The sequence below is a fragment of the Rhineura floridana genome, chromosome 20 (assembly GCF_030035675.1).
Source record: "Rhineura floridana isolate rRhiFlo1 chromosome 20, rRhiFlo1.hap2, whole genome shotgun sequence".
In the NCBI taxonomy this organism is placed as follows: Eukaryota; Metazoa; Chordata; class Lepidosauria; order Squamata; family Rhineuridae; genus Rhineura; species Rhineura floridana.
In genome coordinates, this window is record NC_084499.1 from 4887492 (window position 1) to 5009387 (window position 121896).

Here is a 121896-nt window from a genome sequence, read left to right on the forward strand (position 1 = left end):
AAACAATCTCCATTGGGTTCAATGGGACGTATACCCAGGTAAGTGTGTATTGGATTACAGATTTAGTCTCTTGCAGCAAAAACAAAAAAAGAGTCTCGTGGCACCTTAAAGACTAACACATTTCTTACATATACACTTTTGTGGACTACAGTACACTTCATCACATGCATTGAGTGTTATGCTGAGTTGCAAGTCTATGCTCCGACGCCAAACGCAGAAGAAGAGGAATTGGAGAGAAGTAAAGGAAGAAATTGATCACACACCAAAACAAGATGTGCTGATAATCATGGGGGATTGGAATGCAAAAGTAGGGAACAGAGAAGAATTAGGAATTGTGGGGAAATGGGGCCTAGGAGACAGAAACGAAGCATTCTTGAATTCTGTGAAGCCAAAAATTTGTTTCTTGCGAACACATTTTTTGAGCAACCGAAAAGATGACTATACGCGTGGACATCACCAAATGGTCAATATAGGAATCAAATTGATTATATAATTGGTAGCAGAAGATGGAGAAGTTCCATACTTTCTGCAAAAACAAGACCAGGAGCAGACTGCGGTACAGATCATGAACTGGTCGTATCGAAAATCAGAGTAAAGCTAAAGGAGACCAACAAAGCAATCATAATGCCAAAATACAATTTAAATAACATCCCAGAAGCATATCAAGATCAAATATGGAACAGGTTTGAGGCTTTAAACTTAGTTGACAGAGAACCAGAAGAACTATGGAATGAAGTCAGAGGCGTTATCAGAGAAGAATGCAAAAAGACAATACCTCTAGTTAAAAAGAGAGAAAGACCCCAATGGATGACTGAAGAAACTCTTCAAATGGTTAAAGAGAGAAGGAAAGCAAAACCGAAAGGAGATAGAAACACAGTCAGAACCCTAAATGCAACAATACAGCGACTAGTATGTAGGGACAAAGAGAACTATTACAATAGTTACTGTACAGAAATAGAAGAGGACAACAAAAAGGGTAGAACAAGAGCCCTGTTCCAAAAAATTTAAACCAAGAGTAGGGATGTTGAATAATCAACAGGGGAACACACTGAATGACCAAGATGAAATAAAAGGAAGATGGAAGCAATACACTGAAGAACTCTATAAAAGAGATGCAAGGATGACAGATTCAATCACGGAGGAACCATATGATGAAGAACCAGCAATTTTAGAATGTGAGGTGAAAGCTGCTCTTAAAATATTTGGAAGAAACAAATCACCAGGAATAGATGGCATACCAATAGAGTTGCTACAAGCTACTGAGACTGAATCTGTCCAAATTTTGACTGAAATCTGTCAAGAAATATGGAAAACTAAACAATGGCCCACAGACTGGAAGCGTTCCATATACATCCCAATTCCAAAGAAAGGGGATCCCAGAGAATGCAGTAGTTATCGAACTATTGCCTTAATATCCCATGCAAGTAAAGTAATGCTCAAGATTCTACAACAAAGGCTCTTGCCATATATGGAGCGAGAAATGCCAGACGTCCAAGCTGGATTTAGAAACGGAAGAGGTACCAGAGATCATATAGCAAACATACGTTGGATAATGGAACGGACCAAGGAATTTCAGAAGAAAATCACCCTGTGCTTTATAGACTACAGCAAAGCCTTTGACTGTGTAGATCATGAAAAACTATGGAATGCTTTAAAAGAAATGGGGGTGCCACAGCATCTGATTGTCCCGATGCGCAACCTATACTCTGCACAAGAGGCTACTGTAAGGACAGAATATGGAGAAACCGATTGGTTCTCCATCGGAAAGGGTGTGAGACAGGGGTGTATTTTATCACCCTATTTATTTAATCTATACGTAGAACATATCATACGGAAAGCAAGATTGGACCAAGAAGGAGGTGTGAAAATTGGAGGGAGAAATATCAATAATTTTAAGATATGCAGACGATACCATATTACTAGCAGAAACCAGTAATGATTTGAAACGAATGCTGAAGAAAGTTAAAGAGGAAAGCACAAAAGCAGGACTACAGCTGAACGTCAAAAAGACTAAAGTAATGACAACAGAAGATTTATGCAACTTTACAGTGGACAATGAGGACATTGAACTTGTCAAGGATTATCAATACCTTGGCACAATCATTAACCAAAATGGAGACAATAGTCAAGAAATCAGAAGAAGGCTAGGACTGGGGAGGGCAGCTGTGAGAGAACTAGAAAAGGTCCTCAAATGCAAAGATGTATCATTGAACACTAAAGTCAGGATCATTCAGACCATGGTATTTCCGATCTCTATGTATGGGTGTGAAAGTTGGACAGTGAAAAAGCTGATACCATGGACTGCAAAAAAGACAAATAATTGGGTGTTAGAACAAATTAAACCAGAACTGTCACTAGAAGCTAAAATGATGAAACTGAGGTGATAATACTTTGGACACGTAATGAGAAGACATGATTCACTAGAAAAGATAATAATGCTTGGAAAAACAGAAGGAAGTAGAAAAAGAGGAAGGCCAAACAAGGGATGGATTGATTCCATAAAGGAAGCCACAGACTTGAACTCACAAGATCTGAACAGGGTGGTTCATGACAGATGCTCTTGGAGGTCACTGATTCATAGGGTCACCATCAGTCGTAGTCGACTTGGAGGCACATAACAACAACAACAACAACAACATATACATGATGGGGTGGGGAGAATTGTAAACAGTGAAGCCAGAAGGAAATGAAATGCAGATTTTTTTTTGTGAATAGCTACTATTAAGAACATAAGAAGAGCCTGCTGAATCAGGCCAGTGGCCCATTTAGTCCAGCATCCTGTTCTCACAGTGGCCAACCAGGTGCCTGGGGGAAGCGTGCAAGCAGGACCCGAGTGCAAGAACACTCTCCCCTCCTGAGGCTTCCGGCAACTGGTTTTCAGAAGCATGCTGCCTCTGACAAGGGTGGCTGAGCACAGCCATCATGGCTAGTAGCCATTGATAGCCCTGTCCTCCATGAATTTGTCTAATCTTCTTTTAAAGCCATCCAAGCTGGTGGCCATTACTGCATCTTGTGGGAGCAAATTCCATAGTTTAACTATGCGCTGAGTAAATACTGTTAATAAGGTAATTATCTCCATCTGTGCTTTTTTGCATTTCATTTCCTTCACCACCCTTTTGTGAAATCCTGAGTAAGTGAAGCCATTGAATTGCTACACTCACAAGTTAAAAAACAAGTAAAACTAATCTATAAAGGACCCTATTTCTAAAATAATGACTTTGTTTATCTCCAGTTTGTGTGCAAAGAGGGATGTGGCAGTGATGCCCCTTGTCTCTGTTACTTGGGGGCCTTGTCCTGTAACCTTTTGCAAGTCCCAGGCTAGCCCCTCTATGGTTAGGGTTAGGGTTTACCCACAAAAGCATATGTTAGCTCCTGTGGGGAAACAAACTTCTCTAGAATTCAGAAACTTAATTTATTTGGGAAGCTTGGGCAAATAAAAGTAAACTGACATTAAGTCCCTGACAGCTAGTGTGATCACTTGAAAACATGTAAGCCACTGCTAATGGTTTACTGTGAATGTTCAGATCACTCCTGCTTTGCTTCTTCCCACTAGCAAATGGGAGTAAATCATAATCCTTGGTGTAGCCTTATATCATGGATGGTTTTAAAAGAGGATTAGACAAATTAATGAAGTATAAGGCTATAAATGGCTACTAGCCATGATCGCTATGCTTTGTCTCACGGTTGGAGACAGTATACTTCTGAGTATCAGTTGCTGGAAACTGCAGGAAGGGAGAGTGCTCTTGTGGTCAGGTCCTGCCCGCCAGCTTCCCATAGGCATCTGGCTGGCCGCTGGACTAAATAGGCCACTGGCCTGATCCAGCAAACTTTTCTTATGTTTGTGTTCTTATCAGAATCAGGGATCATCTTATTATTGGCTTACAGTTGTGATTCATTTGTGTGAAACCTACCACAATTCCCAGTTCAAATGAAATGCTAAGCCAAGGATCATGTTTTTTGCTCCCACTCACTAGCAACAGGGAGGAGTGACACGAGTGTTCTGCCCCTTCAGAAGCCATTAACCATGTTGTGTGAACGCAGCCAATATCTTATGCTTCAAATAAGGTATAATTCCCCAAAATGTAATTAAAGTTATTTAGTAATTGTCATTATTATTATTACTTTTAATTTAAAATAAAGAAATCCTAAGATACTATTCCTGACATAGAATACTGCAGGGATACTGTGGATATCCAAATGTTGAAAGAGCTGAAGATGTTAAGGAATGTTAGGGAACCAAGATAAAAGGGTTCAAATACATTTTGTGTATTTCTTAACCATCTTTTTAAACACGTCTACTGTCCGTTCAGTATCACAGATATATGGTTCATACAACTGATAATTGAATATTGAATCAAAAATACTAATGAAAAGGAATGAGCATGATCCAGCTTAGATCAAGCATGTCTGTTTGCCAATTTCAGTGTAAGAGTTAAGTGCACTTCAGTCTCTCACTTTGAAATCAAGAAAATTTCAGAGTGGATGGATCATTGTGCTGATTGTGATTGTTTAGGAGGACGTTAAAAAACAGGCCACTTGCATGTTAAATTATGTAGGATACAGAATGCTGTGCATTGTCTGCAAAACAGCTTTGACCTTCTTCCTTTTTTTCTTGCCTTGAAAGCAGACTTTGTGTTGTTCTTCCAGAATCCTCTGTTCCCCCCCACCCTTCTCCTCATATATTTGTTCGGGCAACTGAAGGCCAGAATGACTGAACCCTGTTGAGACATCGCATTATTGTTGTGCCGAAATCTATCCTCTTCCCCTGCAACAGGTACTTCATTTTTTTCTGCCTCGTACTCAGGGCATTTGGGTGGGTGTGGTGTTTTGAGGGGTCGAAGGTAGTATGTGTTTCTTTCCATTCAACATTTTTCTAGCACTCTGCAGCCTCCCTGGCTGCCCAGGCTTCCTGACCTGAAAAAGCCCCCATGAAAGGTGTTACCACATGACACCTTCCTCTAGGCTTTAATTAAAGCACAGGAACCCTGCAGAGGGCAGACTACTAGTGAGGTGCTTTGTGCAAGAAAGTTTATTTATTTAAGGCATTTATATACCGCTATTAATAAAGGAAAGATACAAACAGCCCTCGACCTCCTTGAAAGTGAGATAAGACAAAAATCATGCATCCTACCCTACCCATGAGAATTTACCTGAATTTTCCCCTCTCCTTTGATAATTTTAGAATACAACTCTTTTCTCATTAATTGGGGGAAGAATGGTTAATTAAAAATGTGGGAGAAATTTTCAGCGTGGCAGTACACCCCACCCCAAACACAGACACTTGTGGCTGTCATATTATCTCCCAAAAGTGGCCCTGGAAACATTTAAATCCCTTAAACATAAGCATTCTCCCTCTGAGTTGTCTTTTCTCCTCGTTACAGAGCTCCCAACAGTGAAATATTAAACCATGTAGTCCTAGAAACATTTTTACTCCGAAGCAAGTCCTACTAAGCTGGTGGGGCTTGCGGCTTAACACTGCAACACGAAACGAAAAACATTTTTATTTTTCATGCAAATAAGGAGCATTCACCGTGAACCTCTTCCTCAGAAGGGCCCTTCATTTGCGCACCCTATAATTTTAGTAAAGACCACCTGCCGAAATGTGCAGCGCCTGACACATCCGCGGGACTAAATAAAATAAATGTTTTTGCGTAGTATTGATCCCCGTGTGCTTTTTTAAAAAAACTTTATTAGATGCAGCAGCGTTTAGTTTTTAATGACGTAAACCGCCTTGAGGGATTTTTTTTAAAGGCGGGATAAAAAAATTACTGCAATTTAATTTTCACGAGGATGATTAGGTGGGATCATGTGGCAATTTTTTTAGCTTAATAGCGACCGCCGTCCCAGCGGGCAGAAGGGCGGGGGACGACGAAGGGGCGGCGGTGTCTCATTTTCACGCCGGTGCGAGGGCAAAACTGAGGCGAAGGGGGGGGAGGGAAATGAGCCCCTCCCCCACTCGTCCCGCGCCAACGGCCGCCGCGCGCGCCTCGGCCTCCTCCCCGACTCCCCCTCCCCTTGCCCTGTCTCCCGAGCGCGAGCCTGGCCAAGACCACGCCCCCTTTCTCATTCGGCGTCGCTCAATCCTGGCTATCGGAGGGAGAAGGCAGGCGGGTGGCGCGCACGCGCTCGCAGCGGGAGGGAGGCCTGCGTGGCAGCCTAGGACGGACTGACGGGCTGGGGCAGACTTAGCGAGCGGGAACGCGCGCGCGCACGCGACAGGAAGAGTCTGAGAATACTGGGCAGGCGGGGGCGGGATTGCGAGAAGTAGCGAGCGGGTGCGCGCGTCGAAGTTGTGTCCGGGCGTCGCTGCGAGCAGAGCGCGAGGTTGCCTCCTCACAGAGAGAAGGGCCTGTGGAGCCGCCGGAAGGAAAGGCGCCTTCCTCGCCGCCGCCGCAGTAATAGGTAAGGGACGATGAAGGAGGCCTCTTTGCCTTGGCGCCATCCCCTCCCCCTTGGGGTCGTGAGAGGTGGGGGCGGCAGGCGGCAGCCCCCCACTCGGCGTGTGGCCACGCCCCTCTCCCTTACGCTGGCTCCTCCCCCTGCCTGCGCCCCTCCTCTCTTCCGTGCCACTCCCTGTGGCACCTCTGGAGTGACGACTCCTCCCATCCCCTTATTTGTTTTTATATTAAATTTATATCCCGCCCTTCCTCCTAGAAGGAGCCCTAGGAGGCAAATAAACGTGTTTTTTTAAAAAGCCCACCCCCTCCAAAACGCCCCTCTTCAATTTTTGTGGTGTTGGACACCTCCCAACACTCTACCCCCTTCTCCCAGTGTTTATTATTGCTACTATTACTACGATTTACTACTTTTTGCTGTTATTGCTGTTGTGAGTAGTTGCTTTTTAATGCACCAGACGTGGCGGTGTTGGTTAAATTTATTGCCTGCCCTTCACCCAGAGGTCCCCGGGGCAGTTCACAACAGTTTTAAGACACATCATTAAAAGCAGCCGTGAAATCGCATCACAAGAAACTGGGTGAGTCCTAAAAATGTACACATCAGGGCATCAGTGGCTGTTGTTGCAGGGAATGCATTATGGGTCACTGGGTCAGTTATAAAATTATTGGGGAGGTGCCTTTGGGTCCAGGGGATTGTCACTAATGTCTTTTCCTTTTCTGCAAAGTAGGGGATCTTGTTGCCATATAGCTAAGTCATGCGTATGGGGTAAAGCAAGGTGCAGTTCTGGTAGGAGATGGACACCTATTGTGATTACTTTTAAATGTGTTAATTAAAAAAAAACTACCATAGGCTTGTTGCATGTTTTCTGATGCAGAACTTGTGTGGGCCTCTCCAGCTACAGTTCCACTGTCATCTCTTATTCTGACAGGTTTCTCTTCATTCCTTTCATCAGAGGATAAATTAAAGGCAGGCTTTGGGGATTCTGCCCAGGAATCCCATCTTTGTGTCTTTAAGACAGAGATTTGTGGGTAGGTGTACACACACCCATACCATCACCCATATTCATTTTTGGGAGCTGCTTTTGGTATGGATGGAATTTCAGTGTGTATTGCTGTAAATTAGACTTTTTAATATATTCTTCCTACTGAGAGTCTTAAATCAAGAACTCCTACACAACCAGGCTCTTACTTAAATTATGTGTAACCCGCTTTTCATTGTTTGCACAGTTCCATAAGTCCACACATTTGAACATATACAGTCTTAGTACTGTATTCCAGAAGCCAGCAGCACTCCAAGGTTTTGGTGTATTGCTACCTAAGATCTTTTAAATGTGAGTTGTCAGGGAGCAAACTGGGGGTCTTTCTGTATGCACAACATGCACTCTGTCACTGAATTGGGGCCTATCCATAATCGCTGCCTCTCCAGATGTTGTTGGAGTGCAGCTCCCATCAGCCTAGTCAATGGTCATGGGTGATGGGAGCTGGAGTCCATCTGCATCTGGAGAGCCACAGGTTCCTCAAAACTGTTCTAAGGTATAGGACTCAGCTGGGCAAAAAGGACCCACCTGGAATGTGAGCATGTGCCCTCATACACTTCAAGGGAGAATCGCATCCATAGACCAACAAGCCCAGTTTTCATATAAGAGGGTGTAAGTCTAAGAGAAATGGTTAAAGTTTCTGTAGACCGGTTTTCATTCTCATGTAGGGTTTATTGCACGACCTTAGTAATTTTCAGCGAATTAGAAAATGACAGTTGAAAAGAGACCAATTTTGAATTTGTTTACTTTTGTAACTAAAGATTTATGGGCAGTTAACAATGAGTGTAAAGTTAAAATAACTAAATCTGCTGCTAAAATAAACTTCTGCTCATCACTAGCTGTTATTTTCATGTTGAAGGAGAATGGGCAAATAAGCCACTTCAGATCTCCATAGTATTTGTCCCTGTTATTCCCTTGCTTAGAAAATGTTAATGGGTAATAACCAATATATCTGCCTGGGTTATATCTGGGTTATATCTTGTTGAACTGCATGTCATTTTGCTCAGAAATGTGTAGGTATTCTCTTTAATCCAGGGCCTAAAGTGGGTGTATATAAAATATAATTTGTGAGACACTTTGCACACTTGATAAATGGCCTGCTGCACGGTGTGCCATCTTAGTGAGCAAGTCCCATTTGGGCTCAGTCTTCTTCAGTGATGGATTTGGTTGCAAGATGTCTGTATTCAAATTCCTCCTCGTTCTTGCAGTTCTCTATGTGGTTTTAAGCAAATCACCATTTCCCAGCCTAATCTCTACACTGGGGTGTTGTGAGATGGGATGACAATAGGAAAGCTTTTTGTAGAGCTGTGGAAAGATTTAATAATACTATGGGCTTCTGGCGCTGGTACTTTGTGCATCAACCCAATGAATGCAACCCCCTCCCTCAAACCTTGCTAAACTCCCTTACACCTGGCCGAGTCTTCCTTTGCCACAGGTCGCCAAGCCTCCCCCCACAAGACCTTCTCCTGCGAGGAGGAGGGAAGCAGGGGAGGGAGACAGCCGGCTAAGGGGAGCGCACAGCACAAGAACAGCTGCCCCTACCTGACTGTTGCTCTGTGGTTCTGACTTGCCATGCCTGCTGCCCACCATGGCCTAGCAGCATCGCCCCCACTACCTTGTTTGCCGCTGCCCTGCTTGCCCCATCCACATGTAGTCCACCCGTCCCCATTAATGACTGTCATCATACTGTAATGATGGCAGCCTGAGAAAAATATAGATATAGGAAGAAATGGAAGAGTTGTGATAAGTAGGCAGCCTGCCTTGTTCTTCTAGGGAGAGTGGCTAGGAGCAGAAGTTATCCAGGAGGAGTAGCTTAGTGCCACCATGGACAGATATCTGGTTTATGGGCTCTACTTTTTTGTTTTGTTACTAGAACCTTGAAGTACAACAACTGGGGCCGGGTCTATAACTCAAGAGGCACAGGCAGTTCACCACTGGGTCCCATAAACTGTACACTGTGACAGCTTGCATATACACATATAGATCTACTTTTGAGTTACTGCGTATCCTGGATTCTAGTGGCCTATTTTGTGGGCAGGGGTTATTGCTATAGTTTTTTTTAAAAAAATGGAAGTCAGAAACACTTGCCAATGTACTGCAAATCCTCCAGTGTTCTCTGGCTTAGTGGACCCACAGCAGGCCACTCTGGATTGAGGGTGTAGATCTGAAAGAATGTAAACACAGGATAAGGAGGTAATGATTTTTGAAAGAACTCAAAGAGCCAAACGTCCCATTGTTGTCTTTCATTCTTTGGTTAACGTGGCTAGGCTCCTAAAACAGACGTTTTCCCTTTCTTCACAGATCTGTACGGTTATGGGATAAATTGAGTTTATTCTTGTATTTAGTAAGAGTTCTTTCTGGAACCGTGAATGGTTGAAATTTTGCTAAAAATAGGGTTATTTATGTGGTTTGGTATCAGATTGCATTTTTTAATGTTAGACTTGGTGCTGCTGCTGCCTTAGCTGCCAAAAGACATGCCTTAGAACAGTTGTTCTCATATAGTTTCTTTTCACAGACAGTGCTGAGAGGGGTGGAAATCGCTCACGAAGTCAGCCTATACTTTTCCTTGCATGCTGTTTACCGGTCGACCTTAATTTCTTACTAGCAGGGCTATACAATGGACTATGCAGGTACTTGGGAATAGCCCTAGATTTTTTGGTGCGTGTGTTTATTGCCGCTTGGCCTGTGTTGCATGGTGTTTGCTCTGTTCCTCTGCCCATCCACACTGGAGACTAGGGGAAGCTTGTGTGTGGGTGCTGCAGTCAACAGACGGGAAGATGATGTTGCTGCAAGGATGTCTGTGCCTGATCAGACTACCTCCTCCCTCGGATTGGTTCTCTGTGTGCTGGTGGTGGTGTGATGAGGGTCCAGGTAGGCAGACTCCTCTTCAAGAATGTTCAGTGAACAGCTTTAGAAGGCATTGAATATAAATTTTGTTAAATAAGAAATAAAAAAAATGGTGATTGGAATAAAGGTTTATGAATGTGTCCGCCCCAGATCAGCTATTGGTCTTGGTGGAGGATGGAAGGCCAGGCCCTTGCTCATCCTCCAGCGTGGCCTGCCGGGAACTGTTATTGCTGTAGCGACTGGTGCCTTCAGCACTGGCCTCCCCTCTGGGCTGGCAATGGGTGGTGGTGGTGGTGGGGTTAGGTGGGACATGTTTGTGTCTGTGTGCATGGGGGTGGATCACATCACATTCAGGGACTTTCAGTTTCTGATTCCTAGGATACATCACCACCTCTAGGATGCACTCCTTAATGTGGTGAGGGGGTTTGAGAATGTCAAAGAAGCTGAGAGCAAAGCCGTCAGGAGTGTAGACTAAGAGGCTAGACTCCTAGCGGGGTTACCCAAGGCAGAATGGTCAAAACTGAGACACCAGACTAAGATGCATCCAGACTCAGAGGAAGGCAACGGTAAACCACCTCTGAATAACTCTTGCCATGATAACCCTATGAACAGAGTATCTAAAGGAGGTCGCTGATTCATAGGGTCGCCATAAGTCGTAATCGACTTGAAGGCACACAACAACAACAACAAACTATTCGTTATTTAAAATCAGTCTTGTAAGTCTTCACATTCTAAGGAATTAATTAGGCTGGTTGGCACAGATCTGCCCTGAACTTTGTGTTGTCTCTTGCAGCATTTTTGTCCTTGCATTATCATTACCCAGCAAACAAACTGTTAATGGTTCCGTGCACTGAAATCCTTTGCATATGTGACACATAGGATGTTTCATTTTCTCAGAATAACCTCCTTAACATACTTTGTGAATCTGTAGCTGCAGTCATTAAACTTTTACCCCAGGAGCAAGAGGGTTGTGGATTGCAGACCCGGTACCTTACAACAGGAAATGATGGTGTGCTCTGTTGTAATCTGTATGATTTCATATCATATAGAGCATAGCATTTCTGGAAAATTAAAAAGCAATGATTAGAGAGAAAATGAGATTTTGAAGTGAACTTCCTGTGATTGCTAATTGCCCAAATAGGAATCGGGACAATAACTGTAATTTATCTTGCTTCTAAATAATGGCTTTTGTGGACATTTGAGGAGGCAGCTTCTGTCTTTGGTCCCTGAGTATAAGCAAAGCAGAAGAAAGAAGCTACTGTGAGAACAAAACATCCTTTCTTTCCGCCCTCAGAAAAATGTAGCCTACGGTTGAAATGACAGTATAATTTGTTTTTTTCCTAATATTTATCATTTATTTTGTGCAAACAGCATGACTGGTGATAAAAAAGCAGTATTATGGACTGTAATGTGCAACTAACACTGAGCAAACAAGCTGTTAGCATTTTAAAGAAGCATTGTCTAAGGCACCAGCTCAGACTTTGTTATCTTTCCGGCACCAGAATAAACATTTTTATTTTCCTGGGCGGATGGACTTTTGGTCAGACTTTAGGTGGCTACTGTGTTCATCCTGTGTGGAAGGGGTAACATTTTGTGCTGTTTTAGATGACTTACGCTTTCAGTATTTCATATTTTGTTTTGTTTATTTTATTATAAATAGCTTTGGAATACCTTCAGATGTGTGATAGTATAATTAACTAGCTAGTTTACTACTGTTACTTCAGTTAGTATTTAATCTTTATTGTGAGATATATTCTACATGAAATGCCTGTCATTAATACTGGAGGTTCTGAATAAAAGGGAATTGCAATTACTGATACATGAATTATTTTGTGTACTTTGGTTTGGAATCACTAGCAGGTAGTTATAGCAAAAACAAACAAGTTATATGAGTCCTTCATGTGAACATATTTTGCATGTATTTGCATCTTATCACCAAATTTGCTATTTAGGATATGGGAAGGAAAGAATCCCTTAAAGGTAAATAATGATTTAAAAACCTCTCTAGATAGCCATGCCCCTGTATCCATACAGTTGAAATGGTGTAAATAAGATCCTAGTACTTAAAGTTGTCTGAAGTAGCATTATTGTGAGGGTGTGCCAGATTTGCAGACTTCATAAGGTCAAGCAGACTGTTTTAACTTCTTGACATGATGCTTTGTGAAAAACAGTCTGAGAATATTTCAGGGATCAAACTTCTGTCTTTCAGGGATAAGCGTAATAGCTGAACAGATAGGTTCCTTTCCCCTTTGTCTGCAGGGTAAACTGATCTTGTGGTTCTTTACACAAAGACTAATTTTTTATGTACATTGTTTTTAAATTGAAGAGAACCAAAGTGGAGACAGTGTGTCCAGTATTTTCTCCTTATAAGGTGTATGGTTCCTTGTTTTAGTATCCATGCAGATCATAACACATGTTTCTTAAGGGCTCCTGTCAACTGACATGGGTCTAGAAAGACTGCAACCTCCAAACCAATCACTGTCCCTTTGAGCAGTCTTGTAAATGTTGGTGTATTCTCTCAACATAACCTTCTGTTAACAGAATTTGTAGTGTGAGCACGCAGTGATACTTAGCACTTACCTAGAGCATATCAAAGTTTAAAATGGGGTGCAAGTTTCAATATTCCCATTTAGTGGCGTACAGAGGGTGTATAGCCCATTCAGTCAAGGGCTCTGATCGAAAAGGGAGATGTTTCTCTTCTGATTAATGTATCACTTAGAGTTTCCTGTGAATGTCCCTGCTCCAGTTCTTTGCCGTGGGAGTTACGTTTTGTATTCTTTGTTTAAAAAAAACTGTCCTCAGTCTCCTGATAAAAGGGACAATGTTTTATAGTTGTTAACCTTCTAAATAGTAAGATTTGTGATGTCATTATTAAATTTTGCACTGTCTTACAGAGGATATATGTTGACAAAAATGTTTCCAAGGGTTTGTGTACTACAAAGTCTGATTGGGCAGATTCCAGCCACCAAGAATAGCTGACTTGCAAATGGAGCCAGAAGGCGTCCTCATTGCTGCCTTGCCTCAGAGGAGTTCCAAGTGGAGAACAAGGCATCTTTTCAAAGAAGTTGGCAAAACTGCAGACCTTTCCCCCTTTTCTGGTGAAGAATTACACTGATATGAGCCTCTCAGATTGTGCCAGCAAATACTGTCTGCAGTCCTTAAATTACTTCCTTCAACATAGTCCAAAACTACTCAGTTTGAGGTTTTTGAGCCTCCTCTTACAAGGGATCATATGGCTGTGTTGCCTCATAAAAGTTTTAGTCAAACCTTAAGAGGTGGATAGTACAATACAAGACATAGAACTTAATATTTTTTAGTAAAACGATTCTGACTCAAGAGGCTGAGCATGTTGCTTTATAGATCCTTCCTTAAAGAGCAGATCTAGAAGTGCAGATAACTTTGCTTAATATTGATTTTGACACATTGCCCAGAGCTGCTTTGAAATAGTAATTCTCCCCTGGGACTTGACTCGTGTCCTGCAGCGCCTCTCATGTAAGAGCATGTATTTAATGTCTTTCCTTCTGTGCTTTTTAAAAAATGACTTCTTAGAATTTTTATACTTTATCAAAATAAACATGATGATATTCTATTCTTGATTTTGCACAACAAGGTCACGGAGCCTAGATAATTCTTTAATAATAGAAAGGATTTTCTCCACTCACCTCTACTGTAGAGACTCAGAGGAAACATATGTAATATTCTTGTCAAAAAAATAGTGCCTTTTGCACTGTTCAGCATTTTGACACTGAATGAAATCCCATTGTTGGCAAAATGTATGATTTTTGTAGTTGAAGGCAATGCAGACTTGCAGTGCCTAAATTTTAGATCAGTTGTTAGAACCGTATTAATTCATGTTGTTTAAATAAAGCGTGAATGTTTTCTTTAAGGGAAGAACTGTTAAAAATGGACTACCTTCAAGTTGATTCCGACTTATGGTGACTATATGAATAGGGTTTTCATGGTAAGCAGTATTCAGAGATGGTTTACCATTGCCTTCCTCTGAAGCTGAGAGGCAGTGACTGGCCCAAGGTCAACCAGTGAGCTTCATGGCTGTGTGGGGATTCAAACCCTGGTCTCCCAGGTCGTAGTCAAACACCTTAACCACTACACCACACTGGCTCTCGTGAACTGTTAAAGAGTTCATAAACTGGGCACTTCACCAGAACAGTGAAATTCAAAAATAATGATGGGAAGGTCAGGCTGATGGCATATTTCTTTCTTGGAGGGAGGAGGGGCACATACATTTCTCTTTCTCTTGTTGAACTCTGTTTGAAATAAATAAAATACTATTGTTTAGTGCCCTCGTATTGCAGAGGTGAAGGATAAATTGATAGGCCCCATGAACTTTTGCCCTAGTCTAGAATGCTCTTGGAACAGGTGGTGGCCCACGCCCTCTCAAAGGGTTCACAGGCTTTCCATTTGGAAGAGTGGAGTGATGTTTACTGTTCTCTAATTACTTTTGCTGCTTTGTCTGTGAGCTCTGAAAATTCTATTTTTTATTAAATGAGAAATGTTCTTTGGCCTTTTGAGTGGACATGAAACTGAACCTCTGTTCTGTGTTGCTGAGGGGGAAAATGGGTGCAGGATAGCTGGAATTATTTTTTTCAGACTCGTGCGTGTGCATGTGCGTGCGCAGATTTGTAAAGTGACATGCAGGGGACTGGAACCTGGGCATCTGCTTGTCACTGCCTGCTTCTTGAGTCAGCAGTCTGCTCCTGGCTCAAGTGGGTGTAGGACAGCTCAAGTTCCAAATTTCACCCTTTCCTATGAGCCAGCTGCTGTCCTTGTTACTACCAGAGAGTGACTCTGAGCATGCTGTGAGTTTGAATGTGTGCCAGGAAGGGAGGGAAAACCTTTAAAGAAGGGGAAAAAAATTGGAACAGAAAATGTGTGCAAGAGCCAAATTGTTGAACTTCTTTGGCTGTGTAAAATGGCAACATAATACAAATTGTCAGAGGCAGCCAGGGCAAGTTGGCTTGCAGAAGATTTTGAAAAACGTGGGGTTGTATCAGGTGTGAGTCCTACTTGGAATAAACCCACTAGAAATAATGGACATGGCCTATTCTGAGTAGAACTTAGTTGAATACAACCCATGGATTTTGCTGTTCTGCAGAATATATTTTCTCTTGATTCCTTGTTCAGAAATCATCAGTATTCATTGTGCTTGCCCTTCCCTAGAGGACTAGGGAGGCAGTTCCCAGGAGAGAGCTGTGAGCTGGTTGGATGAGCTACTAAATGGATAGGCCTGTGATATCCTTAAACAATTTTCACCCAAAGTACATACTTCCAAGTAGCTAGGTAGAAAAAACAGCTGTGGGGAGAGAAGTTAATAGATCTGCAAAGTGACACAGCTGTGTTTTCATTGTCTTGCCTTGTTTCTTCATTGCTGCCCTGATGCTCTATCCTCTTCCTCCTTAATCTAGGGTAGGACAGTCAAATTTTCAGTCCAAAAATAGTCATAGGGTTGGAAGGCACATGAAGTTCCCACTGTTTCAAGACAAGATCAATATAATCCTGCATCCTCTTTCCCACAATGGAAGCCCACCAGCAGTTCTTGAAGGCAGTGACCTTAATGCTCAGTAGCACGCTGTTTCTGTACATGAAGATTCCATTTGGCCATCATGTCTAATAATCACCGATAAACCTGCACTCCATGGATTTGTCTAATTCTCCTTCAAAGGGCATCATCACATTTGGTGGAGGAAAATATATTAATTATGCAGTGTGTGAGGAAATACTTCCTTCTGTCTGTCCTAAACATAACGCCCAATCTATTTATTGGGTCACTTCTGTATTCCAGTACTAGGATTAGAGGGAGAGAAAAATTTCTGCCTCAGTTTCCTCCATACCATGCACAATTTTGCAATCATTGCCCCCCCCCCCAGTGAGTTGTCTTTTTTTGAAACTAGAAAGCCCCAAACATTTAGTCTTTCATCATGGGGAAGGTGCTAAAATCCCTTGATTATTTGGGTTGCTCTTTTCCAGAGATATAGAATCTTTTTTGAGATGGGGCAACCGAAACAGTATTTCCAATGTGACCGCACTGTACATAAAAGCATTATGATACTAGCATTTTCTTTTCACTTTCCTAATAAACCCCACCACACAATTTTTCCTCTTCAGTGCTGCTGTACACAGACTGTTTCCTACAGAGTCACTACCAGTTCAGACCTCCATCACCTGTATGAGTGAAACAGGATATTTTTGCCCTAATGTGCGTTACTTTATATTTTCTTACGCTTAACCTGATTTGCTATTTTGTTGCCTATTTGCCCAGTTTGGAAAGAGTTTCTTTGTGCAGTTCTTCACAGCCTGCTTGAGGTTTCACTATTCCTGAGTAATTTGGTGTCATTTGCAAAGCTGGCTACCAATCACCACTGACTCTAAAAATGTGTGAAGAAATTACATAGCTCTTGTCCTAATACTGATTCCTGAGGACCCCACTGTTTACTTTTTGAACAGTAACTTTGGTGTGTATCTTCTGCATCTTCTATAGTGCAGTCTAGTAAAGAATTCCTTCAGCTTATCCTTCAGTCTTCCTGTTTAACTCCTTTGCCATCCAACAGTTTGACTGCCCCCTGCTGATTTTCTGCTTCTGATTCCCCCCCATACATTTTTGTTTGTATTTATATTTTTAGCCGTGTGTGCCTCAAAGCCCCACTTCCACTATAAATCCATGCTACAATCCATCCTTGTTCACTTTGCATTCTTCTTCCCTCTCTCTGCTGCCTTCCCGATATTGAAACTGCTAGAAGCTCCCGGGGCAGGGGCCCACTGCTTTGCCTATGGAACTCTGTATTGCTAGTTGTGTATAAATATTATTTACCCTGCTGGTAAGTATCAAGTATTTTTATTGCTTAAAAAAAAGACCAAGCAAGGTATCTGAGGTTAGACGTTCCAGTAATAGGATACAAGTAATAAAACTCTGTTGCTGCTTTATTGTATGAGTTGCGGGGGACTTGTTCAGTGACCCCAAACAGAGTAATTAGTTAGTCCTAGAGAATCCATGAAAACTCATGGCCGCCTAGTCTTGGATTTTCCCTGCTGGTGCTTAACTTTTACCAGAGAAGACATCCCTGTGCTCAAGATGTCTGGGGGTGGTGGGGGTGAAGTGTCTTTTCAGAATCTGAGTTGGGCCAGATACAGTAAAACATTTATGTAGAATTCTTCATACATCACAAAGGAATAATAAAAAAGGATTTCCCCCCACTTTATATGAGAGAGGGTTTTTTTAAAAATTGTTTATATTGTTAAGGCCTTTGCCCATACACAACAAAGTTATTTGCAGTATTCGCAATCCCCCCCTTTGTAGACCATACTTAATCAGTTTGGAAAATCTAAATGATGACTTTCAGCTCTTGGAGGATTAAGAAGCAGTGCTGCTTTTTGTGGCAAGTTGTATATATTAAAGTCAAGCCTACATAGTAAATAATCTCTGTTACCATAATCATTGTACTTAGCGTAAGTGCTTCTTGGGTGAATATTAAAGATCTGTTAATCTTTATGGTATTTATAGGATAATTTTTTAACTCTCTTAAGCTTCATACTGCTTTCACAGGTCAATTACTCCAATTTGTAACATCTTGTCAGCTGTAAGAACATTACCATCTGATAATACACAGTCTGGAGTATAATTTTCTCCCTACTTGATTTGATTCTTCAGACTCTCTTCTTAGCAAAGTGACTGAGTGTCCTGGCCAAACCCATTGGATTCAGACTCGGACTCACTGGTGTGTTTTTCTCCAATGTGTATAATGTGGAATTTCAGCTTAAGAGTGTTTCATAAATCGGTTTACAGATTACACAGGATTCTGCATCTCTGTGCAGCATTAGACATGGCTACTCAATCTAAGATGTTGGCGCAGCAATTGGACACACCCCTTGAGATCCTTTAAGTAGGCTCCAGGCGGCTTGCATGTGGATGGTTCCTTTGAATTGGACTGCGTGCACAAGTGAGCAGTCCTCCTAAGTTGAAAAGTTGGTGCTATCTGTGCATGCCTGCGCATCTGCCTGCGTGCCCTTGGCAACGGCAGGGGCACTTCATTGAGATCTTCCTGGGACACAGACTTAGGCTGAGTCTCCAAATCCTCCTCCTTCTCTAGAGGAAGTGTGCATGGCAGTGGCTCAGGCAAAGAGGGAGCGTGGAGGGGAGGAGAAGAGGCGGACTTATTGTCAGACATTGTTTTTTCAGTTGTAACTGGAGCTGTCACTGTCAAAAGTGCTGAAGTCTCCTGTTTCAGTTCCCCCCTGCTGCATTTCACTGGACCCCTCCCCCCAGATCCCATTCTGTTTCTTCCTCTTCCTGATCACTTCAGGAAAGCTCCATGGGGTTCATGACACGAGTCTTAGGCTTTGTCATGAGCCCCGCAGAGTGGTCATGGAGTGATGAAGATGACAGAGGTCCAGAATGGGACCTGGGGGAGGGTCCTAATGGGTTGCAACCAGGAAGTGCTGAGACAATAGGCTTCAATACTTTTGACAGTGACAGCTCCTCCCCCTTAGCTCCAGTTGCAATAGACGGGATGGCGGCTGATCAGGAGCCCATCTGTTCTCTTTCCCTCCACCCCTTCTTCTTCCAAGGTGCTGCTGCCATACAGACCTCCTCTAGAGGAGGAAGATCTCAATGAGGTGCCATCACCCCCATAACCCCAGACATGTAGACAACTGTGACAGCAAACTCAACTGGCCCCCACTTTCCCACCTAGTAGGAACACTGGCATGCATGTGCATTCCTGTTCTGTGACACCGTGTGTCTTGTGACACGCAAGTAGAAAGAGCAGGGGGTTGGACTTGATGGCCTTGAAGGCCCCTTCCAACTCTACTATTCTATGAACCACCCAAACCTACTTAAAGGTTGTAAGGGGGTGTATCTAATTGCTGCAACAACATCTTAGCTTTGAGTAATAATCCTTTATGATGGCTGTGTAGAGATGCAGAATCCTGTGCAACCTGTAAGCTGATCCATGAAGCATTCTAGACTGAAGGTTCACCTTAAACATGCTGGAGAAGAATACACCGGCGAGTCTGAGTCTGATTCCAACAGGTTTGGCCAGGAAAGGTTTAATTTTTATTATTTTTTTGATGTTCTCCTTCATAGTCACTGTGCAGTCTCACATATGGGATCTGCACTGATGCAAAGCTGAGTTTGGAATATTCTAAAGCTTTAGCCAGTGAACTAGTGCTTTTTCCTCCCTCCCTGAGGCTGTGGCTGCTAGCATGTACAGCTGACCTTTCTCACACAGTTCTCTGCTTGGCACCACATTAACAGCAGCTAGTAGAACATCCTCTATGATCACATATCTTCTTACTTGCCTTTTGTTCTGCTTTGTAAACCTTCCACCTGTTCTCATACTGATTTGGATTTGCAGCCTTCATTTTATTTCTATGGGTTTCTTGTTCACTGGGTCACACGCTGCCAATCTAGTTTGAAAAGCACTAGTCTTGTGTTGGAACACTTCACTGACTGGTGTAATGGCTGTCACCTTTGGCTTGGTGAACAGCACAAGGCTGATTGTGTTGTCTCACGTTCATGGATCAGGCTTGTTGTATCAGGTTGGCCTGCCTTGGGACTTCACTGTGGAAAAAGATGCTTACAACTTCATCCTTGCTCCCACTGTATAGATCTTGGAGTCATGGTGGATTGCTCACTGTATGACAGCAGTGAAAAGGTGTATTCCATAATAGAGATGATTAGGAAAGGGACTGAAAATAAAACTGCAAATATAGTAGTGCTGTTATACAATTATCTCTTATCACACTTGGAATATTTCGTATATTTCTGGTCACTGCATCTCAAAAACAATATTGTAGAGCTGGAAAGGGTTAAGAAAAGGGCAGCCAAAATGATCCTAGGGTTGGAACATCTCTCTTAGGTTACAACATGTGGGAAAGTTTAGTTTAGAAAAAAGATGAGTAAGGAGGGGACTTGATAGAGATGTCCACAGTTATGCAGGGTGTAGTGAAAGTGGATAGAGAGAGAGGATTTTCTCTATCTCTTTATGCTAGAACTTGGGGTCATTCCATGAAGTTGAATGTTGGAAGACTCAGGGCAGACAAAAGGAGGATGATACTTCACACAGCTCATAAAACGATGGAATTTGCTCCATAGCAATGGTTACCAACTTGTATACTTTTTAAAGAGTTTTAGATAAATTCATGGAGGATAAGGCTACCAGTGGCTACTAATCATGATGTTTTTGTACTACTACCAATATCAGAGGTGGTATGCCTCTGGTTACTAGTTGCTGTGGAGCACAAGTGGGGAGAATGCTGCTGTGCTTGTGAACCTGGGATCATTCAATGTAATTGAATATTGGAAGATTCAGGACAGATGACAGGAGGTGCTTCACACAGTGCTTACTGTGGTATTTGCTGCTACAAGAGGTAACCATGGCCACCAACTTGGGTGGCTTGAAAAGGGGTTTAGCCTTATCCTCAGTGAATTTGTCTATCAATGGATACCAGCCATGATGACATAGTGCTGTCTCCAGTATTGGGGTCAGTATGCCAGTTACTGGGGAGCACAAGTGAAGAGAGTGCTATTCTGCTTTGACCTGTGTGTAGGCTTCCCTTAGGCATCTGGCTGGCTGCTAGGAGAACAATGCTGGACTAGGTGAGCCTTTGTCCTGCTCTAGCAGGGCTCTTCTCATGTTCTGATTCAATGTTGGCACAGTAGTATCGTTTGTTTCAGTTTCCATCTCTGCTTGGGCTTCCTGGTAGGGCTACCGCCTCTGACCCCAGTACTTGATCATCTTCCAAGGGTATGGTAATGAAGCAAGGTATGTGGCCAGGCTCAAAGTTGGCCTCCAAGGGAGCTAAGGACCAAGAAATGCTATCAGGGAGCACCTGCCTTCCCCTGAGGTTCAGATGCTCAGATCCACGTCCAGAGGTAATGGGACCTGATGCTCATGGCTGGATGTGGATCAGCAATGCAGATACCCCATACATGGTTGATGTTGTCATTTACTTGGGAAGAGCTGTATATTATTCGGTAACTGTGATAAAATATATGGATTCAGTTTTAACTTAGGGAACACTGCTGCAAGAACATTCACTGCTGCTGTGGCCACTTTAAGTAATAAATGTATGCAGGAGTCTGAGTAAAACAATTTATCATGTGGGAGTGTGGTTTTCTGTGGGAAGATTCTGTGGAATCTCACTGCCCTACTGTGAAGGAGGCTGTTTATCTCTTCCACGCACATCCTGTTTGATTGAAGATAGCCTAAAAACCTAAACAGAATATGTCTTGTAATTTTATAGTCGATCCTTGTATTTTTCTTTGTTTTCAATTGTGAGATTACACTTTTAGTCTTGGATGGCTATTAACAGTGTATTTTTAAGAGTTGTCTCCTTTCTCCCTCCCACCTTTAAAAAGATTTTGATTTCCTCTAACATATCTTACTGTAGGTTCAGAGAAAGCTAAGAAGAAAGCTTGATTCAGTGGCCAAATCATGAGTGTCTGTGCAGCATCTCCAAGATGCTGATTCTGACATTCATGCAATGCTAGGAAACTTTTAAGAAAAAGCCTTGTATAGCAGGCAGGCTAAGCACCCTGCTACTGAAATGCATTTCTTCAATTATCTAGCAGCATTGAAGTATAGTCTTCAGGGTTTTCCTCTCTTCTGGTTTTCCCTTGTATACATGTAAGATGAAGCTTCTGCTGGCAAAAGCAGGTTTAAGCAATCACAGCAGCTCTTTGAGGATCTAATAAGTCCCCCAAGGAATTACTGTTCTAGTTACTTTCCTTTTTTTTCCAGTAGAAAACTGATTCTTTCTCATGGAGGACAGCAACTTCTGTAATATTCTTGGGTATGACACACCACAGAGAGCTTTGTGTTGGTTAATGGAACTGTATTTATAACTCTTTCAAATATATAGCTGTCCCCTTGAATCATTGGTGGTGTAAGCAAGTTTCAGGGGCTGCCTTTTGTATATATATTACTTTTCCACAAACCTTTCATGGATAAGAAAAATTGAGCAATGACGGTCCTTTGTCTTCAGACATTCTGCAATGACCATATGCATTGCTTCAGTGTATTTGCTGTACTGGTACCAGCAGCTGGTAATGATGGGAATCTCTTCCTCTGTGTTGAGGTGCACTTTAATCAGTACACAAACCTAAATTCTATGTTTGGTAACAGATATTTCTGGTTTCAGGCACGTTGAAAAATTAGTCTAAAGAGTACATAGGTAGCCAGGTAGAGTGTGGGTGATTTGATTTCGGTGGTGGCCCCTAGGCTTTGGAATTTCCTCCCTAGGGAGATAAGAATGACCCCTTCCCTGCAGTCCTTTCACTGACAGTTAAAAACTTTCTTATTTCAGCAAGCCTTTGATTCCGAAGGCGGCCAAGGATAGTCCCAAAAGGATGCTATATTGTTCTTGCCAGTTTATTTTTTAATTATTCTGATTTTATGATTATGTTTTTTAATTATTAGAAACAGTTTAATGCTATTTTAAACTAGAGTTCATTTTTTAATTATATCTGTTTATACTTATTCATTTATGCATTATATGCTTTTATTTTTGATAGGTTTTTAATTGTATGTGTCTTTTATCTGGAAGCCGCCGTGAGTTCCAATTTGGAAAAACGGCGGGGTATAAATAAAGTTAATAATAATAATAATTTTTAATTATTGCTGTGGGGCTTGAGTGATGTATTTAGTCGTTTTCTTTGCACTGTAGTGGGTGCATACAGTCTCATCTCTTTTTGTTATCACCTCCAAAACTTAATTTTGCAAGCCTGAAGAAGCTGGAATCCAGAGTAACAGAGCCAACTAGCCAAGGGCCCAACTAACAGAGGTCCAACACTGAGAGGGACTAAAACTAGTGTAGGGGTTAAAGCAGAAGCTGTGCATTGGAAGACTGATGTGTGCTTTACTGCAAAGGTCCCCAAGCTACTTTTCAGATTTTTTAGCTCCCTTTGAGCTGCTTCTTTATACCAGTCCTGGGAATGAAAGCTGTTCAAAATTTGCAGTGTTTGCTATCCTCCCTGCCAAGATTTACTTAGGATCTTTTGCATTCCTCCTATTTTATATTGATATGACCTGTCCTGTCTAATGCCAGGTTTATGATGCTTCCCTCCTAATGTCAATTTGTTTAAGTACATAGTTAAACCCCACTGCCAGCAGACTTCCTCTGGTTCATCATATAGGTTCAAGTCCATAAAAATCATTGTTAGAGGCAGGAAGTATTGCATCTGTATGAACAAGACATTGTTTTATTTACAGTGATTATTTAATTGATATACAAGTTTAATTTACAAAGAATGTAGCTAAAATGTGGTGCTGTTCTTTAGAAAATCTAGCATTTTGTTTTTCAGACAAATATTGTTTGTTAGAATTATTTCTATCCCACCCTTCTATTGCATTCACAAGGTTCAGGGTATCTTACAAGAGTTTGAAAATCCAACAAATTAAAACAGCAGTGAATCAATAACAAAAATAATAAAACAGTGAAACAGATAGATGCATCAGATAAAACCAATATAAAAATATGGGAGCTAGTGACACCCACAAGGTCAAATACCTTCTGGGTAAAAAAAGCTCTTTAAGGTGATCACAACACTTTGAATTATACCTGGAAATCAATCAATTGGAAATCAATTTGTAAAATGGGTATAATATGTTCCCATGGACAAATGTCCACTTACACCATCGATGGTGCACTCTGAACCACTGTATGTTTCTGGAGATTCTTTAAAATTTCACCCTGTATTGAGTACATTGCAGTAGTCTGATCTTGAATTAAGTAAGGTATATGTCATCACAGCCAGGTCAAATCTTCCTAAGAAAAGGTGCTGTGCTGGCCAACCAATTTTAAAGCAATCCAGGTTAAAAGTGCTGAACACATCTGTTGAAATCAGTGGCAACCCCCCTCTCTAATTACATTTCCAACTTGTTTTAAGAAGCAATACTACAACTATGTACAGCTATGTACTTGGTTACTGCATTGGTTTGAATACGAGAAATGTAAATATGTTAAGGTTTTTTTCTTCAATTTTGTTTGAATTTGCACATATAGCTTCTCCTCATCATCTAGGAATTTATTTATTTATTTATTTAGTTTAATTTTTATACCGCCCATAGCGTGGCTCTCTGGGCGGTGTACATCAAATATAAATATATAAACAGTCAATTTTAAAACCACCTAATCATCAACACAACAGTCCTTGTGGAAAGATACGTTGGCTACTGATTTGTTCTCTTGTAGGATCCTTCAAGCATACAATCTTAAGTGTGAATCTAAAAGTAACATGGGTCAACATGACAAAATCTGTGTCTTCAGAAGTGTTAATCAACCAGTGCAGCTGTCGGAGAGCAGAGGTTGGCTTGGGTTCCCTGTCAGAGTATACTCAATAGCAAATCCAGGTGTGCTGTTGTGGGCTCTCTATTTCTGACTTATATTATGTACAGCATGGTGGCTATTGCTCTTCCTGTGACTGTTGTATCTGTGGACTATGTTCTGTTGCCAAAAAGTGTTAGCCCATGTATAATTAGTGAAAATTATAAATTGCCTTTTTTTACCATGTTTATCTCATTAACCTTGACTAATATACAACACTGCTCTGTTACTTGAAGCTTACATTAGAATTAGGCTGCCGTCAACCGTTTTTGTTAAAGATTAAACTCAAAATAATACTCCTTTTGGCATTCATGTCAGAGAAGGAATTGGACCTTAAACCGTTTCCCACCAACTAATCTATTGCCTTTTGTTCTCTGTGTCAATGAAAGGCATAATAGAAATCTAGATGCCACCATCTTCCAATTTTGGGGCCAACAATAAATATATTAACTTTGACCGTTGTAGTTTGGGTGAGAGAGAAAGGTTTGATGTGTGTTAGTATATTAAACACTTCTGAGAATTTCTGGAAAGAAGCCTGCTGTCCTGTAACTTTGATTTAACTGAGGCTGACAACCAAAAAAACAAAAGTACTTTCTTTGAATTGGAGGTGGCCGATTTCTGTGTTCGAAGGGCCCTACTCTAGTTCCCAGAAGGTAGTCTGTGTGCCCTAACAGTATGGTGCTTGATAATATCAGTAACAGCTTCAGAGAGATGAAATTTGTAAGCTCAAAACCCAAATCAGAATGAGCAGTAAAGTGCAAATTTCTTGTAAATGATATGGGAGACTTTTTTTTGTTAACACCACAACTTGAGTAAAATTTGATAGGGCCATTTGTGGCCAGATTAAATTTGTCCATGAACTGGATTTAACTCACAGTCTGCCATTTGAACATTGTAGGAAAGTGGTAAAATTTGAATACTTTACATCTTTTAATTACCAAAGCACGCCTTTGTAGATTAAAATGATAATAGGGGGGTTTCAACAAACCCAAGCCACTCTAGAAAGAAGTTGCGTTCGTTGGAGCTTTTTTTGTGAATGAATAGTGTAGAAACATCTTACTGTATTTCTGTTGAAAGATTAATCTTGCTGACTAAAGACAGGAACGCAAACATGAGCTGGGCGGAGAATTTATTTTAAACAGGATGGGAAGCTTGCCACAAATATTTAAATATAGGCTAGTAGTGTTTGTTTTATTGACATCTAGAGTGAGTCAACTCTAACTTTACATTTGTTGACTTAACATAATTTGGTTTCCAGAATATGGAACAGTGAATTACAATGGCTGTCACACTATTAGTTTAATGAATACCAGTTGTTGACATAAACAATGAGAAAGTGGCTCTGGGTTGTTAGTCCTTTTTGCTAAATATTCTAAATAAATGTTGGTGCTTGAACAGAAAGTGATTGTAGCTTTTGGCTTCTGTTGCTACTCTGATTAAGCTTACTTATATCCTTAACTGTATCTCTCCCTCTCTCCACTGCATATAAATGATTCTGATGTTCATAAAATTGTGTGTGTGGTTAAACTAATAGAGAGGCATTTGTTTTAAGCGACTGGTTTGTTGGTGTTTGGGGGAAAGTGCTTTGTGGCACCTTAAAGACAGATTTTTGTGACAGAATTGGCTGTTGTGTGTTCATGTGTGCATGCACTCACAGAAAAAATGTGATTTGTGTATATGTGGGGCCAAATGGCTATGAAACGCGCAGGTTAACAGTGGTTGTCTAATACTTTTACATGGAGCCCAAATATATACAAGCTAAGGATAGAGAGACACTCAAGAACAATTTTGTCAGGTTTCCCCTTATAACTCTGCCCTGCCCTAGCGTTTAATAATGAATCCCTATTGAAGGGGGGGTTGCTAAGTCCTTCTTGCATTACAGCGTGGCAGCCTTTTGTTACAAATCAGGAGATTTTGTGGTCTCTGTCCAGTCCAATATATGGGTTCAGTGCCTGTGGCAAACAACTTCAGAGCCCTCTAGAATGGTAGCCAGGGAATTGGTTCTTGCTGGTGCTCCCCTCAAGAGCATCGTTGTAACAATTTGCACAATATTTCAGGGTAGGGTGTTCAGCTTCTTGCTCAGATCTTAGAGCTTTGTCTATGAATGCTGATGCCAGTCAGTCATTCATGTGCCACAGGATGGTTTGTTGTTTTTTAGTCTATCTCAAATGCTATATAGACGCTGGCATCTCCTGTTAAAAGTACTTAGGCACTCCTCTTGGAACCCCTAGTTTTGTGGGTAGCTCCAATCTGGGACCCTCGTTAAAGCTATACTGGAATACCCCGCATTAACATACGCAATGGGTCCGGGCTGAGTATGTAAACTGAAAATGTACTTAAACTGAAGCACTAAGATGACGCTACTGCCGCAAGGCACGAAACACATGGAACGCAAGTTCAGGCGGTACTTAAGTGTCCGTCAGTGTCCGTAAGTGCGAAGCGAGTGTACGTAAACAGGGGAATGGTGGAGAATGGAGTATGTCTGTACTCGCGAGTGTCCGTAAAGTGAAGGTATGTATAGCGGGGTATTCCTGTAGTAAGAACACGTATTCAGTGGAAAGTCAGCTGAAGGTCAGTTATAGGTCTGGAAAGAGGTCTTTAGGTAACTTCCCTGAAGACTTACTAATTTCTTGTGCAATTCCCTTATACACCATATGTCAGTTTTCTCTCCTGCCCTCACTCTTATCAGTACTTTAGCCTGGGAAGGTGTATGCTACCACATATTGTCATATTTTTGTGTGTCTTTTCATCTTAAACCGCTCTGCTTATGGTAATTTTGAATCATCTTGAACTGACTCCTGAGAAAGGCAAACAAAGGAGTTAAAAGTTGTCAGGGCTTTACAGTAAATACTCCTTGCTTTTGGAAGTGCCGACAGAAGCGTAATTGTTAGGTTCAAGTATATTTGTCATGTGTCAGACAGTGTGAGTCTGCTTGCAATGAGCCGGTTATATACTTCACCAAGAAGAAGTGAGAGAGTGAGAACCCAGAGACTGCTTGTGTATTTTCTGTTTTCTTGTGTTGCGGGAAGGAGGGAGGTGCTGCTGTTTAACGTAGCTGGTAATTAGGTTCTACAAGGAAGCATATATTACTGTTGCTTGCTTTGCCAAAGCTCTTCAGCATGATGGATGAGATTTAAAGGTTGATCTGACTAAATTGCAGTGAGAATACTAACGACAAAGGTATTTCTGTTGTGAAATATTCCTACAAGACATCATGACTGTGGCATAAATGCTGTAAGATAATGGACAATAAAAGTCACTCGGAAATAAGACTCTCCCAGGATAGGGTTGTTGCCTTGTCATACACATACGGAGCCAGGAGATAATATAATCACAAACCAAGACCATCATTTAAATATATCGGTAATCTTGTATAGCATCTTGACAGATTTATTTTATGAGCCAGCAAGAGACAGAACATTATCAGGCAGGAGAGAGAGGGGGAAGGCAGTATCGTTTTGGTGCTTAGTTTTCAAAATAGTTTGAATCACTTTGTTTTTTCATGGAGGCCTCAGTAAAAGGTGTTTTACTTCCCTTTCATGCACATTTCACCTCAATCCTAAACACATTTTTGTGAAAATAGAGTCTGTAGCTCTCAGTTGACCTTATATAGGTGTCTCGTGCTCTTGGGATTTCTGCAAAACTTTTAATATTAAAATGAAATCTAGATACTGCCTTGTCAAGGCTACAGTAGAAACACTTCAATTTCCACAAGCTGCTCTTTGCTTATGGCTCACATAGCCTAATGATGATACTCCAGTATTAATTGGTTGATGGTGGTTTTCATTATCCCCAACCTGTGGCTGAAAAAGAGTGTGCTGTGGCACCTCAGAAATGGAAGAGCCTTGGGCATAAGCCAGTCTTGCCAATAAAAGCTGAGGGAGTGCCACTCTCTGCGCTAGCCAGCCTTCCTTCTTTCCTTATTTTCTGCCACAGCTTTCCTTAGAACAGCAGCCCTGGGTCCCAGGCAGATGGTTCTGGCAAGGGAACCTTGAAGGAATGCTCTCTCTGCATGTCACTGATGTGGCTCTACATTGTATTCTACCAGTCATCTGGGCTGGGGGTGACCAGGTGACTGACAAATTACTCTGCTGGCTTAAGCTTAAAGCCAGCTCAATTAACAAGTGGAGTCAAGGAAGCTGTTAGAGCAGCCTTTCCCAACCAGTGTGCCTCCAGGTGCAAAAAGAATTGAGAGAGCACATCCCTAAAAGCATTAAGACCCAAAATAAAAAACTATATTTAAATGCATTAAGAAATAGGAAACAAGCTAGAGAGGTGGTTGGATCTTCAGATGACAAGTGAGTCAAAGGTGTGCTGAAGGAGAAAAAGAAGATTGTATCTGTTTCACTGTGGAAGATGTAGGGCAGATCCTTATGCCTGAAGTAACTTTTTCTGGAAGAGAGTCTGGGGAATGGAGACAAATAGTGGTGATGAGATGCACTTGAAGGCCTCATTGACAAATTAAAAACAAATGAATAAGTGGTCTGGATGGTGTCCACCTGAGGGGGTCTTAAAGATTTCATAAGTGAAATTGCTAATCTTATAACAAAAAATATGTAAGGTGTCCCTGAGATCAGCCTCCATACTCATGGCTGGCCAGTGTAAGACCAATATGTGGAAAGGAACGTGGGAAATTACAGGCCAATTAGCTTAATATTTGTTCTGGGAAAATTGATGGAAAGCGTTATTAAAGATAGATAGAGAGCGAGAGCGAGAGCGCACCCCCGCCAAGGATCACTATTGGGACCTGTGCTTTTTAACTTTCTAAACAGCCTTGAGTCAGGGATGAGCAATGAGGTGGCTGAGTTTGCTGATGACACCGAATTAGCCGGGGTAGTAAGAACAAAAAGGGTTTGTGAGGAGCTCCGAAAGGATCTCTCCAAAATGGGTGAATGGACATTACAGTGACAAATTTGATTCAGTGTAGGCTACTGTAAACTGATGTACATTGAGACAGACAACTCCTAACTTCACATATATGCTTATGGGGTCTGAACTGTCAGTGACTGACCAAGAAAGAGAACTTGGAGTCATGGTAGTTAGCTCAATAACAATGTTGATCCAGTGTGCAGTTGCTGTGAAAAAGGCAACTTTCAGAGAGCCAGTGTGCCCTAGTGGTTAAGGTGTTGGACTACGACCTGGGAGACCAGGGTTCGAATTCCCACACAGCCATGAAGCTCACTGGGTGACCTTGGGCCAGTCACTGCCTCTCAGCCTCAGAGGAAGGCAATGGTAAACCTCCTCTGAATACCTCTCACCATGAAACCCCTATTCATAGGGTTGCCATTAGTCGGAATTGAATTGAAGGCGGTCCATTTCCATTTCATTATTAGGAAAAGGATCTGTTGGCTCCCCCATCTTCTGTAATTTTTCCTCACATTATGTGTAATGGGCTTAGTCCACTGATTTGGATTTTGATATGCTACACAAAGATCTCTGAAAGTCACATTAGCAAGCTGCTTGGTAAAAATGAAGCTACTCTCCTCCCTCCTCCCCCCATGCAAATAGGCAGAGTGTTTTTGTGTGTGGGAGCAGTGCATTTGTACACAAATTTCTGTTGTTGATTAAACCTTGCTTCCTCTCCATCCTCTTGTTTGAGTATTCCAGAAGTCCTGCTCAGTATCTTTTCCTCGGCATTCTGAACTATGCACCTTATTTGGTTGGGAAACCTCAGTTATCTTTGGAGGGGCTTCATTCCTAGTAGAGCTAGGAAATATATTGCAAATTTTCAGATACAAATTCATGAGTAGTGTCCAGGCAATGAGGCACAGGAGCAGCAGAAGCTAAAGAGAGAGTTTATGATAGTGTTATGTAGATATGTTGTAATCTTTGTGTCCTGACAATCCTCCTGGGTGTTTAAAATAAGACTTGCAACAGGGAACTAGTTAAGGACAGTTCTCGTTAGAAATCCAGACAGTTAATGAAATGCAGATGTAAAGAAGGAGATTGTTCTTTGTCCTTTTGCCTTGTAGATTGCCTAAAACGTTTTAAGTCTGGGCACTTGACATTCCCACTGCTCAGCAGCATTGTGGAGAACAGAGAAGGCTGAATTCCAGCCATATGGAAAACAGCTGGATAGGCACAGCAAGAGGGATAGGTGTGTTGGCACAGAGAAACAGACATGTGGTAGGCACAATTCTTGATACTGTGCTTCCTGCTTGGGATGTATTCCTTGCTACTCATGCTGTTTGTTCATCAGGGAGAATAATTTGGCCTTTGGATGTGATCTAGGCATCTAGAGCTCCATGCTTATACCTGATTAAGCTGATCACAGCTGTTATCGAGCCTGATTTGGAAAGGGAGTACACCTTGGGCATCCATCAGGATGTATCAAATATGAGCAGAGGCTGCTGCTGAAGTAACTTTCCTTAATGGGTATCCTGTAACTAATGATATTGGGCTTTGCTTCCAAGTGCCTTGGGCATTTCTGCCTTCCAAAGTGCACCTGTCAGATTCCTGCAGGAGGTGGCGAAAGCTTTTGTTTTCCTCACTTGCCAAAATACTCAGTTTGAGGGGAAGTGTGTGCATGTGTCTGTCAGAATTCAGAGATTCCAAAACTGTACTTGCATGTTGTGAATTGGAGGACCATTCAGACTGAGGGATGCCTTTTAAGTGGCTCTTTGTCCCCCACAGGCTGCAAATTAAATAAGCCTTAACAATACGTTTTATGGGCAATTCTTTGTTGTTGTTACAAATGTGTTTTCCCTTCCGGTTCAGGAGCAAGTAAATTCCAGGCCAGAAATTTGCCTGCAGCTTCTTTGGGAAGCAGAACAAGAACATCCAGTTCTGGGAAGGAGAATTATCCAGTGCATTTTTCTTTTATATAGAGCTAAGTGTTCAACTGAAGGAAACTGTCTTTGCTTTTCTTTATTATAGAAAAATAAATGGACTGCCTTCAAGTCGATTCTGACTTGTGGCGACCCTATGAATAGGGTTTTCATGGTAAGCAGTATTTAGAGGGGGTTTACCATTGCCTTCCTCTGAGGCTGAGAGGCAGTGACTGGCCCAAGGTCACCCAGTGAGCTTTGTGGCTGTGTGGGGATTTGAACCCTGGTCTCCCAGGTCGTAGTCCAACACACCTTAACCACTAGACCACACTGGCTCTCTAATAGAACATAAATTCTATTATATATTTATAGAACATAAATATATTAGAAACCGGTAGCTGCCTTGATTTATACTCAAAATTATTCCGATTGAATATTTTTAACAAATTTTTATTGAGTTTTCTTTTTAAAAATAGTACAAAAAGGAAATAGAAAAAAGGAAAAAGAGTAATAACCAATAAAAATGTAAAAAAAAGTGCAGAAGAAGCAGAGTATATTCATAAAGGGGAACATAGTAGGCACATACATAAAGGGTATACAATTGTATAGAAAAAGAACAGCATGGAAGGTGATTGGACCAGAATGGTAAGTGGGTATTTGGAAGACGTGTGGTATAGCCTGGATTCATAAGAAAGGTCAAAAGAAGGCCACAATGTGGATTCAGATTTATCAGATTTTTATCACACACACCCCTGCCCAGTCTACTACATTGTGTCATTTTGGTAGATTGTGGGAATGCTGTGGACATAATATATCTTAACCAGCAAAGCTTTTGACAAAGTGCCCCATGATATTCTGATTAGCAATCTAGCTAAATGTGGGCTGGATAGAACAACTATCAGGTGGATCTACAGTTGGCTACGGAATCGTACTCAGAGTGCTTAGCAATGGTTCGTTCTAATACTGGGGGAAGTTGGGCGGAATAATTTGATACACAATAGAAAAGATTTCCTGAAATATCTTAACCCAGAAAGATTGTATCATTGGGCCAAGCCCACCACATGTGGAAAAATGTGCCACCCCATTACAGCGTTTCCCACAGGAATGAGATGGTTCAGTGTTACCTCTTGTTAATTTTACCAGAGTGAAATACCACCATAGTACCACTTTATACATAGATTATTTAACCATGGCAAATATTACTCATATAGGAGGTGTATGCCATACAGCATTCCAGAATTGAGTTTCTATAGTAATCGCTAAATATGCTTCCACTGGTTCTTCAGACTTCTAGTAGATCCCATTAAACAAGATAAGAGACCTTTATAAATAATACACACTCCCTTGTTTAGAGTGCTTGGGGAACCTTTACAAAACCTTTAAAAAAATTAAGGGACGTGGTGTGACCCCAGTTCTCAACAGAAAGCTAGTGAATGTTTGAACCTATAGCAGCTGAAACCAATTAGTATGAACATTTCCCAGCTTCTCTATAACTTGTCTATTTAACAGAATCTCACCCTCAAACAAGTCACGTAATCTACAGAGCCCTTTAGCCTTCCAGTCTACATACCGAACATATTTACCTGGGTCCCTAAAGTGCGAATGCTCCAGGAAAGGCAACAGTGGGGATATAGAAGAGGCTAAATGCTTTTCTCACCTCTTCCAAATCCACAAGGTAGCTTTCAGGAACAGGTTCGCTAAAGTGTGCAAAACACCAAGAGATAATTTGCCAAAGGGAATGATTGTGTCTAATCATAGAATCATAGAGTTGGAAGGGGCTTTGTAGGCCATCGAGTCCAACCCCCTGCTCACAGCAGGAAATCCACAGCTAGAGCATCTCCCGCAGATAGCTGTCCAGCCTCTGCTTGAAGACATCCAGCGAAGGGGATCCCACCACCTCCCCAGGCAGTCGGTTCCATTGCCGAACTGCCCTTACTGTCAAGAAGTTCCTTCTAATGTCCAATCTGAATCTACGCTCCTGCAACTTAAAACCATTAGACCTAGTCCTACCCTCTGGGGCAGCAGAGAACAAATCTGTACCCTCCTCTATGTGACAGCCCTTCAGGTACTTAAAGAGTGCAATCATGTCACCCCTCAGCCTTCTCTTCACCAGACTGAACATGCCAAGTTCCTTCAACCTTTCCTCATAAGACTTGTTCTCCATACCGGCTATCATCCTCGTCGCCCTCTTCTGAACCCGCTCTAACTTGTCTATATCTTTCTTAAAATGAGGTGCCCAGAACTGAACGCAGTATTCCAGATGAGGCCTGACCAATGCAGAATATAGTGGGACTATTACTTCCCTCGACCTGGAAACTATAGCTCTGTTTGTGCAGCCCAAAACCGCGTTTGCCTTTTTTGCCGCAGCATCACACTGCTGGGTCATGTTCAACTTACGATCCACTACAATTCCAAGGTCCTTCTCACTACTGCTAAGCCGGGTATTTCCCATCCTGTACCCGTGCATTTTGTTTTTGTGGCCTAAATGCAGAATCCTGCATTTGTCTTTATTGAATGTCATTTTATTAATTTCAGCCCAATTTTCTAGTCTATCCAGGTCCCTTTGGATTTTATTCCTGTCTTCCATTGTGTTAGCTATCCCTCCCAGTTTCGTATCATCCGCAAACTTCATAAGGCTTCCCTCCACCCCATCATCTAAGTCATTGATAAAAATGTTGAAGAGTATCGGCCCCAGGACAGAACCCTGTGGCACTCCACTCGAAACCTCCTTTCAGTCCGAAGCAGAGCCACCGACGACCACTCTTTGAGTACGGTTTTCACCAGTTGTGAATCCACCTGACAGTATTTCCATGTAGTCCGCATTTGACTAGTTTGCTAATCAAAAGGTCGTGGGGGACTTTGTCAAACGCCTTGCTGAAATCTAGATAGATGACATCTACAGCATTGTAGATGTATTCTGTTCCACTTCCATTTGCACCCATTCTATTTTGGGGGCTCTCCAGACAATTTGGGCAGAGTATTCATTTTTACAGCTGAGAATACATCCAGATCAAGCTAAATTGAGTCCTCCTCACTGTTTCAAGTCCCTTCTCATTTGCTTGAGTAAGAGGCCAGGATTATCATGGATATCTGGGTGTTGCCTAATGACATTAACTAGCGCCTCTACTGCCAGTACAAAAAATAAAGGCAACAGAGGGCAGCTTTGTCTAGTGTTCCTGGGAAGAGAGAAGGGGAGAGAATGCATACTATAAACTCCAACTGTTGCTTTTGCATATGTGATATCACAACAGATATTGCATCATCCCCAACATCTTCTATAGCCTGATGGCATTGCTGCTAATGAATGGCAGTTGAGGGAGAGGGAGTTACATCCTAATCCCATATACATTAGGAAGCAATTTTATTTTAATTTTTTTTAATATTAAATTTAGAATTTGCACTGGCTGCCAGTTAGTTGCTCAGCTAAGTTCAAGGTGCTGTTACTAGCATAAAAAGTTTTGTACAGTTTGGTACCATAATATGTAAGAGATCATCTCATCATGAGGTCCATTCCGTGCAATGTTGGAATCAGACCTTTAGTGTGGCGGTACCTACCCTTTGGATCTCCTTACCATCATATATCAGACAGGCATCATGTCTGTTATTTTTGACACCTGTTGAAGTTCTTCCTCTACCGACAAATCTTTTAAGTGGATATTTTTATCCTAGTCTTTATCTGCTTTGGACTAAAAATTGTGTTTATATGTGCTTTATTGTTAATCACTTTGGGTTGTTTCATGGGAAGCAATTCATAAATGAATTTTTAAAAAAAGAAAAGAAAAAGGCTCTACCTTAACTTTTTTAACCAGATTTAGATTATTATTATTATTATTATTATTATTATTATTATTGCAGGCACTACTGCCCCTTACCAGGGGATGAAGCCTACCAAATTTCAGAAGGATAAATGCAGCTGTTCTCCTGCAGAGGTGCCCTGTTCCTTTTTGGGTGACAAAATAGAAATCACATTCCCTTCCCTTCCCTACTTTTTTTTTAGGCAATTAGTTTGAGAGCTAGGGACGTGAGGGAGGTGCAAATTGTTGCTGAGGAGGGAGGCTGGTTGCTTTGCCTCACAGTTGCTTGTGTGGGTGGTTCTAGCCACCTCTTTCCATTCCTCCTGCTTCTGTTGAGTTCCCATTGGCTCCCTTACACTCTCCCTTCTGATCTGAGCCAATCAGCAACACAGCCTTTTTACCCTGCACCTCTTTACCCTGGCCTTTGACACCTGAGATGTATACTTTTAGGAACCACCCTATTTTGTGATTTTAGGTTGTTTTAAATTTTGTAACCTGCCCTGGGACCTTTGGGTGAAGGGCAAATAATAAATATTGATAACAGGAAAATGAGAAGGAGGGGAGGAATTAAACAAAAAAGGGCACACTTACAGGTTTGGATGAGGAAAAAGTTTGAGTACAAAGTGGAAAGCAATCAGGTTTGGATTACCAGCAGACAATTCCCATTGGAAAACAGGGATTTTTAGTATGGTCTGGATGAGCCCTGTGTGATCCAACTTGGTAATATGAAAAAACTACCAGGAATCACCCCAGTTTGCTTTGTTATTTAGGGTTCACACACACCTGATGTGCATCCCTAGTATGATATCCCTTTAGGTCAAGTAATTTTTTGTGACACAATTGTTTAAGATATCAGCCAGAACTGATGGAAATGGTCCATTGAAGAATGGTGATGAAAGCTTTCCTCTTTCTATCATTTCATTTATTAGCATTGGAAATTAGAGCACATTATCTAGTTACCCATCCTTCTTTTTCAGAAACTAAACTCCACCTAATTCTACACTTTATAATATAATTCCCCAGGGCCTGTCTCTTATGTTTCTTAGAAACAACAGTCGTGGATATCCCAGCTCTGCAATCATGTTTGCAGATGTTACTAACCTATGAACTGTCTTAGTAACCCACCTTGCAGTACTTTGTTTGTTTGTATGTATGTTTATTTATTTCAATTATATCCCACTTTTCTTCCCAGACCGAGCCCAGGGCAGCAAAAAACACAAAAGCACTGTGAAACATCTTAAAAACAGAAGACTTCAAAACATATTAAAACAAAACATCTCTAAAAACCTATTAAAAACAAAACATCTTAAAACATCTTTTTTAAAAAAAACGTTTAAAACATCTTATAAAGCAATTCAAACACAGGCGCAGACTGGGATGAGGTCTCTACTTAAAAGGCTTGTTGAAAGAGGAAGGTCTTCAGCAGGTGTCAAAAAGATAACAGAGATGGTGCTTGTCTAAATAAGGGGAAGGAATTCCAAAGTGTCAGCACCACAACATTAAAGTTCCGCTTCCTACATGGTGCGGAACGGACCTCCTGATAAGATGGTATCTGCAGTAGGCCCTCAGCTGCAGCAGGCAATGATCACCTGGATATATAATGAGTATGACTATCTTTCAGGTACCCTGATCCCAAGCTGTATGAGGCTTTGTTCACCAAAACCAGCTCCTTGCCCATTAGCCTGGTAGCTAATGGGCAGCCAGTGCAGTTCTTTCAGCCGCAGGGTAACATGTTGGTGATATCCTGCTCCAGTGAGCAGTTGAACCGTTGCATTTTGCACCAGCTGCAGCTCCCAGACCAACCTCAAGGGCAGCCCCCCATAGAGGTCATTACAGTAATCCAGCCTGAAGGTTATCAATGCATGGGTTAGATATTAGTGTTATTGTTGGAATTTTAAGGTTCTAATGTGAATTGTATGTTTTTATGTTGTGCGTCGCCCAGAGTGGCTGGACAACCAGCCAGATGGGCAACTAATAAATTTAATAAATAAATAAATAAATAAATAAATAAATAGTTAGGCTTTCCCAGTTCAGAAATGGCTGCAGTTGTCTTCTCAATGGAAGCTGATAAAAGGCTCTCCTAGCCACTGAGGTCATCTGAGCCTCTCGTGACAAAGATGGATCCAGGAGCACCCTCAGACTACGGACCTGCTTTTTCAGAGGGAGTATGACTCCATCCAAGCAGGTAATTGACCACTTATGCAGACTTGGGAACCACCAACCCACAGCACCTCCGTCTTGCTAGGATTCAGACTCTCATCCAGCCCACCACCGACTCCAGGGCTGCACGGCCTCTCCTGATTCAGATGTTACAGATAAATAGAGCTGGGGTATCATCAGCATACTGCTGACACCTTGCCTCTGTTACGACACGTGTTCTTGGGAACCTGAGTGTGTGAACCTGCCACCCTGATGTCCCATGAAACACACCTCCTTGAGAGGAGGGGGATCTTTTGCTAGGGATAAAACAAGCGCGTTGCCCTGAAATGTGTCTCAATGGTGCGTGTATAACCCAAGAAATGCAGGTCTAAACCAGACTAAAGCAAAGCTTTCTTTTATTGAGAGAAAAGAGCAGACTAGTATTACAAAATTACTGGGTGCATGGCAGCATTAATCAATATCGTAACCCATTCATAACTTTAAACTAAAGAGATTAAAGGACTCTATTACTATAAAGAGTGACAGGTAGGAGAGGTTACCTTTCCTAGGCCCAGGAGTGGGCAGTGGAGTGCAGCTGAAGTGATGTGGAAGAGCTCTTGCCCCAAAACAGGAAAGAATATGTTTGTTTCAAGGCTGGTGCTGAGACACAGAATCCCTTCCTGGTTCTGTCCCTGCCGTCCCTCATTGCATTCTTTAAGAGCGCAGTTACACGCGTTGGAGCTCTGATCGCCATTACCCCCCTTCTCCCACTCAAGCATCTCTTTTAAAAGACATTTTTCCTCTCTCTACTCACCTGAAAAGGAGGGGTCTGGGTATGAGGTGATTTTGTGTTTATGTGTTTCTAGCTGACACTGAGAAACTCAGGCTACTTTCTATTGCTTGAACAATGTGATAATTCTGCTACGCATGAGGGAAATCTGCCAAAGAGAAGATAACATTTATTCCAATTGCTCTTTGATATTTTTGTTGCTCACAGGATGACCTTGTTGTACACAGTACCTCAAGAACACATAACCAGCAAAACAAGGGTGTGTGGGGTGGGAGTTATGGTCTGGCAGGCTTCAGGGCCTTGCACCTCACAACATCCCAAATCTCCTGATGACCACTCCCAAGGGCTTCATATAGATGTTAAACAGCATGGGGGACAAGATGGTACCCTGCAGCACCCCACAGCACAACTGCCAGGGGGCTGAAAGACAGTCACCCAATGCTATTCTCTGAGAATGACCTTGGAGATAGGATCGAAACCACTGTAAAACAGTGCTTCCGGTATCCATCTCATCAAGTCGGCTCAGAAGGATACCATAGTCAATGGTATCAAAAGCTGCTGAGAGATCAAGTAAGAATAACAGGTATTGATTATGGGCAGTGGCCTGAAAGAAAAAGATATCTTCCAGTTTATGAAGGTTTCCCATCTGGTTTATTTTTATTTATTAAAATATTTTCATACTAATGATCCATCCACAAAAGGAACATTTCCTAGTGTCAATTTTTACTTGCCAGTCGTGAGCAAATCTAGACAAGAAGACGTTTAGAAGAATTTAGTAGTAAATTATTTATGTTTCTTCTCCCTTCCCCCTGCCAACGCTTCATTCCATTTGCAAAGGATTGAACTGGCTGAGCACAGTGTCTAACTTTAGAAGAAAATGGGTGGAATTCATTTTTTTAAAAAATGCTTATGATTGCACAATGAGAATGTGATACAAAAGTACCATAAGGAAGTATCTGCTCTCTCAAAAATTAACCTAGCAGTTCCTCTTGGCTGATTTTGAGAAATGTTGCAGGTAAATGTGCATAGTCTTTGAAGTGGGGAAGAGTGATTTAAATAAAGGAAATTGAAGTCATTGATTTAAATTCTGATAAGTTACCAAGAAAAAAAATCCCAGTTTTAAACCACTTATTAAAATCAAGTTTCCCATTTTGAAATTCATCTCTCTTCTGTACAACCATGCATATTACCTGCTTGTTAAACCGATTGAAACATATTGGATTGCAACTAAATAGAGCTTTTACATGAGGCTTTTTGCACTGCAGAATTACGTTCTAGTTAGAGACAAGAGATGGATTTCTGTTTAGCTATCTCTGTATAAATGCAAAAATGCTAGATTTAGATAACTTAATTGAGGTCTAGGTCTACAATTGTATGCATACTTATTGGAACACAAGTCCCAAGCTGCCCTGAGCTTCTTCTGGGAGGAAGGGTGGGGTATAAATTTAATAATAAATAAAATAGAACTTGCTTCCTAACGTACACGGGATTAGGCTGTACCAAATGTCCAGAATTCCCTCTCCCTCAGTTGCCATTGATTAGTAGCAGTCCCATCAGGCTTTAGAAGGGGAAGATGGGACTTCAGGGTCTCTCCATCAGCTCTGGTGAAAGACCAGCAACTGTTAGCTTCTCTTTTGCAATTTTCCTTGTTTCTTCTGTTCACTACAGCTAAAAGGTGATAATTTACTAGCATCTGAAAATAAGGTGTTAAACTGTTGGGTGCCTTGTTCAGCTCAGAGGTGTAAGGGCAATGCATTCTAGTTAATTCTTTGGTTGATACGAATATAAACAAATATGTGGATTATAGTCAGATCTCCACAGTGTTAGAGCATCTTTTTTGAATGCTGAAGGTCCCAGGTTCAGTCTCCTGCATCTCCAGGTAAGGCTGAAAAAGATTCATGCTTGAAACCCTGAAGAGCCATTGCTGATCAGTGTGAACAATACTAAGCTAATGGATCAATGGTCTGACCCGGTATAAGGCAACTTTCTATATTGTTTGATGTGTCTACTTTAACAGTGAAGTTAGTGCGATCTATTGAGCCTCTTACTGAGAGTAGTTTGTCACCTACAGAGGTAAGTACTTGCCAACTACAAAGTGTGTACCTGCCACTTGTTGTCCTGCCTCTCTTGTGAGTAGCGCTGCTAATGTACCTGTAGCATGTTTGCCCCAACAACCCAGAATAGCTGCTCGTTTTGAGCAGGACAGCGTGTCCCTTAGTTGTTAGCGAAGGATCACTGTTCCTTGATGCATATTGCTTTTCAAAACTGATATTTTGTCATTACTCCTTCCTAAACTTTGCAGGCAAAAAAGCTTTGAAACAAGCCAAGCTATTTGTGGCAGCTCTGCTGTCCTGAGCGGTTAATGACTGTCTCTGTTACCTGTTCTCTAATGGTAAGCGGGCATACCTTGTCTTCCCTGCAGCACTCAAAGAATCATGAGCCCACTAGGAACATGTCTGTTGTGTGTGTGTGTGTGTTTGTGCATGTTGCTGACAGACTAGGCTTCTCAGTTTCAGAAATGAGTTGGTTTTGCTTGAACATCGAGATAAACAGTGGCTCAGTGGCTGTGAGGGAGTGGGGCAGCTGGAATGTGCCATTTGGCATCTAATAGTTTCTTATTTCTTTATTGCATTTATATCCCACTTTTCCTCCAATGAGCACAAGATGGTATACATGGTTCTCCCCTCCCCATTTTATCCTCACAACAACCTTCTGAGGTAGGTTAGGCTGAGAGACAGTGACTGGCCCATGGTCACCCATTGTGTTTCATGGCTGAATTAGGATTCAAACCCTAGTCTCCCAGATCATAGCCCAACACCCTAACCATTGTGCCACTCTTGCATTCTACCATGAATTGCATACAATTCATAAGTGATAAAATCAAGGTTGAATATTGGCAAACACTAAATGATCATTGTGTAATCTCTATAGCTTTTCTGAAGTTTTCCATTTCTTTTATAAAAGTTTGTTTTTCAAAACAGAACTGTCAAGTTGTGCACACACACACAACCCATAAACTCCTTCAATAACTGAAGCAGTATGTGGATGGTAAAATGTTGACACATTCAAAGGACTGAGAAATATCACAAATATACTTGCAAATTAGATGTGGCTGTTCATTTCTCAGTCTTGCTAGTCAGCTAGTCACCTGCTTCCTTTCCATCTCTTGTGTTCTTTCAGAACTGTGTGTTTCAGTCACATGGAGATAGCCTGGCAGTCTCCCACTCTTCGATGTAGACTTAACCAAGCATTTGAGGGTTTTGTAACAGGGCTGGATTTTATCTCTACCCATTCCCAGCAATTGCAGTTTAAAACAAATTTTCTTTTACATATTGACTCAGAACATTGGTACTCTATGTGCCATCAATACAGCTTTTAAGCTTCTAAAACTGGTGCAGAATTAGTCTTTAGGGAAATTTTATGCTGTGAGCCTGAGGTCATTTCTGGTAATGAGTGAGAGGAAAAGTGTGTAGTGGAATTGGTAGCTGTTCATGTTGCTTGAATGCAACTTGATTGCTTTGTTGGCTGGAGCTTTGTTCTTCTGGCTGACCCATTATGTGTCCCTTTGCATTTCATGTATTTCCAGAAGAACTTGAATGTGGGGCTAGTTGCAGGGTGAGTGTGTATCTGCCATGTTCAGCAACTCTGCAGTTTAGTCACCCAAATGTGGATCCTGGACTGCCTTTGATTTTATCAACACTTATCTTCAGATCTGTATTGATATTTTTTTGAAGCAACATCAGAAATGGTCTTGGTGCTCTAGTTTCTACTCCCTGAAAACCTCTTACGGCTGTTGAACCTTAAGTTGATAGTTATGAGTTTCTCCTTACCGTGCCGCAAAGCTCTTGCTGCAACAAACCACCATGGCTGCCCCTCTGGAATTTCTCCCTATTGTTGTTGCTAGCCTGCTTTTGAGGAGAGAAGAACTCCAAAAGCAGCATCTAGGATACAAAATGAACGAGTCTCCAAAAATAATACTTTAAAACTTTTAAAATGTCCAGATTCATAATCCTAAAGAAGTCTCTGCATAAAGTTAAAAACACGGTGAGTCAGGGGCTCCCAAACTGTGGTCCGCAAACTTCATTCAGGTGGTTCAACTGTAAAAATACAATTGAAAATGGTAGAATCTAGAGCATATTGTAATTGTTATAACAGGTAGAAGAGCCATTAAGTGGTCCATCAAGACCCTCAGCAATTTCCGTGAGGTCCGTGGGGAAAGAAGTTTGGGAACCACTGCTAAAAGCAAACTCAAATAGCAGCACCATTTTATAGCCCACACTAAGGCTGGAGACATCCTTGCAGTTGTACTGGCTTCAGTGTGTGTCTCCACCTTTCTACCAGTAATTGTGCTATCATTTTCGCATGTTCTAAGCTCATTATTCTGGAATTTGCGTTTATCTTTGTTGACAGTAGTAACCATTATATATAAGCAGTTGCATTTAAACTAGGGCTTTGTGGAATAATGTTGAAATGGCAAACATTTGTTCCTAAGACAAATATTCAGAAGAATATTGAAATAATGGATGCTTGCAATGCCTTGATTTTCTTTTTGCTGTGCTTGGAATATGGTGAATTGCCTGAGCCTCTTGTGTGCTGATGTGAATAAGCACGAAGGTCCTGGCCCAGTGTTGTTCAGTGAAAGTGAACAACACTTTTCTTACCTTCCTGGGGACTCTCATGCCTCCCGTGCTGTTGAAAGGGCCCAGTTGCTGTACTTTCTGTATAATGCTGCACACCTGAATGGATGTGCACTTGCACAGGGTCCCAAGGAAATGTGGGGCTTGGGTGCTAGTAGCTGCTACAAAAATAAAATAAATAAATAAAATTTTATTTATTAGTCGCCCATCTGTCCAAGTAAACGGACACTCTGGGCAACGTACAACAATACAATACAACAATTCAGTACAGTATAAAATAATACATAATCAACAAAACACAACGTCAGCATCAATTCAACTAAAACCATCTTCAATAAATACTATAAAAACTAATCCCCCTCAGAAAAGCAGTGAAGGAGAAAGTGGAGGGATTAGCAGTGAGAGGGGAAGGGGCTAATGTTCCTGTTAGCTTCCTTATCAAGAATACCGTCCTTGTAGAATGTTGAGCTTGGGGTGGTAGTCAGATCCTTGCCTGTGGGGTGAAGAAAGAAAAGGACTCCAGTTCAAATACAGAGTTCTATGTAAGTCAGCAGAAGAGAGAGGCACTGTATGGATCTTCCCATTAGTCTGCATGTATTCAGTCACGTGGGTGCCTTTGAGTTGACACAACTGTGCTCTTGTTCCTGCAGAGTTTCAAGACAAAGTCTGGCATGTTACCATGGAAGGACAACACAATCATCCGCACCATCTAGGGGACCAGAACAACCCACTTTGTAAAGTGGCAAGCCAAGAATACCAGCATGATGCACAGGTAAGCAGCCATTTTTCCCCTTTTGGCCCTCTGCTTCAAAGGTTTAACAACTTTTGAAAGAGAGAATTTTCAAAATTTAGGATCCATTCAGCATTACAATTTATTTCTGAAGAAAAATTGGCAACTTCCTGAAATATACATTAAACAAGAGTTCCTCCCATGTCATACCAGCTATGACCTCGTTTTTTATGCGACTGCAATTCTCTTATGTGTTGTAGTGGTTAAGAGCTTTGGACAAGTTAGGGAAAACCCAAGTTAAATAAATGTAATAAATAATGGGGGGATCAAAGGAATTATTTATATTCAGTGAAATCTATCGTTAATTAAAAAATAGTTTGGATAATTATTGCAACTGCTAATAAACAGTCTGTTCAATACCTGTACGGTTATGCTTCATTGTGAACTAACTACTAAGGCCTGCAGAATAAGCAGCGGATGTAACACACCAATTCAAAACCATGGCCCGTTTCATCCAGATGACATGGTCTTCACCCTTATCCTTTTTTTCTGGCCATGATTATTAATGTATATAGAATCTAGGCAAATATATGTGCATGCATAACTATATATCTGAATAATTCCAATTCTGAGGTGAAGCCTGTTTTTTAAATCTTTACAGCCCCATTCTTCACTAAAAGAAGCTGCCTGTAAGCTATATGCCCACTAGTGGTGTTTCCCATACATTTCCTTTGCTGGGTACAGGGTTTTTTCGGCTTCATTCAGAGCTATTTTGACACTAGTCATAATAAAATGTATTTCTTTGGCAAAGGGCCATGCCCTGTTTCTTAAGTGTAGTATTAGTCATGCATGCTGAAGAAGCAATACCAACTTCCCTTAAATAGTGGGTTGCTGCTGACTATCAGTGCTACAAAATTATGAATTGGCCGGGTCTGGAAAAACAGCAATGTTTGGATTGAGAGCCCTGCCGTGCGTTGCCGAGTTAATTCATTATGAGAGCAAAAGCAAAGCACAGTTATGAGGTTTACAAAAACAGTGAGTTGCCTGTGAACACATGGTGCGCAGTGCTGCGTTGAAATACCCTGTGTGGAACGCAACCCCCCTCCACTGCAGTAATTTGTCATATTAAGTCATTTAATAGTAATTGATCTCCTCGAATTAGCCAAGTTACATTTTGAGCAATTAGGGTTAATTACAGTCTCATTTGGCAGGATGGAGCCCATGTAATTATTCCATGAACAAGATTAGGAAGTGTTCTTACACAGCAGATACGTTCATGGCTTCTTAGAGTACATGTTGGAATTTGCCATGGCATAGTTAAGTGTAATTAGTGGCTAATAATACAGTGTTTTCCTGTGGGCCTGACAGTAGGATGCCTCATTGTCACTAGTGGTCATTTTAAGTACGTTTTTGGCCACTCCTATCTATTAAAGTTGTGGCTGTGGCTGTACAGTTGGACTCAATAATGGAAATGGAACAGGAGAGCAGTGAAGCTGACTAAGAGTTTGGAAAGCATGCCCTGAAGAGAAGACTAGAACTACTAAAGAAAAGATTGGAAGCGCAAATAATAAGATAGCAGTTCTTGAATATCTTGGAAGCTCATATTAAAGAGGATAAAATATTGTTTAGGGTCCTGAAAGTGTTTTAAGATACTGAGACACTGTTTTAAATTGGACTTGTTCTTCACTGTGTTAAGAATTGGGCGATGCAGCAGATAACTTCAGGAAGCTGTGGAATTCCTTTATATAGATGTTTGAGGGACACTGTTAGTTGAACTCATTTTTTTCCAGTTCTTTCAGTGAGTGTTCTGGATTTATTGAGGTTTCTGAATACATTATTGTATGTATTGAATACAGTATTTTTTGCTGCATTATTGGTTGTGGATTGATTGATGATTTGACAAAGCTTGACCGATTTTAACAGACTGGTCTTCTGACATTTTTTATATCATTGGCTGTAGCTTTAATATTTTTTATGGTAAAGATTAAGACCATAATAACAGCTATTATTGTTAAGTGATTCATTATGTATTATGGGATTGAGGTTACCATAGGCAGATTACTTTGGAGAGATGTTGGCTGTTCGTTTAAAAATGGAGTTGATTTGATTGATATGTTAGGTATTTTCTGTCATTCATCTCAGTGAGGAGTAAAGAGAAGATACCAGAAATAATTCTGTCCTGTTCTTTTCCTCCTTAAATAAGAGTCATTTTATCAAACTAGCTGAAGATGTATAAGAAGATTATACAATGAGAGTTGCCAGGGTGGATTCTCTAGAACAGTGGTTCCCAACCTGGGGGCCGGGACCCCCAGGGGGGCCGCAAAGTAATCCAGAGGGGGCCGTGAACAGTAAAGAAATGAATTATTTATTAATTTTTTAAAAAAGTCTTCACTCCTGCGACACTGTCTGCTTTCCACTGCCGCTGCAGATGACACCTCCCCCTTGCTCCAAACAAGAGGGGAGGCCTTTTGCTGAAGTGCCAGAGCATCTTTCAGGCGCACTAAGGGCAGGCATCTGCCTATAAAGTACATGGCAGATGCCAAAGGAGGCTGAGGGTGGAGCTACCAGGAAGAAGAGGGGATTACTATCACTGATTCCTGTCTCCTTGCACTGCCGCTACTGGCAACGCCCTTGCTTAGAATGAGAGGAGAGGGCTTTCTGTGAAGCAAAAAGAAGCAAGCGTGCAAAGAAAGGCTGCTTTCCCCCTTCCTTCCTGGCAGCCAGCCTGCCTCTCTGGGGGGAGGGGGTCACAAAAATTTTTCAGCTTATAAAGGGGGTCCTGTGCTCATAAAGGTTGGGAACCACTGCTCTAGAGCCTCAAAATGAGATTGGCTTGGTAGAAACGAAAAGGTTTGAGTAACACATAGATAACAAAATGGAATTAAGTTATTTTTAGAGGATCAGAGGGCGCATCATACATCTGGGGATGCTGGGGAAGGAAGAGCTTTTTGAAAAATTGGAAGTGGACTGCCTTCAAGTCGATCCTGACTTATGGCAACCCTATGAATAGGGGTTTCATGGTGAACGATATTCAAGGGTGGTTTTACCATTGCCTTCCTCTGAGGCTGAGAGGCAGTGACTGGCCCAAGGTCACCCAGTGAGCTTCATGGCTATGTGGGGATTCAAACCCTGGTCTCCCAGGTCATAGTTCAGCAATGACCCAGAGGAGGAGCAGGGAGGGTAGGAGGAGGGGGAGCGTTGAAAAATTAATGAATGCAATTATTTTAAATTAGCAGAGAGAAGAATCAGGAAAAAGTCTTCTAAACAATTCCTGAAAAGGCAGCAAGTCCTTTTAAATGACACCAGTGTTCCTTCCATTGCTGTTTACCAGTCACTTAAATAGCCACAGCATGGCATGTCATCCTTATCACAGGATGTGTTGGTGTCTTCAGTGGATTGATTAGGTCATTGCTAGAATAGATGGGCAAAGTTTGACTTTGCTTTTCATCTTCAGTCCATGTTTTGATTAGGCTTTATGAATGGCAGTTTAAAAAATTTTACAGTAAAAATTTAGCGAAATTGTTAATAACTGTCAGATAACAGTATTATCTGATATTTCTCTGGAAATACAGATTTTTGATAACTGTGTTAAAACACATGCACAATAAATTAGTGATGGGGAAGGCCAGAAACTTTGGGGAACTGTTGTATCTAACTGCTAACAGTTCTCAGATAAATATGGTGCATGTGTGTTCTCTATAGTATGCTATGACTTTGGTCCTGATGGGGATTTATAAGTTCATGGAACAGCAGTGCATGAGGGTGACTTTTCTGTGGTTGCTCCTAGATTGTAGAATGCCCTCCTGTCCAAGATGCATCTAGGCTCATCACTGTACACATTTTGACATCCGGTCAAGCACACTTTTTTGCACAGGCCTTTGGAGGGTGGAAGAGCTTACATGGTTTAATTGTGTTACATGGTTTATGTAAACCACACTGTGACCACATTTTGAAGTATGCGTTATACATTCCTATAAATAAGTAAATATGGGCAAGCAGGGCTATTTGGAATTATTGGTGCTTACTTTCTTTTGTATTTATATCTCAGTTGTTGACATTTCTATTGGGTTTCATCTATAGAATTCTAATAAGGTGTCAAATGTTGATAAAGTCAAAATTCATAATTAAAAAAGACCTGAATGAGGTTTGAGTATGTCTAATGCTCCACAGCTTGGTACCCTCCAGATGTTGTTGGATTACAGCTCCCATCAATCCCAGCCAGGATGGGCAGTGGTCTGGGATGATGAGAGTTGTCACTCAACAATATTTGGAGGGTACCAGGTTGTGGAAGGCTCTTATAGAGAATCCTTCTGTTAAAGAGAATTCAAGTACATGGGTTTTGAATCCATTGCAACCCTGATTTTGGTTCTCAAAGGTGAAATATGCAGGGTTTAAGCATCATGTTGTCCACAAAACACATGGCACAGCACAGGCACAAACATTCTGTTGCATTCTAAAGGACTGTACAAAAGTAGGAGGATACAGTAATGGTTCTTTTGTGGCCTGTCTTACATGCGGGTGGGGAAAGGCCATTTTTGGGAAAGAGTATAAAGTTACAAAATCGACAGATAAATTGGTTACATGTTAGTTTGTTGAAAACATGTCCCGGAAGACTTGAAGAGGTGGCTTAGAATTATCCCTTGCTGCTCGTCTGCTGTATTTATTTTTAGTGTTTTAGTTAACCTTTTCCTTATGACTCACAATAGAACTTTCTGTTTGGAAATTTTCTAATTAGAGTAAGTGAATATATAACTAGAATTAGTGCCAGTGTGTTGTCAGACCACACTGCATTGGTGTAGGTTGGAAAGGTGAGAATACCTTAGTTTTAAAGTGGGCAATAACTCAGAATTCAAATTTGTTTCCATTTCTAATGAAAAGTTTCAGGTCTGCACATTGTTATTGCTACTGCTTACTGATTTAGCTTTGATATTTTTATCAAGTCATTTCTTAGTATTTGGAGTTAACGCAAAAAATTAATTTTAGTTAGTGTTGACTTAAGTAAGATTTAAAACAGTGACCTAATAAAAATGGATTCTGAGGGAACCCCGCAGTTTTCTGTTGGTTTCTTATTTCACAGTGCTCATGTCAACTGAAGATGCTGTGGGTCCCTCCATGCAGGGTTGATGCATAGAATCTGCCTTATACCAGGACAGACTATTTGTCTGTCTGTCTACTCTGACTGGCAGCAGCTCTCCAGAATCTTTGTAATCTTTTTCAATCTTCCCCACAGATCCTATTTTAACTAGAGATGCCAGGGATTAAACCTAGGAATTTCACCATAAAAGACATATGTTCTACCAGAATTTGCAATGTTCATGCACGTTTATATCTACTTGTGTGTTCTCTGTTGGTGAAGCAACTGGAATGTCCCTGAGGAGGCATGAGGGTCTGCTGCTTGCTGTATTCATGCTTATGAATTAGCTGAGAAATGTTGTTGCATTCATGGATAGCAGCTGGAGCTTAATTTTGTGCAACTGCACTTTTTTTCAAAATGCAGAACTCATATTGTGAAAGGTGATGGATAAACAACACTCATGATGCTCAGTAAGTGGTTTCTGTCCATCCCCTTCTCGAAGTCCAATTTTAAACATTTTAAATTGGAAATACTTTTCAGAGCAAATGCATTGCAATATTCAGTGTTGCGACACCATGCTACGCCATGGCTCCACCAATTCCCATGTGGTGTCAGTGCAGATGATGCAGGTTGGAAACCTGTTATGGGGCTGACAAGGCAGGTCAGGTGCATCTTGCAGATGCCTTTAACTGGCTCTGTACTGCAGTATAAACTCCTGAGGTAGACATGCTGCCTCTTGTATTCATTTTTCAGATAGGTATTTTTCCCCCTTTCCAGTATTGGCATGTTAACATACACCCCAACGACACAGCAATTTTTTTTTTGCCAACTTTAGATTATGTATTAACATAAAAAAATTCAGTATTGCAGTAAAATTTATGTTGTGGAATTGTCACTGGGCACATATACGGGTGGTGAAACAGCTGCATTGGCTTCTGCTTTCATGGCCTAGGACCAGAATATCAGATTGCTTTTGCCCATATTTATTTATTTTATTATTTTATTTATTATTTAAATTTATATCCTGCCGTTCCTCCCAGAGGACGGCAAACAAAAACACTAAGAGCACTCTAAAATATCTTAAAAACAAAATACTTTAAAACATATTAAAACAGATCATCTTTAAAAACATATTAAAACAGATCATCTTAAAAACATCTTTAAAAAACAACTTTAAAAACATCTTAAGAAAAGGGGGCCTTTTCTGTAGTGGCCCCCGAATTGTGGAATAGCCTCCCTGAAGAAATACGCCTGGTGCCGACGCTTCTATCTTTTCAGCGCCAGGTTAAGACCTGGCTATGCTCCCAGGCATTTTAAAGCTTTTAATGTTACAATTTTAAATCTCTTTGTTTCAGTTTATTTATTGTGATATTTTGTATTTCTGTACTTTTAATCTTTTGTACACCGCCCAGAGAGCTATTCGCTATGGGCGGTTTAAAAATGAAATTAAATAAATAAATAAATAAAAATTCCAGCACAGATGCAGACTGGGATAAGGCCTCTATTTAAAAGGCTTGTTGAAAGGGGAAGCCTCCTTGTTGCATGAGGTCATATTCAGAGGTTCTTCTTGTGGTGTGATGTTCCCATAGCTAGAGATAGGGAAAGTGGCAGTTGTGGTGCTCCACTTATGAAACACTTGCTCATTATTTTATTTATTTATTAAATTTATATCCCGCCCCTCCTCCCAGTAGGAGCCCAGGATGGCAAACACAAACATTAAAATATCATAAAAACAGACTTTAAAATACATTAAAGCAAAACATCTTTAAAAACATCTTAAAAAGCAATTCCAACAAATATTGGGATAAGTTCTCTACTTTAAAAGGATTGTTGAAAGAGGAAGGTCTTTCAGTAGGCACTGAAAATATAACAGAGATGGCACCTGGCTAATATTTAAGGGGAGGGAATTCCAGAGGGTAGGCGTCGCTATACTAAAAGTCCACTTCCTATGTTGTGTGGAATGGGCCTCCTGATAAAATGGTATCCGCAGGAGGCCCTCACCTGCAGTGTGTAGTGATCGACTGGGTATATATAAGGGTATATACTTACCCCAGGGAGACATGCTCGGCGCTTACTGTTATCCAGTTTGTATAGTACTCTCTTCTGAGCTCTTGTTTTTATCCTTATTAAGTTGGTACTATTTTTGTAAATGGTTCTGGGAATTTTTTTTGAGGGGGTGGGATATAAATTTTAAACAGAGCTGTTCATAATTATCAAGTCCAGTGAGTACTTGACATAACTGTGGTCTCTGAATATCTATGTTTTTTGAAGTGAGCATGTTCCTGACTCCAGATTTCAAGTAATGCCTCTGCATCTATGCATTTCAAAATCAACATCAAAAGCAAAATTTCATTCTGTTTTACAGCACTGCTTTACCCATGAAATAGATATACACTTATCAGATCAAAAAACAGACTGTCTCCAAGGCTGACATTAACTCATTCTTGTCCACACACATAATTTATAGTGTGTACGTTAAAGCTTCCCAGTATACCCTTGTAGGTGTCTTTTAAAGGTAAATGTCACTCAGTTTGCAGTAAACATAATTCAGATTACATCTGAACTTTAAAAGCAAAGAAACAGTTCCCTAAAAATTAATTGATGCATTGTAGAGAGCTGGAAAAGAATATCCTGCATGCAACAAAATAATTTTGTGTAAGTTATTGCTTTGTTTTTGCTAAAAATGTTAATGGGGTTTTGGAATATTAATTGGACAAATGCCTGTTTCCTGTTTAAAAATAAAATATATCCATAGAGGACAGTCATAATTGCTTCAAGCTAAGTCAAGAACATAATGAAAGTTTTGTGGCTGAGTGGCTTCTGCAACTATTGGCTTGTGCCAGTAGGGAAGCAGATGAACAGTTATTAGGTCTTGGCCAAGCACTGAATCAAACTTCTGCTTATCTGGTGCTCAGTAGCTGCAATTGGGTGTGACGCAGGAGCTGATGCTGCTGTTTGAACATAGAAGACCTATGTGCGCACACGCTCATGCACACACAATCCATATCCTTTGCCAGGGAGCTGGGAGACTCAATTCAACACTCTTCTTAAATGTATCTCAAGAAATAATTACCTTTCGTTTCAAATTATTGGAATCCGCAGACCCTAGATTATGTAGCTTGGTGATACCTGGTTGTGTAGGCAGTAATTGCAAAATCTTAACCATACACACCAGCACTCCATGGGTTTCAAACTTTTTGTTACTGGCTTCTTGGAATGTGAAATGTATGGGGTATTTTTTTTTTTTTAGGTTATGAGATGAACGTTCTTGTTCATTTGCATTTTAGTCAAAATAGAATAATGAATATTGGGTAGTTTGAAGACAATATGTGATAAATAGAGGCCCTATATGCAGGGAGGTTGAACTTCCAAGAGGCAAGAAATAAGGCATTTTTTAAAAAAATCATCCCTCTGAAATTATTGATTCAAGTTCTCCCTTGACTCCCACAATGGGCAAAGAGGAAAGATCAGCCTTCCTTTGCCTATTAAGGTGGCCTCTGGGAGGATGGACTTATAGTTCCTTGTGTCAGCTGAGGTGTGCTCAGCCAAAACACGTTACAGCCCCTCATCCCTACTCACACAAGTGCCTGCACACTACTCTCTGCTCCAAGGGATGTTTTTTGGCAGCAGAAGGAAATGTAGAAGTACCATCCACAGCTGTAGACAGTTTGGACAGCAAGCAGTGGGTTTATTTTGTACCACAGTATTTTTCTTTCCCTCCCTCATATCCTACCCACCTCCCCCATTTAGGCTCTACGTCTGCTGTGGACACAATATTTTACGAATATCAGCCTAACTATGGTGGGGAAATGGCCTCTAATAAATAGGGAAAATTGGGCATGTTTTGGTCTGACCTGGGTGTGCTCCTTTGTTCATGCTGTTATTTAACATCCTCTCTTTGGCTCCATTGCTTTAATTAGGTCTGATAGGTTGTGATAGCAAATGCAAATCTAGGTCATTGCATATGTAAATGTGCAGCTGTAGTCTTGGCGGATGCCAGAGTGTATCAGCTTAGGTGTCCAGTCATCACCCAGCATTAATGGTGCTTGGTGTGCCGATTTCCGTGGCTGAATCATATTGCAAGGAGTTAGAACTTGCATGCAGGAAACTCTGCAGCTGTGATTTATGTTTCAGGAGAAGAAGCTACTTGAGAACTGCTCTTGGGATTCATTTAACATATTGATCTGCATGAGAATATTATTTGTTACATATTTCAGGCCTTTTATCTAAAATTATGATACCCTGTTGTGTCCTCTGAGCACTTGTCTATATACTGGAGTTGTGGGTGGTGGATTGTATGATGATAGAATTCCATAGTGTATGTAATGTTCAAGCCAGTAAAGGTCTGTGGAAGTTATTGCTCCTCATGTTTCCTGTAGAGAAGCTGTGTTTGAATTTTGACAGGTGTATCAGATTCTGACTTACAGGAAATGATTATCCTTGCTGTCCCTCCATGGTCTAAGCTTATCTACTATGACCAATTTTGAAGGCATAGTCCAGAATCTGTGTGCTTTGCAGGACCTCTCCATCTTGGCACTAGCACAGGTTGTCCTGATACTGATTTGTGCCACTGGTGGAATCTCAGGCATCCTTCTGACCCACAAAGCGATATAGAAGACAGGTTGGTTCCATACAATCTGCTAAAAAGAGCTTCTTCTTGGGAAGTGGGGTGTTTGCCCTAACGTATATCGTGCTATAGTGTAAACATGGTACCAAGCCATTGTACCAGTTGTGCTGGAGAAACCCTCATGTTCATAGCCGGAAAGACTGTGACAAAGTTGATGTCATTTGCGGTTAACAACTCTCCTCCCCATATTCACTCGAAATGCTTAATAGTGAAGGATTTCAGTACACTTGAAATTATGTGGGGCAATGTTTTTCAAGGGATTTTTTTTAAAGGACATAGTCTGTCATAAGTACTGTATTAACAATGCATGTGTGGCATGTGTGAACAGCAATGTAGCTTTTTGCATCTTCTGACTTGTAATTCTTCATCTCTGTTAATACTGAATATGTTGCTGCTTTACTGTTATTCTTATTTACTGTTCTACTTGTTTTATTTTGTTTGCCCTATGTTAAAACTCCTTCATAAACTGCTCTAGGAGCCATTTGGGGACTGAAGAGCAGGGTACATACTACTAATAATAATAAATTCCTCCCGTACACCTACAAAAATGTGCTCACCTACCTCCGGATGATGTTGTGGAGGCTTTGAGGGACTGCATTTGAACATATGAAGCTGTCTTACGTTGTATTAGAGTCCATCTAGTCCAGAGGTAGCCAGTGTGGTACCCTCTCTGGAATGTTGTTGGACTCCAGCTCCCATCAGCCTCAGCCAGCAACCCGATGGTCAGAGATTATAGGAGTTGTCACAAGATCTGAACAGGGTGGTTTATAACAGATGCTGTTGAAGGTCGCAGATTCATAGGGTCACCATAAGTTGTAATTGACTTGAAGGCACATAACAAATCCAGCAACATCTGGAGGGCACCACAGTGGCTGTCCCTGATCTAGCCCAAAACTGCAGCTCTCCCTGGTCTTGGCCAGATATCTTTCCTGAGTCTCCTACCGGAGATCCCTTTTACATACTGAAGATCAGACCTGGAACCTTCTGCATGCTAAATATAGGCATTACCATTAATTGGTGGCTTCTGCCAGAAAGTATGCCACAAGCCTTTATTACCAACTTTAGTGGCATAGCTCACCTTTATGGGCATTTACCTTCCATACACATTTTGGCCTGATATAGATGTCTCTGAAATATTTTGGCTGGGAGAAGCTTGATCTAGTGGAAGTGCTTCTTTGTTTTAATCAGAATTGGCTTCTGATTTAGTATAACATTTTCCCCTTCTCAGTGTCCCTTATGGTGGTAGGAATATATGTATTCTCTTAACCCAGTTTGTTCACTGTCCTTTTTCTTTCCTCCTCAAGCAGAGGCATCTGACTTCATACCCATATCGCTGCACCTTAGCAGACTTTCAGATAGAGAAGAAAATTGGACGAGGACAATTCAGTGAAGTCTATAAAGCCACATGCCTTCTGGACAGAAAACCAGTGGCATTAAAGAAAGTGCAGGTGAGCTTCTGAATAACCAAGTTTCAGTCAACTAAAATTAGCTGAACATACCTCTTGTTGGTACAAATGGGCTACATCTTTGTCTCTTAGAACTCTTTTTACCTGTGGATGGTTCAGATGGTAGCTGCTTCTAGATATCTCTTCTTTCATGGAATTTCCCATGAATCTAAAGCCTGCTAATGTTTTTATGTACAATATTGCTGCATTTGATATTTTAGGCTCCATGCTATCATATGAAGTAGGCTACATTTTAGATTTTACGTGGGTCTGTTTTGGATATCTCTTTAGCATATGTTAGCTACTCATATGAAACAGTGAGAAGCCCTCTGATTATTAGGATGAATATTTAAGTTTCTTTGTTTTTAATTAGTGCAGGGTAATATGCAAAAGAAGGCAATTTATTTTGCAATAGAAAAGGAGAGCATAATTGTGTAACCCAGAAGTGTTAGATCATTATTTGCACTCATTTCCCTGGCACTTTTCAGCATGTTCTTAAGATTCACATTTATTTATATATGGTACTTACTCTGGTTTGTGTGTGTTCGTTTTTTATATTTTTGAGGTCAACAAATTGATGAGAAAAAGAAATCTCTCTCCCCCCCCCATTATATTTAGCTGCTAAATGCTGTTGCTACAGTTGCTGCTTTGTTTACAGGTCCTTTTAAGTCTTAAGAACCCCAAGAAGTTGGGAAACTGCAGAAAGGGCATGGTTACCCAGAGAGTTACAGGCGAGAAAACAAGTTAGGGGTGATCTAGAATCTTAAGTATGAGAACTACCATATTTAATGCTCAGCTTTCGATCTGTGACTTTTATTTTTCCTTTTGAAGATATTTGAAATGATGGATGCCAAGGCTAGACAAGATTGCATTAAAGAAATAGACCTTTTGAAGGTAAGAATTTCTCCAGACCTTTGACAGTGTTCTGGGAATGAAGATTATTATTTTCGGATGTAACCTGAGAGAAGTGGTGTGTGGTTATAGTCTCCCTTGGAGCAATGTTTGATTTCACTTCTGATTGCAAAGCTTTTGTACTGTTGTTGTTTTAAAATGACTTGTGCTTTTATTGCAGAATGGTAATAGATAGCTTTTCTTAAGATTTGTGTGGCACTTTCAGTTTGGTGTTGCCTTGTTTATTTCACCATTGGGGAGATAACTACAGCAACAATGGTTGAAGAAAAAGAGTATTATTCCCAAGTAGAGTTTGGCAAAAGGCCATTGGACATCTATGTGATTTTGTCAGGTTGGTGGTCATTATAAACACACACATTGCTGAGGGGCTTTCATAGCATCTCAGACCAAAAACCTGGTTTAATGGCAGTTGGTATAAGGTGTTAGGCTACTGTCAGTATTTTAGAAGTTTTTGTTCTTTTCCGACTGAACGTTCTTTTCGTGAAACTACCCGTTAGGGTTCTGGTTCTCCGTCAACTGCAGCTTAAGCTGCAGGTTGGTCTAACCCAGGAGTTCTGGTGGACTTCAGGGGATCCATGGAGGGGGGCTGTCATCACATTCTCAAAGAGGTCTGTGACCCAGAAAAGGTTGAGAACCACTGCTCAGAACCAATGTTAGGATCATAGCATTCTCAAAATACAATAAATTAATAAATAAAAGATCTCTTGGCTCCCAGTGTTCTGCTGCTGCTTCCTCAGAATCACACCAGGATTTAAACAAGCCACGCAGGAGTCTGGGACAGACTCCATCAAGATGTGCCTCCAAGGACCGCACTGCTGCCGCCTGTAGCTTTTTGACCAAACTAACATTGTTTTTCGTTATTTGAAGCTGAAATGACCCCCGTTCTGTGCAGTGTGACGGTGAGCAGGTGTGTTTGCTCTTTCCCTCTTCTTTTCCCAGAAGGAAGGTCTGACTTTTTCTGGCTCTACATCAGTATTTGGACTTTGTGCAGCTACGTTGCTAGATTAGCCATAAGATGAGAGCCGTTCTCTGTGAGATGCTAAGTATACAGTGAGGAAAAGACAAAGAGTGCCAAACCAAACAAGGTGAAAATTATCTGCAAATGCCTTTGGGCGATGCAGATCCCTATACAAAATAAGGAGGAGGGAGACTCTCCCATACGGTGCTACATGTATTCAGGCCAGTGTCTCCAGATATGTTAGAATCAAGGGAAATCAAAACTCTCAAAATGACAGGGGACTTGAGATGGACAATTATCATCCCTACTGTACAACATGGCCAGAAGCTCACCAGGGAGCCAGATGTTGTGAATGCTGTATTAGCTGGGCTGTGAAGATAGGAATGAGAGAAGATGATATGCTGGGATAATTAGCACTTTTTATCTGGTGCTGTGTACGTTTTCTGAGGGCGTTTTTCTTCCGTCTCTGTTTTCACTGTTTTTCCCGGCATCCCTTAACATTGTCCATGTTTGGCCAAGGTCCCTTTGCATAAAGCTGGAGCTAGGTCAGGGTGAAATCTGAGGGTTATTTTCAGTGAAGGCCTACTCAGAGTAGACCCACTGAAATCAATGAACCTATGTCACCATATAATAATAATAATAATTTTATTTATTGGTCGCCTATCTGTCCAAGTTAATGGACACTCTAGGCGACTTACAATAAAAAACAATACATCATATACAATATACAAAATAAAACACAGTCATAGTCAATTTAAAATCAGTTTCCAATTAAAACATCATAAAACTATCCCTCCCCAATCCCATAGGCCTGCCTGAATAGCCAGGTTTTTAAGGCTCGGCGAAAACCTGTCATGGAGGGAGTATGTCGAAGATCAAGAGGAAGGGAGTTCCAGAGGGTGGGGCCACAATCGAGAAAGCCCTCTCTCTGGTCCGCACCAGCCTAGCTATTTTAACCGGTGGGACCGAGAGAAGGTCTTGTGAGGCTGATCTTGTCAGGCGGCATAATTGGTGACTCTGGAGGCGCTCCTTCAGATAAACTGGGCCGAAACCGTTTAGGGTTTTAAAGGTCAATACCAGCACCTTGAATTGGGCCCTATTAACTTCAATGGGTCTACTCTGAGTAGGACTAGCATTGGCTACCACTCAGACTCTTCAAAGAATCATCCTTTGCAGAATCAAATCTGGTTGGTGTGGGGTGATTTTAAACAATGAAAGAACAAGCACATCATGTGCTTTATTTTCTGTGAAACTATTTACACCCTGCTTTCCCTGCAGATAATTTCCAAAGCACATAACCTCCACATCTTTCTGTTTTTTTCTCTTGGGTATTCTAACTGTGCTTATTAAGAGAAGCTTGTGAATGACGACTGGTTAAGTTCCTGGGGTGCTGCCTGGTTTGGCTAGGTGTCATGAGCCCCATGGTTCCGACAAGGTCTGGACTGCTGTGGCAGTGCTTGACAGATGAGGAGGAGGCGACGAGTGAGCTGGGCCAACCAGGAGGGAGGAGAGGACCCACCCCTTTGAATCGGGATGTTAGGGAAGGGGTGGCAGAGTCTCCAGCCTTCGTTCCCACGCCGTAGCCACAGCACTGGGTACTGAGGAAGTCAGAGGAGCAGGTCACTCTTCTGTTGCCAAGGGCTCTACATGAGCAATTGCAGCCTTCTGGCAGAAGTGCCCGCCAACAAGCTCAGTCTTCTCACGCGGAATGAGAGTTGTGTGAGTGAACTTGCCATGCCTTCTGTTTGAAGCTAGGCAGGAAGGGCGTGGCAAATTCTCGAGACACCTTAGTTACCCCTGCCTAGTCTTGTACTCCGGATACTGCTCTTAGACTCTTGCATCGTGAACCCTATAATATGAACCTGTCACTAAATCGGTATCGAGCCCTCTTATTTGTTTATTTATTTATTTGTTTGTTTGTTTGTTTATTTATTTATTTATTTATATACCGCCCCATAGCCGAAGCTCTCTGGGTGGTTTACAGTAACTAAAAACATTAAAACAAATATACAAATTTAAAAACACATCTTAAAACAATTTAAAACACAATTCAAAAATTTAAAACAATTTAAAAACACATGCTAAAATGCCTGGGAGAAGAGGAAAGTCTTGACCTGGCACCAAAAAGATAACAGTGTTGGCGCCAGGTGCACCTCGTCAGGGAGATCATTCCATAATTTGGGGGCTACCACTGAGAAGGCCCTCTCCCTTGTTGCCAGCCTCCCAGCTTTCCTTGGAGTAGGCACCCGGAGGAGGGCCTTTGATCTTGAACGTAGTGTACGAGTGGGTTTGTATTGGGAGAGGCGTTCCATCAGGTATTGTGGTCCCAAGCCATGTAAGGCTTTATAGGTTAAAACCAGCACCTTGAATTGAGCTTGGAAACATACAGGCAGCCAATGCAAGCAGGCCAGAATTGGTTTTATATGTTCGAACCGTCTGGTCCCTGTTATCAATCTGGCCGCTGCATTTTGCACAAGCTGCAGTTTCCAAACCATCTTCAAAGGCAGCCCCACGTAGAGTGCATTGCAGTAATCTAACTTGGAGGTTACCAGAGCATGGACAACTGAAGCCAGGTTATCCCTGTCCAGATAGGGACGTAGCTGGGCCACCAACCGAAGTTCGTAGAAGGCACTCCGTGCCACCGAGGCTACGTGAGTCTCAAGTGACAGAGATGGTTCTAGGAGAACCCCCAAGCTACAAACCTGCTCCTTCAGGCGGAGTGCAACCCCATCCAGGACAGGTTGGACATCCACCATCTGATCAGAAGAACCACCCACTAGCAGCATCTCAGTCTTGTCTGGATTGAGCCTCAGTTTATTAGCCCTCATCCAGTCGCACCAGGCACCGGTTCAGCACATTGACAGCCTCACCTGAAGAAGATGAAAAGGAGAAATAGAGCTGCGTGTCATCAGCATACTAATAGCAACACACTCCAAAGCTCCGGATGACCGCACCCAACGGTTTCATGTAGATGTTGAACAGCATGGGGGACAGAACTGACCCCTGCGGAACCCCATACTGGAGAGTCCAGGGTGCCGAGCAATGTTCCCCAAGCACCACCTTCTGGAGGTGACCCGCCAATTAGGAGCGGAACCACCGCCATGCAGTTCCTCCCACTGCCAACTCAGCTAGTCTTCCCAGAAGGATACCATGGTTGATGGTATTGAAAGCCACTGAGAGATCAGGAAGAATCAACAGAGTCACACTCCCCCTGTCTCTCTCCCAACAAAGGTCATCATACAGGGCAATCAAGACTGTTTCCGTGCCAAAACCAGGCCGGAACCCCACTGAAATGGATCCAGATAATCGGTCTCATCGAAGAGTGTCTGGAGCTGGCCTGCAACCACTCGTTCAAGGACCTTGCCCAGGAATGGAACATTTGCTACCGGCCTATCGTTATTAAGATTTTCTGGGTCCAGGGAGGGTCTCTTCAGGAGTGGTCTCACTACTGCCTCTTTCAGGCAGCCAGGGACCACTCCCTCTCGCAGAGAGGCATTAATCACTTCCCTGGCCCAGCCGGCTGTTCCATCCCTGCTAGCTTTTATTAGCCAAGAAGGGCAAGAATCCAGCCCAGAAGTGGTTGCGCGAACCTGCCCAAGCACCTTGTCAATGTCCTCAAGCTGCACCAACTGAAACTCATCCAATAAATCTGGACAAGGCTGTGCTCTGGATACCTTGCTTGATTCACCTGCTATGACACTGGAGTCCAAGTCCTGGCGGATGCTAACGATTTTATCCTGGAAGTGCCTAGCAAATTCATTATAGCGGGCCTCAGATGGTTCTACCATGTCTCTGGGGCCAGTGTGTAATAGCCCCCGGACAATTCTGAAGAGCTCTGCTGGGCGGCAGATTGATGATTTGATAGTGGCAGCAACATATTGGTTGTTGTTTTTTTGCTGCCCTCACTGCCCCTAACTACAGCTTACCATAGGCACTTACCAGTATATAATTGCATCCACCAGGAGTTTGTCTCCATTTGCACTCAAGCCATCTCCTATATTGTTTCATCGCTCTCAGCTCTGGGCTATACCATGGAGCCGTACGAGCTCTACACAGGAGAGGGCACTCGGGAGCAATCATGTCAACCGCCCGGGTCGTTTCTGTATTCCACAGTTCAACCAGGGTTTCGACAGGACCGCCAGCCCTATCAGCCGGAAAACTCCCCAGAGCCCTTTGGAAACCATCCGGATCCATTAGTCTCTAGGGGCGGACCAACTTAATAGGTCCCCCACCCTTGCAGAGGGGAAAAGCCACTGTAAGTCTAAACTTCAGCAAGCAGTGATCTGTCCATGACAGAGGGACTGATGTAAGGCCCCCCACATTCAGATCACCAACTCCATGTCCAGATGCAAAAACCAAATCTAGAGTATGCCCTGCTACATGTGTTGGGCCAGTGGCATATTGGGACAGTCCCACGGTTGTCATGGAGACCATGAAATTCTGAGCTGCCCCAGATAAGGTGGCTTCGGCATGGATGTTGACATCCCCCAGAACCAACAGTCTCAACAGTACACCCGAGACCACCTCCGTCAGCTCAGCTAGGGAGTCTGTTGGGCAGCGGGGTGGGCAGTATACCAACAGAATCCCCAGTCTGTCCCGGTGACCCAACACAAGGTGCAAACATGCCAGACCAGTAGTCACATGGACAGGGTGCTTGCAGAGGGAGATGGAACTCCTATAGACCACAGCAACCCCCCTCCCCGACCCTCAGGTCTACCCTGATGCTGAACCAGGTACCCTGGCGGACATAGCTGGGAGAGACTGACTCCTCCCTGCTCACCCACCCGGGTCTCTGTTATACATGCCAGATCGGCTGCCTCATCCACAATTAAATCGTGAATGAGGGAGATCTTATTATGCACCGATCTGGTGTTTAGGAGCAGCATCCGGAGGCCTGAGAGCTGGCTGATAGGGCAACCAACAAACCTGCGGGTGTGGGGAGGACCGGAACAAGGCAAAGTCGTTAACTGCCTGGGCCACGTTCCCCTTACCTGGCAAGTCCTCACAACGGCATATCTCCCTTTACGCATCACTACACTAATTGGGGCCCCCTCAAGTCTCCCCACTTGGCTCTGAGTCCTCTCTCCCAGGCACATGACTCAAGACCCACAAAAAGGCAGGCAAAGCAGGAGCCACCTCAGCTAGCCAGCTTATGTATCCCCTTCAGAGAAGGGACAGATGGAAGAAATCAGCAACAGCTGGCTGAGTACCTGGGGCCTGGTCCTGCAAGGCATGACACCTGCCGAGCAGAAGTCCAACAGAGAGAGAGTGGTGGCGGCAGTAGCCGAGCAGCAGCAGACAGGCAGGCAGCAGTGGCAGCAGCAGCAAACAGCTCTCCTTCCCTGGACGGTGATGGTCCCCTTCCTCCTGCTGGCACTGGGTCTCTTGAATGTGGCTGTGTCAAAGAGAAACCTTGTCATGGAAGGAGTCTATTCTGCATTGAGAGATGCCAAAGGCAATATTTACGTGAAGACCTAGGTAGCAGCGGAATCGATGAGAGCTACCTGTGGCGAAGTTGGACAAGCCAGTGGTGAATGGAATGGCCCAGCATAGATGGAAGCACATAGAAGTTGGAGGGATTCAGGTTGGGGGAAGGAAGGAAGCACTCTGTGAGGATCAGCATTTTTAGAAACCGTTGGCTGGCACTGGCAGCAGGTCACAAGACTTTTGTGGATTTGGAGCTGCTATAAGCCCAGTTCACTTCATCTTACACTTTATTGGAAAACATTATGAAAAATTACAGAGAACGCTCCCTGCTGTAAAAGACACTTGCATGGATGCTGCTCAAAGCATGATAGAAATCAGCTTGATAAATCATATTGTGTTGCAAATGCACAAGGGATCTATTAGTAAATGTTGCCTATCGGGCATTCCTTTCAAACGTATCCAAGTTTTTGTTTTTGTTTTTTAATAATTTTTTTATTCAATTTTTTTCAAAAGACAAACAAAACAAAACGTATCCAAGTTTTTGAATGAAAGATCAAATATGACAGATTTTGCCCAAGATGTATATATAGTTCAGCTCAGAAAAGCATGAACATATCACAGCAAAGATCTTAATGTCAACTTGAGAGGCAGTTTTTAATGATATGATACAGGTCAGCATTTTCTGATAATTTGATGCAGGTGCCAGAGTTTTTCCACAGAGTCTTAAGAGTGCAGTGTTGTTCAAGGTTTTGTTTAGAGGCAAGGGAGAGTTCCAAGAGGACGGCTTCAGTCTGTCAGTCAGCATCAGCAATTGGAATGTGCTTTGTTCAGACCTACACAGCTAATAACTTGTCAAATCAATATCTGCAACTCATCTCTGGTTCATTGATGACTCCCCTGACAATTGCTTTAACAGCTATATGCAGACTGAAGGACGTTTTGCTCTGCTGTATAAAAGCAGACATAGGGACAATACATATTTTGCTCTTTGAAATAGTTTCATACTTGTACTGTATATCCAAGACAAAGAACTTAGATTATGTTTTGAGGTCTTTGGGATGCATTGCAGGGTTGTTTTATGGAAACAAGTAAAGTTTTGACATTAACTACCAAATAGTCTCTGCCCTGAGACAGAAGATCAATTACTCTTTCTCCTACACATCTTTGAAATGTGCCTGAAAAATACGTTTCCTCAGTTGTGACAAAAGCTGTAACTATTTGTATTACATGATCAGCAGTCCTAGATATGCTTTTTCTTATAGTAAGTTTAATTATCTCTATCTGATTTGGAACTTGCATTTGTGGAGAGAAGCATTTCCTGAAACATAGCAGATAATCCAAACAAGAACTGAACACCCAAATTGTTTAATGGTAGGGGTGAAAACCTGACGTTTTTTCAGTTGTTTAAAAGAAATGTGCTAACTTACATTCTGCAAAATCAAATAAAACACAATTTTAAAACAATTAGTCATTACAATAATGGGACCCATTCTTATTTAATCTAAACAAATTTGAGAAAAAACGTGAAGGCCTCATCAAAGTAGAAAGCTTGTGGCTAGTGGCCAGGGTATTTTGCTGCTTGTGGATGGTTCAAAAAGGTCTGCATGTATTTATTTTGGCCTGTTACCTTGCCTAGTAAACTTCTTCCCTACTGGGAATGTTTCCCGGCAAGACTCTTGCTTCTGGGTGCCTGGGTGCCACCGCTTCACACAGCAAAGCCTATACTTACATTTTCTACAAAATTATCCAGTTCGCTAAAGTCCTTTCCAAAAAAAGTAATTTTGTCTCAAAATCTGGTTTCATAACTATCTTACAACATATTGCTTCTAACTTGGAGGGCAGCGACGAGGATAGTAGGAAAGAATGACTGACTAAAAAAAATGTGTATGTAGTTTTCATGCTTAATATATTAATTGGGCAAACCTTTGTTATCTGGGAACTAGCTACACCTCCTAGGGAAAAAAAGTGGAGCTTTTTGTAAATGGCAAGGAGAGTAAAGGCAGCCAGTAATGTGGCCCTAATCAGCAGCTGGTCTACCAGCATTACCCCTTCCAGTTAGTGGCCACTTGCTTTTTTGCATGCCTCTCACTGACAGCGTTGCTCTGCATACACATCAGACATTCGGTTCCATTAAATTTTTCAGCTGCATTTAAAAAATGAGAGGACAGCATTCTTCCAAGCCAGGGAAATGCTTTTAAGAATAAACTGGACTGAAGGTTCTGCAGTTCTTTTTTTTCATATCAAAGGACAAATTTCAAACAGCCCTATTTGTGTAGCCATGCACTTAGTGCCCTTGTTTCTTATGTGTGTGCAGGTATTGCAGGTGCACATGATACTTGGAAAGGACATTATAGTCTGAGTGGGGAGCTCAGGAGAAGGGATTTGGTCTTGGGATGTCTGGATGGGGAAGTTGCATTTAATACAGCAGGCAATAGTGGGAGTTTTGCCTCTGCCTGTTGAGAAAGGAGTTTGCCAAAATTGTTGCTGGAGAGGAAAGGGCTTTGGGCGCATAGAATAGTTCTTGAGGTGTTCTTGGTTCACTGTAATCTCAGAGCTGTTTCACAAGGATTTATGTTAGTCCTTTATTTTGTGGGTTAGATCCAAAAGGCCAGATCGGAAAATAGTTGATTTTGATTTGATTTGATATTTTTATGTCGTGTCACAACAAGCAAGTTCACAAAAGGTAACTGTAAAAATAAAATTAAAAATAACAGCAGATATTTCACAGCATAAACAGTATCAATATTAACAGATTTTTTAAAACTTCAAATGATTCACTAATAAACATAACCATTTCCAGTTGCTTGTACAATTGTAACTGACATCCATTCCTGCGTGGTAGATGTTCGATTTTACAACCTGTATCAGAATCAGAACGTTTATTGCAGTCAGAGACCCGTACAGAAAATATAAAATACAGAAATAGAATAGTATAGAATGGAATAAAATGTTAAAATCTAAGTAAATTAGGACAACAAAATAAAATCTATAATAGGCTTTCAGGGGAAAGATTTTGAACGTTTGAGTTGGGCTGCATAAACAAATTTAGCAACTGAGATCGTATGAAACCTATTTGAGCCAGTCAAAAGACAAGATAACAAACACTCGGGAAATTTATTGAGAAGCTTTTTAGTGATTGGAAATATGCATTTGTGACGTTCAAGCGAATATAATGGGCAAGCAAAGAAAACGTGTGAGAGCGTTTCTATGCTAACCGCATTACAGGGACAAATGCGTTGGTCATAGCCTATTCCCTGATATCTCCCTTCCAACAATGCTGATGTTAAGCAGTTGAATCTAGCCTTGACAAATGCTTGTCGATATTTAGGTACAGTTAAAAAGTCACGATATAAGGCATGATTCATGGGGTCAAAGCTCAAATTATGATGCAAAGGTGAGCAGACTTTGGATGCTGCAGGGATTGAGCTTTGAAGATCTATGTCCCTAAGTCGAGTTCGAATAGTATGTCTGACCATTACAGGGTCTTGGGAAGATAGATATTCTAAGGAAAGACCTAACCTGGGGAGTTTGGCAAGAAAGGTTTTCATCCATATGGAAAGATAGGAATCTTCCCAGAGGAATGCTAGATGTCCAGATGGACAACCGTAGGATAATTTGAGCCAATAATTGAAGGCAAGAGACCAGGCTTGACATTCGACTGAGGTTAGGCCAGCTTCTAACCTAAGGGCAGCATTCGGGACACAGCTTGGGACACCAAAAATTTGGCGTAAAAAGGTTGAAAGTACTGATTCTACAGTAGAGTTGTAGGCAGGGATCCAGAGAGGGGCGCCATATAATAATTGAGGAATGATCTTGGTTCTAAAGACCTGGATGGCTGCAGGTATAAATTGCCCCCCTTTGGTGTAGAAATAGCGTAAAATACTTTTCGCTGTAGACCAGGCTGTCAGATCAGCCGCACAAATATGTGGCGCCCAAGAGAGAGAAGAATGAAACATAATGCCAAGGTATTTGTAGGACGTAACTTGAGCGATTCGTTGGCCATTAATTGTCCATTCAGAAACTATGGGTCGTTTTACGAAAGCTAAAATTTTGGTTTTGGAGAAATTAATGGTAAGGTGATTGTCTGTGCAGTATAACATAAAAACTTGGAGCAAACGTTTGAGGCCAACTTTGGAGAATGATAGGAGGGCCGCATCATCTGCATATAACAGAATAGGGCATCTGTGTTCACTTACTTTGGGAGAATGAAAGTTTGGGGGAAAACATCTTGCTCCCAAATCATTCAAAAAGAGATTGAAAAGTAGAGGAGCCAAGACACAGCCCTGCCTAACTCCTTTTGTTGTGGGGATCGGGTTGGTCAGACCCCCATCACGTCCGCAACGGACACGCAATGAGGTGTTCGAATGCAGATTGTGGATAAGGAGCAGCAATGTTTTATCAATTGTTGTTTTTGCCAGTTTAGCCCATAATTTGTCCCTTGGAATAGAATCGAAGGCGGACTTTAGATCAACAAAGGCAACGTATAGGGCGCTCCCCGTTCGGTTCCTATATTTTTCTGCCAGATGATTTAAAAGTAGGCAACAATCCAAGACAGATCTACCTCTCCTGAATCCTGCCTGTTCCCAGCCCAGAATGTTATCCTCCTCTATCCAGGTTGACAGTTTCCTCTTCAGATAGCTAGCGTAAAGTTTCCCTATTACTGAAAGGAGGCTAATTGGCCTGTAGCTAGTGGGATCACCTCTTGGACCTTTTTTATAGATGGGAACAACGATAGCTTCCTGCCAGGCCTCAGGGAAATGGCCAGTATTCTTTATCAGAGTAAATAGGTTAGCTAGTATGGGAGCCCACCAGTCTTGATGAGACTTCAAGAGCTCCGGGGGTAGATTATCACTACCCGGGGCTTTGGCAGATTTTAAGTCATCAATCAAGTCTATTATTTCACTCTGAGAAACAGGTGGCCAAACTGGGAGATTTCCAGGGTCACAAGTGAGGAGATAGTTTGGGGGGATGTAATGAATACCCTCCTGCAAATCTGTGAAATATTGTTCCCATGTGTGGGAAGAAATATTACATGGAGCATGATTAGTAAACCTCATAGTTCCATTCACAAGGGACCAGAATCTTTTTGAATTTTTGGTCTTTGCTGCATATATTAGGGACTTCCAACCCTCGTGTAGTGCCTGTCTCTTTTTAGTGGCTATTAAAGACTTGTATTTCCTTTTAATGGTATAGTACTCAGAAGGCAAGGTACTGGCATTATGCTGTCGATATTGTAAATAGATCTGTCTTAGTTGTCTCTTAGTAGACAGACACTCTTTGTCAAACCATCTGGGAAAGCCTGCTCTTAAGTTTGTTCTGGAGGCTGAAGAGTTGGGAATTAGAAAGGAATTTAAAGTCACGGTCAGGGAATCATATACTTTTAGGGCCGTTGGAAGGTTAGAAATGTTCCCTAGATGTTCTTGAATGGCCAAGGCAGAAGAGGAGGAGATAAAGGCTGCTACCTTAGAAGCTACTTGTGGTGACCAGATAGAACTCCTATGTATGAAATACGCTGAGTTAGCTACCAGATTGTATTCCACATCTAATCGACTCTTCTCTTCTAGTCGAACTATGAGAGATAAGGGGAGGTGATCGCTATCTTGTCTCTTACCCACAGAGAAATTAACTACTGAATTCAATAGTTGATGGGAAGTTATCACGTAATCGATTACACTGCTTCCTCTACTAGAGATGTAGGTGGATTCAGCGCATATATCTAAAGGATTTAGGCCATTAAGGATAATAAAGTTATGACTACCAACTAGTCGGGTTAGGCAAATCCCCGGGTAGTTAACCCTAAGGTCCTTAGAGGTCCTATCAAAGGCTGGAATGTAATGTTCGTTATCCTCACCCTGCCACAGTTCAGATGCAAGGAGACTATCATTGTTGGGACCGATCCTGGTGTTGAAGTCTCCCATAATAACTATTAAAGCTTTGGGGAACCAGGACTCCAACTCTGTTATATAGTTGTCTAGATCGTCCCATGATTGGTCGGTGTATATCCTTGCCACAGCTGGAGGCATATAAACATTGATTAGGAGAAAGGATACTGTATGGAACATCAACAAAACAGCCATAGCAAGATTGTTGCATGGATGTATGTTTCTAGAGTGAGCAGTCAGTGCAGTAGAGATTAATATTGCCATACCTCCTTTAGCTCTGCCTTGGCATTTAGCCAGAGATGGAGCTGCTGGTAGATCAATAGAGACAAAGCCATCCAATAATAAATTATGGGTAGACCAAGTCTCCTGGAGGAAAATTATGTCATATTGATTCAGATAGTTAGTCAGTTCTGAGTTATTTTGCTTGGCATTCCATCCTGCTATGTTCCATGATAGGAGATATAAGGGAGGGTTTGTCAGCGATGTTTTTTGGCAAATGCAGGATGATGTTACTAATCCGTGTGGAGGGGTTATTGTAGAAGGAGAATGTCAATGTAATTCATCAATTCGGTTTAGAAAACCTGTATCATCCATAAAGATTGCACCAGATGACTTAAAAGGAACTGGATGTTTGGTCAACGTTTGAGTTGGCCTAGATAAGGGAAGGTCAGAGTCAGAAGAGAGTGAAGAGGAGTTTTTTTCCAAGGGACTCACGTCAGGTTTCATATCCTCTAAACGCTGAATTAACTGGTGTAGTTTGTTGATAATCATCGCTCGCTCGGTGTCCGGTAGTTGAGAGTAAAGTTCCACGAGTTGAAGCTCCTCCGGCTCCAATTCGTACATTAGAGTTGCCAAAGTTGGGGTCCGACTGGGAAGAACAGCGAGATGACTTGATACTGGAGAACTAAGCTGTAAATAAGACTTTGAAGGGTCATAAGTTAATGACGTCCCTGTCTCTGAGAGGGACAGTCTAGGGGATTGTGGAATGTAGGTCACTAGTGGAGAAGGAGAGGCGGAATTAATGTAGTAACGCTGTATTATTAGACCCCTAGTCTTAAGGTTCTCCCTGATGCCATGAATCTGGCTGGCAATAGCAGGAGAGTGGAAGGTGACAATCAAGCGCCAGTGGTCAGGTTTAGTGGCTACATTAACCATGGACTTAATATAGTTCGTACGATACAATGGATGTAGCAGTTGAGCGAAACAATTATCCAGAAATGGGATACTCGGAAAGGAGGGCCAGAGACCTGGGGTCCTTGGATTATACGACACTGCCAGTTTTCCAGGTTGAAGTACAAGGTTCCAGGGGCAACGTTGAATATTAACAGAGGGTAACCTTGTATCCAGTTGTGGCGTCTGTAGAGGAGGACTTGCTTCACAGACCTTATTTAGAGATTGATAACTGGAAGATTTGTCCCCTTGTATTGTAGAGGAGTCATTCTTTTGTGAGCAGTTGTTGTCTGATTTGTTCTGGCATTGCTCTCTCAGGGTGTAAGCCAGCGTCTGGGTATCCAGGAGCTTAAACAGTGGCTTGAAATTCATTTTCCTATCAGAGATAGGTTTGATATTTTTGATGTTCTTTGGTTTCTTGGCTTTTCTTGTTTACTTTTGCCTCCCAGTGACTAAGGAGTTTTCCTTCAAGAGCATATTCTTGTTTTTACCAGCTCCTCCTACAGTCGCCTTTTGCTGGGCACTGGTAGGTGGCAGGGTTGCCAAATTCCCATGTCCCAAAGTGCTCTGAGGAAGGTGAGACCCCAGTGTTTCCACCAGAGTAGTGAGTAAGTTGTTAGTTTCTGCACTATATATTTTAACTAAGCTCAGTTCTTGGAACAAAAGGGGTTGCCAGCCCAAATCAGGAGTCTTAGGAGCAGAAAATGAGGCAGACGTTGAATGGCGTGCCTCTGAACTCGTCTCGGGTGAGGAAGATAGTTGTCTCTGGGGTTTGTGATATGAATCAGTAGTGATCATCTCAGAGGGAGGTCCATCGTTGACTGAAGTTGTAGTACAGTTAAAGCCGGCGTCTAACAGCTCCTCAGCCAAGCTCTTAGCAGCTGTAGTATCAACATATGTTTTTACTGAGAAGGGTTGGTCTAAAGGGCATTCATGTAGCACTGGTGGTAAAGGAGTTGTTTCCTGCTCGTTTTGTGAGAGTGATAAGGAATGCGATGAGTCATGTATGAGTGGAAAATAGCTCGTAATTTTAGCTTGAAGTTTACTTATCGAAGTATCATCCTCTGTATCTGTTCTCAGCTCCTGATGGCATCTCCTTGTTAAAGCCATTAACATACGTAGGTTAAAGTAAATTAAAAGATAGGTTTCACTCTCACTTCCGGAGAGTCCCAAAACTTTACAATCGAGTTAACTCCCAGAGAATATAATTAGTAGATTTATTGGAGTGCTGTCACGGGTCGTTTGCGTCTTGAGTTATAATTTGTCAGCGGAGGTGATTAGTGGCTGTATCTACAGCCTAAGGTCAATGCGTTCCAAATCCTTCATTTTACAGCCCTCGTAGTAAAAGAGTTCCGAACGTAGGGTGTTCTTATACTATAGAGGCTTGCAGTCAGATACTCAGGAATGTTAATTTCGAATGAGCAAAGGTTAATTACGAGTATTTAAGAGCGAAAAACTGAGAGCACATATATACGTGTCTTACCAGAAGAGAAGTCTTACCGGAAGTCCAACAACCTGTATAGATTGGGGCGTATGAAAATGTTTGGTGTCCATTGTATTCCATATTCACATTCTGGAGAGGATTGTTCCTCATTTTCAGAATGGGTGGATGTTAAGTATTTATTATTTAATAATGATGACTAGCCTTTTGTAGTGAAGGTCACTTGAGGCAACACAGAGAAATAAAAGCTGTCTCAATGTACAGTTAAGCAGTTAAAGGCACCTGAAAAAGAATACATTGAAGCATGGATCGAGAGTGTGCCATGATATATTTTTTTTAATTGTGTACAACTGACCTTCCTTGCAGCAGAAGGTTCCTGCACACTTGTGGGAAGCACCACCTTAACTATGGAGTTTCTCCTCAAATCTCATAGTTTTTGGATTGAGTTTCCCAGTGCCTACATACAAACCTCATTAATGTTAAATGCAGGCAAGTGTCCAGGCAGCATAAGAGAGGCATCTCACTTTCAGCATACATGCAGAAATGAGTGATTAACGTGATTGATCATAAATGCATGTATGTCAGTCCAGTGGCCTGTGAAACAGGCACACATAAGGTGTAACTGCCTGCCAGATGCAATGCTGGATTCTCCTTTTTGCCATGCTCCTCCCCCAGTTTACTTTTTATTGGGTTTTAGGTAAGCAAGAGAATGTAGCTGAAGGCTATAGAAGCTGGCTCCCTTTTGGAAAAAAATAATATGCAGGGCTAATACAATAATTTCAGTGCACTGAGCCGTTTTTCCTAGAGTTGTAAGGTCAGTGGTTGGTGCATTTTGGACAGGCGCTTGTTTTGTGTTCAGTAAGCATCCTTACTACAGTGCACTCTAAGTGGGGCTTCCCTTGCATTTGACTCAGCACCTGGAGGTAGTGCAGAATGCTGTAGCCAGGTTGTTGACAGGAGTGAGACCCTGTCAGAATATAACACCTCTGCTCAGGGATCTGTACTGGTTGACAATTTGTTCCCGGGCCAAGTTAATACTGGTGTATAAAGCCCTTAACAGCTTGGGACCAGTTTACATGCAGAGCCGCCTTACCCTATATGTGCCCACTCAAGTGCTTCAGTCTGCAGAACTGGCATTGTTACTGGTGCCACATTATACAAGTCGTTCCGCACTTGTAAGAAATCCAAGCCTATCCAGACACATAGATGTTGATGTGTTTTAATCATTTTAGTCTGTTGCTGTTTTAATTGTTTTAACAATGTTTTTAATTACTTGCTTTTAACTGTTGTACTGATAATTTTAATGTTTTTTTGTAAACAATCAAGCATTATATAAATCTTGTTAAATAAAATAAATAAAATGTCATGATGGCTGTGCTCTGCCTCCATGTTGGAAGCAGTATGTTGGGGCCAGTAACTGGAAAGTGCAGGAGAAGAGAGTGCTCTTGTGCTCAAGTCCTGCTTGTGGCCTTTCCATAGGCATCTGGTTGGCCTCTGTGAGAACAGGATGCTGGACTAGATGACCATTGACATGATCCAACAGGCTCTTCTTATATTCTTGGAGTCCAGGGTCTGTGAGTTCAAATCCCCGTCTCCTGGGTGTCAAGGGCCAGCTAAAGATCACCCCCACAGCGAGTGGCTCAGGGATGACGTGCCCTGCCACCTGTGCAGCCATGGGCAAGCTGCATAGTCCCAGGGAGCCCAGTTGCACCCCAGCTGGCAGTTGCGGACAAGGAAGGGGCTGGCTTATGCAGCTGTGGCAAGCTGAGCAGGCCCCAGCCAGCTGGGGAGGACTAGCCTCAGAGGGAGGCGATGGTAAACCCCCTCTGAATAGCGCTTACCATGAAAACCCTATTCATAGCGTTGCCATAAGTCGGGATCGACTTGAAAGCAGTCCATTTCCATTTTCATATTTTTAAGGCCATGTGTTCAAACTGAGTGGCTCATCTTTAAAGGTTTGAAAAGCAATCCTACTGTGTGTAATAGATGTTTTGACATGTCCCCAAACAGTTAAGTAAGATTCTTAGTAAAACTATGTAACTCTCCTTTTCCTTGAAGTAAAAACTTGCAGGAATCTCTCTGTACCTGGGGCAACTAATGGTTGCCGCTGCTCACTGGTGGCGTCCCAAAGCTGTGTGTTGGGGGTTTTGTAGCACAGTTCATTCTTTTGAGGACTTCCTTACAGAAGACCAATGAGAGAGATTTTCCTGAACATTGAGGGAATAGGTGACACTTTACTGAAAAGCCTGTCGTCTGGGTAGCTGTTGGCTCTCCTGCTTTTTGCATGTCTTTATATCTTTGAGCTGTTATTACACATTGGTGTTCTGTATTTTCATGAAGTGATTGTCCACCTTTCCTGTGTATTTTCAGCAATTGAACCACCCCAACATAATCAAGTATTTGGATTCTTTTATTGAGGACAACGAACTTAACATTGTACTGGAACTGGCAGATGCAGGTGATCTCTCTCAGATGATTAAGGTAAGGACAAGCCTTGAGGCTATAAGATTGTCCTTAAATAATCTTAAACATGGAGTAGGTATTGAGAGTACCTGCACAATAAACTCCTGAAACTGATTGTAATCATTTGGTACTTTGCGAAAGTAAAATAGAAATATCAAAATAGGAACCAAGGCTACAGGAAAAAAATGGAGGACTTCAAAGTCGTTACAGGATTATGCATTTGGCCTATAAGAAGGCAAGAAACTAGAAAAATGCTCAATTTCTGATATGAAGACTAGCAGAAAGTTCTTAGGGGCCTGAGCAGCCAAGGGCCTTTTTCCCAGCCCTGGACCAGAGGCAGAACTTACTATCATCTTAATAATTTGGGCTTATCAGAGTATATTTATTTAGAAAGATTTATGAACCTCTTAATCACAAAACTCTGGTGGGGTACATAATAAAATTGTAGATTGTACAAATATACATAAAATAATTATCAGAATACAGTTAAAAATCAGTGAAACTTTTAAAACAAATGTAGGTAACTAAATTAGATGTCTGGGTAGACCTGCTGAAATGAATAAAAAGATTTCAGTAGGCATAAAATGATACAGCAAGAATGCCAGCCTAATGTCAATAGGCAGAAAGCTCCAAGCACAGGTGCTGCCACACTAAAAGTACAACTCCTCACAAATGCAAAAGCAGAGCGAGTTCGGCAGCAGGGCGAGGAGGCCAGGGCCCCCCACTCTGCCCTTCTGTTCCCTGACCTCAACTAAACCGCAGTCTCCAACCTATTGACGTAATAAACCTCAAACAAAACTATGCAGGTAAGAAGCCAGCAGGCGTGTGGGGGCTTTCCAGTGTTTTGCACAGCCTGCAGCATGTACGACTGTCTGCCTGTTGGACAGCAGTCGTGGATGTGCTCTCGGTGCAATGAGCTCCTGGCTCTCCGGGAACGACTTCATTTCCTTGAGGCCAAGGTGGCAGACCTGGAAAAGCTGAGAGAGGCAGAGAGGTGTGTGGAGGAGGCCTTCAGGGACATTATAGCTGTGTCCCACTCCAGCGATGATAGCTCTCCTGCTATCATGGAGAACGATGGTCTCGGGGAAGGAGAGCATCCAGCTGAGGAAGAGGGAAACGATCCCTTAGAAGGGACCCATTCCTTGGGGGATGAGCAGCTATCCTCTCGTGCCGAGGATATAACTCCAGGGGGTGGAGGGATCCTTGTAGTGGGTGATTTGATCATTAGGAACATAGACAGTGGGGTGTGTGATGGGCGTGTAGACCGCAAGGTGTTTTGCCTGCCTGGTGCGAAGGTTGCGGATATCGCCCGTCGTTTAGATAGTTTGGTAGACAGTGCTGGGGAGGAGTCAGTGGTCGTGGTGCACGTTGGCACCAACGACATGGGGAAATGCAGCCGTGAGGTCCTGGAAGCAAAATTTAGGTTGCTAGGTAGGATGCTGAAAGCCAGGATCTCCAAGGTGGCTTTCTCTGAAATGCTACCGGTTCCACGCGCAGGACCAGCCAGACAGGCCCAGCTTTGCAGTCTCAATGCGTGGATGAGACGATGGTGTCAGGTGGAAGGGTTTAGATTTGTTAGGCACTGGGGAACATTTTGGGACAAGCCGGGCCTGTACAAAAGGGACGGGCTCCACTTGAACCAGAATGGAACCAGACTGCTGGCACTTAAAATTAAAAAGGTAGCAGAGCAGCTTTTAAACTGACTGAGGGGGGAAACCCGACAGGAGCTGAGAAAGGTCCGGTTCGGAATAAACCACCCCCCTGGGATAAAAACCAAAGAAATGATGAAATTTTAAAAGGGGTAGGCCTAGAAGTAGGCATTGTGAGAGCAGGGGCACAGGATATAAATTCAGAAGAGCAAAATTACCACAGGCCAAACCACAAGTGCCAAAGACACTTGAAGAGAGACACTGCTTACAAGTGCCTGTACGCTAATGCTAGGAGCCTGCGAACCAAGATGGGAGAACTGGAGTGCTTGGTCTTAGAGGAGAGCATTGATATAGTGAGCATAACGGAGACCTGGTGGAATGGAGAAAACCAGTGGGATACGGTTATCCCTGGATATAAACTATATTGGAAGGGCAGGGAAGGACGTATTGGTGGCGGAGTCGCTCTATACGTGAAAGAAGGCATTGAATCCAGCAAGCTCGAAACCCCAAAAGAGGCAGACTCCTCCACAGAATCGTTGTGGGTGGTGATACCATGCCCCAGGAGGGACTTAATACTGGGAACGATCTATCGTCCCCCTGATCAAAATGCTCAGGGAGACCTGGAGATGAGATATGAAATTGAGGAAGCATCCAAACTAGGAAATGTGGTAGTAATGGGTGACTTCAACTACCCGGACATAGACTGGCCGCATATGTGTTCCAGTCATGACAAAGAAGCAAAGTTTCTAGATATTCTAAATGACTATTCCCTAGACCAGTTGGTCATGGAACCCACCAGAGGGACGGCAACCCTGGACTTAATCCTCAGTGGGGACCGGGACCTGGTGCGAGATGTAAGTGTTGTTGAACCGATTGGGAGCAGTGACCACAGTGCTATTAAATTAAACATACATGTAACTGGCCAATTGCCAAGAAAATCCAACACGGTCACATTTGACTTCAAAAGAGGAAACTTCACAAAAATGAGGGGATTGGTCAAAAGAAAGCTGAAAAACAAAGTCCAGAGGGTCACATCACTCGAAAATGCTTGGAAGTTGTTTAAAAACACTATATTAGAAGCTCAACTGGAGTGCATACCGCAGATCAGAAAAGGTACCGCCAGGGCCAAGAAGATGCCAGCATGGTTAACGAACAAAGTCAAGGAAGCTCTTAGAGGCAAAAAGTCTTCCTTCAAAAAATGGAAGTCTTGTCCGAATGAAGAAAACGGCAGCTGTGAAAAAGGCAAATTCCATGCTAGCGATAATTAGGAAAGGTATTGAAAATAAAACAGCCGATATCATAATGCCGTTGTATAAATCTATGGTGCGGCCGCATTTGGAATACTGTGTACAGTTCTGGTCGCCTCATCTCAAAAAGGATATTATAGAGTTGGAAAAGGTGCAGAAGAGGGCAACCAGAATGATCAAGGGGATGGAGCGACTCCCTTACGAGGAAAGGTTGCAGCATTTGGGGCTTTTTAGTTTAGAGAAAAGGCGGGTCAGAGGAGACATGATAGAAGTGTATAAAATGATGCATGGCATTGAGAAAGTGGATAGAGAAAAGTTCTTCTCCCTCTCTCATAATACTAGAACTCGTGGACATTCAAAGAAGCTGAATGTTGGAAGATTCAGGACAGACAAAAGGAAGTACTTCTTTACTCAGCGCATAGTTAAACTATGGAATTTGCTCCCACAAGATGCAGTAACGGCCACCAGCTTGGACAGCTTTAAAAGAAGATTAGACAAATTCATGGAGGACAGGGCTATCAATGGCTACTAGCCATGATGGCTGTGCTGTGCCACCCTAGTCAGAGGCAGCATGCTTCTGAAAACCAGTTGCTGGAAGCCTCAGGAGGGGAGAGTGTTCTTGCACTCAGGTCCTGCTTGCGGGCTTCCCCCAGGCACCTGGTTGGCCACTGTGAGAACAGTATGCTGGACTAGATGGGCCACTGGCCTGATCCAGCAGGCTCTTCTTATGTTCTTATGAACACAAACTCTGGCAAAAGAAATGCAAGAAGACAATAAGGGATGCTAAAAAAGAATTTGAGGAGCACATTGCTAAGAACATAAAAACCAACAACAAAAAATTCTATAAATACATTCAAAGCAGGAGACCATCTAGGGAGGCGATTGGACCCTTGGATGATAAGGGAGTCAAAGGTGTACTAAAGAACGATAAGGAGATTGCAGAGAAGCTAAATGAATTCTTTGCATCTGTCTTCACAGTGGAAGATATAGGGCAGATCCCTGAACCTGAACTAACATTTGCAGGAAGGGATTCTGAGGAACTGAGACAAATAGTGGTAACGAGAGAGGAAGTTCTAAGCTTAATGGACAATATAAAAACTGACAAATCACCGGGCCCGGATGGCATCCACCCGAGAGTTCTCAAAGAACTCAAATGTGAAATTGCTGATCTGCTAACTAAAATATGTAACTTGTCCCTCGGGTCCTCCTCCGTGCCTGAGGACTGGAAAGTGGCAAATGTAACACCAATCTTCAAAAAGGGATCCAGAGGGGATCCCGGAAATTACAGGCCAGTTAGCTTAACTTCTGTCCCTGGAAAACTGGTAGAAAGTATTATTAAAGCTCGATTAACTAAGCACATAGAAGAACAAGCCTTGTTGAAGCAGAGCCAGCATGGCTTCTGCAAGGGAAAGTCCTGTCTCAGTAACCTATTAGAATTCTTTGAGAGTGTCAACAAGCATATAGATAGAGGTGATCCAGTGGACATAGTGTACTTAGACTTTCAAAAAGCATTTGACAAGGTACCTCACCAAAGGCTTCTGAGGAAGCTTAGCAGTCATGGAATAAGAGGAGAGGTCCTCTTGTGGATAAGGAATTGGTTAAGAAGCAGAAAGCAGAGAGTAGGAATAAACGAACAGTTCTCCCAGTGGAGGGCTGTAGAAAGTGGAGTCCCTCAAGGATCGGTATTGGGACCTGTGCTTTTCAACTTGTTCATTAATGACCTAGAATTAGGAGTGAGCAGTGAAGTGGCCAAGTTTGCTGACGACACTAAATTGTTCAGGGTTGTTAAAACAAAAAGGGATTGTGAAGAGCTCCAAAAAGATCTCTCCAAACTGAGTGAATGGGCGGAAAAATGGCAAATGCAATTCAATTTAAACAAGTGTAAAATTATGCATATTGGAGCAGAAAATCTTAATTTCACATATACACTCATGGGGTCTGAACTGGCGGTGACCGACCAGGAGAGAGACCTCGGGGTTGTAGTGGACAGCACGATGAAAATGTCGACCCAGTGTGCGGCAGCTGTGAAAAAGGCAAATTCCATGCTAGCGATAATTAGGAGAGGTATTGAAAATAAAACAGCCGATATCATAATGCCGTTGTATAAATCTATGGTGCGGCCGCATTTGGAATACTGTGTACAGTTCTGGTCGCCTCATCTCAAAAAGGATATTATAGAGTTGGAAAAGGTTCAGAAGAGGGCAACCAGAATGATCAAGGGGATGGAGTGACTCCCTTACGAGGAAAGGTTGCAGCATTTGGGGCTTTTTAGTTTAGAGAAAAGGCGGGTCAGAGGAGACATGATAGAAGTGTATAAAATTATGCATGGCATTGAGAAAGTGGATAGAGAAAAGTTCTTCTCCCTCTCTCATAATACTAGAACTCGTGGACATTCAAAGAAGCTGAATGTTGGAAGATTCAGGACAGACAAAAGGAAGTACTTCTTTACTCAGCGCATAGTTAAACTATGGAATTTGCTCCCACAAGATGCAGTAATGGCCACCAGCTTGGACGGCTTTAAAAGAAGATTAGACAAATTCATGGAGGACAGGGCTATCAATGGCTACTAGCCATGATGGCTGTGCTCTGCCACCCTAGTCAGAGGCAGCATGCTTCTGAAATCCAGTTGCCGGAAGCCTCAGGAGGGGAGAGTGTTCTTGCACTCGGGTCCTGCTTGCGGGCTTCCCCCAGGCACCTGGTTGGCCACTGTGAGAACAGGATGCTGGACTAGATGGGCCACTGGCCTGATCCAGCAGGCTCTTCTTATGTTCTTATGTTCTTTTTTTTTTTCAATTAATTTTTATTCAAATTTTCAAAACCAAAACAATACAAAAAGAAAAAACACAAATCAATAACTAACACAAGAAAAGAAAAAAAATATATAAAAATTTTGACTTCCGATTTGTCATAGTTCAGCTATAAATCTATAATATATAACAAGCCTGTCTCTTAATAGATTATAAAATCACCTTCCTCCAGCGGTTAAATCACCTTCCTCCAGCGGTTAGTGTTCTTATGTTCTTAATATTATGCAGCATTTGTAAAAGTGTTGTTCCACAGATAGAAATGGTCAGGTAGGTAAATATGGGGTAAGGTGATCCCTCAGATAAACTGGACCCAAACCACTAAGGCAGGGGTGTGGAAACTCCAGCCTGTGGACCAACTGCAGCCCCCAGGCCTCCCTGTTTGCCCCCCTAAGGCCATTGTGGTGCAGCCACACCCACCCTCCTTGCATCTACAGTGTGAGCAGGTAAGCGTGGGGCTTCAGATTAACAATTGGGCACTTAAAATGGACTCCTGATTGCTCCTTTGCTAGAACAAGGTATGCACTCAACCACCCATCAACTAATGGGCAGTAGGAGCACACCTTCCTCATGGAGGAAGGCTCAGCCCAGCAGCGGCAGCAGTAGTGAGGGGAGAAATAATTATCTGCATTCTTCTCTGCCACTGTCACTGCTGGGGTAAGAGTCAGGAGAAAGCCTGTATTATAAAATGCTGATTTTCTTCTCTCTGTTGCAGCAGTTGGGGGGGGGGAGTGAAGGAGAGAGGCTGCATTTTAAATTGCAAGCTTCTTGATCAAGCTTCCCTAGGCACTTGGGAACCGTCACAAGGGATTTTGACAGGTAGGCCGGACAACTCACCTGTCAATCACTTGGCATCATAATGACATTATGAGACTGAGAGGTGAACAGCCCCACCCACCTGTCAAATTTGGCCCACGAGGCCGATCCTGATAAGGAGGACCTCTCATCAGTGGTACATGCTATGGTAACCTCGCGTCTGGACTACTGCAATGCGCTTTACGTAGGGCTACCTTTGAAGACGATTCGGAAGCTACAGCTAGTGCAAAATGCGGCGGCCAGACTGCTAACAAGAACAAAGCGGTCTGAGCATATAACACCTGTGCTAGCCCGTTTGCACTGGCTTCCAATATACTTCCGGGCCAGATTCAAAGTGTTGGTATTTACCTATAAAGCCTTATACGGACCACGATATCTGTCGGAACGCCTCTCCCGATATGAACCGGCCCGTACACTACGGTCTACTACGAAGGCCCTCCTCCGGGTTCCGACTCATAGGGAAGCCCGGAGAGTGGTGACTAGATCTAGGGCCTTCTCAGTGGTGGCCCCCGAACTATGGAATGGTCTCCCCGAGGAGGTGCGCCTGGCGCTGACACTATCATCTTTTCGGCGCCAGGTTAAAACCTTTCTCTTCTCTGAGGCATTTTAATTCCTGTTAATTCTAAATTATTATATTTTGATTTTAGACTGTACAGTTTTGTGTACAGTTTTGTGTTATTTTTATTGTATTTTTAATGTTCACCGCCCAGAGAGCTGTTGCTAGTCGGGCGGTATATAAGCTTAATTAAATAAATAAATAAATAAGGATCTGGCCTGTGGAGCTAAAAAGGTTCTTCACCCCTGCACTAAGGTCTTTATATAGCAATAGAAAAACTCTGATCTTGGCCTGGTAACAGATCAGCAGCCATAATCCTCTGTGAAAGGCAGTTACCCTCTGTGACCAAGTAACATTTTCTGTGCTGGTTCAGTTGACAGGCACTTCCCATTGTTAGACTGCTACTGAAAGCTTTTCCAACAGCCTCTTGACCTTCTTTGCCTCCTTAGCTTTGAGGCCTGAGATTTCAGAGGGGCTGTTCTTCCCTTATGCTATTCTGAGGAATCTTTATACGATAGAACCTGCTTTAGCTCAGCTGTTATCACCTGGTTTTTAATAGTTTCTTTGACATGTTAATCTGGAGACAGGCATCCCCTGTGAGAACAGATGTAGCCTCTCATATTTTCCCTAGCTTTGCCACCACTGATCTGAGATTATCATAAGTGATCATTTTTGAAAGCTCACCACTTCCTTTTTGCTAGACATGGAGCCTTTCCAGGTGCTAAGGAAACCCCAGCTTTTATTCTTACAATTATGCTTGCACAAGCCCAGTCAGCTCCATTAATGGAGTATTATGTCCCTATTGAATGAAAGGGGAAGGGTAGCCATTTGGTGCTTTATTTTTTTAAAAAAAGATATGTGCAAATGGGATCTTCAGAGAACTTCTAAATCACTTTTTTTGAGGACCAGCACCAGTTTTAACTTGTTCCCATTTCTCAGAAGGAAGGCCCTTCATCAAGGACATCAAGAGTTAGAATGTGCTATTAGAAGCCATGTGGGCTAGGAATGTCTGACTCTGTGAGAATTTAGGGAGAACCCGTACATTAAGCTCAACATCAAAGGCCCTCCTCCGGGTGCCTACTCCGAGGGAAGCTGGGAGGCTGGCAACAAGGAAGAGGGCCTTCTCAGTGGTGGTCCCCAAATTATGGAATGATGTTTCTGACGAGGTGCGCCTGGCGCCAACAGTGTTATCTTTTCGGCGCCAGGTTAAGACTTTCCTCTTCTCCCAAGCATTTTAGCATGTGTTTTTAAATTGTTTTAAAAAAATGTTTTTAAATTTGTATATTTGTTTTTAATGTTTTAATCGTTTTAAACCGCCCAGACAGCTTTGGCTATGGGGCGGTATACAAATGAAATAAATAAATAAATAAATAAACTTCTCAAGGCTCTGGTCGTGGTAAGGCATGTATTGCTGATGTTGCCGTTCTGCTGGTCTCCTCTGCTACCTGTGCAGATTAAGAGCACTGTTGCAGTTGCTTTCAGTGGCCAGAGCAAGCCTAAAACTGGTGTTAGGGTAATGTTTTCTTAGTGTAATCCACTCCAAGACCTTGAGATGATGCGAGCTATGAATCTAAAATAACTCTGCCTGTGGCCAAGCCACTCATTGCTTTTCAAAAACATAGCTAGTGCCTGCCCTCAAAGCCACTTGGTTTGCACTAAAACATCCCTTCCTCTTTTGGACAGTGGTGTGTTCAACAGGACGTTAATGGCTTGTTTAAAACCTGGGCTTGAGAGAGCCAAACAGGCTGCTGAGTCAGTCAGTAACCTGACTTTACTAAGTGAATGAAGCTGTGATGGTGATAAAGGAATTAACCGAGTTTGTTTGCCCAGACATTCAGGATGTACTATCTAGAAAACCTTGCATTTTATGGAGGGATTGGGATGAACAGTACATAGAACCTGGTTGGCCACTGTGAGAACAGGATGCTGGACTAGATGGGCCACTGGCCTGATCCAGCAGGCTCTTCTTATGAACATTGGTATGTGTAAAAAAAATTTCTTATGGGCAGGAATGAAAAATGAGAGCTTTATGTGGCTAATCACATAATAACTCATCATGATTATCAGCTGACCCAGAGCTCCTTCCAGTGTTGTGATTCTGAGTCACAGAAGTACATGGCTTTGTGGTCCCTCGTTTTTTACATGTTCCCTGTGTGTCCACAATAATAATAATAATAATAATAATAATAATAATAATAATAATAATAATAATAATATAGCCTGCCGTTCCTCTCAGAAGGAGCTCAGAGCAGCAAACAAATGACAAAACACTAAAACATCTATAAAACATATCAAAACAAAACATCTTGAAAACAATATTTTAAAACATCTTTTAATAATGTTAAAAACAGTTCTAACACAGATGTATGCTGGGATAATGTCTCTCTTGTTGAAAAAGGCTTGTTGAAATAGGAAGGTCTTTAAGAGGTGCCGAAAATACAACAGAGATAGCCCCTGTCATAATATTTATGGGAGAGGGATTTCAAAGGGTAGGTACCACAACTCTAAAAGCCCGATTCCTATGTTGTGCAGAATAAACCACCTGATGGGATGGTATCTGCTGGGTATATCTTTCAGATATCCTGGTCCCAAGCTGTATAGGGCTTTATACACCAAAACTAAACCTTGAACTTAGCCCGGTAGCTAATGGGCAGCCTGTGAAATTCTTTCAGTAGCGATATCCCGACCCAGTGTGTAGTCACACTGCCAGATGTTGCACTGGCTGCAGCGTCTGGACCAACCTCAAGGACAGCACCACTTAGAGCATATTACAGTAATCCAGCCAGCCCACCACCAAGTCTAGGCACCGCTCCAGGGCTTGCACAGCCTCCCCTGATTCAGATGTTACCAAGAAATAGAGCTGGGTAACATCATCATACTGCTGACACATTGCCCCAAATTTCCTAAAGACTGCTCCCAACAGCTTCATATAGATGTTAAACAGCATTGGGAGGAAGATAGTACCCTGCGTCACCCCACAGCACAACCGCCAGGGGGCTGTAAGACAATTACCAATGCTGAAACTGACTCTGGTGATAGGATTAGAATCACTGTAAAACAGTGCCACGGATACCCATCTCACCAAGTCGACTCAGAAGGATACCATGATCTATGGTATCAAAAGCTGCTGAGAGATCAAGTAAGAAAAACAGGGTGTCTGAACACGTGGGAACACGTGCTGTAGGACTAAAGTGGACCACAGCATCCTGGTATGTATCTGGTGTGTGTATGTGTGTGTCCTCCCCCTTTCAGCTTTTAAGGTACAAGATTTTGTTCCCACGACTGTGTGTTTTTCGTGTTTAAAAAGAATCCAAGTATTGAAACAAAGAATTGTCAGGAAATAGCACCACTTCCCTGTGCTTTAACACACACACAACACCCAGCCTTCGTTTTTGCCATGCCCCTGTCGCCTACGTTATTTATGATGTAAGTGAGGGTTACTAGCAGTGCAACCCACTGGAGAATTTTGGCTTCCTGTTAAATGCCAGGAAAATCTTATTGGACATGACATTTAAGAAGATTGCTAATTGTAGTCTAGCGTCTCCTCCTCTTACGTATTTCAATGAGAATGAAGTATTATCAAGTAAATAATGCTTTAGCCTTCTGCTGTTCTTCAGCATCTCACTTGGAGCTTTAGCTTGAAATGTCTGCGAGGTGTCACATGACTCACACACACACACACATTTATGACTCAGATGTGGCAGAGGCGATGTTCATGACAGATGAGTCCCAGGTGTGGCCCCCGTGGCATAGAAGCCACAAGAGTGGTTGAGGCTCTGTTGAGCTGTGCATGGTAGAATGATTCCAAATGCCTCCCCTCTTCATTGCCTTTTGAGAAGACACTAATGAAAATGGCACATAGCCTAAAACGGATGTCAAGGGGAGATGGAGGTGCCTGTGGTACATTTCCACACACATGCATTCCCAGATCTCTGCCCAGAGGGGAGCACAATTTAAATCTAGTCTAAAAATAAACATTAGGTGAATAATTGCAGCTCTTGGGGTCCCCTGTGTAATGGTGCCAGGGTTGATGCAGGCGGGCGGAGGGTAAGGGAAAAGGAAAGGGATCAGTCTTTGGCATGCTGGTGAGCTCAGTAAAGGAAGATGCCTGCCACTGAGGGGGAGGCGGAAGTATTTCCTAACGGAGTCTTTCCTGGAATTGTGAAGCATGAAGAGCGTCATGGCATATTGGGCAGAAACAGGGCAGTGGAAGAATCCAGCCATTTCCAAGGGTGGGCAGTTGTTGGCATATGATGGTAAAAGTGACCTCATGAGGCGCCTCCCATCAGTCCTCCTGTCTTAGGGGTAGAATCCCCTTAACACTAAGGGTGCGTCCAGACCTACTTGCAAATGGGGGGTGCTAGTTTTTGTGCAGCAGAGTGAGCTCATTGGAATATATGAAGCTGCCTTGTCCTGAGTCATGCCATTGGTCCCTCACTATTGTCTACACTGACTGGCAGCAGCTCTCCAGAGTTTTAGAAAGGGTTGCCCCCAGCCCCACCTGGAGATGGCAGGGATTGAGCTTGGGACCTTCTATATGCAAAGCATGTGCTCTGTCACTGGGCTGTGGCCCTTCCCCAGTTCAGCTTCCCTCTGACTTGGATTCTGAAATCATGCACATGCTTGTTCTGAATTATTTATTTATTTATTACGTTTATACCCCACCTTTTTCATCAAGGAACCGAAGGCGGCATACATGTGGTTCCCTAGTGGTCTCCCATCCAGGCACTGACCAGACCCAAAACCTGTAGCTTCAGCAAGGTGGCAGACTCGTGTCTTCAGACCATACCCTGAATCACATTGATTTCCTGTTAATTTCAACTCCCCCGTGCCTTAGTGTGGCTGCCTGTCATTTTCAATTTTTTCTGACCGTCTGGCATTTTTTTTCTAATTGCACATTTGTTCAACACACTGTTGTTGTTTAAAAAACAGCATTTTTTTACCTTAGGAAAACCTTAGCAGTGGTGGGGAGAGAGCTTTGCCATAGTTGCTAGCCAATCAGTGCTTTGAACAGCCTTGTCAGTTGCAACAGGAAGAATAGATTTCCCACGAGCTTGACTAGAAGGCATGTTTCCCAAGAATGCCAGTGGTGTGCTTCCACCATGAGTCCACCCTCAAAGTATGTACCACTACATGCACCCAAAGTCTTTGGATGGATGGATTCAGGTGGGCTGACGTCCCTGAAACAGGAGGATTGAGCGGACCTCCATTTAAGCTTCCTTCCAGCAAGGACATCTACCACTTGGCATGAAGGTGTACAGTTCTTACAAATAAAGGCTGTATTCATTATCCCGCTAAGAAAATACAGTATGTTGCTTTGTGGTGAAACAGTGGCAAGAGTTGATAATTAATTCTGAAGATACTTACATTGTTCAAGTTTGGAATTTGTTAATTGGACGTTGTCTGGCACTTTCAGAGTCTCTTGAGTTTCATTTTTAAAGCCAATTTCTAATGTGCTGTGTTGATGAAAGATTGGGCAGTGGTGGAAGTCTTTGGGGTTCAGTGGGTAGAAGTTGGGAGCAGGTTCAGTGCTTTGGCCTATTCCGTTTGTTCCCTTTCTATCCAGCCTCCTTGCCTTCTACAATCACTTGTCAGGATTCCAAATCCATAGGAAAAATATGTCTTTGAAACAGACTGCTGTATAAATTAGTAAGAATATGGATACATATGAATACATGTGCAGAATTTGGGATTTCTTATCATTTTTATTAAGGCAGCAGAGAATGGACACACCCAGGCTTAGTTATTGCAATCTAGTTGTTTCAAGCAGCACTGTGATCCAGTAATCTGGCATTGATTTTGGACATCCCAACTTTCTGGGGCCTTTTACCCACGTGGAAACGGTTACAAAAGTGCTACCATGCCTGATACTAGTAGTAGTGCAGTTGTTTTATCGATTGATTGTTAAAGCAAGAATTTTGTGTTTTTTCTTCTATTCATTTTGTAGCGATGCTAGTCATGAACATCTTCAAGATGCTGGGTTGTTAAAAAAAACCCACACACACCCCAAATCCTTTTGTTTCTTAAGGCAAAACACTCCAGACATTTGTTGTTTTGAGGCATTAAATATGTTCTGCAAGGTAATTAATGAGATTAATGCTAATTATAATTGGTGTCCATTCAAAAATGTCATACCTATTTAAGCATATTTTTCATAATGCTGTTAATTAGTGAATTGCATTGAAGTTTATATACGTAGGCAAGGAGTTAAATGGGAAGCAGACTGAGCTACTTTGCCTGATGGTCTTGAGGATATCGGTAAGGTGGCAGCTGACGAACACATTAGCCGAGGGAGAGGGAGAGGGAGAGAGACAGAGAGAGAGATTGCTGTTTTGTTCATCTTGTGTTTGTTTTCTGTCCACAGTATTTTAAAAAGCAGAAGCGGCTAATCCCAGAAAGAACGGTTTGGAAATACTTTGTGCAGTTGTGCAGTGCAGTTGAACACATGCATTCCCGCAGGGTGATGCACAGAGGTAACATTAATTCAGTCTCCTTTCGCTGAATAATAGTATAATGTTCCAATTAGTAAGCGCCTACATTCAAAAACAATTATGCTGATGTTCAGCCAGTGTGTGTTTAGAGACAGTGGAGCTCACAAGACGGATTTCTTCTTGTGCCTGACTGTAAACTGTTCAGTCTGAACTGATCAGGGGGATTATGAAGATCAGCTGACTCCATTTGCCATCACTGAAATTTGGTAGAAGTGTCACAGCGACCATTTAGAATGGCATTGGAAGCATAATGCTGAGGCCAGTGGGCACAATGTATGCCAAGCCATTTCTACCTTTCTTTGTGGGACCTCCTTAGAAATTTTTGACTAATGCAATCTTTGGGATCCAAGCTCTTTTCCCTTTCCAAATTCACAGTCAGTGTTCTGAAAGGGAGATACTTTGGGAAAACACTAGCGTACAACAACAAAACAGATGCTTGTCCTGCTGCTGTTGTCAAATTAGTTTCCCTTGCAGAGCACCAAACATTTTGCTGAATCTAGCTCCTGTCGCCCTACTCTTTCAAAATTCTTCTGCAGTGCTTTTTCATCAATTGAAATCAAAAGGGTTTTCCTTCCATCCCACTGTAAACAACACGGTAGACCTCTGAGGCAGCCTTTTTCCATTTTATGGCACTAGAGAGTCCCTTCCCTCAATCGCTCCTGACTATGACGTCCTCACCAACATACCATGCTAATATTTCTCTAATTGAGAAGCTAGGGAGTGGTCTTGCTATGAATCTGTTCTGATTTGAATGCAAGCAATGTTACCAGTAAAGAGAAAATATTGTTCCTAGTATTAACATTTTGTCCAGATAAGGTTTTATTTTTTTATTCCTGCTTTCCCAAAATGTTAAAAGGTTTTGAAAAATAAAAAGAGCCCTCAAAGCATATTAGCACTTTGTGCTATTGCAGTGTTTCAAGCCAGGCTTATTTGTGTGTTGTGGGAAAGATATTTATCCTTCCTCACAAACTCTCCTTATGCTGGTATGTAAAATAGGCTGGAAAATGTTGCTTTTTAAATCCATCGACACCACTGTGATGTTCCTATATATTAGTGTATTATGGTAAGTGCTGGTTGTTTAGAGTATACATGGTAAGTAGTGAAAGAGGAGGGGGAGTGAATGGGCAATAGAATGCTTGATGATTGGCTGAATGTTTAAAATGGCTGACAGTATAAATGAAAGGATGACAGGTAAATCTGGGGGAATGTGAGGTGGTGAATTGTGGAATCTGGGGGGAGAAGAGAAAGAGTGGATTGCTTGGTGGGGTTTAGAGAGTTGTTTACCAGGAGGGAGGTGGAGTTCGGATTAGTATTGAGTAAAACCATATGCTTATGTGCTTTAAGAAGAAATCTTGTTAATCTTGTTAGCTTTGTTATCTGTAATAAATACTTAATTTGGTTTACCAAAGGCCTGATCCTTGGCTGGGGTTTCACAGACCAGAAGGGAGGGTAAGGTAATGACCAAGGCTGAAGGGGAACTGTAACAAATGGTGGCAGCGGTGAAGAGAATAACAATACCAGTATTCAGAGTCTCTGGGAATACTAGTATTGGGACATTACTGGTGGTTGCCTAGCAGGGGGATCTGTTGAGATCTGTGCTAGAGCGGGGAGAGAAGTTATAAGAGAGAGCAGTCCGGACTGGTGGAGTCCCCGGTGGTGCCTAGAGACAGGCAGTAACCACGAGCAGGTAGGAACCTGACAGGGAGAGCCAGGGAAGGACGCCTCACATGTGGTGTCAGTAGCGGTGGGATACGAACAACAGAGAATCCAGATACGAATACTAGAGAATCCAGAACAGTGGTGTGCCAAACAGAAATAACAAAACAAGATTTCTTGTGAGAGTGACTGGCAAAGAGTGTGTGGCAAAGAGTGAGTGAACTCAAACACCATGGCTGAATACATAAAAATGAAAAGAGAGGAGCTGGTGGAGAAGTGCATAACATTCAATTTACCTCATGAGGGTAAAGGGGTAGATGAATTGAGGGTAGCACTTATAGGATTTGCAACTGCCCAGCAAAAACAACCTGTCAGAGAAGAGACCCCAGAAGGATATTTAAGCAATCCCGCTTATATAGAGTACTTGAGAGAGAAGTTGAGGATGGAAGGTGCAGAGAAGGAAAAACAGAGAGAGTTGGAAGCTGAGAGATTGAGGATGGAGGCTGAGGAAAAAGACAAGCAGAGAGAGTTGGAAGCTGAGAGATTGAGGATGGAGGCTGAGGAAAAAGATAAACAGCGGGAGTTGGAAGCTGAGAGATTGAGGATGGAAGGTGCAGAGAAGGAAAAACAGAGGGAGTTGGAAATTGAGAGAATAAGATTGGGGTTTGAGGAGAGGGAGAAGCAATGAGCATTGGATGCTGAATTACAAGTAGAAAAGTTAAAATTTGATAGAGAGAAATTTCACTCTGAGGAGACAAGGAAAGAGAGAGATGGAGCAAAAATAAAAATTACTCCAAAGGACTTTGCTGTCTATGAGCCTGGTCAAGATCCTCAAATTTACCTCAGCACCTTTGAAAAAGCAGCTCAGTTGTGGGGGCTACCTGAAGATAAATACATGCAGTATTTATCAAACCTGATTAAAGGGGAATTGGCTGAGGTATACCAATATTTCCCCTCAGACAAGCCCGTCACCTATGCTGAATTCAAAGAAGCAGTGTTTAAAAGATTCAGACTGGGGCCTGATTATTTTAGAAAGCTTTTCAGAAATTGCCAGATACAGACAGGGAGGTCTTTTGTGGAACTGGGAGCAAAGTTGATGGATATATTTGGAAAGTGGATGAGTAGTGCCAAAGCTCAGTCAGTGGAAGAGGTGAAAAGCCTCATGATACTGAATCAATTATACCATCAGTTACCACCAGAAATAAGGCTCCTGGTCAAAGACCGTTCCCCTACATCTGTGCAGGAGGCCGCAGAGATGGCGGATCACTTCGCCTCCAATAGAACTGGCTGGGTGGGGAAAACATCAAGAGAGTTTAAACCCAGACCATATAGTGCTGGCAGAAGGGATGTGGTACCACAGCGAGTGAGTCCTCCATTAAAATCTGAAGGGCACAGGACACCCCAGAGTGGATCTGTGTACCCTAAAAGTGAGGAGAAATTATGCTACAAATGTGGTAGACCAGGGCACCTATGTTTTCAATGTGAGGTTGCCAACCCCATTAGTAATCCTGCTCAGACAAGGGCAGTGAAAACAGAGCTCAATACTTTAGAAAGAGCGAAAAAGGTTCAGTTTTGCCAGATAAACTGGACAGAAGTAACAGACCTTGATTCAAGTCTGAGAGAGGAAGTGAGAGTACAAGGGGCAAATTATTGGGCATTGCTTGATACTGGTGCCGCTCAGACATTACTGAGGCCAGATTTAATAAAATCTGAGGTAATATTACCTCAGGAAACTGTGACTATCCGAGGAGTGAGGGGTCAACCAGAAAGTTTGCCTGTGGCCCTGGTGGAAATGACTTGGAGAGGCCGAGAGGGCCGATATAAAGTAGGCATTAATGACCAGCAACAAGAACCAGTAATACTGGGAAGGGATGTAATGGGCGCCCAAGGAAAGATCTATGTAGTGACCAGACAGCAAATTGGCAGAGAAAAAGAAGCCATATTAAGGGGGGCTGAAACAAACAGGGTGGAATCTGTTAACCAGCCTCAGGTCACCATAGCAACCACTAGCAGGCCTGCTGAAGAAGACAAACTGTATCAAGTGGTCTCTGGGGAAGAAGCAGAGCAATTCAGGGAAGAGCTGCATAAAGATATCAGTTTGAAGCAGGTAAAGGAACAAGCCCTGACCCAACAGATTCCTTTCACTGACAAACTGAGGAATCAAGTTGTGTGTGAGAATGGGATTTTATATAGACTGTGGATGCCTGCTGAAAGAAAGGATGAATGTGAACCAATGAAGCAATTGATAGTACCTAGCAAATACAGAACCAGATTGCTAGAGGTAACCCACGATGTCCCATGTGCAGGACATCTGGGAATAAAAAAGACCAAGAGGAGATTGGCTGCACATTATTATTGGCCAAATATCTCCAAGGATGTAAAACAACATTGTCTATCTTGTGGAATATGCCAAAAGGTGGGAAAGAGTGGAGTAAAGACCAAGGCACCCTTAAAGCCCCTTCCTATAATTGGACAACCCTTTTATAGAGTGGGAATAGATTTGGTGGGCCCTTTTTCCAAACCCACAAGGCATGGCAAGAAATATCTAGTGGTGGTGGTGGATTTTGCCACCAGGTACCCAGACGCAGAAGCACTGAGATCTGTAGAAGCCCCTGTAGTGGCAGAGGCTTTATTAAAAATCTTTATGAGGCTGGGTTTCCCTCATGAAGTGCTGACAGATCAAGGCAGTGTATTCATGGGAGAAGTGATGCAATGTATGTGGAAATGTTGTGGTCTAAAACATCTAAAGACCACTACTTACCATCCCGCCACTAATGGGCTAACTGAGAGATTCAATGGAGTTTTGAAGGGCATGATAAGAAGCTATGTTCAAGATCACCCACAAGACTGGGATGAACGTTTGGGATGCTTCTTATTTGCATACAGAGAAGTCCCTCAGGAGTCAACAGGCTTCTCACCCTTTGAACTAATGTTTACTAGAAAAGTGAGGGGACCTTTGGAACTGCTAAAAAATTCATGGGAAGGAACTCTGGGAGAGTACAAAACTTCTGTAGTAGATTTTGTATTGGAATTCCGCAATAAATTAACATCAATGATGGAAGTAGTGAAAGAGAATTTGAGTCATGCACAGGAGAAGCAAAGTTACTGGTATGACAGAACAGCCAGAGAACGTGTGTATGATGTGGGAGATATGGTTATGGCGTTCATACCCAGGAAACATGACAAATTACAGGCTAACTGGGAAGGACCATATACCATCAGAGAAAGGCTTGACACAGTGACATATGTAATCACCACAGACCAATTAAACAAAAGCAAAGTGGTTCATGTAAATACGTTGAAGCCTTACCATACCAGGGATGCACAGGTGTTGCAAGTTACCTTATTCCCTGAGGGAAGTGGGCCTGAACTTCCAGATTTGGTACAGGAAAGCAAAGACAAAGGAGGGGTAGATCGAGTGGAATGGTCAGAGGAGGTAGAGGAGGAAGTAAAAGAAGAGATTCTGAGAGTTTTGAAAACCTATAGGAATCTCTTTAGCAACAAACCTGGCCGAACCAGTATAGTTATACATTCCATTGATACTGGAGATCATGCCCCAATCAGATCTGTTCCGTACCGTGTGAATGGGAAAGTTTTGAATGAGATCAAAAAGGAGGTGGAAGATATGCTGGAATTAGGAGTGATCAGGGAATCCATCAGTCCCTGGGCCTCAAGTATTGTCCTGGTTCCGAAAAAAGATGGAACGACAAGGTTTTGCATTGATTATCGGCTAATCAATAAAATTACTGTCCCAGATGCGTATCCTATGCCTAGGGTAGACGCTATGTTAGAGTTATTGGGGGCAGCAACCATTATCTCTACACTAGATCTCTGTAAAGGATTTTGGCAAATGGAACTAGACGAGCAATCCAGAGCCAAAACTGCCTTCAGTACACCAGATGGGTTATATGAGTTTGTGACCTTACCCATGGGACTAAGGAACTCACCAAGTTCATTTCAGAGGCTAATCAATACTGTGTTGCGAGGCATGTCAGATTTTGCAGTGGCCTATATCGATGACGTGGCCATTTTTAGCAAGTCGGTGCCTGAGCATGTCCAACACCTGACAACAGTATTGGAGGCCTTAAGAAAAGCAGGCCTCACAATAAAAGCTAAGAAATGACAGTTTGGACTAAAGGAAGTAATCTATTTAGGACATAAGGTGGGGAGTGGGAAAATCACCCCCTTATGGAGCAAGGTGGAGGCAATACAAGCGTGGCCGATCCCCTTAACCAAAAAACAAGTAAGGGCATTTCTGGGTGTGGCTGGTTTTTATAGGAAGTTTGTGAGAAATTTTGGGAAAATAGCAACCCCCTTGCATGAATTGACCAAGAAGAAGTGTTCTGAGCGTGTGGTATGGACGGATGAATGTCAGAAGGCTTTTGATCTGCTGAAGCAAGCCTTGTGCCAAGGACCCATATTAATAGCACCAGACTATGAGCAACCATTCATCGTGGCTACAGATGCGTCAGACCTCGCGCTGGGAGTCGTCTTGCTGCAGGAGAGAGAAGGCACCAGACATCCAGTGGCGTATCTGAGTCGCAAGCTGACTCCGAGGGAGAAAAACTATTCGTCGGTCCAAAAGGAGTGCCTAGTGGTCGTGTGGGGACTGAACAAGTTGCGCCCATACGTGTGGGGACGAAGATTCACGGTAACAACGGATCATCGGGCCTTGTTATGGTTGCAGACTATGAAAAACCATAACACTATGCTGCAGAGGTGGTCCTGGGCCCTACAGGACTATCAAGTGGACTTCCAGTTCATAAAAGGCAAGGACAATGTACTGGCCGATGGACTTTCCAGGCAAGTGGCTGGGACTGCAGTGACGTGACCAGACAGAGGAACAAAGAAAGACATTTTCCCCATAGAGACTTTTATTTGTTAACGCGACGTATAAATCCTGGAACAGGAATAATACTCTGCCGTTGTTTAAGGGGGGGGAAATGTGATGTTCCTATATATTAGTGTATTATGGTAAGTGCTGGTTGTTTAGAGTATACATGGTAAGTAGTGGAAGAGGAGGGGGAGTGAATGGGCAATAGAATGCTTGATGATTGGCTGAATGTTTAAAATGGCTGACAGTATAAATGAAAGGATGACAGGTAAATCTGGGTGAAGTGAGGTGGTGAATTGTGGAATCTGGGGGGAGAAGAGAAAGAGTGGATTGCTTGGTGGGGTTTAGAGAGTTGTTTACCAGGAGGGAGGTGGAGTTCGGATTAGTATTGAGTAAAACCATATGCTTATGTGCCTTAAGAAGAAATCTTGTTAATCTTGTTAGCTTTGTTATCTGTAATAAATACTTAATTTGGTTTACCAAAGGCCTGATCCTTGGCTGGGGTTTCACAGACCAGAAGGGAGGGTAAGGTAATGACCAAGGCTGAAGGGGAACTGTAAGAAATGGTGGCAGCGGTGAAGAGAATAACAATACCAGTATTCAGAGTCTCTGGGAATACTAGTATTGGGACGTTACTGGTGGTTGCCTAGCAGGGGGATCTGTTGAGATCTGTGCTAGAGCGGGGAGAGAAGTTATAAGAGAGAGCAGTCCGGACTGGTGGAGTCCCTGGTGGTGCCTAGAGACAGGCAGTAACCACGAGCAGGTAGGAACCTGACAGGGAGAGCCAGGGAAGGACGCCTCACAACCACGTCTTAGGAGATCCAGTTTATCAAAGTTGTGGGCTGTGTTGGAACCAAAAAATTAGTGGGTTTGACTTTCTTTCTCTTCTTCTGTCTTCCAGACATAAAACCAGCCAATGTGTTTATAACAGCCACCGGAGTGGTGAAGCTGGGAGATCTTGGACTGGGCCGCTTCTTTAGCTCTAAAACTACTGCCGCACATTCCTTAGGTAACATTGGTGAAATTATGCTTGAGAAACAGTTATCTAAGTATTCTTCACCCAATTCAGCCTAAAGTTTCTTGGTCACACAGCAGCTGGTGCTTTTTTAGCTGTTAGTGATTAAATTCTGGATTCCATGATCACCAGCGGAGGTGCGCAGAACACTTTTCCTCAGCACTATCCCTGTCAGCCATTATTTATTACCTTCTGCCCTGAGTAGCAATTTTTTGAAATCTGAATCACTATGTAGAATGTGAATGCATAAATTGCTATTAAGAAAAGAGAAAAATCTTTTTATTCCTGTGGAATGGCTGCCTAGAGTATTCGCTTTTGTTCTTCATCGATGATACAGCTAGGGAATTCTGAAGTCACAGGCAGACGTAGAACTATCTGGCATGCTGCAGCCACTATATTCAGACATACCTTGGAAAGGCCTATTTCCTGTAGCAAAGTGGTAGGTTAGATTCTAACATCCTTCTATGGCCTCTGATGGCTCTTCCTTTGTTTCCATTACATTTTTCAACAGTTTAAGATCAGGCTTATTAAGGGGTTCCAGGCAAGTCTTCTGCATACATTAGGTGTGCTTATAGATTATAGGAAAAATCAGGTTGTGAATCTTCTTTTGGTTAGCAGAGAGGGGATGCAAATCAGAAGTTGGACTGCTTCAAATAAAGGTTCTTTGTGCATTGTTTATACAGCTAGGACTGCTAGAGGTATCCTTTTGGTTCATATAGCTTTAGAAGACTGAACTTATTAGCCATCAAGGATTTGCTGTTTTCCCACATACCCTATTGAAGGCATCATCTGAATGATCTCATCCTTGTGTCACTTGCTCCCACTGCAAACTCACTAAAAGTCTAGTGTGACTCCCTTGACTCCCTGACTTGTGTGCCCAACCAACCCATGAGAAGCCAGGAAAGGTTGAACATTCTGTGGTGCTCTGCATCCCATTTTTATCAAAGAAGCCAAGGGTTGCAAACACATCTGATAAAGCAATACAATTAAAAATAATAATACAAACATATTTAAAGCTTTTCATTTAATATATCATTATCAGTTTTGACGTGTTCAAAACATCTTCTAGCTCTGTTGTATTAAAGACGTTTTCAGTGGGACTGATGCCTGCTTTCCCTTTTGGTATCTAGTTCACAAGGTGTCATTTGGCCTTCTGATTTGTGTCATTTAACTTGCTCGTATTGAACTTGTGTGTTTCTGAGGAAACCTTGCCCCAAAATTGCATGCCATTGCAGCACTGTGAGAGAAGTATAGTCTTTGATTGCTACAGAAAGGATGCTTGAGTGTTCTTGTAAATTGAACAGAAAAATGGCAAGGATGCTTTTTTAATGGTATGTGTGGGGTCAGGTTGGGCCACACCAATGAAGAATCGGTCCTTTTCATGGCAATTTAAAATTTCATCAGATGTTGTCAAAAATAGGGTCATGCACAATGCTGTAATTTCATCTCATCTGACTGCTACACTTACAAAGAATCATGAAATTAGGACTCAGGACCTGGCGGCCATGTGGAAAACAAGAGACAAGTGTCAGGGCTTTTAATGGAGCACTTACTGAAGCCACCTTTCTCCTTGCCAGCAGCTGTGCTGCCCTTCTTGAGAAACAGCCTCCAGGCGGTGAAACCAGAGTGCTGGAATGCCAAAGGAGCCCAAGTTCGGTCTTGTACCAAAACTTGCCCATTTCACATTCAGAGAAAAAAAATTTTTAAATCAAAACAACACTTTGAAGTCCAACCCAGCTTCCTTCACTTTACTGTTTTTATTTGTTTCACAGTGGCACAGCCTTGGGTTTAGTTTGATCTGGAAATCTACATTTTGATAGGAGATGTTAGGAAATGCATATGCACAGAGGCTCTGCTTGCGATATTGGATATTTTTCTATTTCACGGTTGCCCTGGCAACCAACCTGAACTCTAATATCTAAGGCTGCTGACCCAATGAATTGAGCACAGGGCTTATGCAAATAGATTCACCTAATTTTTTTTCTTTGTATTTGCTAACATCAGATTGGCATAAAAGGGCATTAGGCAGTACCACAACTTGTCTGACAGGTGTACTCCTGGCTCTGGCAGCACAGACGCCTCCATGTCAGAAATGGAAGCCATAATTAGAGCAAGGAACAGAATGAACGTCAAACGAATTACCCAGCAGCAGATCATATTTGTCAGAAAGGATTGCATACATAAAAATTAAGTGACAGTACATGCCGGGGTAATGAAAGAAAAATGAAAGATTTGCCCATACGCTCCTCGCCCAGGTACAAGCGGATGTCTTGGCTCTGCACGACAAATTACATGGCTGGATTTTGAGGCTCATGTTTCTTCACCAGAAGTCTGCATTCATAAAGCAAGACAGGGTGAGGCCCACTTAAATAAATACCTGACAGCAGGCTGGCAGAATAAACTTAGGTGCACATCATTCCACGTACTGAGTCCTTAATGCTAGTGAACCCCAAGCCTTATTCAAGCATGGAAAGGGAGCATGTTGGAACAGTCAGCCCACCAGAATAATTGTGACATTGGCTCTTTGCAAGTGGTTAAAAAAATCCTTAGCAAATGTCTAGGCAGCATTCTACAGCTGCTGCCCCTTTGACCATCTGCCTGTTGCTGTTTGGAAGGTGAGATGTTCTCTGGTATGCCAAGATTGCTATTGATTTAGCTGTAGTTTAGTAGAAGGCCTTGCTTCAGATACACAAATGATTCTATGCGAGGAATGTTGAATTGTTATAAATTCAGACTTGCACAGGTGTGCATCTGGATTTTTCTGAGACACTTAAACAGCTTACAAGTAACTGCATCAGTATTGCAATTCACTATTGAAATATATAGCTAGTTGTCACTTTAATGAAATTACTATCCGAGGCACAGTCTGCAGCTGCATTTCTTTAAAAGTCAATTTTGTCAATAGAACAACATTCCTTCTTTGTTTCTGAGGAAGCCTGATGTATGGTCTTATTTCCCAAATGTCAAAAATTGCCCGTATGCCACAGGTATCTTAACAGGATTCTTTCTTGTATATTTCCTCTCTTGGAGGGCAACTTTTATATATTTAATGTCGAAAAACACAAAGAGTTGAGGCTGGACAAAGAAAGGGAAAAGGACATGGTGAGTGGTACAGAGAGTGTGTTTAACCCAGGGCTGTGGAGTCGGAGTCAGAGTTGGAAGCAATTTTGGGTGGAGTCGGAGTCGGTAGAAATGTACCGACTCCGACTTCAAAATAAATTTTGATTGACAAATTTTTTAAAATATAAATTCACAATGTCAAAGAAGCTTCCCATGAAGTCAGCTGTAGTTGAGCATTTCACCATAACTCAAGATGGAAAACATTTTGTGTGTCAGTGTATGACACAGGACCCAGATGAAGACAAATGCTGTGATGCCAAGATCAGCACATATTCAGGCAGCAATAAAAATGCTCCTATAAGAGTTTCCAATTTAAAAAGACATAGCTCTTTCCAGGGCTGTGGAGTTGAAAGCAATTTTGGGTGGAGTCGGAGTCGGACAATAGAAAAATAGAGGAGTCGGAGTCAAAGGTTTGGTGTACCAACTCCACAGCCCTGGTTTAACCTAAGCTGGATCACACCAAACACCTATCAGGTCCAGCATTCTGATCTCATAGTGGCTAACCAGGTATCAATGGGAAGCCCACAAGCAGGACATGACTGCAATAGCCCTCTCCCACTCATGTTCCCCAGCAGCTGAAATTTGAAGGTGGCTCTTATACTGGAGGTAATATATAGCCATCATGACTTTAGCTATTGATAGCTGATTGGCAATAGATTCAAGATAAAATCTGTTGGATGTTATTAACCAGTGTGTATTGGGGGGGGGGTGGCGGCCATTGTGCTTGTGAACCTCCCAGAGGCACCTACCTGGTTAGTGTTGGAAACAGGATGCTGGATTAGGTAGACACTTACTGGTCTGATCCAGCCTGACTTCCCTTACTCTTTGTTCCCATTTTTGTCCAGAGAGAACTTAAAGGTACAAACACCCGGTTGTTCTTGCCAGATCAGCCTGCTTCTATAGACCAGGTTCATACCAGAAGCCAGTTAGCAAAATAAAACTGATGGGAGTCTCTCTATTGATGTGTGAGCCCATGTGTACGTATCACAGTCTGGGCCTCTCAGTTCTATGTAGTGAAGCAATCCCTGTATCACGAGTAGGGATGGGATCTGCCTGTTGTTATCGGGTCAATTGCATTCCATTGAACTGGCAGGCAGTTCTATTCCGGGTTGGTTTTCTGTTATCTTCTGCTTTTACTGGTTTGATTTTTTTCTCCAGCAGAAAATAATGTTAATGTTAATAATAAGCTTGGTGGTGATAGTGGTGGTGGCAGGGAGAGCAGCTGAAAGTGTATGTGTGTGTGTGAGAGAGAGAGAGAAGGAGATCGCAAATGAGATGAGTGAGGGAGGCAGGAAAGGAATCCTGGGCTTGAAGTATTGGGGGTGTGGAAATTTAATCTAGACAGTGTTTTGGAACACCAGGTCTTTTCTTGTAGTGTTGTATTTTAAGTAAAAACCTATGAATTAAAAATTGAAAAATTGAAAAGTATAATAATTAAATGGATAATAAGATAATTCATAGCTTGAGAGAACTTCCACAAGGATTAACACTACAGAAGTTAAAAGGTAAACCTGGAGAGTCTCCTCAGCTTGGCCACTGAGTCAGGTTAACAGACAAGGTAGAAGCCCCTCCCTTCCCTCAAAGATCATCAATTGCCAAAATATCTTCTGCTCCATGTCACTCAGTAACCAAGTCAAAACTCTCTTAAGGCTCGCCTAATAAACACTATGGTATTAACCCTTAATTGTTGTGCTGCTCCTGCAAGAGAAGTTGGGAACTTAGGAACTGGTCTCTAACTCCACCTTAGCAAAGCAAAGAGCAGGCTAGTCAGTTTCATGTTAGCAAGGCACCTCATGGACTGACATTAAAGGGTATGAATATAACTATATTCCATGCATTTTTTTAAAAATGCTGTTGGGAAAAACCATGGAAGCTCACTGCATTCAGGATTGGACTGCAAAGATAGCAAACATGCCAACTATCAGGAAGTCTGGTGCCAAGTCCAATTTTAGAAAATTGTTTGCCCGTTCCAAGTCATGAGCACTAAGACTGAGGACAGGGGGAACCAAAGGTTTTCAGTCCTGTACTTAGGAACGTAGGAAGCGGTGTTATACCAGCTCAGACCTTTCCTCCATCTAGCTTAGTTTGTCAGCACTGACTGGCAGTGGGTTTCCAAGGTTTCAGACAGGTTTTTCTAGCCCTGCCTAAAGATAGCGAGGATTGTACCTGGGACCACTTTCTGCAAGCAAAGGGAGTGTTCTACCACTAAGCTGCAGCCCCTCCTGACTTCTGATTAGCAAATTACCTTTTGATAGATCTAACAGAGAATTCAGTATGCTTGTTCTGTCAATAAGTCAGCAACATCACAGTAGTTAGGATGTAAAGCCTTTTAAAAAGAAAATCTTGGTGGCCTATTAGAGTAGATAAATGGGAAAATATTAATTTGCTAAAATATTTTGACACTGCCTTACTTTGCATAAGCCAATTTTAAAATCAAGTGATTTACAGTAGGGGAAAATCCATAATTTCTTTTTGCAATATATGCCTGAAACTAATTTTTCAAAGGCGTACCGGAAGTAATTGAGTGTTGCTGAAGATTTGCATCAATTAAAAGTGGACCATGTGTCATCTGTGCCTGGACAAAAACATTCAGGCTTAAATGATTCTGAATATAGCTTACTAGCTTTGGAGTTAGACCATGACTGAACCAAGAGGCTAGTATTCCTGAAAATAGTTCCTTTGAATGGCTGGAGCTTTGCAGCAATTGGACATTTTCTGAAGGGAGCATTCTTTTTCTTTTTCACATGTAATGGATATGTTTCAAAAACCACAAGTGTTTCAAAACTTTGCAGTTTGTCTTGACAAGAGTGAAGCATTTCTGGAATGCACTGTTTTAATCAGCTTTGCCCCTTTGAGGCCCTGTTGTTGTTCTGATATATCTGGGTTTGAAACTGGGGAATTCTCTGTAAAGGTACTGGGAAGATCAGAATTTAAGGCTGCTCTTTCATATTCAGAACACTGTTTTCTGTTGTGAGGGAAAGGAAGTAGTTTCACTCTGTCTTAAAGGTTGTTTCAGATGCAAGACTAATATGGGAAGAACAGCTCTCCACCTTCCATAAACTGTCAGGCTCCTTGCATCACAGCAGCAGCAAATGGACTCTGCTGTGGCCAGTTTTAAGCAAACATTTGAATCTGGTATAGATTCCTAAGGTGGTGGTTTCCTGGGGAGAAACTACATTTGAACAGGACAGTGGTAAATAACAATTGATGTGGGTTTTTTAAACGTAATTTGAAAAATCAGATTTGTTTTTATTAATGTTTCAGATATAATTTTTTTAAATAGCATGGTTTAAAATCTGAATTTAATGCAAATTATATGATCTCTTAAAACTGAATTCATGGCCTTCATATGAATTTGTAGCTGCTGTTAGGCTGATTTTCTTTGGAAAGAAAGATCATCTTGTAAGTCCTTGATAGTTTATGTACTTAGATTTGGCTTGATAGTGGAAGTTGAGACCTGGCAAGGCAATGCAGGTGGCACCCATTAATTCATTGGGTGTTCTTTCACTCCTGTTTTAAGCCTAGTAGGTACCTGATCTCTGCAACTGGTTCAGAGTCAACACTCTTAATTCTGAGTCAGTATGTTTCTATGGTTATAGCAACAAATTCCCATGCATTTTTATTTAAGAAGTATTTATTTAATTAATTAATGGGACTTTAGGATTTTAAATCAATTATATAAATCTTTGTTATTCTTTCTTAGTGATTTTAGTCTCCTTGAATTCTGTCAATCTATCCTGGGCAGGACAGGATAGAAATCATTTTTATTGTGTGGGAACATGAACACACGTAACCTGCTCCTAAAGCTATGTTTTCAGAGTTAATGGTGTACTTAAAATAAGCAGCTAGCATAGAAAAAGTACTTTTGAATTTTGGATCTGTTTGTATCTGTTTAAAGAAAACAAACTAGCATCAGATTTGATACCCTTTTTAATGAAGTCGTTTGGAGCTGGCCAGAGATCTGCATCTCTGCATGCTTGTTTTGTGCTTCATGACTCGACCTCTGTGGCTAGTGGTGCTTCTGTAGCACCTTTGAGTTTTTTACTTTTGGTGTATAACCAAAAATATGGGTAGGCATTTAAAAAGTTACAGCAAATATTTTCCCTTTTTATTTCAAATGGAACATGCACAGCACTTTATGGTCTTGCAACAGCCCTGTGGAGTAGGTCATTAGAACTATTCCATCTTAAAGATAAAGCCGCTAAGCTGGAGAGCCCCTGTGAATCCATAGTAGAGATGTGTCTTGAACCCAAGTCCAGGTGTCTTGTCTGGTTACCCACATTGCCACCTCTTATTAGTATTACCCATTAAAGTTCATAAAGCATAAATATGACACCTTCTGCCTTAAAGACGTTTGTCTAAACTGCCCTTTTGACCCAAATTGGGCCTTCACGGCATTATAAATAGCTATAACAGGCATAAAATCATTAAAAAATATATTTATTACATTTATACCCCACCCTTTGAGCCTAGGGGACATCCACAAAACAATTTAACAAAAGGAAAAAAAGGTATTGGTTGTAATCGACTTGAACGCACGTAACACACACACACACACACACAGTTAAAAACATTCTAAAAGCAATTACAATTAAAAATAATGTATGTGTGTAATCCATGGCAGTCTTTTGTGTAACCAAATGGGTTGTAAATATCTAAACAACTCCAGAAAATGCCATGCCATTTTCTGAAACCAACAATGAAATTGTGTGTGCCAGGGATGAGCTAAGGAGGGGGGGGAGAAGGTAGTGTCAGGTCAGGCTGAAGGTCTTGTGACAGCTGTGTTAGGGAATGCTTTGGTCTCAAGGGCTTGAAACTGTCCATTCACAAGTTGGAGTGGGGAAGGCTGTCGCTCAGTGGGAGGACATCCGCTCTGCATGCGGGAGGTCCCAGGCTCACTCCCCGGCTGCATCATCAGGTAGGGCTGGGAGAGGCTCCTGACTGAAACCCTGGAGAGCCACTGCCCGTCAGTGTAGACCAGCCTTTCCCAACCAGTCTGCCTCCAGATGTTGTTGGACCACAACTCCCATCAGCCTCAGCCAGCATTGCCAATGGTCAGGAAAGATGGGAATTGTGTCCAACAACATCTGGAGTCACACTGGTTGGGAAAGACTGGTGTAGACTATACTGAGCTAGATGGACCAGTGGCCTCCCTCAGGATATGCCCGCTTCCTATGTCCCAGGAGTCTAGCAACATCTGGAGTGCTCCACAGTGACTCTTGCGTTCCTTTGATATTGCTCTTTTCAGCCTGGGAAGAGTGGAGCTGAAGTTTTGAGCGCAATACTATTCCCTGGATATATGGCATAACCCATAAAAAGCACTTTGAGCCTAGAGTAGCCTCCTGTGCCTTGAACAAATCAGGATGTGAAATTCAACAACTCTGACTCCCAGTTCTTCTTACCAACCCTTCTTGTTCCATAGGCTGTTCTTCCACCCACAGTATTCTGTCTTCTCTGCCAAGGAAACTTTCTGGTTAATAGTTTCCGATTAGTCTCCTCTTGTCAAATTGGCTGATGTGATGCATTGCCGAGTCCTGACTGATTAAATCGGAGGTCTTGTGCACTTTCCTAGAAGATGCTCATTACAAGAGATTCCCACTTAATGCTGGACAGGCCAGGAAGACAATTGGGCTTGTCAGTCTTTTATCTTGGCATTTATTTAAAAATTAATGCTTTTTTAAAAAACACACACGCAGATCTGTCTGTTCATCTATCTGCTGACAACACCACCATAATGATAGGCAAATGTCCAAGGTAGCCTCAGTAGGACAGGGTTGGGAATAGGCTGTCCCACAGACCTACTTACGGTAATAGCGCAGCTTAATGTGCAGAAATCAAATTAGGAATATGGCTCACTCATCCGTACCATAAACACTGTCATTCCGCTTTGATCGAAAGCCATTTTCAGGCATTATTTGCAATGACAGTTTTATATTGAACAAAGGATTGTACAAGTACAGAATGCAAAGCAGCAATTTTCAAAGCCCCCACATGGTCATCTGCTGCAAAAAGGACTGTGCAGTGGCCCAAGAACATCTGATTTCATGAATGCCAAAGGCACTTCCTCTACCACCAGATTGCACTGACTTCCCTGAGCCCGCTCCCCCCCCTCTGTGTGTGTGTCTGTATGTACTCACACAGATCTTCTCACTCTTGTTGCTTCAGTCATGGCTTAGTATCTTTCAGCACGTTCAGAGTTTCTTTCCTTCACTAAGGAGACCTTGAGGAAGGGTTATAAAATGTACACCTCCTGGATAACAAAATGTGATGTCTGGCAGGACCATCCCCATCAGCATTCTCTCTTTCGAAACTAACCCTTGTACTCTCAACAGCGTAAGAGCCCTGCTGGATCAGACCAAAGTGAGTCCAAGATCGTGGTTCCCAAAGTAGCTTGCCACGCCCTTCAGAGATGCTCACAAACAGGGCATGAAGCCTGCAACCCTGTGCTGGAGTCTCCACTGTAACTGCAGTACAGATGAAAGTGTTGCTGCCCTGGGCATATATGTGTATGAACACACACACATACAGAGAGAGAGATGGATGGTATAGCTCAGTGGGGAGGAGAGCCTGGCTGGGAGTCCAGAGTCTGTGAATTCAAATCCCTGCTTGTGTCTCCTGGGTGTCAAGGGCCACCTAAAGATCACCCCCACAGGGAGTGGCTCAGGGGTTACGTGCCCTGCCACCTGTGCAGCCGTGGGCAAGCTGCATAGGCCCAAGGAGCCCAGTTGCCCCCCAGTGGGCACTTGCGGACAAGGAAGGGGCTGGCTTGTGCAGCTGTGGCAAACTGAACAGGCCCTTGCCAGCTAGGGAGGACTAGCCTCAGAGGGAGGCAATGGTGAACCCCCTCTGAATACCGCTTATATAAAAACAGAAAAGAGCCAGCCAAGGAGGCAATTGTCTCCAGCTTCTCTTGGTATTCAAGTCCCCACTGGGAGGGGACTTAAAGGGAGGAGGAGGCGGCAGGCAGGCAGGCAGGAAAGAGATGTGGATCTGGAGCGCAGAGTTATGGGCTCATACTGAGGAAGGCAGGGGTTGCCTCTTGGTGGCTTTATGAGAATCACTCTCAGCCTCTCAAGAATTTTTGTGGAGATGAAAAAGAGGATTACAGTATTAAAAGGTGCTACACATCCAGTTAATACTTCATATGTTTGTAGCACTGGGGAATGTTCAATATTAAGGATGCTGCGCATCCAGGTTCAGAAGAGACCTGTGGATGTTGCCTTCTAGAAAGACTTTGGATAATTATATCTTCTGCAGTAGCAGACGTACCTTTTGTTTCATTTCAGAAACTGCTAGGGGGGGAAGCCCACCTATGAATGTTATGCTAATGTAGGGTCAAGGCCCTCTGTATGTTGCTGGTCTACAGCTCCCATCATTCCTGACTGTTGGCCCTTCTGGCTGGGGCTGATGGGAGCTGGAGTCTGAACATCTTCTGGAGGGCCATAGGTTCTCCATCCCTGTTCTAATCAGATTCATTTTGGAAGAAAACAGCAAAATGGTCACAATGTCTTTTCCCGAAGTGTGCAGTTAAGAACCTAGCCGGGCAAGGATTTTAAAAACCAACATCCAGCCTTGTCTCCTGTTAGTATTCTGCTGTCCTGACTTGTGTCATTCCATGTAGTTCATTAAAAGAAGTGCTGGTTAATGAGGCCCCCAAGCTGGCTTCTGTACTGTGCAGTTAGAGCAGACCTGGGTCAAGGGCTCGGTAGGAATAGACCTTGGTTGGGTGTTTTATCTTGCTTGAAATGATGGCTTGGGCATGGGAGGGAGAAATGGAGGCAGGCATGTTAAACAGTGTAGGTTTTTTAAAGGTCATTTTTCACTCTCTCACAGCGAGCAAGCCTCCCTCTCTTTTGGCCCAGTTCCCAATCAGAAGAGACACCCCTTAAAACCACACAACTTTATATTGAGACTAGGACGCTGATGATTCTCAGCCACTGTCACAGGCAAATACCTGGTAGCAGGCAAGCAGAGAAGCTTGAGAAAGCCCTTGTTCTTATACTGTTAAAGTACCTTCTAACCGCCAAGAGGCACAGATGAGCTTAGCTTGGTGTATTCCTCCTCTCTAATATAGACCTGGTTTCATTTTGTGGTGGGTCTTGGAGCTCATATTGTATCTGGCATCTTCTACATCCGCAGCATTGAGTATCTTGCTGTACTCGACTCGTCAAGTCCTTGAGTGATGTTGTTGACTACCCATGTTATAGGAGGAGGGGCTGAATGTGGCTGCCATGCTTGGCCTGAAGCTGCGGCAATTCCCCTCTTTAAAGGGCTTAAACTTTGCACTGGTCGCTGCTGTTCTACTCCTGATTCTGATCCCGTTCATACTGCAAATGGGCACAGGGCAGGTCTGGGACGAGGTTGTGCTTTCAGTGGTCCATGTGAAAACCGGCTTATAATACATAGTACTTTTTTTTTTGAGGGGCAGAATCACTGACCGTAGACCCAGAGTTATCCTTTGATTAATGAGGACTGGCGAAGAAGATTAATTTTGCTCTTTTGTCCTCAACAGGCTGGCAGGAAGACCTAGTTCTTGTGGCAAATAGAGGGGATCACCTTTTAGCTTTAGTGTTGCTGAATGTGTTCAGTAAGAAAATGTGATGTTTGATTATGAGATGGACTTTTTTTTAAAAAAATGTTCCTTAGGATGTGAAATTGTGTTAATCTACCCATGTTCTCACTTTTCTGACCTTTAATTTTCAGGTGTTAATTGTTCTGTTGCTCCCACAGCCTTCGATTCTTTAGTGTGCTTACAAATCACCATGCAAATGTTACTTTCTAAAAAGTACTATTGGGGACACGTGGCCTCAGAAAGTAATCCCTCTTTCTTGGTTTGCTTCCTACAGTGGGAACACCCTACTATATGTCGCCAGAAAGAATACATGAAAATGGCTATAATTTTAAATCAGACATCTGGTCCTTGGGCTGCTTACTGTATGAGGTAAGTATCTCTTTCTGCGCAGTGTGCAAAGATGGGAATAAGTGGCAAGTTAATAGCTCAGACAAAAGTTATTGATTACCCTTTTGAGTATCTTGAGTTAGGAAAATGGTGGACGAGTACAGACAGGGAAAATTGTCCAGTTTTGAGGAGCGCGTAAGGTGCCTAGGATTGCTGGCTTGGCAAAAAAACAAAGACAAGTATAGAAAACATAAATCAAGAAGCACATTGTCTAAAACGAGTTCTGTGATAGCATTTAAATTCATGCTGTTTAGCTCTCATAATGGAGAGTTTCAGCGGCTTCAGCTGCTTGAGCAATAATGTTCCATGAATGGCCTTTAGCTTGTTACTTACGCCGTCCTCAAAATACAGTGTTATAGCTCTGCTGCTGGTATAAAGGTGTGTCATTTGTTTTTAAACTATGTTCATCAACATGAACAGCATGTAAGATTTAAATTGCTTGGTCCAATTTAAGATGAGAGTTATTTGAGACGACTGCTTTGTGATGTGGTCTCGGAGCTGCAGTACTCCCAAGTAGGGTTGCCAGGTCGGAACCATCCAAAAACCTGAGAAAATGGGGGCGGGCCCTAGTGACGTCATGGGGTGGGCCCCAGTGATGTCATGGGGTGGGCCCCAGTGATGTCATGGGGTGGGCCCCAGTGATGTCATGGGGTGGGCCCCAGTGATGTCATGGGGTGGGCCCCAGTGATGTCATGGGGCGGGCCCCAGTGATGTCATGGGGCGGGCCCCAGTGACGTCATGGGGCGGGCCCCAGTGACGTCATGGGGCGGGCCCTAGTGACGTCATGAAGCATGGTACATTGTATCAACCACGCGTGCTTGCAGCATACCATTCAAAAAACAATTTCTGATTGGAAATTAAAATAGAAATCTTACCTAAAAGAGGTCCAGCTGAAGTGACAAGGTCATTCCTTCTCACCATCTTAGGGAGTATGGATGGAAAATGGAAATGGAATGCCTTCAAGTCGATCCCGACTTATGGTGACCCTATGAATAGGGTTTTCATGGTAAGAGGTATTCAGAGGTGGTTTACCATTGCCTTCCTCTGACTTTGGACACATATACTTTGGACACATAATGAGAAGACATGATTCATTAGAAAAGACAATAATACTGGGAAAAACAGAAGGGAGTAGAAACAGAGGAAGACCAAACAAGAGATGGATTGATTCCATAAAGGAAGCCACAGACCTGAACTTGCAAGATCTGAACAGGGTGGTTCACGACAGATGCTATTGGGGTCGCTGATTCATAGGGTCACCATAAGTTGAAATTGACTTGAAGGCACATTAACAACAACAACTGAATTAAAGATACAAAAGAGGAAAGTGGAAGGTGTTTTATTTTATTTTTTACAGCCTGGAGAAGTGGTAAGAGGTAAAGTCAGGAATGAATGCATTTTTTTAATGAACAAGATAGCATGTTGAACTATCTTGTAAAAATGAACTAAGAGTGCTTGCAGCAGCTATGCTAATGCAGAATGAGCCAGTTGTTATCTGCATGGTGCTATGAAGTCAGTTGTATGTTAACTGTATGCTCATGCAACAGATGGTATAGCACAGTGGGGAGGAGAGCCTGGCTGGGAGTCCAGAGTCTATGAGTTCAAATCCCCGCTCGTGTCTCCTGGATGTCAAGGGCCAGCTAAAGATCACCCCCACAGTAAGTGGCTCAGGGGTTATGTGCCCTGCCACCTGTGGGCAAGGTGCATAGTCGCAAGGAGCCGTTTCCCCCAGCTGGCAGTTGTGGACAAGGAAGGGGACTGGCTTGTGCAGCTGTGGCAAGCTGAGCAAGCCCTAGCCAGGTGGGGAGTACTAGCCTTAGATGGTAAACCGCCTCTGAATACCGCTTACCATGAAATCCCTATTCATAGGGTAGCCATAAGTCGGAATCGACTTGAAGGCAGTCCATTTCCATTTCCATGCATATAATTAAACAGATGCAGTCAAGTTTTTGGACTTTATTGTGATTGCTGGCCAAGCAGGATAGGGCTCATGGGAGTTTTAGTACAATATCTGGAGGATGCTACTTTGGCTGCCTTTGCGATAATAGATGGCAGCCTTAAGTCTGAAATGGTGTTTGGAATTCTGTAGAGACCAGCCAGTACACATTATGTCATAAGGCCAATTCTTAATCATTTGGCTGTGGCAGTTACCTGAAATTGCTCTTTCGTGGGCTCTCACAAACACCACCAAGCTTTTCTTTTAAAACAGACCAGCCTGTTTAAGTACATACAAAGAATAAAAAAGGAAGTCAACTGACAAGAACAAGACACTTTTTTTCTAAGCAAAATTGATCAAAGAAAAAAAGTATGCTTGTGTGTGTGCCTGTGCGTTTGTGTGTAACACACACACACACACTTACATGTAGCATAGAATCACAGAGCTAGAAGGGGCCTTTTAGTCCTTCTAGTCTAAGCCCCTGCTGGAAGTCCAAAACCCAGAACAAGATCAGGTCTGTTTGCTTAAATTGCCACATTAGAGACTTAATGAGACAACACGAGTCAGTTTAATGGGAACTTTCCCACAACAGGGTGACCATATGCTTAGATCTGATAGACCTGAAGCAGCTGACAATTTAGGGCAGACTTCCCCAGCTTGGTGCCCTCCAGATGTTAGCTGGTGGCAGCTGTATGCCCAAAGATATCTGGAAGGCACCAGGTTGGGGAAGGCTGCTTTGGGGAGATGGGAAATGTGCAGAAAAATGGAACAATGGCACACATTCCTATTTGTTGTCATTTCAATCTCACTCCCACATCCTGTCAAGAAAAGACAATCACATGATGATTCTGTCCGTTTCCAGCAGTGCAATTATCCAGAGGAAATAGTAAGAAACTGAGGATTAGGGCCAAACTCTCTCTTTCTCTCTCCAGCCTCTCTCTCTTTCTCTCTCTTTCTCCAGCATCTCTCTCTCTCTCCAGCATCTCTCTCTTTCTCTCTCTCTCTCCAGCATCTCTCTCTTTCTCTCTCTCTCTCTCCAGCATCTCTCTCTTTCTCTCTTTCTCCAGCATCTCTCTCTTTCTCTCTTTCTCCAGCATCTCTCTCTTTCTCTCTCTCCAGCATCTCTCTCTCTTTCTCTCTCTCCAGCATCTCTCTCTTTCTCTCTCTCCAGCATCTCTCTCTCTTTCTCTCTCTCCAGCATCTCTCTCTCTCTCCAGCATCTCTCTCTCTCTCCAGCATCATCTCTCTCTTTCTCTCCAGCATCTCTCTCTCTCTCCAGCATCTCTCTCTTTCTCCAGCATCTCTCTCTTTCTCTCTCCAGCATCTCTCTCTTTCTCTCTCTCTCTAGCCTCTCTCTCTCTCTAGCCTCTCTCTCTTTCTCTTCCTAGCCTCTCTCTCTTTCTCTAGCCTCTCTCTCTTTCTCTCTCTCTCTCCAGCCTGCCACCCACAGCAGCAGTGGATGCCGGACGGGGCCAGCTCCTTCTTAGCCCCGAGGACGCCCGGCCGCTTCACCCCTCGTGCTGTGGGTGCCGCTGGGCGGCAGCGGCCGCGATGGCCCCCCCCAGCCAGAGACGCTGCGGCCGCCACTGCCGAGCTCCATCGCTGCCACTCCCGCCCAGCGGCGCCCACAGCAGGAGGGAGAATGACAGCGACGCGCTCACCCAACCGGCCTTTTAAGCAGCGCCCGCCTCGCGCGCCCAGGGCCAGCCCCTCGTTGCCGCTCCCAGCCGCCCCTGTCCAAGACAGGCTGCACCTCTGGCCTCGGCCACAGGGCATCTCTGGGCACGTGCAGAGTGTCCTGGCCTCGCCGCCTGGGAGACAGAGCCCGGCCCCAGTGGCACCAGCTCTCCCTGCCTCAATGACAAAGGGCGGGAAGGCGGCCAGCCACACCCGTCACGCATGCGTGTCAATCACGCGTGTCAATCACGCATGCGTGGCTGAGGGGGCCAGTGAAAAGCCGGAGATCATCCAGTTTAAGCAAAGTATTGCCAGAGGCCGGAGACAGCCCCCTTTTCCCTGAAACTCCGGCAGAAAACCGGAGACCTGGCAACCCTACTCCCAAGGCCTTTAGTGTTGAGAGAATGTATCTGAGGCTGAACTTGAGCGGTGACGGATGTGCCAACAAGCAAGGGTGCATGAACACGCCAGGAAGTTTCCTTCCCATTTGCTCCTCAGCAGCTCCCTGTGCAAACTGCTTTTTGAACGTGGTATGGAGAGCACCTGAAGAGCAAGCGGGTGGGAACCCTGGTGCCCGCCTGCGCATCCTGGTCAAGATAGCTTGTGATGCATTGCTTTGGGAGGTGGCGCTCTGAAGGTCCTTGAGTCGTTTTGTTTCTTTTGCCATCACCCTAAATGGCTTGCCGTTTTTGTTTTTTGAAAAAACCTGGAGAGGAGGGGAAACAGCGTCAGTGAGGGTTGCAGCTTGAAATAGGACTCCTGCAACTTTTCACTGACTTGTGCTTTGAGGTCAAAGGACAGATGAGAGAGACAAGAATACCTCTGTGCCCAGAACAGAGAACCTTCCTTGTTGGGTTTAGAGGCAGAAAACCTCACAAATGTGACGCACGCAAGGGCCTTCCTAAGTATGATGAGGAAAGTGGTGATGAAGCTGTTCCGGGCGGAAGGGAGACTGGTTCACCAGGTGTAACGAGATCCTTGTTTAACAAGGCAATGTGCTGTCGTTGGGGGTTTCAGGTCTGAGTCATCCAGCAGTTCAATAGGTGCTGATTAATTTGTTGGCAGTGTGTGAAAGCACCATGCAGGGTGCATCAGGAAGGAGAGAGAAATATCATTGCGGAGAAGTCAATAAACAAAATCAATGAAATCCCGCTGTAGGGATTAAGTAGCCTCTGGGAGAGTAGCACAGCGTGACTCTAATAGTCCTCTGCTCGTCTTGCAAGAGTTCCGTCGCCACTGGCTTTGAAGTCGTGGCTGATGAGAGGCTTTCCCTGAAAACAGACGTAACCGAAGCAAGGCATGGAGTTGCTCCTCATGTGTCCTGCATAATTCCTCCTGTAGAGCCCCGTATGAGTGGGCAGGAGTTGGGCAGGTTCCTTGGTGGAGTCTTGGTCTGCCTTGGGTGCTGCACTGCAGAAGAGCCCTGAAGAAGCACTCGCTTTGCTTCTGAGCAGGAGCCCTGGGTTTCATGAAGGCAGACTTCAGCCGGAGACTCCCGTGAAACGGAAAGAAGCTGTTGGAGCACCCCAGTCCAAGCAAGGGAGGACTTTGGGGGCACCACAGCAAGCAGCAGAGCACAAACATTGGCAAGCAGCAGCAAAGCCGATTTGCTCTTGCTCTGGTGGGAAGAACCTCTGGCCAAGAGTGAGCCATAGGGACACAGAGCCGCTGATCCACCTGCTGCAGTGTTGTCTACCCTGACTGGCAGCAGCTCCTCAAGGCCTCAGGCAGGAGTCTGTCTCAGCCCTTCATGGAGATGTCAGGGGTTGAACTGGGGCCCTTCTGCATGTAAAGCAGATGCTCTGCCGCTGAGCTGTGGCCCTTGGCCTTGGTTGTTACTGAGCAGACACCAGCAGGACTTGCTGAGGTTGGTCCTTTGACGGAACATCTTTGCTTGCTGGAGGACACTCTGCTTGTGTCATCTTGCAAAGAAGTACAGTAGGGCCCCACTCATACGGCGGGTTACGTTCTGGACCCCCGCTGAAAAGCAAAACCGCTGAAAAGCAGAACTCATTGAATAGAACAGCGTGCGATGCCTGAAAACCGCTGTAAAAGCGGAACAAGCAGCAGATGAGTGGGGCTTTAGTCTAATCGCGTCTAATTGAGACTGCCGCATTAACGAGGCGCCGTAAAGCAAAGTGCCGCAAAGAGGGGCCCTACTGTATGTGTGCCTGACCCCCTGAGGAATGGGTTTTGTTTGTATGTTTTATCTCCTGCCTTATTAAGTAGCTTATTTTGGGGATGTTTTTCTGTTTCAAAATGCATAGCGAGCCACCTTGGAACCATTTCTGAATGGAAAGGTGGAGCATGTGTAATTGCGTGGTTGCAGTTCCTGGGAACCCCAACTGGCTCACAAAGCAGTTTGTGTCCTGTTCAAAATCTTTAGGTTGGACAGGAGGCAAAGAAAATGTGTTTCCTCTACATAGAGAGGCCAAAGCCCTGCGCTGCGCTGCGCTGCTTTGCTGCACACAGTTGTTAGAGCTGCAGGACTAGATGGGAACGTGTTTCTGTGTCCAAGTGTGCTTGCGTGTCACTGATGGCAAACGAAGAGCAGCGTCTCTTCTGCCACATTTCGACGAGTGCCCATCGCCAGTCTCTCCCAGTGCCACCAGTGACGAGCCTTTTGCGGCTGTATGTCAGGTGGAACGGAGCTCTGTGGTCTACTCCTCTGGGGGAGGGGGCATACCCGAAGGCACTGCCTTTCCACAGGTGGATCTGTCTGTGGATCTATCCTTGGTGTGCCTAAAAAGGGTCTTCCAGTTGTCAGAAATGATGTTTACCTCAGGAGGAGCATCAGAGGAGGGATGGCTCCCTCAGAATATAGATTGTTTTTCCCCACTTGTATCACCTGCCATCAATGGTTAGTTTGTCTTTAACTGAGGAGCTCCACTTAGGTTTCTGTTTCTGGGTCACATTTTTAGGTTTCTGTTTCTGGGTCACATTTAGGTCAGCAACCAGCAAGAGGGTCCCTTACTTTTATGTATCTGTTTGATTACATTAATTCCAAATAGGTTTCCTCCCTTTCCGTGACTTGGGCACGAGGTAGTGTGTCGCCAGCCATGGCATTTCTTGCAGTGATATCGCTCTTTCCAGTTCAGCTGAGATGAGCTCGTCTGCAGATGCTACTCCAAGGGGGCATGTTCACACATGCGGCTTACCACTGAACAAGCCCTGCCCTACCCTGATTCCGTTGAAAGTGTCCTGCCAACTGTTCAGTAGCTATGGAGGTTTAATCCCTAGCTGTTCTCATCTCACTGATGGCGTGGGAATTAACATCCTCACCCCGCTGAATTCCACACAAGAAGTCGGTGCCAGTACTCTGTTCTTACTCTTGCGCCTGCACTGGAGGGATTTTGTCTCCAAACTGCCTAGAGGCACACAGGCCAGTTGGAATTCACTTTAATATTATTTGGGCTGGTGTGTGTACGTGTGTGATGTCAGATAACGCCACTTGAACCTGACATTTTCAATCCCACATTGATTTATATTAAATCTTACAAAAATAGTGGGAAGGCTTCACCATCTCTTGGAGATCTGTCATCAAGATAACTTGCAGGAGATAAAAATAAAGTCCCTTCCCGGAAAATAGCTGCCAGCAATGGCTTTAGCAGTCCTAGCAAGATAATCAATTTAAATGCAGAGAGTGATCTGTATTTTCCTAGGCTGGCCATAGAGTGTGGTGATCGCTTTGAAAGGGAGATCTGTAATTGTTGTAATCCGGATGTCAAACATTAGAGCCAAAACAAATCTGCTTGCAATGACCTTTGAGTGCTTCTTGCCACAAGCCTCAGGCCAGCCACCTCAGCCATTTCAGTCACATGTGGAGGCCTCTTGCCAATGCCGTGGATAGGCTGGACTCGTCATTAGAGGACAAGAATGGGGAAACAGGGCCAAGACTGTTGGATGCTCTTGCCGTTATAATTTCAGATCTGTCACTGCAACCACGACTGTTGCTTGCTCGCTGCTGAAGCTCTCCATGACGATCCTCACTTGGGGACCAGCTACTGCCATAGAGCAAGAAGGGCTGACTGGGGCTTCAGCTTAGTAGCATAAAGCACAGGTTTCTCTTGGAGGCCCCTATATAGATCTTCAGCAAAGGGGTCTTGAATCACCAGGCCGTGCGTGAGAGGCGGGAGAGTCCGTCTGGGTTCAGTGGGCCATTGGAGGCAGCGGCTGATACCCTGGTCACTCAGCATCCCTGAGGGATTCCCCCCCCCCTTTATGTCACAAGGAATAATGCATTAATCGAAAGCTGGGCTCATGGCTAAAGCTGTGCTACTCAGGAAGCCAACTTTTTGTACGATTGAAATCTGGCTGGATTTGGGGACATTTTTCTACAGGTACATAAAAGGGCTGTATCTTGTTGCCAAATTTCTTAACTGCCCAAATGGCCTGATAATTGTCGGTATTCTCTTATCTCATTAAAACGATAAAATTGGTGAGAGGTCCCTTGGAGTAAGTTTTCGCTCGTTCGCTTTCTTTCTCTCAACCCCTCCCCCATTTTTAAAAACAACAATAATGGGAGCTTACTGTCTACAGAGAGGCAGATTTCTTTAGGTCGCTTTCCCCATGGATGATAATGAGCAAAAGATGAACAATTTTCAGATAGACTTCCCTATTAAAACTGTAGTATGGAGGAGTAGCTTCACCAACACAAGTAAACAGAAGCAGCTTGCCGATCTGCTACGGCTTGCGGCAAAATGGTTTAAAAAGATCTTCTAACCAGAGTAGATAATATCCACAATTATCCAATAGTGCTTCATTAGTGGGAGAATTATTTCATTGTGGCGGGGCAGCTTGTGACAGCGAGAGTGACAGGAAGCACTTGAATAGCATTATGGATTAATAAGCAGCTGGGGCTCCGTGTGGGCTGCATGCTGAGGGGATGCCACTGTTGCTTACCGAGCCTCTGTGCTGCTTGCTTGCGGCGGTCCCTTTGAAGGCCAACCTTATTAGAGCTGGATGTAAATGGGGAGTGGGGGTCTTTGGTGCTCTTCCTGGAGATGGCCTTATGGCTCTGCTGAACATGTTTGGGGTGGGGGGAAACGAGTGTCTTGGCTCCCAAGCCCAAAGAAGACAAGGCGCTTGAGGAGCACGTTGGCATCTATTTTATGCAAAGTTCGGCAAACCACCAAGCTGTATTCATGTTCTTCTGATCAAATTGAGTTCTAGAATATACAACGTTTTGGGTTTTTTTGCGGGGGGGAGGACATGTTTTGACTCTAGGGACATACATTTTTTTGAAAGGCCCTTCCGTGCCATTATCCTTGTTGCTTGACTCTTCTGTATATGTTTACAACCAGCCACACTATTTGCTTATAGTTAATTATTGGGTTGTGAATGAAAGAAGCAACCCCAGTGTTTATAAAAGCCACAGAGGCTTTTAATTGACATAATATCCAGCTGGATTATTTCCTGAGCCGTATCTGATGTTGTAGGTTAATAAATGGCATTGAATGTGTAAGGGCCACATTGACACTTGCAGTGGTGCTTGGCATTTCTGCAGAGCCTGCATAGAATGCTCCACATGTGCAGGGCAAAGCGTCTCTTTTGTAACCAAAGGAGACTGAAAAAGTGACAGAGCTCTTACGTAAGACTCCAGATCTCTCTAGGGTAAGCAGGGTTATTGTGTGCCCTTTGAATGAAACAAACATAAACGTTTACATCAGCGTGCAGCAAGAGTCTTTACCATTGGTGGAAAAGTTTGCTCTCCCAGGCCTGCACCTGAGGCACTTTGAAGCATAGAGGTGAAAAAAATGTGATGTGAGAGCCTGAAAGATGCCATGGGAGACAGCCATAATTGATGACATCTGGCCTGCCCCTCTGGGATGTTCTGTGGCGTGGTGGCAGCAGCAGGGCCCTTTTCCTGCTTCTCAGAACCACTGGTGGTCTGTGACTCGAGCACAGCCTGGCTGCAGAGCCAGCCGTCTGAAGAGGTATCCATAGCATTAGCCTGTATTCAGCAGAGCCCATCCCGATGCGTGCACCATCGGAGGATGGATCACAGAGATCTGGTTGGCCTCTGTGAGAACAGGATGCTAGACTAGATGGGCCACTGGCCTGATCCAGCAGGCTCTTCTTATGTTCTTATGCTCTTATCCTTGGGAGTAGCCAGACACGCTTCAAGCTGTTCCAGATTTGTAACAGCCAAGTCCTTAAAAGCTCCTGGAAGAAACATCCGTTGACGCACGGTGCTTGTGGAAATGGCTGTGGGATGCTCCTCAGCAGTCCTACCCAAGCGAATTTCAGCTGGTACTCCTTGAGCATTTCTCCTGCGTTACTCATGTCCCAAATTTTTCTTTCTAGATGGCCGCCCTTCAGAGTCCCTTCTATGGTGATAAAATGAACCTGTTTTCCCTCTGCCAAAAGATAGAGCAGTGTGATTACCCACCTCTTCCAACCGAACATTATTCTGACAAGGTGAGTAAATGGCAGAGCAGCTAAATGCTCTCTTGGGCCTTGAATAGAAGGAGCACCCCACACGCAAACACCAGGGAGCTAAAGTTTGGGGCATCGTCAGGCAGGTGCCCTAAGACGTGCTTTGGCACATCTCCAGAGCCTTTTTGGAAGGGAAAAATGCACGCCTGTTCACATAGTACATGGTCAGAAGCTGTTTCCAATCATGTACCATAAAGCAGCAAGCGGACAGGGGAGTGATACTTGCTGAAGGCAGAAGTAAGTAAGTAAACTAAGTAAAATTTGGCTTCTTTTCCTCCTCAGGTGCACAACGTAGCATGGCTGGGGCCACGCATGTTGCAAACAGCCACTTAGTGTCTACTGAAATCTAGCTTGTTTTCTCAGTATGGCCTCTAGGGAATCTCAGTGCATATACGTGGAGCATAATCACTTGGGAAATACACTGACTTAAGGATGAGCGTAAGGCGGACCTGAGAGAGGTTGGTGGATGGTGTTCCCTCCTGCCACCTTTTAAACAAATATATACACAGTTAGAATTGGAAATAGGCAGCCTTGAGTATTCCAGTCATCTTGTTGCAAAATGTGCAGCTTATTAGCTCTGCTTTGCTCGAGTGCTAAACAGGGGCATTGCTTAGATGGGTGGATGGTCACTGCTACACGGAAGCTGTGGGAAAACCTGGGGGCAGTGTGCCTGAGCAGTTTCCAGTAGGCAGGGAGAGCAGGCTCCAGGGCTGTGCCCTCCTCTCCAGAATAAAATAGGGTAAACACCAATGTGGACATTTGCCCAGTTCTTGAACGGTATCCAAGTTGTAGGTGCTGGCCTTTCTTGGCACAAAATTTAATCCCTGGATGCCATACGCAGCTCCTTGGCTGCTTCTCTGAGGAAATTGGCCAGGCACATTCCTTCCCGTCCTGGACGGCGTCTGCCAAATGGCTCTGGCTGCTGGTGACCCCACGTTGGATAAGTGCCCACATGTCCCCTCTCCCTGCCCACAGCTGACTCCGGAGGCAGTGTTTGATGCCGCCATATTGGTCCCTCTTGGTGACTTGCAGGCTTGAGCGTGATTTCTTACAGACAGGCCATTCTTGTGGAACAGCCAGGCTCCGAATGCGTGTTTTCCTTTGCCATGCTGCTGTTCCAGCCCCTTCGAATCTGCCTTCTGGCAGCAGGAATTAGTGCATGTTGACAGATGTGTTTCCTGTCTCTCCAATTACTGTCGGTTTGCCTCCCTCTGGCAGTGCTAAAGAGAGTGTGCAGTCTAGTGATACAATTCAGGGTGAGAAAGATGGTTGAGAGCTCAAATAAAAGTGGCAGGTCCCAGAGAACTCCATTCCAGATGGTGCATTTGCATGCAACAGGATGCAGAGGCCAGCACACTGGATGAACTGCTGCTGTTGTGTGAAACTGCACCAGTTCTTTTATACACAGAGAGAGAGAGAGAGAGACAGAGAGAGAGAGAGAGAATTTTAGGCACGCAAGTAAACATTTAGTCTCTGGAGCATTGACTTGGCATTTCATAGCGGTCCAGTCTGTGTGGGTCAGGAAAATGCTTTCTGGGGAGAGTCTGTACTGTGAAGTTGTGCTGCCCTCCTGAAGGAAAGGCACAGAAGACTAGTGTGTGGTATCTGGTGGTGGCCGCAGGGGTCTTTAGGTTTTGTGAGGGGTAACAGGGCAGGCGGCCCATCTCTCAGGGGTTGCTGCTAGTTCTGCTTTCCACCTTTGACTGTGGGAGGAGAAAGTCAAAAGCTTCTTTATTCCTTGCACAACTGCTTCCATGCCTGCCATGTCTTCCTTCCTAGTTACATGACTGACTTCCTGTGAGGTCATCCGGGGTGGGGAGCTTTGGTCATTCTCTTACTGTAGCCTAGAAACTCTTACTCATGCTGGATTGCATTTGAGAAAAGTACAGAAGGCTTTATGCACCAGTCAGCAAGCATCTTCAGTCGGTCCTCTCCTCGCAAGAAACTGCCCTTCTAGCACCTGTGAGCAGCTCTGCCTGATGAGTGGGGCCTGATTGTGCGATGGCCATGCTTTTAATTACCATTAAAATAATTGGGTCTGTTGCTACGAGGAGGATGGGGGAAGATCAGAGGCTCAAGGCATATTCTCTCCCTCTGGTGCCATAGGGTGTGTAAGCTGCTTCCAGGGGCTGTGCAATTAAAAACTGTCTTTCAAATGCAAAACGAAAAGGGGGGAGCTGGAGCTATTTTCTACATTTGCCTTATTATACAAGCAGTAGCCATGTGAGCAAGAGGGTCGCTGCAAGGACTGTCTGCCTAAATTGGCCTTTGCATCCTGATGCCTTCCAGATGTTCTGAACTGCAGCTCGCTAGGGAGTGGTACTCTAGTGTATCTGTACCAGTTTAGCAAAATGGAAATGGACTGCCTGCAAGTTGATCCCAACTTATGGCTACCTGTGAGTTAGGGTTTTCATGGTAAGCAGTATTCAGAGGGGGTTTACCATTGCCTCCCTCTGCGGCTAGTCCTCCCCAGTCTGGTCCAAACTGACAAGCAAAGAACTACCTGGTTCCCTGCCCCTTCCTCTGTATCCAAGCCAGATATCTCCCAGTTCAGTTGTAGTGGTCTCCTGTGTGAGATTCTGTTAGGCAACTGCACCTTCCTGAAGAATTACCTCTGCATGGTAATTCAAGCTCACTTTAATGCAAGTTTCACACATGCTGTCTTAGCCTGGTACCTTCCAGATGATGTTTTGACTACAGTGCTCACCATCCCTGGCCATTGGCCTTGTCGGCTGGAAATCCCAGCAACTTCTGGAGGTCACCAGGTTGGGGAAGGCTGTTCTACCATTTAGCATATGCCCAGCCATTCCAATTGTGTATATAGGAAGATTAGCTAAACGTGCATTAGGTGCCCTCTTTGAAAGCTGAGCCACAACCTTGACAGGCCATTCCTCCTCTTCACCAAACACAGAATACCAGCAGAATGGGAGTTATTGCAAATTAGGGCTTTCACATTGACTCTCTAGGTGTATGCCTCTCTTTCATGGGAAGCTTTCACATTTTGCCAACTACTGCAAAACTTAAATGCCTGAGCCATTTCCAGAGGCTATGCCTAGATTCATTAGATAAGTGAAAGGAGTTGCAGACTGATGTTGAACCGGTACAGGCTAATTGATGGTAGTGGACAGTGAACGTGAGAATCATGAATTCTGCATCTACAGTACTGGCGTTCCCAATCATCTCAGTATCTGCAAGTGTTCTGCGTTCTAACAGTTCTGCTTTTCTCTTGGAATATGTGGGTGGGTGTATACATGGATTTTAAGACAACTGAAATAAAATAAGGAGCTGAACTCAAGGCTGTTGGAATGTTTCATTCATATACTGATGATGGAGGGCTTGGATGCCTTCCAGGTGGGATTTGGGCCTGGTTGCACCACTAGGCATGTGTGTTTGGGGGGTGGTGGATGGCAGGGTGTTTCATGGGCCTCTTGCATCTTCCTTGCAGTTGCGGGAGCTGGTCAGCATGTGCATATACCCAGATCCTGATCAGAGACCTGACATTGGTTACGTGCACCAGCTAGCGAAACAGATGCACGTGTGGACCTCCAGCACTTGAAGAGTCAGCCGGTGTTGCTCCAAGAAAAGCCATCCCAGCTTAGTCTTACTTGAACCTTCTGTCTCAGACGAAACCAAGAGGTGCCTCGCCATCTTAAGCGGGAAGAGTTGAGCCTTCCTAGGAAGACGCTTCATGATTTCTGCAGGCCATTTGCAGGGGCGCTCACAGAGTGGATCCACTCTGAGTGAAGGCTGTGAGATGTTGCTGCAAGTGTGTTACTTTTTAAAAAGCCAATAACATGTTACAGACATAGATCACTTAGAAGATCCTTTCTTAAAACTGTTGTGTGTAATCTAGGTTAGGCTATTATAGCAAGGGTTTCTCATTTGTGTATTTGACACGCCCCTTGTATCTTAACTAATGTGAAATATTGAAATAATTCCTTTGGTGAAATCACTTTATACTAATGTAAGGATTACAGTAGATTTTGTGTAATTTGTATAACTGCTACTTTTGCCTCTTCTGCAAATGGTTTAGAAAGTTCTTTCTAGTTCATAATTTTTTTAAAAACATCCAGCCTGGAATTTTTGTACTTCTCTCCTTTGCAAAAATAGGGCATGGGGAGGGAACACTTTTGATTTTTTTTAATTGAAACTTTGGGATGTTTTGCAATGCATTTTATTTGTCACTATGGCTGCAGTCAGTGAGGCCTCCATGACAGGCCTCAAACCAAAGCTTTTTTTGTCAATTTCTGTGCCAGTGCTTGGCCCAGATCTTGTGAGACACTCTCAGTAGCCATTCTTACATGACCAGTGTTACTGTAAGCAGAAGTTTGGGATTGCGGAAGATGCCCTTATAAAATCAGTGGTACTTCAGCCACCCGCAACTACCTTGAAGACAGTGTTTTAAACATAATGTAAATGGTATTTTACATTGACCATGAAATAAGGGAGGTTAAGAGAGAGATTCTTTCATTTTAACTCAAATGATTACCCACACTACTTTACTGTGAAGACTCATTGATGAATGTGAATATTTTAAACAAGCTGATTTGAAGGAAATATTAAAACTTTTCATTTACGTTTACTTTCAGTCAGCCAAATTACTTCATTGACTTGGTGATTCAGTTTCTGTTGACCCTAGAAACGCTTTGCTTAGGGAAGCCAGCTTTCTCCTACATCTGCCTTTTTTTGGAGGAATGGTGCTCAATCAGCTTCAGTATTTCTGACGGATGCTATTTAGAGAGGGATGGCCACCTTTCTTATGTTGAAATGTGGCCTCTAGGTTCTTTTCAAAGTAGATTCTCATTTTGCTGGAAATAAAGGATTGAACATACCTCCTTCCTTTGGTGGGTTCTATATAGTTCAATCACTGCCTTAAGTGGAGAATAGTGCTTGCTACTAAACAGTTCTGAAACTATCTGCAAAGGTGTTAATGTTTAGTTGCTGTGAAAGATCCTGGCAGTGCAAACCCATAAAGAAGTCCAGCCTATTGATCTTGGAGGAAAGGCAGAAAATTTCAGCTTTATTGTAAGCCAGCTGCATGTCTTCTGCTTATAAACTTTCTGGTGGTAGTAATCTGTAAATGCAAGCAAAAGGAGTCTCCTCCATGGCACTGCAGGCTTCATTTGAACTATATACAACCTGGTCTTGGGGTGCAACATTGAACAGAGCTCTGGCTGTTGGGTGGATCTGCTAAATCTGGGTTCTTGCTTACTTACACCTTAAGGTCTTTTAGTGCTTAAGTAAATGTATTTCCAAAGAAATGTTTTGCAACTGTGCATTTTTAGGTAAGATTTAAATGACTTACAAAATAAACAGTTTTCTTTGTAGAAAGAACAGAGGTGCCTGGTGTAAAGGAATACTTTCTGCTGATATTTTTGGCAATCTTGCATGTAACAGTGACTTTATCTTGAGGAAAGAGGATTTCTCTTACTTATGGGCTGAAATGGTTGACCAGTAAACTACAGCCCAGGGTACCTGTTCAAGTATTTAAATAATGCAAATACAAGTTTCAAGGACAGCAGGTAAGAAAATAGTACTTTTTAAGTTAGCATCAAGCTCAACCCTATTCAAGCTGACATTCTGCCCACCCTGAACTTAGAAAAATATTTGTTGCCACATTTAAGTGTGCCAGGTCCCCCCCCCCCAAATTTTAGGTGTCTTGCAACTATCAGTACAAAGTGGCTTTATTGCCACTGGGCATTGACTAACAGAGTCAGAGATTTATCAAAGCAACAGAAAACTTCCAGCTTCTTGTCATTTCCATGACTGTTCTTTCCTCTTTCTTGTCCCTTTACAAATCATTTTGTTAACCTCCTGCCTTTG

General features: G+C 43.0%; 1 protein-coding gene across 7 annotated transcripts; it reads left to right on the top strand.

Moving 5' to 3' along the window:
• The first annotated feature begins 4677 nt into the window (after positions 1–4677).
• NEK6 (NIMA related kinase 6) lies at positions 4678–121407 on the top strand. 7 transcript variants are annotated; one of them, XM_061604262.1, is made up of 11 exons: positions 6064–6402; positions 40412–40501; positions 43397–43518; positions 54482–54625; positions 55454–55516; positions 72783–72893; positions 86312–86420; positions 93830–93937; positions 105910–106004; positions 115942–116055; positions 119519–121407. In XM_061604262.1, the coding sequence occupies exons 3-11, from the start codon at positions 43426–43428 to the stop codon at positions 119627–119629; spliced, it is 948 nt and encodes a 315-aa protein (XP_061460246.1). In that variant the 5' UTR covers positions 6064–6402; positions 40412–40501; positions 43397–43425; the 3' UTR covers positions 119630–121407. The 7 variants fall into 7 exon arrangements, with proteins under 7 accessions (XP_061460247.1, XP_061460246.1, XP_061460245.1 ...); XM_061604263.1 differs by lacking the exons at positions 6064–6402; positions 40412–40501 and adding an exon at positions 4678–4774; XM_061604261.1 differs by lacking the exon at positions 40412–40501 and having other exon boundaries at positions 6065–6402.
• Positions 121408–121896: the final 489 nt, after the last annotated feature.

Coding starts and splice junctions, on each gene's coding strand:
- NEK6 (XM_061604259.1), top strand. Junction 54,626..55,453: donor TGGCATTAAAGAAAGTGCAG/GTGAGCTTCTGA, acceptor TTCCTTTTGAAG/ATATTTGAAATGATGGATGC. Junction 116,056..119,518: donor CCGAACATTATTCTGACAAG/GTGAGTAAATGG, acceptor TCTTCCTTGCAG/TTGCGGGAGCTGGTCAGCAT.